General features: G+C 41.6%; 2 protein-coding genes and 1 pseudogene across 13 annotated transcripts; all 3 read left to right on the top strand.

The window, feature by feature from the left end:
- Positions 21,571-33,695, top strand: RBMY2AP (RNA binding motif protein Y-linked family 2 member A, pseudogene; annotated as a pseudogene).
- On the top strand, positions 42,778-58,633 carry RBMY1E (RNA binding motif protein Y-linked family 1 member E). Of its 5 annotated transcripts, none has more exons than XM_011531494.4 (12): positions 42,778-42,890; positions 44,752-44,864; positions 45,341-45,444; positions 48,464-48,641; positions 50,557-50,709; positions 52,720-52,834; positions 53,790-53,900; positions 54,342-54,452; positions 54,887-54,997; positions 55,919-56,029; positions 56,116-56,204; positions 57,452-58,633. In XM_011531494.4, exons 2-12 carry the CDS (start codon positions 44,756-44,758, stop codon positions 57,457-57,459), a joined length of 1,200 nt encoding a protein of 399 aa, XP_011529796.1. In that variant the 5' UTR covers positions 42,778-42,890; positions 44,752-44,755; the 3' UTR covers positions 57,460-58,633. The 5 variants fall into 5 exon arrangements, with proteins under 5 accessions (XP_011529796.1, NP_001006118.2, XP_011529795.1 ...); NM_001006118.3 differs by lacking the exon at positions 57,452-58,633 and adding an exon at positions 56,616-57,188; XM_011531493.2 differs by lacking the exons at positions 55,919-56,029; positions 57,452-58,633 and adding an exon at positions 56,616-57,188.
- Positions 58,634-60,063: 1,430 nt separating this feature from the next.
- Positions 60,064-92,379, top strand: RBMY1D (RNA binding motif protein Y-linked family 1 member D). Of its 8 annotated transcripts, none has more exons than XM_011531486.2 (12): positions 60,064-60,084; positions 68,293-68,405; positions 68,882-68,985; positions 72,005-72,182; positions 74,098-74,250; positions 76,261-76,375; positions 77,331-77,441; positions 77,883-77,993; positions 78,428-78,538; positions 79,460-79,570; positions 79,658-79,746; positions 80,158-80,734. In XM_011531486.2, the coding sequence occupies exons 2-12, from the start codon at positions 68,297-68,299 to the stop codon at positions 80,454-80,456; spliced, it is 1,491 nt and encodes a 496-aa protein (XP_011529788.1). In that variant the 5' UTR covers positions 60,064-60,084; positions 68,293-68,296; the 3' UTR covers positions 80,457-80,734. The 8 variants fall into 8 exon arrangements, with proteins under 8 accessions (XP_011529788.1, XP_011529789.1, XP_011529790.1 ...); XM_011531487.4 differs by lacking the exons at positions 60,064-60,084; positions 80,158-80,734 and adding exons at positions 66,284-66,431; positions 90,996-92,379; XM_011531488.4 differs by lacking the exons at positions 60,064-60,084; positions 80,158-80,734 and adding exons at positions 66,284-66,431; positions 80,994-82,152.
- The last annotated feature ends 15,225 nt before the right edge of the window (positions 92,380-107,604 follow it).

Raw genomic sequence — 107,604 nt, 5'->3', positions numbered from 1 at the left:
ATAGCACCTGCCTTTTCTGCTTTTCAGGTGTAGAGACTTGAAAAGTAAATAATAATACGTGGAAGTTCTCTACCGCCTTCTGTGCCCAGCTTGACCACATATTCAGGTTTTTGATAATTAGCACAATTAAAGTGAACCAAGGGGGAACAAGTTGCTGATTTAATTTGGGGTTACATTGCCTTCACCCTGTGTCATAGGCTTACTTAGTCCAAGCATTCCTTAAGTATGCGTGTCTATTTAAGAGATTAGCTGAGGGTGGCTGATATTCAATCTCAATTTATCTCAGCTTTGGGAAAACCATCCCTGCGTGTACCCTATCTGTGCTTGTGAGTCCACAGTGGGATTTTGTATAAAGAACAGCATGTTTATATTTACAAGATTGAAACTGTAGGTGAAGTTCATAAACATCTGAAATAATTCTTTTTTCCTGAAATATTTCCTGCTCTTCTGGCATTCTTCTTTGTAATATTCAGTTTCACATATACTTTCCTAGTTACATTGCAAACTCCATGGGGTCAAAGTGTGTGCTAGTTTTGCATACTACTGAGTCTGTTGTGTCCATTACAGTGCTTGACACATAGCAGATGCTCAATAATTAAAACAGCAATTATACACACACACATATATAAATATATATATATTTATATAAAATATATAAAAACAATGGACTGACAGACTCATTAAGTCCCACCACCCACCTCCTATTTCCTAGCATAGTGTCAGGTACTTATTAGGTGAACAACAGATAGTGACTGTATCTTATTTATATTATTTAGGATGGGCCTCTAGGAGTTCAGTAACTTATTGTTTTAGAGTAAATCAAAATATTAATCCTTACATGACACTTAAATGCATGAATACAGTATTGTGCTTAAGTAGGATACTGTCCTCAATAATTTAAAAATACATGCACCCATTTTTTTTCCATGCATTGAAAATGACTAGTCCAGAGATGAATATGAAGGCAGTGATAAAAGTCTGGGAGCAATATCGTCTAACTTAGGGCTTGAGGCTCATTTGGATTCCCACTTAGGGCTTGAGGCTCATTTGGATTCCCTAATTATGCTGATCTAGATCTTCAGGCTTGTAGTTCTCCCTGAGGGTCTTGGTTATTTTTCCTAATAGACTCACCAGTCTCGTTAATCAAACAAGTCCTCAACACTAAATATAAATCTCATCATAAAATCAAAGTTGCATTTATCCTAGTAAAAGTCTAAAGCTACTTCTACTAATTAGTAAGTTTGGGGAATAATTTGCCTAGACACCAGCAATGTGCTGGGCCTACATTTGGGCTACAGTGTATTTACTTACCATAATTAGTGATTTTTTAAAAAAGGTAATTTTACCACTTGGAGTAAAAGAACATCAAAAATAAATGCTATAATTCAGTGAAGTTTGTAAAAAAAAAAGGGTCTATGTCTATATATCCATCCATACATATGTATGGTATTCATGACACCTTCTAAATTAGTGCAGCAATACATTATATTTTATCTCTGATTTAACTGTTCTTATAAAACAGCAAGATTATAAAAATTCCCACTTAACCAACATTAAAAGCAGCATTAAAATCTACAGTACTTAAAGAACATATTATCAATAACTTCCATGATATGTGCTTACAAATTTTTTCCAAATATTAGATGATTGATACTTCATTTTCTAATAGCTTTCAGACCTGACAATCTGGATGGTAAACTGTAATTCAATATCTCCAAACTTACATTTGGCCAGATTATCATCTTGTGTATGTGTGTGTATGAAGGGGTGTGTGTATGAAGGGGTGTGTGTGTGTGTGTTTGTAGCAGAGAGAAAGATAGAGAAATAAAAAATAAATAAATAAAACAAACCTGGTAAAAGAAAAATTATGCTTTGGAAGATACGGCTTATTTCCCTCTTGGTATAGTCTCTTCATAATATTATTTTTTTTAATTTTTTTTTGTGGGGACATAGTAAGTGTGTATATTTATGGGGTACATGCGATGTTTTGATGCAGGCATACAATCTGGAATAAGCCAATCATGAAGAATGGGGTATCCATTCCTTCAACACCCATCACTTGAACTACAAACAATACAATTACACTCTGTAATTATTTTAAAATGTATAATTAAGTTATTATTGATTACAGTCATCTTGGTGTGCTATCAAATTGTAGGTCACAATCATTGTTTCTATGTTTTTTTAAAACCATTAACTATCCCCATCTCCCTACCAGGCCCCCATTACCCTTCCCAGCTTCTGGTAACCATCCTTCTACTTTTTATGTCCATGAGTTCAATTATTTTTATTTCTTGTCCCACAAATAAGTGAGAACGTGCAATGTTTGTCTTTCTGTGCCTGGCTTATTTCACTTAACATAATGATCTCCGTTCCACCATGCTGTTGGAAATCACTGGATCTCATTCTTTTTGTACGGCTGAATAATACTCCATTGTGTATGTGTACCACATTTTCTTTTGTTTTTATTTTATTATACTTTAAGTTTTAGGGTACATGTGCACATTGTGCACATTAGTTACATATGTATACATGTGCCATGCTGGTGCGCTGCACCCACTAACTCGTCATCTAGCATTAGGTATATCTCCCAATGCTATCCCTCCCCCATTTTCTTTATCGCTTTATCTGCTGATGGACATTTAGGTTGCTTCCAAATCTTTTATTTTTTCCAAAAATCTGAAATTTGAGCTACCATATGATCCAGCAATCTCACTGCTGGCTATATACCAATATCAGAGTAAGCCACAAAAGTCATGTCCTCTACATCATTAATATAATTTAGAGGTGGACAATAAAAAAGAAAATTAATGGAGAAATAAAAGCAGAAATTTATAAAACATGTATAAACAAATGAGTCCATATTACTCAACTTTATATGGGTAAAAATGGAAGTAAAGTCACAATATCAGGCATTGAAATTATTCTGTATTCTGTTACTTGGTGTAAGGTGATTTGCCACAATCCAAGAGTCTATGAAGTAAGTTTGTATGAGATAGGATGGAAGGAAAGGAGAATTTGAACTATCTCAGGGATATTTTTTAATGATTGAAAGCTATGCTATAAAATCTCTTAGGAAAAACATGCTATCAATTGCCTGATGGAGTAATGCATATCTCATATCCTTCTCATCTCTATTCCTTCAGATCACAGTAGCTTTGGCAGCAATATCGAGATGTTGTCAGTTAAGCTTCTAGATCCCTCCATCTGCCACCATCAACATAGTCACATGACTAGAAATAATAATTTATGTATCTAGAATCAGCCACAAGTAGACTGCTGAGTACTTACTACATAAAGGCAAAGCTAGCATTTTTGGGTTGGGGGGGCAGGTGTAGAAACACGTTAACAGTTCTGTAAATACACATAAAGATATGCATTTTCCTTAATCACAAATAAATAAACCAGAAGAATTTTCAGTGATTTAAAAAAATTAAGAAATAGGGAACTTATTTAAAAAGCCTTTGAAGCCACAGTGGCTCTTGCCTGTTATCTCAGTATTTTGGGAAACTGAGACAGGGCCTCACTTGAGGCCAGGAATTCCAGAGGAGGCTGGCAAATAGAGTGAGATGCTGTCTCTAGAAAAAATAAATAAAATTTAAAAATTAGCTGCTTGTTTTGCAGTGTGCCTACAGCCCTAGCTACTTGGGAGGCTGAGGTGAAAGAATTGTTTGAACCAGGGAGTTTGATGTTGCTGTAACTTATGATCTTGTCACTTCACCCCAGCCTGTCCAGAGGATTATCTAATCATACTGTGGACTATTGCCAAATCTGCAGCAGTGAAACTCTGGACACATTCTGTGTCTGGTAAAGTCACACTTTGGAACCAAGAAGAATTTCCAGCCTTACTTCCCTTGACAGAGCCTATCGCTAAGACAGTCACAACATAGATCCAGGATAGAATTCCAACAATAAATCCCTGAGCAAAAACTATAGCTGAAACTGCCATACCATGGATCCTCGATGAAATGCCACCAACAAATCCCTGGAAAAAATACAGCCTGAATATTTAGCAGTAAATACCTGGCACTATCTGAATTTAACCCAGTCTCATTGTGGATCTTGGCTTATTTGTCAGTAGGAAACTACTCTACACAGTTCCATACTGAAACAATAACACTGTGAACCCACGTTGAGTCTCCAGCAATACTTTCCTGGAAACAGTTGGGAACTGATATAATCACATTAGGGACCCATGCTGAATCACTAGTGATGAATTCATGGATATATTCTTCTATATGTGATACGGTCACAACACCTATCCAGGCTGAATCAGTTATTAAATCACTGGACATACTCTGAAACTGATATACTCACAACATGGATTCTGGCTGAAACTCTAGGATTAAGTCCCTGGGCACGTGATATGTTCCTACCATGGACCCAGGCTGAAAGTCCAGCAGTATCTTGGATTCAACCATGGATTCTGGGTAGAATGCCAGCAATGAATCCCTGGAGAGAGGCTACAGCTGACATTGTCCTACCCTGGAACCAGGCTGAATTTATGTAGAAGGAAATGCCTGGACACCGTCTGAAACTTATACAATCACAAAGAGGATCCTGAGTGATTCTCCAGCACTAAATTCATGGACATGGGCAATAGCTGATGCAGACCAGCTGTGGACCAAACCTGAATTTCCAGCAGTAAATCCCTGGACAAAGTCTGTAGTTGATAGTACTATACCATGGATACAGGATGAGTCTCCAGCAATAAATCCATGGACACAGTACGTATCTTATATGATCAAACCATGAGCCCAAAATGACTCTTCAGCAGTAAATCTCTGTACACTACCTGAATCTGATACCATTATCCTGTGGACACAAGCTGAGTCTCCAACAGTAAATCCGTTCACAGAGGCTGGAACTTCCACAGTCACACCATGGGCCCAGGCTGTATCTCCAGCAGTAATTCCACGGACACAGCCTATACTTTCCACAGTCGTACCTTGGACCCAGGTTGAATGTCCATCAGTAAATACCTGGAGAACGTCCATAGCTGATGCCATCACACTGTGGATAGGGGCTGAATTAACCGCAGGATATCGATGGATACTGCCTTGGGCTGCTACTGTCACACTGTGGTCACAGTCTGAATCTCCAGCAGGAAATCTTTGGACACAGTCTGTGTATGACACAGACACACCATGGCCTCAGGCTGAATCTCCAGCAGTAGTTTGCTGGACAGAACATGTAGCTGATACACACCGTGGACTCAGTTTGAATTTTTAACAGTAAAGCCTTGGATCCAATCTGTATCTGATACGCTCATACCATGGACCCAGGCTGAGTCTTCAGCACTAAAGCATTTGACACAGGCAATAGCTTATACAATCAAGCTGTGGAACCAAGTCAAATCACCTGCCATAAATCTCTGGAAACAATATGAAACGAATATGTTCACATGGTGTACTGAGGTTGAATCTCCAAAAGTAAAGGAGGGGACACATCCTATACCTGCTACAGTTATACCACTGAACCAAGCTGAATCTGTAGGAGTAAATCCCTCCACAAAGCTTGAAACAGAAATACTCATACTGTGGACCCAGGCTCATTCTAAAATCAACAATCTCTGTACATATACTCTACTTGATAGAGTGAAACCATTGGCTAAGGATGTTTGTGTAGCAGTAAACCCATGGAGACAGTCTAAAACTGAAATAGTCACATCATGGGCCCAGGATCTGTTGCCAGCAATAAATCCCTTAACAGTGGCTGTACCTGGTATAGTCACACTGCAGTACATGGCTGTATCTCTAGTAATAATTCCCAGGAGAGAGGCTCTAGCTGATACAGTCATAATATGGACACAGACAAAATCACCAGCAATCAGTTTCTGGTTGTAACCTCTGCCTGGCACAGTCAAACTATGGACCCAAGCAAAATATACACCCGTTATCACTTGGAACCAGGCTGAATTTCCAGCTAGAAATCCCATGATACAATCTTAGCCTCCAATTGTAAAGATCTGAACAGAGTCTGAATCTCTAGCCCCAAGTCCTCTGTTATAGGTGGAGACTGATACAGTCATACCATGGACCCAGACTGAATCTTTGGCAGTAAATCCCTGGACAAAGCCTGTTGCTGATACACTCACACTGTGTACACAGCCTGTAACTCCATCATTAATCGTTTTTTCACAAACTTTTCATGATACACTGAAAGCATGGGCTCAAACTGAATGCTTACCAGTAAATACCTGGACAGAGGCTGTAGCTTCCAAAATTATACCCTGGACCCAGGCTGAATTTCCAGCAGTAAATCCTTAGACAGAGCCTTTTGCTCATACGGTAACAATTTTGGCACAGGCTGTATCTTCAACAGTAAAGATCTGGCCACAGCCTTCATTTAATACAACCAACTTATGTATTTAATACAACCAATCTGAATCTGCAGCATTAATTACATGGATACAGCCTGCATCTGATACATACATAGGATTGATCCAATCTGAATCTTCACCAGTGAATTCCTGGAGACTGCCTATATCTAATATATTATCATTGTGGACCAAGCCTGTATCTCTAGCAGTCAATCTGTGAATAGAGGCAATAGCTTCCATAGTCATACCTTGGACCAAAGCTTTACTTTTAGAAACAAAACCCTGGACACATCCTGTATCTGATATACTTATGCTGTGGACCCAGGTTGAATCTTCTGCAGCGATTACCTCCACACAGGCAGTATCTGACACAATTATACTGTGGCTGCATGCTGCAGGCCTCCAGTAGGAATTACCTGGATACAGACTGATCTGATCTTCTTATATCTTCTTATATCATGAAACAATGATGAATCTCAACAGAAAATTCAGGGGCATGGGCTGTAGTTTCCACCGTGTTACCATGCAACCAGTTATCCCTTCAGCAGGAAAAACCTGGACATCTACCTGTGTCAGAATCAATCACCCCGCAGACCCAGTCTGAGTCTCCAGTAATGAACACATGGACAGAGGCTGCAGCTTCCACACTCTCAAAGTGGACTCATGATGATTTTCCAGATGCAAATGCTTATACACAGAGCGAAATGGGCACATACTGGACAATGGGTAAAACTGAAGCTAAGAGGCTGGGCGCAGTGGCTCACACCTGTAATCCCAGCACTTTGGGAGGCAGAGGCGGGCGGATCACGAGGTCAGGAGATCGAGACCATCCTGGCTAACCCAGTGAAACCCCATCTCTACTAAAAATACAAAAAATTAGCTGGGCGTGGTGGCAGGCACCTGTAGTCCCAGCTACTCGGGAGGCTGAGGCAGGAGTATGGCCTGAACCCAGAAGGCGGAGCTTGCAGTGAACCGAGATTGTGCCACTGCACTCCAGCCTGGGTGACAGAGCGAGACTCAATCTCAAAAAAAAAAAAAAAAAAAAAACAATGAAGCTAAGAAACTCTGAACAATGCCTGAAGCTAAAATATTTAGAGTTTCATTACCACCTCAACCTGATACTCATGACCTGTGATTCATGAAGAAAATCAAGCATCTATTTTATGGACACATCATGAAATTGAAAATATCAATGAATGGACGTTGTCTGAATTTGGAACACTTATATCTTGGACAGTGCTTGTACCACAAGCAGCAGAACCATGGCCCCAGCCTGAAGCTCTGCTTAGCACACCTTTGTTTAAAACTGGATCAGAAGAAAATGAAACCTTGGGCTCAACCAGAATTTCAAACACTGAGCACATTTACTCCATTTGGACCTGGTAAACTAGAATCCTGGGCCAAACATAATACTACTACATTGAAAACAAGGATCTAATCCGAAACTGATGTCTTCTACCCGTGCACCCAATCTGAAGTAGGTACAATGAGATCCCAGACCATTTCTGAAGAAGATACAGTAAAACTATGGAACTGGACTGAAGCAGGCACAATCCACCCCTGGACTCAACCTAAAACTAATACAATCAGACTTTTGACTCATGTGAATTTCAAGCAGTCAGACCCTGGACCCTGTCCTTGTCTGATACACTGTTGTATCAGGCTGAAATGCAAGCTGCAAAATGCTTGACCATGCCTGACATTAATACTGTGAGTTCTTGGTTTCAGACTCAAAACAATGTAAGAATAAATGTTACTCAACCTCATTCTCGAGCAGGTACTACCTGGATGCAGCCAGAATGGCAAATAATCCACCCATGGAACCAATCTGAAAAGAATGCAGTCAGACCCTGGACCCAGTCTGAAGGTGATGTTCTGCAACCTTGGATCTATGCTGAAAGCAATACAGTCAGACTCTGGGCCCATTCTGAAACTGATAAAATAAAACAATATACTGAGCCTGAATCTCAAGCAATTAGGATGTGGCCTGAAGAGGATATGTTCGCACTTTGGTCCCCAACACAAAACGATGCAGTTTGGCCATGGACCCAAGTGGAATCACAAATGACCCACTCCTGGACCCAGAATCAACTTAGTATAAATTACCCTTGGACTCAGCATGTACCTGCTGCAATCAGACCATGGACTTACTCTGAAATTCAACCCTGCACCCACCCTGAAGCCAATACAGTGATAAGATACTGGTTCCAGACTCAAATGAGTTCATTAAATCCTGGGACCAACCTGAAACTGAAGTATTCCAAATTTGGACTGTAAGCCAAGTAATAAAACCCCAAAACTTCATTGAAATTGATACAGTCACATCTTGCTTACAGACTCAGTGTGATACAATTAGACCCTAGGTTCATCCTGAAAGTCAGCCACTCTCTCCTTGGCCCCACACTGAAGCTGGTGTCAGGCCTCTGAGCCCAAGCTAAGCCATCATATCCCTTGTGACCTGCACGTGTACATCCAGATGGCCTGTAGCAACTGAAGATCTACAAAAGAAGTGAAAATAGCCTTAACTGATGACATTCCACCATTGTGAGTTGTTTCTGCCCTACTCTAACTGATCAATGTAATTTGTAATCTCCCCCACCCTTAAGAAGGTTCTTTATAATCTCCCTCACCCTTAAGAAGGTTCTTTGTTATTCTCCCCACCCTTGAGAATGTACTTTGTGAGATCCACCCCCTGTCCCCAAAACATTGCTCTTAATTCCACTGCCTATCCCAAAACATATAAGAACCAATGATAATCCCACCACCCTTTGCTGACTCTCTTTTTGGACTCAGCCTGCCTGCCACCAGCTGAAATAAACAGCCATGTTGCTCACACAAAGCCTGTTTGGGGGTCTCTTCACACGGACACGTGAGACAGTTTGTATATTTCAGCCCTGGACTCAGCAAAGAGTTACTACAAATCGTTCGTGGACCCACCCTGAAACCCAAGCAGAGAGACTCTGGATCAAGCAGGAAACTGAAGATAGAGACAGATCTTCGTTTTACATTCAAATGAATAAAGGCAGACCATGGGTTTATTTGAAATATCAAATAGTCGGCGCCTGGATCCAGCCTGAACTTGATGTAATTCACTCTTTTATCCAGTCTGAAACCTTCCTATTAAGATTCTGGCCCAAGGTTCTATCTCCAGTAGTCAAACCATGGATCTTGCTTAAAGGAAGAACACTCATATCTTGGATACTGCCTGTAACCCGAGCAGACACTGGATCCAGTCTGAAGTTCATCTTATTGAATCCTTCGGTGTTTTTAAAGCCGGCAAAGTGAGAACCTGGATCCAGCCTGAAACAGAAATACTAAGACCCAGAACCCTATAAAGCTGTTATAATTGATCATTTTCTCCTCCTGAAATTGAGCCGAACAGAGAAACACTATTAACGAGTCATTTTGGCTGCTTGTCCAAACGTGTACCCTTTTTGCCAGTAAAAACTGTTTATTCCCCAGATCGGTATTTTATAGCTTTGTCAACTGAGATAACTGCCACACAAAGCCAATATAAAATCAATTCTATCCAACCAAGCCAGTTTACAAGCATTTGGCTTCCTGGAAGAGTTGTTTACCAGCTCTATGGCAGGAAATTAAAAATTATCAAGACAAAAGAAAGCCCTCATGTCCCAAGTACCTCTCTTATCTCTCTTTATGCTTTTTCTTTATTCATTCTTGTTCTCTTCCATCTGTATGTACACTGACCCCTTCTTGTTCAGTCTTTTCTTCTTGTACTTTCCTTTCATTCTGTATTTTCCCATCTTGCTCAGGTATTTCTCCTCTGGTCTCCTCTCCTATTCTGCTATCCATAGGCTCTTTTGCTAATCCTCCTCAGAATATATTTCCCTCAGCATTTACTAAAGAGTCAATTCTTTCTCATTCTTTTTCATCCTTGCATACTGCTCCAGCCGCATTTTTAACAAAACAACCTCTCCTGATGCCTGGATCTCAGTCTGGACCCAAGCCTGAACAACAACCTCTTAGGTATTCAGAACTCAGTGTTTCCCTGGGTGAGTGTCAACTAGCTGTGATTTGGAAAGAAAGTTTCCAGGCTTTCTGGCTCTTCAGGACAGCTTTTATTTCCCATGAAACCACAGGCAGCTTTAGTCGAGTCAGATATTTGAGTTAATGTACTTGGTATGAAGACTCCTGTTGAACCCTAAAACCAGAGTTTGTAGCAACAGAGGTTATGTTCTCAGACCGTTGCAAAACCAAAATTTAGGTTATTGTGTGAATCAGCAGAGATGTGTAAATATTGAGAGAATATTTTTTTTTTTTTTTTGCCAAACAGGATGTTTGAGCTATGTGTTATGAACACAATTCTATTCAGACAGCAGTATTTTAAAGATAGCCTTACTCCTTAGAAAGGTTTTATTATTTTCACTTGAGGTATATACATATATACACACACTATTGGATAATAGTATAACATCTTGGATACTAGTATCAGATATAAATAATAATATACTACATATATAAACTATATATACATATATTTATATATAGCATCTATATAGTATATATGTGTATATATATAGTATATATGTAATAGTGTGTGTGTATATATATATACGCTTTATTGTTAGAAGGGGAAGTATGAAGATAACCTCTGTACTATATCTAAAATTGTATATTTTAGATATATGTATATTTCTATGTATTTTCTCAGAATTGAAGATAATGAATTTCCAAGCATTTTTCTAAAAGTCTAAATTTAGATTTTAGAAAAGGAAGGGTAGTAACACTAATCACTCTATACCATGTGTGGGTTCCTCTGCAGAGTGTGGATTATGCCCTGGCATTATCCCTGTCTGTCCCAACTGCTGGGAGGCAGAAATTGGTGAATTCTGTTGGGTGATTTCTGCACAAATGTTTTTCTCCCATTTTTGTGCTGGCTCCATACTACATGAACAGTGGATCATTAGCACAGCTAGATGTGTCAATTTTATGTAAGTCTGAGCAATTCATTTCAAGATTATGATATCATTATAAAGCAAGTAAAACATTGAGACTGTTACTGAATATGTTTCTTTTCTATTTATTTATTTATTTTTGTTTGTGTGTGTGAGACAGAGATAGGGAAAGAGAGAGAGATAGAGACAGAGACAGAGAGAGAGAGAGAGAGAGAGAGAGTGAGAGAGAGAGAGACTCTCCCTCTATTGTCCAGGCTAAAATGCAGTGGTGTGACTCACATTAGCCTCAAACTCCCAATATTAAGGGATGCTCCCACCTCAGCCATCTGAGTACCTGGGACCGCAGGCACACGCTACTGCATCTGGATAATTTTGTTGTTGTTGTTCTTGCTGTTGGTAAGGAAAAATTCTCATCATGTTGACCAATTGGTCTCAAATGATCCTTGAAAATAGTTTCTAAAGTACTATTTGCAACTGAGTGCTTACCTGGACTTCATGTGATTCACGTGAACTCCAGGGTTTTTTCACACTGAAATGTGGAAATAATAAGATTTTTTCCTTGATTTTTTTTTCCCCCAAAAAAATGCAGAAGCCCTGGCTGTGGTCCGAGTGGGGCTTATTGACCTCCAGGATCCTGCCCAAGCTGAGATTGTAACCTTTGAGCATGCCATGCCCTATTTAGGTCCCAAGGGACCTCTAGGACCTGGGTTGATCTTCCTGAAGCAACCACTACATTTTCAACCCAGGTTCCTTCCTATACGCCTGGAGCAATGTCTGGAACAAGAGAAAATATACAACTATATGACTGTTGGCTACGTAGTTGGTCCCTTATGAGGGGGTGACTAAAGAAGAAGACACTGGAATGAAAGAGAAGCATGTTTAGGAAGAGAATAGTATCCTCTCATGAATAATAAAAGATTTGTCTTTCCCTTCACCATACTTCTCCCTCTAATGTGGGCTAAAATTTGAAGACAAACACAAACACCTCTTCTCTGTTTTCTATCAGAAAGTCCTGGAATTGTGCAAAAACGGCACCTGAGCATCCTACAAGTCAGCACTTGTGCCCAATTTTGGCTCAAGCTGAATGAACTCACTTTCTGGGTGGAGGCCAAGAAAGCCATGTGGATGGCTGACTATCAGGTGACAAATTCATGGGGTATAAATATCAGGGAGAAAGAGGAATATCTTGAAAACCAAAAGTTACTTCTGGCCCTCCTTTAAAATATTGTTTGATATCTTGCCTCTTGTTTCTTGCAAGGTGACTTGGGAGCACCTTTCGTATGCCATCTACAGCAAGAGGACACTTGGGTGCAAGTGGGAATCTTGAGTCACTTTGAGGACCATTGCACAAAGCCCTAGGTCTTCAGCCAAGTGCACCCTTTCCTTTTCTGACTCCAGGGAGTGACACAGTCTAGCTATGCTCCCTGGTACAAGCAAGGGCCCATGACTACCTCTGCTTCTATGTCCCATTCAGTCTCTACCTCTACAAATGCTTCAGCTTTTACCTCCACCCCTGCTTCTCTTTGGCCACACTTCTCTCTGCCACAGCCTCAGAGTAAGGCTCAAAAACTTGGTAGAGGTAATAAAGGAAGAAGAGAATGGAATTAGAAAAGAAGAGAGGGAAGCAGAGAGGAAAGAAAGCTCTTCCTGTAAAATATATGAGTTTTTTATCTACCAAATCACAGAAATTATTTTTATTGTGGTTTACAAAGGTATTTCACACTTGATCTATGATTCAATTTCCATTGTATCCCTGTATGATATAGATTACTGTATAATATAGGTCATGAAACATGATTACTATAGTTATGTTAATTGCTTACTCTTATACTAGATAAGTAGAATGGATTGTTCAAGTTCTTATGGCAAAAGATGAATAGGACTAACATTAAGACACACTCTCCTAACACAAAGTCATTTCTACCACACAGTATCTTACATGTGTAATAGAATTATTTTGAATTGAATATATTTTAAGTTAAAGACATTATGATGTTTGGAAACAGCATAGCAGTTGGTAAGTAATGTGTTTTAGGTGCTGGTGTACTAGACTGTATTACATTGTGATTATCAGTTTCCTCCTTCCCTTGGCTATCAGAAAACCTATCACAATATTAGCAATGGCTATTTCACATTACTGTACTTCCACTTATTTCCTTAGAAACTGAGGGATCTCTTTTGGTGTCATGTACTAAATGTGCACTTAACCACAGCTATATTATAGCTAACACCTATTGTCATAGCTACAGTGAATAACACATTAAAACACAAAGGAGGCCACAATTATTTGCTCACATTCTGCAAAGTCTGATTCAAAGACAACTACACTTAAGATCATAGTTATGCTTCTAATTTCATCTATATTTCCTCACCTCTTCTAGAGAGAGCCTATCTTCATCGTTTTTATATCTGTAATATGTGCATTAACTGGCATTGCTTCAACTCAGTTTTCTGAGAAACTCTCAAATGTTTTTTAAAATATGAGCTATTTCCTTAACCCCAAACTTGAATGTTCTATTTAAACTGTCATTCTGATATCACACTAAGATTGTAAGTTCAGGAAGATAAGCTCCCTCCAATTTAGAGACAGGAGCCTTATCTCCAAATTTTTCCTTGTTTATCTAATATCTCCAAATCAAATAATTTTTTGTTGCCCATCTACTTTGATAACTTTTAAGTAGCTAAAATCATAGCTATGTAAAGGTTGCAATGGGGAGAAAGCTGGAATGACTCCCAGTACTTTGACTGAAGAAATTTAAGTTAGGACATAAAGAAACTGTGAACTTAGAAAAATAGTAAAAGGAAAACTTTTTTTTTTTTTTCAGAAAAATGTAAAAACAAAAACAAAGGAAAAACAGAAAAGAGGTAGAAGTTTGTGTTTGCTAGTCATATTTAACAATGCTGACCTGGTTAGCAGAAATAGGAGGGATCTAAATTTTTTTTTAAATGGTCTACATGTGGCAATTCTATTCAAATTAATTGTGTGAATTTTCCCCTTGGCTTTGGCAGATCAGATTTATCTGCGATATGCCATGCCTTGGAAGGCTGTCATCATCATCTGTGGGAGTCAGATCTGCAGTGGTTCCATAGTTGGCAGCTCTTGGATTCTCACAGCTGCCCACTGTGTCAGGAACATGTAAGTTTGTGCCTGCCTCTTCCCATGTCCTATAATTCATTATCCCATAATTACATTGCTGGAAGTTTATCTGTCCAAATTCACTTCTATAATGCATGACCATCTCACTTATACAATAACTTTTTTGTTTTAGGCTAAAAAGAAATTGCCTCACTGTGTTTGGCTTATTAGTACCTCTGTTAGTTATCTCCTCTGCAACCCCATTGTCTGTGGACTCTTTATTCATAGATTTCTGATTTCAATGAAGATGAGCTAGGAACCTTGTGTATCATGACAAAAGCGATATTCCGGAAAGCCTGATGTAGGTTTAAGGTTCAGGTTTTCTAATGATTGTACTGTAATAAATCTTTGCCTATGCACTCAGGGATCCTGAAGACACTGCTGTGATACTGGGCCTGAGGCACCCTGAGGCACCACTGAGAGTTGTGAAGGTGTCTACCATTCTACTGCATGACAGATTCTGGTTGGTGACTGAGGCAGCAAGAAATATTCTGGAATTGCTACTCCTCCACGATGTCCAGACTCCCATTTGGCTCTTATCACTCTTGGGCTATCTGAGGAACCTGAATAGTTCAGAATGCTGGCTCTCTAGGCCACATATTGTTACACCAGGTCAGTGGTTATTTTTCTTATTAGCGTAGTTGTTCTAAAAAAATGAGGTTCATATTTTTAATATTATGATTCAAGGCATAAGTGTAATCACATTTGTATACATTATTAATTATAAGATATTTAATCCACATCAGAGACCCACTAGGAGATTTGTTTTTGTTTTATAAGATGATGGTTCTGATGATGACTTCACAGGATTTTAGATCTAACAAAAATTATATGAGGAACTTTCTCTGTACAGTCCAGATTTGTAAAGCAAGGTAGAGATGACTTCCTTCCCAACTCTTTTCTCACTTCGGTACAAAGGAAAAAGAAGGGTTTTGTATTGTTTTGTTCATTTTTACTTCTTTATGAAAATGTAGCTTAACTTGACTTGGAATTTTGAATTTCAAAGGTAAAAATTGACTTGTTAATTTTGCAGAGTAGAATTTAAAATGTTATTAAAAAGTGACAAGTCTGTCTTCATTGACTCACCCCGGTAATTCCAGCAATGTGGGAGCTTAAACTAAGAGGACACTTTGAGTCCAGGAATTTGATACCAGCTTCAGCAATATAGCAGGACTTCATCACTAAACACGTAAACAAAAACAAAGCCTGGTTGATGTTGCACACAGGTAGTCCCAGCTATGTGGGAGGCTGAGGCAGGACGATGGCTTGAGCCCGGAGGTCGAGGCTGCAGTAAGTGAAGATTGTGCCAATGCACTCCAGCCTGGGTGACCAAAGAAGAACTTGTCTCAAACAAACAAACAAACAAAAAAAGGCCAGACATGGTGGCTCACGCATGTAATCCCAGCACTTTGAGAGGCTGAGGTGGTGGATCACCTGAGGTCAGGTGTTCAAGACCAATCTGACCATCATGGGGAAACACCATCTCTATTAAAAATACAAAATTAGCCAGGAGTTGTGGTGTGTGCCTGTAATCCCAGCTACTCAAGAGACTGATGCAGGAGAACTGCTTGAATCCTGGAGGCAGAGGTTGCAGTGAGCTGAGATCAGGCCGCTGTACTCCAGCCTGGGTGACAGAGTGAAACTCTACCTTAAAAAAGAAAAGAAAAGTGACCAAAAAGATAATGAAATAGAAAAATTGTGTGATGTAAAATGTTAATGGTGATGAAATGAACTGAATTTCTGTGTAAAAGTTATAGATACAAGTTTAAAGTAATGACGAGACAGAAGTGATGAGACAAATCGTAGTCTTATCTTAATACTTAGGGTTTAAATTTAACATATATTCTTAAGGATATAGTCCATTTGTCTTTCTAGGAGGGACCAATGACAATCCAGAAATGTTAGGCACAAGTGATGAAAGCTTCCAGCTGTGCCCACCTGTACCCTGACATAGGCAGTTCCATTGTTTGCTTCATTACTCAGGACAAAAACTCTGATGAAATTGTGGTACATCATCAATTTTTTTCTTACTACATGATAGAAACTATAACTTTGTTCCTATACAAAGGGGTGTATACTGCATATGCCTAAATGATAAATATAAGTGAATTATTGATCAGTAGGAAACCATTTTAAAATTCTTTAATTACAGAACAAAGTCTCTAAAAAAAATCTGTTTTTAATCTCTGAGTTTTCTTACATACGATTTCAATCTCTAGCCATACTGTATAGCTATTATGCTGCTGTACACACAAATCAGACATTCTATATTATTCTCTTATTCTAATAATAGTATCTTTACACCTCAGAGTTTAAAACGAGTCTCACCTTTTTCTATTTCCCCAATTAAAATAACTTTTTAACATTTAATCTTCAGTGATTTTTTGTAGTAATATTTTTGAAGGTATTTCATCAGGATGATTTATTATGCACTTATCTGATGTCTCCTTTTCTTCTGAATACATGTTTTAATATCTACTTATTAAATCTATGATTAATAATTTGGAATAGGGATTTAAATCCAAATTCTATGTTGGAATTTACAGGAGTCAGTGAGCCTACGAAAAGCATTTATGTGCAGACCAGTATCTGACAATGGCAGTTGGAGACAAATAGGCTTCACCAGTCTCAAAGCCCTAGCTACTACAGTGAGTCCACATTTTTCCTGGATATTATCTACTTCAGCAAAAGAAGGTCACTCAATAAACCAGGCCCTTGTGCCTTGGGTAGAAACTCCGAACTCCTCTAGTCTCCTTAAACAACCAACCACACTGCCACTTTCCTCAATAATAATTACGGCAGCCCAGGGACTTTGGTAGCCTAGTGACTATAACTACTGATGCCACAGTCTGGTCACAGTATGATAAAACGCCAGAGCATCAACAAGGAAAATTTTGACTTAGCCTTCCAAAATCTATCTAAATATACCTTCAATAAATATGGCTTTTCTTCGTAATAACTGCTTTCTACTACTTCCTGAACTAATGCATGGCCTTGGATTGTTTTCATTCTTGAAAATGATTCAAAAGTTCATATTTAACATGAACGTGAATGCAGGATTTTATTTATCAGCAAAAAAAATTTTCAAAATGATGCGAAATACAAATGTGGAATTGTATTTGTGAATATTAGTCTTTCAAATTATATTTTTATCCCAACTAACTCACACAATGTTTTGTAACTATCTGCATATTCTCCTCAGGTGGGGGAAAAACAGTATCAGAGTTCTTGAAGAATTTATGAAAAAGAAAATGACAATACTATACAAGGTTTAACCTATTCACAATACTGTATTTAGTGAATGAAAACATTACTTTTAAAATCCTACTTAAGTATTGAGTAAATAAATAAAGCATATTATTTCAATAACTCTAAAATACGTGTTCACGAAGACAATACAACAAGGGTTAAAATACATAAACAAACAAATGAGGCCGGGCATCATGGCTTGCACCTGTAAGCCCAGCATTTTAAGAGGCCAAGGCGGGCAGATCGCTTGAGGTCAGGAGTTTGAGACCAGCATGGCAAATATGGTGAAACCTCATGTCAACTAAAAATACAAAAATCAGCTGGACATGGTGGCATGCGCCTGTAATCACACCTCCTTGGGAAGGCTGAGGCAGCGGAATCGCTTGAAGCTGGGAGGCTAAAGTTGAGGTGAGCTGAGATCATGACACTTCCCTCCTGCCTGGGTTACAGAGCCAGACTCTGTCTCAACACACACACACACACATACACACACACACAAATCTAAAAAAATGGAAAAAAAAATCTGTACTAGAAAAAGAGCTCACAGGCAAACTCACATATCTAACAGGAAAAAAATGTCCTTTAAACAAAGGTGGCACAAGAGGCAAATTTAAAAAAAACAAATGTATCAGCTTGCATATAAAGTACAAATAATATACTGAAGAGAACCACAAGGGGAAAAAAATCAAAATTTATAAGTATGTACTCTAAAAGAAGCTGAAAGTCACTTAAAAATTTTCTGGATTCTATGTCTCTATATTGCAAAAATGATCATAAAATTTGCAGGAGCAGAACAATCAAAATCTATCTTAAAACTCAGTAAGCACTTCAAGTCTCACATAAGAATTGTAACAGAAAATGGATGTGTCTGCAGTATTTCCACACAAATCTGAACAAACACTATTTCTTCATACTCTTTGTTTCACTATTCTAAGAAAATAACCTCCATATTAATATTAGGTGATGCGACAAAGCAGGTCTTCATCATGATAAGCAACACTGGGTGTCCACACCAGTACCCAAGTGGGTCTTAATTCCCGGCCAGTTTCCCTCCCTGGGCACATACCAGAGGAGTCAGCCATTTTGCAGTCTCTTCACATTTCCTCCTCTGAGCCCAATGTGGTCCTCCAGATTCTCTGTGTAGTGGCCTCTTTTGTCTGGGTAGCAGGGAAGTGTGAGTGAAGACGGCAGAAAGGAGAAATCACGTCAGGGGAGCCTGGGTTCATCGTAACCGAAAATGATGGGCCTGGGAGAGCCATTCTGGGAGGACGCAGACCTAGACAGGCCTTGGGGGGACATCTGCATGGAGGGTGAGAGGGCCCTGGTTGAGCCCAAACTGAGCCCCAAGTGTTAGTCAGCCTCAGGGTGGGGAAGGGAGCCAACTAGAGATGTTGAGCAAGTTATCCCTTAAGACTTGCTTCTCACCCACTGACCTTAGACACTTATGCCTCTCAGGTGACTTAAGGTGCCCTAATCCTGAAATGTGAGTGTTACAGTTCCCTGAAGTCCGTTTCTCCTTCAGCCCATGGATGGCCTGGGATTGCTCACTGCAGTCTCTTCCCTGAAGCTTGGGTTCTCCTAACCTGACCTCCTCTCTGTTCCCTCTCTAATGGCCTCCCTCCCTCGGGAAGTACTGAAGGGGATTGAGCCACAGGCCCTGGCTGATGATCTGGGGGACTGAAGAAGGGGGTACAGGACAGGTCAGGTCATGGCTCAAAGCCAGTTCCCCAGAGGCCAAGGAATGACCAGCAAGGTTTTTCCCATGATGCCCCACCGTGGCACCCATCTCAGCAATCCTGCCGGGACCTGGGTAGCCAGGGGCAACCAACCAGCTGAAGAAGGTCAGATGTAGGTGTACTGCCTGCAGCTGGAGGCTTGACCTTCATGATCCCACAACCACTGGACTGCAGTGGAATGAGACACCCTGTTTCTTGGAGGGATAGGAATCAGGAAGGTTCATGCCAGACATACCCTCCCACACACAACCTCCCCTACCTTGCTGGGAGGCACTCCTTACCAAGGATGCCAACGCAGTACTCCTGAATGATCACTTCATTGTGGAAGTAAAGGCTGTTACAAAAGGAAACCTTCATCCTGATGCCAGTACCTGGGGTGGCTGAGTTCCTCCATCTACCTGGTCAAGAAGGAGAAACAGGATGGACTCAAAGGACCATTTCATGTAGCTGGACTGAAGTGGCCTGCTAGCTGGAGTGAAGCATGTGTTTCCCCTTCTCAGCTGTCCTGCTTAGACACCCCTGGGCCCCAGGGGGACCGCAACCTCACCCAGGCACTGGACCACTCCCACAGATTCAGGCTCAGCAGCCTAACCTGCAAATCCATCATGTAGCTCAGCAGGACTTCATCATTTGTGACCCTGGTCCATATCTGGGCCCAAGTCTTGAGCACCATGTGTTTCTGGGGTAAGCCTGCTGGTCACAGGCACAGGGAATAGGGGTAGTTCCATGGCTGGCATGGGCATAGAGACTCCCCTTCCTCCAGGGACTTTCCCAGGGAAATGTGCCCTTCGACTTTCTGCAGTGCATAAAGGGTCCTTTGCGCTCCTATTCTCTCTTGTGAGTGCTGTGCTTTGCTTCCTGTCCCTACTCTACGTGCTCTCAGGGCAACTGCAAGCAAGCTGCCCTCCTATCTGCAGAAGTCTGGCCTCTGCTCCCTTCATTGTTCCTCATCCCCTGACTCCTGGATGACCTCCAGTGCCTACCAGCTGGCTCCCCGCAACCCTGCTCCTGGGACCTAGGCGCCCACCCCCTGCTGCCAGCCATCCCGAATTAGCAGCTGCGAAGACATGGCTCTGGCCCGGAAACCGGGGATGCCCTGTGGCTTGAGGCATTTACAAAGCCCAGCTGCAAATGATGGACCTCCAGCGAGTCCGTTGCGGGCCGGGGCATACTGGGGCCAGGGCCCGGCTCTGCCCAGTGGTCCTCCTGCTGCTGCTCCACGTCGGCCTCTTCCTTGGCCACCACTTCCACTTCTGTCGTGATGTCATTTACCAGGAGCACGCCTCTTCCCCCCAGGCCGCCCTCTCCCGCAGAGCCTCCAGACTTAACACGGTGCCCTCCTAGGGCTCCCACAGACCAAGGTCTGAGCCGCCCACCCCACGCCCCTGGCACCCCTAGACTCTGGGGGCCGCTCCTCGAGAGGCCCGGGGGCCTCGCCTAGCTGAGAATCACGGTCTCACACCTACGTGGACCCAGGATTCCTGGGGAGTCCCGCAGGGCCCACAGTCCGCCGCAGTCACCATGAGGTCCAGATTCCCTGCATGGTTAGCTGCATACAGGAGCCATAGGCAGAGGCCCTGGACTTCCAGAGCCCCGCTAGCAGGCACCGCGGCCGGTGGGTGCTGCACTCACAGCAGCCTCTGCGCCACCAAGGCAGTGAACACAGGTCATTGGATGGGCGACCACGGCAGCTTGTCTCTGGTGTGCCCAGGGCATAGGACAAGAGATCCTTTGGAATACCCCTGGGAGTGCAACATCCTAGGGAGGATGCATGGAACTTGGAGTCTGTATTTCCCTAGATCTGAAAGAGTCCTTGCGGGGTTTTGAATTCCGGTGCTGACGAATTCCACCCCAGGAAGGTGCCAGATGACTTTCCTCCCAGATGCCCCCTCGGCCCCACTCCCCGAAAACCACCGCCGCTGCCCTTGCCCCAGCAGGCAGGACTAGACCCTCTCTCTTGCCTCTGGATCTCCAATATTCAGTACCATCAGCCTAGCCTGCCTAATGAAGTGAGATGTTTCATGTGTTCCCTGTGAGTCAATGGCTTGCGGCACTCAGGATGCCAGTTAGGGTATAGGTCTTCCATGTCACAATTCCAAAGGGCTCACAGTCTGCGTGTGCCTGAACCCACCACCACCTTGCACAAGCATCTTCTCAGAGGAGGACTACCGCGGGAGGATGGAGCTGCAGGCCACCCAGGGGAGGGGCTCCTCAGGAGACGCCTACCGCTCTTGCAATAATTGGCAGATGCCCACTGCCTTCCCAATGATTGGCTGGAGGTAGGCGTGATTTCCGGGCATGGCTTCCCACTCAGGCCAGCTGCAGCGGTCTTTCCTGCAGTTGGCCCTGTGGTGTCCCGAAGCCGGATGCATACGACCTGAGTGACGGGAGACCCTGAGGCTGTTTGTCCTCCTGAAAAGCACCTGTATTTTCTGTTTCTCTGGACAGGTTGGTCTCTCGGCAAGACTAGAAAGCAAAGGTTTGGGATTTTGTCTATAAAAGCGAATGGGCTTTCTATATGTGGGCTTGAATTAAGGGAGGAGACAGTGGGGAGAGAACTCCTTAGTGCTCTAAAGAAACTCATTTTTGTTAAACTCTTTGATTTTTCTTGAAGATTCTACCTTTAACTGTCGGACATATCTGACATGTGGGCAAGTTCTGGGAGATGGTGCTAAGGCGCCATTGTTTTCATGGGCACTTTTTATTAAAGCAGTTTTTCTCTGTGAATGTCGTCATAATTCAAAATACAGGCAACATACTTAACCACTGCGATTAAAAACCCGTACTTTAGTCAGCACATGTCACATATGTGATTTGCTTGGCGGGAATTATCAAATTTTGACGTATTTTAGTGTATGTAGAAGTCTGGGGCCATAAATAACCTCGGTTTAAATTTGCCTCTGTAAAGCCTGTAATTGTCTCCTTCCTTGTATGACAGTATTTGAAACATGTTTCATGTATCTGTGGCACCTAAGTAATTTAAACCGAATAAGTGGGTGTAATGGAGTTAAATGGAGTTGGATAGACTTAAACGAAAACAAAATAAATCTGCTTGTTATTCTACTATCTTCACACACTGACTTACTTTTGTAATCCTAGCATTTTGGGAAGTGCAGGTAGGAGGATGGCTTGAGGTCAGGAGTTGGAGACCAGCCTGAATAACATAATGGGCTCCTTTACTCTATTGCCATTTTCGCACCAGGGACCGGTTGGTGGAAGACAATGTTTCCTCAGACAAGTGTTGCCCAGCGGAAGAAGGCAGTGAGATGGACACGTTTAGGGGTACGGGCTGGCGGCAGGGCCCCGAGGGGCACGTGGTGGGGCGGGGCTTCTGGTGGAAGAGGTGTGAGAGGGGGCAGGTGGGGCAGTGGGGCTGTCACCGGGACAGGGTGGGGCAGGAGGGGTGGGAGGCGGCTAGGGAGGTTTCCGGATGAAACTGTGCCACCTCAGGTCATCCTCAGGCGTTACATTCTCCACAGACAGGTATTACAGGTTATCCTCAGGCATTACATTCAGGCCACAGACAGGTATGGCGTGAAGGCCAGTGTTTGGGGATCCTTGATCTATTATATATTTCAAATCACTAAAAGATGCTAAAATACTTAAAATGATCTCCCCCTAGAACATTTTAATTAGCTTGATTTAATCTTTCATACAAATATCACGCTGGGTGTGGCGGTTCACACTTGAAATCCCATCACTTTGGTAGTCCCAGGCCAGTGGACTGCTTGAGCCCAGGAGTTGGAGACCAGTTTGGGCAATATAAGGAAAACCATGTCTATTTAAAAACAAACAAACAAACAAAAAAAACACACACACACAAAAATTGCCCAGCCAGCTACTTGGGAAGCTGAAGCGTGGGAGGATCAGTTGAGTCTGGGTGGAGGAGGCTGTAGTGAGCAGTGCACTTTAGCAACAGGAGATATACATCTCAAGAAAAAAAAATACACAAAACATCACACCATACCTCATAAATATATAGTTTTCAAATAAAATTATTTAACTGGGAGCATCCTTCATATTGCAACTTAGGAAAATTACAGTAGCTTTTCTTATCTAATTTTTATAAATTAGATTTTGTCACCTACATAATAAAATGCAGCATTTGTCCATGAAGTCAGTGCCCCTTTTGCTCTGTATGTTATGAATTTTACATATTTAAACTAAGAAATACTAAAAAGATGTTAGCCTCTGGAAGGGACTTTTACTTGAATTTCCAACACAGTATGTAATAAAATTTTATCTTTTTAGTTTGTCTATTTTTATCTAATATAGATTTTTTTTAACCATTTACAGCACAATGGTAGAAGCAGATTGTCATGGCAAGCTTTTCATTGGTGGCCTCAATAGAGAAGCCAATGAAAAGGTGCTTAAAGAAGTATTTGCAAAACATGGTCCCCTTTTGGAAGGTAACTCTTAAAGCCATGTGTTTTGTGTGTGTGCGTGTCTCTGTTTGTGTGTATTTTCGTATGTATATTTCAATATGTTATTTAAAATATGTAGGTTATGTATGTATTTTAAAGTATGTATTTTTCAAAGTTCATTGTATACATACATTAAAACGCCTTGTGATTTGTAAACTCTTATTTTGAAGTATCTATCTGATATTTGGAAAATTCTCATAGCAGCAGGTGAAGGGTAAGAATCACTTACTGCTTAGAAAGGAAAATGAGGAAAAGTAAATGTGTTATGGAGTTAGGGAACAAACTGGAATAAAATAGGCTGACTATAGGGGTGACTTAGTATTAAGAATCATAGTAGTGATGTGAAATGCAGTTATTTTTTGGTTTGATGTAACTTTCAGATGGTTAGTACCTTGGTGAGTCCATTCTATAAATATAAAATGTTTTTATGTATCTTAGTTCTTTTGATAAAAGGTCGAACCAGTAAGTCCAGAGATTTTGTGGTCATTATTTTTGAGAATGCTGCAGATGCTAAGAATGCTGCCAGAGATATGAATGGAAAGGTAAGAGTCCCTTATTAATAATACACTAATTCTGGTTTTCAGTTAACAGTATTTCTAGGTCTTTTTAGTATAACTAAAGTGTTGAAGATAGTAGAATGCCATATGGACTGAAATGCTTTAGCCATCGTCTTCTTTGTGCCATACACATGCAAGTGTATTTGGAAGGGTACTGCAATTAACATTACATAAATTAATATATGGTAACTTTTTTTCTATTTTTGTATTTCAATATGGGTGTAAATAGATTTTCAAAGGTTTCCAAGAGCATTAAAACCTAGAAGGAACCCTCCTCTAAATGAAAGGACTAAGTTAACATTTTTTAAATGCTATCAGTGGAATTACTTCCAATTCATGGAAATACTTCTATAGCATATACAAACTGTGGATAGACATCTAGACAGACTCACAGGAAGGAAAGATTCTCTCCCATTTTCTGCAAATATATTCTTGAGAAAGTACATTTAAATAAGACCTTCACATTTAAGGATGTGTTAAGTACTTGAAAATAGAAAACAATATCAGAACATTGAAGTTGGACAACAGAAGAAGTAACTGGCATTTTTTGCCCCATCCTTGCTCTTTTCTCCTAAGGATGTTTTTTTTCCTGTCACCAGAGTGATTTATGTAACATGAATACCTAATTGCTCATTTTCCCAATGTGTTTGAGAACGTGTTTTGATCAAACCAATGGTCTCTTGTCCAATTGAGTCTTAAATCTAGGGATTGTGTGTTTACTAAAGCTTTAAAATTTTATGTAATTCTATTAACTATTGAATTCCTTTACATTCTAGTCAAGATCATTCCATTCTGGGCCCTTTAGAGCTTTTCTGCTTTCTAACATTATCCAAATCTGTTTTTCTGCTTTATAACATTATCCAAATCTGTTTTTAGCTCCTGTCACTCTTTATGGTACCCCTAAAATGATTTTTTGGACTTTTTGACAATTATTCTTTCCTATGTATGTCTCAGAAATAACAATTCATCCTTCAAAAACAACTTCAATTTTCTATTTTCTTCCTCGTTGCAAATCGTAGATATTTTATACTCACTGTACCATGTATTAATCTATTGATGGTTAAATTGTCTACAGTGCATATTTAAGGCTTCCTAGTTGCTTTTATTTTTGTTGCATCTAGTAGAGTTGCTGACACATAGCAGAAAGTACATTTTTATTCACTCTTATAAATTAGTATTTTAAGCTGTGGTAGAAACCCAGAGTAAATTTGTGGTAGTTGTGGAGATAATTTTTACTTACGTATAGTAATCTATGATAATTTCCTTTTCCCCCCTAGTTTTCAAGCACAAGAGCAGGTAATTTGCATAGATTTTTTGCTTGTTTGGTTTTTTTGTTTTTTAAGACGGAGTCTCACAGTGTTGCCAGGCTGGATTGCAGTGGGACGATCTCGGCTCACTGCTACCTCCCCCTCCCGGGTTCAAGCAATTCTCTGCCTCAGCCTCCCAAGTAGCAGGGACTACAGGCACATGCCACCACGCCCAGCTAATTTTTGCAGTTTTAGTAGAGACTGGGTTTCACCCAGTTGGCCAGGATGATCCCTATCTCTTCACCTCATGATCCACCCGCCTTGGCCTCCCAAAGTGTTAGGATTACAGGCATGAGCCTCTGCGCCCAGCCAATGTTATTTCTGAATTACTTCATCTCACATATTTTATTGTGTAAACATAAATATGAAGTTATATGCACATAAATGTTAAGACGGCCAACAAAGGAGGTTCTTAGAGTTATCAGGGGCAATTAACAGTTTAAGGAATTTTGACTGACTTTGAAACACTGGGAAGGAAGCAGCCATGCGCAAATCTGGGGAAAATATTTTGGGCCCAGAAATAACAGCAGAAGTTTCAAGGTAGGAACAACTGGCAATTTGGCTGCAAGAGGTCTTGTAAGGGATTTAAGATCTTCCCCCAAATAACAAAAAACATGTAATTTTAAAATAGAGTTATTTATTATCTGAACTGTTTTCAAAAATTACTTTGGCCTATAGAAAAGATCATACTGAAAAATGTTACTGTGAAATTAATTAGCACATTTAAGCATTTCTGAGAAACAACATGAAGTACTATATTAAGAGTCATTTTTTAGGGGCACGTCTAAGGCAAAATAAGAAATGAATAAGGCAAGAAACCTTAATGAGATCAAACAAGGATCACATTTACAGAAACGTTTCTAGAGTAAATATAAAATTATAAATCATATGGGGATATTTTACGTAAGTGTTAGCAGATCAAACAAGAAACAACTCATATGACTAATGTGACTAATCATTTTGAATAAGTAACCTCATTTTTTTAAATGACACAAGTTTCCTTGGGACACTGAAACTTTTAAATCAGTGATGCGAATACAAAGATGAAGTGGATGATATATTGTAAAAAAAATACATGCCACATTCTTCCATAGAATGTGTGATGGGTTAATCTTTTTTGTTTGAGGTGTTTTTTTTTTTAATAATTGAGGAGTTTTCAAGGAATTTGAATAATAGAATTTGTGTTTGATCCCTTAATGGAAGGCGTGTGTTCAGTTAATGTCTCAAATTTGGTATTGTGAAAGACGTGTTCATTTTAGGAGGAAAAAAATTTGCTTTGGGAGAAAATATCTAGAATTGAACTATAGTTGATGTAGAAATGTTTGTAAAATGTGCTTAGGTTTAATCTTGCCAACGTTATTGATAGTACTCTTAATACTTTTAGTCTTTGGATGGAAAAGAAATAAAAGTAGAACAAGCAAAGAAACCATCTTTTCCAAGTGGTGGTAGGCGGAGACCACCACCTTCTTCAAGAAACAGAAGCCCTTCAGGAAGTCTGAGATCTGCAAGAGGAAGTAGTGGAGGAACAAGACCGTGGCTGCCCTCACATGAAGGACACTTGGGTAATGTTCTAAAATATAAAGATGGAACCATAGGACTGAAAGAAAATAAGTTTGAAGATATCAAAATTTCCCAATTTTATTTATTTTGGGAAATTTACTCATTGGTAAGAAGTAATTTTCTTATTGATAAGAAAATTAACTTATTGATAAGAAGCAAAATTATTTCTAAGTACTAAAGGTGTATTATAAGAATGATTGCACTAATATCTAAAATTTGTTTTAAAATTGTAATAAGTTTGCATTGAAATAACACAAATTTCAAACTGAATTGAGTTTATGAATGCTGATTGCCTGTACTCAACAGGTTTTCTGAAGAACTCATTTATATTAACTATACTTCATAGAGTTTTCTACTTTGGGGCCCAGAACTTCATATCAGTTGTATTATCAAAATACAATGGAATATTTAAAACTTTCCAACAGGAAAAAAAGTAATTCAGTACTTAGGATTGATTTTCCAATATTTGTTTTTTTTTGTGTATACATGTGCAAACATGTATGCAAATCTATTGCTTTGTAATTTTCATATGGAGAGTTTGTACATTGGCCTGCCATAAAGCATTTTCAATTTAAGAAACGTAGAACTTTAATTTCTAAAAAAAGTCTATGACTCTGGAAAGGACAAAACACCACTGCTTCACAGATATGTATGTATCTTTCTTGCTGGAAGGTGAGTCACTGAAAATGGTATTTATGAGTGATTTACACAGTAGAAATGAGGGGTCAATTTCTACATAAAAAAGAAAAACAAACTATGTATTTAAAAATATATATATATATTGGATGGGGGTGGGCGAGGTGGGTCACGCCTGTCATCTCAGCACTTGGGGAGTATGGGGTGGGTGGACCAGGAGGTCAGGAGTTCCAGACCAGCCTGGCAACCATGGTGCAAACTGTCTGTCCTAAAAATACAAAAAATTAGCTTGGCATGGTGGCACATACTTCTAATCTTAGCTACTCGGGAGGCTGAGGCAGGAGAATCACTGGAACCTGGGAGGGAGAAGCTGCAGTGAGCTGACATAATGCCATTGTACTCCCACCTGGGCAATAGGGCAAGAGTCCATCTCAATCAATCAATCAATCAATCAACCTATTGGTTAACATATTATCTATTAACCAACCTTCAAAAATCGATCTTTAATTTTGTGTTTTAATGACCAGATGTGTAATTAATTGGAGATGTGTTTTTAAAGTTGAAATTGCAGTGTTTGCTGCATTTTACGATGCATAGCTTCATGGTAATTTTGTCTCCACTGATCTTGAGGGTGAGATTCAATAATACTCTGCCATGTATGAGAATGTGCGTATTCTAACCTGTAACACCACCTAGTAATTGGCATATATCTACAGATTTGTAGATATATAAATATTTTTATATTATTTAATAAGCAATTCTTAAAGATTATTAAAATTTAGCATAGTCTAATCTGAAAATTAGTGTTTCACAAGGAAATTGTAAGAATTCTATACTATGTTAACAAATTTTAGAGATAATATATTTTCCTGATGTGTCACCTTTTGATATTGCAAATATTTGAGTTTCTTTGAATGGAATTTAGTTTATCTTTTTGATATGCTTTGAAAATTTTTCCTCATAATAGAATGATATAAACAGTCATTTATCATTTTTTAATATTTTTTCTTTATGTATATTATACTTAGATATTTTACTGATAGATTTCTGCTCCCTGTTCACTCCCCATTTTTCCCACATCTCTCTCTCACACCAATATATTATAATTCTTGAGTTTCCTTCTAGATTTTCTAAACAGACTTTTATTGCTTGAATTGTACTAATTTCATATAGAAATGTTAATTTTATTAGTTTAGACAAATGTGAATTTGTAACATTATAATATGTAGAAAAACAACAAAACTTAGCCATTCAAGAAACAGTGATGCTAGTTAACTAAAATGATTTTGTTTGAAATACAGATGATGGTGGATACGCTCTTGATCTCAACACGAGTTCTTCTAGGGGAGCCATTCCAATTAAAAGAGGTCCATCTTCACGAAGTGGAGGTCCTCCTCCTAAAACATCTGCTCCTTCTGCTATGGCAAGAAGCAATAGTTGGATGGGAGGCCAAGGTAAATGCTACCTGATAAAAGACCATATTTTTTGTATGACTAAAAATGAGCTATTTTAACTGGATTCTTAAATTTAAGTTCATTGAACAAAACAGAAGTGACACATCATTGGGCATAATTACTGATCAATAGCTTTTATTATACTTTCTATCTCACTAGGTACACTCAGATTTATGTTGAAGAAATACTCGAGCTTCTCACTGCAGTTGAAAGAAGTGATTAGAGTGAGGCCAACATTCCTCTTAATCCTGTGTTTGCTAGATAATTCCCCTTAATTTTTCTAAAAGTCCCTAGCAGTATTCTTTGATGATAGGCTTCTTCTTCTAATGAATTCTTCCATTTCCTAGGTCCCCTGGTAGTGGTCCCCTGGCAAGCCAATTGAAAAATTGCTTGTTCAGTTTCTTTATTGGGTTGGAGTCTTGCTCTTACCAGGTCAGAGTGCATTGGTGAAATGATGGCTTACTACAGCCTCAAAATCCTGGGCTCAAACAATTATCCTGTTTCAGCCTCCTGAGTTGCTGCAACTACAGGCATGCACCACCACACCTAGCTAATTTTTTTTTCCTGTATTTTTGTAGACAGAGGATGTCACTACATTGTCAAAACTGACATAAAAGCCAGCGGCTCAAGCAGTCCAGCTGTCTCTGCCTTCCACACTGACTCGCACTGTGAGCTGCTGAGCCTGACCATCCAGCTTCTGAGACCTCAATAATGTTTATGTGCAAGGCATTCTTACTGCTTCTATGAAGATTCAAAAGAACTACAAGAGCATTTAGCAGAAAAGGAGTCACTGGGCTTACCTATTATTTAAAAATAAAATCAAGTCTTGAAAGGTAGACATGAAGGAGTCCAATATTCTTAAATTAAGTGGATATCATAGAAGTGCAGAGATGTGAAATATAAGGTCATGTAAATCAATAATTAAGATTTTACCGGGATGTTTAAACATTAACACAAGATCCTTAGCGTAAGACTGGAAATTATTTGAGGAGAGAATTTAGAACTAAGCAACCTGAGGTGAGCGGTAGGATTGAATAGAAGTAATATTTTTGAGAAGGAGAATTGTTAAGATTGCAGACAGAACAGAAGAAAGCAAGACAGTAAATAAAAGTTCTTAGCAAAGAAGTTTAGGCAGAACAAATTAAAATTCTTACTTAGTCCTCCACCCCAATATGGAGGAAATTGAAAACTGCTGTTTTCAATTTTACATTTCATATGTAGAGTATCGGTGAAATTAGATATTTATTGACTTCAGCATACATAAGCCAACACATTTCCATTGGAAAATTAGCCAGTGAACATATCATAGGTGAAAGACTGACCTCTAAGGAACAGCACATAAAGAGTATATTAAAGGAGAACATTTTCTATTTTGAAATAGCAACAATGTCGTAATGACCCCTTTAACAGGATTGCTTATTGCAGTAAAAGTAAATCTTGGCCATCATTAGAAAGTTTTCACTAGTATATTTCAATTTGTCAACATTTAAGGTAGAGCCAACCACTTAGAGATAAAGAAGACCTTTTATGTAAAAATTTAGCATCCAATCATTCAAAGGTAGCATCATTTGTGCGTGTGAGGTGGATTGAACAACATAGGAAAATTTACCTTCTTCAGCTGAGAAGGGACAATGGATGTAAACTTAAAAATCTGTGAAGAGTTTGGTGCTTTTACATGTCTTCCCTGTATCATTGGTAGTCATCAGTAATTCATATGAAAGGAAAAACAATAACTAACTAGTTATTTACCATTACAGATGAACTTTTACCTAAGAATTAATGTCTGTCTTCAGCTCTGTTAGAAGAACTGGCCTTGCAGTAGCCATGGGATTATCCAAAGCCATAAGAAATATTCACAGTGTCATGACTTTCTAGTAATTTAGGGAATGAAAAATGGAGTCATAGTGGAGTCATAGAAGAAATAATTTTAAAAAGTTGTTTGAGAGAAGAGAAAATAGTATTTCGGATTTGCTGTTCTTTCCCTGTTTCATCATTTTAATATTAAAGGTCCCATATCACGTGGAAGAGAGAATTATGGAGGTCCTCCATGCAGAGAGCCAATCTCTTCCTGGAGAAATGACCGTATGTCACCAAGAGATGATGGTTATGCAATTAAGGAAAGGTAAAGAAAATATTTTTTAGAAGTTGATTTTTTTTGTTATGGTGATGAAATTCACATAATAAAATTAAATATTATAAGGTAAACAGGTGGCATTAAATACATCCTGTGTTGTGCAGCAGCTAACTCCATCAAGTTCCAAAACATTTTCATGACTACAAACTAAAACTCCAGCTACCAGTTAAGCAGTCCCTTTCATTTTCTTCCTTCCCTCAGCTACTGGCAAACATCAGTCTTTGCTCTGCCTCTGAACTTACATGTTGTGGGCATTTAATGTTAATGGGCTTATACACTACATGACTTTTTGTATCTGTCTCCTTTCCTTTTGTATCATGTCCCGAAGTTTCATTTACATCATAGCACTTAAATCCTTCCACAAGCGGTTAACCCATTATTTTATTTGGGTTGTTTCTACCACAGTATTTCTATGCTCCAGTATTTGTTTGAGTACACTTATTCAATTCTGGGTGTATATATAAATGGAATTGCTTGGTTCTGTAATAATTATGTTTGTTTTCTTGAGGAAACACCACATGTCTCCATAGCAGCTGCATCATTTTCCCTTCCAACTAGCATTGTATCAAGGTTCCAATTTATCTTCACCCTCTCAAACACTTGCTATTTCCTGCTTTTTATTGCCATTCTAGTGTGTGTGGGAAGTATGGTATCTCACTTTGGATTTGAAATGCTTTTTCTGAATCACCGATTATGAGTATCTGTTCCATGTGCTTTTTGGGCATTTGCCTATTTTATTTGGAGAAATATCTGTTTAGATGTTTGGCCTTTTAATTTTGTTTAAGTTGTAAGTTAGTTATGTTTTGGATACTAGAAGTTGAAAATTTAATATTTGTTGTTTAAACTTATGCCCACAGAAATCATCCACTTTCCCGAGAATCTAGGGATTATGCTCCACTGTCTAGAGACTATGCATACCATGATTATGGTCATTCTAGTTGGGATGAACATTTCTCTAGAGGATATAGGTATTACAACATTTCCTGGATTTGTCAAATAGAATTCTTAAATGGTTCATTCTGACATTAAGAATTTTTTTTTTCAATTTAGTGATTGTGATGGCTGTGGTGAGGTGATGTTAGAGATCATTCTGAACGTCCAAGTGGAAGTTCTTATAGAGATGCATTTCAGAGATAGGGTAAGGGTCCGGGATGGATTTGTAAATTATAGAATTGTGTTTAATAGACCAGATCGTTATTTTAATGAAATTCTAAGGAAAATTACGAGGGACAAATATAACATGTCTAAATATTGAGTATTCTTAACAGAAGAAAGCATAGGGAATGATATGAAGGTGAGAACTTCAGTTCACGTTCAGAAAATGTGACTCAACTTTTACTTTAGAATTAAATTTGTTAAGCTTCAAAATAACTTCTCTTACACTTCTTATTGATAAAACCTTCTGATTATTGCAGGCATAATTAATATCCTGACAAAGACAGAGGAAAGTAGATATTTCCAAATAGTACTTTAACTTAATCATGCTTTAGTGATAGCAGTAATAATGTTTAAATATAGTCCAACATATTATTTTATCAACCCTGCAGGGTCCCCTGCAGGGACCTCTCATGGTGCACCATCTGCAGGAGTGCCTCTGTTGTCTTATGGTGGAAGCAGCCACCATGATTATAGCAATAAATGAGATAGATATGGCATAAGTCGGGAGAGTTACTCAAGGAGCTGTGGTGATTTTTATTCCCGTGATTGTGGGCACGTTGACAGAAAAGACCAAAGCAATCTACCTTCTCTGGATAGGGTACACCCTGCTCCTTGTGAAACATGTGGTAGCTCAAGATATTTGTCATCTACAGGAGATGGTGGGGAAGGTGGATCTGACAAAAGAGGCTGAAGCAGATATGAAAGCAAGTATTCAAATAATAGTTATTGCATACTAAACCTTGTTTGCAAATCGAAAATTGACCTGTTATTTCTGCATTGTTACCTGCGTCTTACTAAAAGAAACATGTATGTTTTGTGGAGAGAGGTAGATACTAACTTCCTCCATGAATTTTTTGAGGTATTCAAAGGAATTTTATTTCCAATAAATAAAGGGAATTTTATTTCCAAGTAATTTCATACTAGCTAATGCTATTTGAAAACTATCTGTTTAGATGTAATATCTACATTAAAATTTTCAGAATAAAATTTTACATGTAATGCAAAATGCCTAATGTTTTTGCTCAGCTGCACATGCTTAAAAGCAAATTCAATAAGAGAGTAAATTGCATTGTTTGTTGAACATTTTCCTTTATTTCTTTGAACATAAATAGATACAAAATTAGGCATATGTTATGTCTCCCTTGCAAGCTGCACAAGTTTTCTAAATAGGCTGTTTCTCTTTAAAAACTTACAAGCTTACAATGTTTGAGTAGTCTTCAGAAAGACTACAAGACTCTCTGCCTCACCATATGTTTATCCTTTAGAGGAATAGTACAGGTCAAAGGAAATAATTAGATGTGGTTGATATTAAAATTTAAGACATCCAGAACATTCTACTTGAAGCATTCTGTGACTGAAGAGGGATAATGCTAATGAAAACTTTTTTTTACCTAAATGAAAAGTGAACCAGCTAAGTTTCTCAAGTGCATAGCATAATGAAATTAAATTTTCCTAGTTTAAATGGTGGAAAGTAAGTGTTTGGTCTTGGGAGGTAGTCATGTTATTTTTTTCTTAAAAGTTTTGACAATGGTTGTTGTAAGTCATGGTGTAGTAATAAGTTGTTACAAATAGGAATAATCTAGAGTGGTTGGAATTTTATCAGTTTTTTGTTTGTTTGTTTGTTTGTTTTGAGATGGGATGTAGCTTTGTCACCCAAGCAGGGGTGCAGTGGCTCCATCTTGGCTTACTACAACCTCCACCTTCTGGGTCCAATCTATTGTCCTGCCTCAGCATCTTGAGTAACTGGTATTAGATAAGTGTGCACTACAGCTGGCTAATTTTTTGTATTTTTAGTATAGACAGCGTTCCACCACACTTGCCAGCCTGTTCTTAAAATCCTGATCCACCCTCCTCAGACTGCCAAAGTTCTAGGATTACAGGCATGAGCCACCACTCTCAGCCTATCAGACTTAATTGGTTATATGAATGGAAGCACTTTCAACCTCATACTTTTGGGAAGTGAAGTGTATAAAACAAAACAGCAGCATAACATTTCAGACAGGGGATTGCTTAAAGGTTTAATAAATCATCAAATGGTAAAAATAAAAAGATTTGGACTTAAATAACTAAACCAATTAATTTTTCTGATTATACATTGTACAACCTAAAGAAATGAAATACATGAAGTTCCAGAAGTTTTACAATCCATAATTCTTACAATTAACAGACTAATCTGCAATGAGGAAATATTTTCTTGATAAAATTTTGACAACATCTTCAATTTCTATAGGTAAGGGTGCAAATAATTTTAAAGGGAGAAGTTACCAACTTGGATTTTCAAGTGAGTTATTTGTGTTATGAAGTTGTGTTTTCATTCACCTACAATGTAGGATTGTGAGGATGAAGTGAAAAAATAAAATTCCCTAGTCTTATGTATCTTACTGCCCAGGTGTGACGGCTCAGGTTTTTAATTCCAGCACTTTGAGGCCAAGGCTTGCTGATCACTTTAGGTCGGGAGTTCCAGACCAGCCTGACCAATACCATGAAACCCCATCTCTAGCAAAAATATGAAAATTTGCTGGGCATGGTGGTGCACACCTGTAGTATGTTACAGTTAATTGGGGGGCTCAGGCAGGAGAATTGTTTGAACCTGGGAGCCTGAGGCTGCAGTGAGCCAATATTGCACTATGTACTCTAGCCTGGGTGACAGAGCGAGACTCCAAATCAAAAATAATTATATAAATCTACAAATATGTAAATAATAAATAAGGTATCCTTCATTTCAAGCATTTATTCTTTCTTTTTGCTTTTTTAGACACAGGGTCTCCCTCTGTTGTCCAGCCTGGACTGCAGTGGCACCGTCAAGGCTCACTGCAGCCTCGAACTCCTGGGTTCAAATGCACAAGCCTTCCATTTCAGCCTCCCAAGTAGTTGGGATTACAGACACACATCACTGTGCCCAACTTTTGTGTTTGTGTGTGTGTGGTAGGGACAATGCTTTGGATATATTGTTCAGGCTGGTCTCAATCTCCCAGACCGAAATAATCCTCCTTCCCTGGCTTCCCAAAGTGTTGTGATTATAGCCGTGAGCCACTGAGTCTGGCATATCTTTTCTCATTATGAGCGACATTCCACCTCACTGAGTCTGGCGTATCTTTTCTTGGTATCAGCGACATTCCACCTTCGCTCTATTAATTATTTTGAGATGTACAATAAATCATTATTAAGTGTAGTCATCCTGTGCCACTGAACACTAGATATTATTCCTTCTAAGCAAGTATAATTTAACCCACCCCCATCCCCTCTTTGATCCCTCGCTTACCAGTTCACATTACTTGTATCAAAATATCACATGTATGCCAAAAGTATCTACAACTGTTAGGTACAAATTTTCATTCCCTTCCTCCTTCCCTCCCTTCCTTTCTTCCTTCCTGTCTTTCTTTCTTTTTGTCTCTGTATCTTTTTCTCTCACTGATTTTTTTTTTTTTAAGAAAGAATCCTGCCCTGTCACCTAGGCTGGAGTGCAGTGGCGTGATCTCAGCTCACTGCTCCCTCCTTATCACGGGTTCAAGCAATTGTCCAGTCACACCCTCCTAAGCAACTGCAACTGCAGTCATATGACACCAATCCTGTGTGTGTGTGTGTGTGTATGTGTGTGTGTGTGTGTATTTCTATTTTCAGTAGAGACCAGGTTTCACAATATTTGCTCGGGCTGGTCTTGAACTCTTGTCCTCTAGTGATCCACCCACCTCATCCTCTGAGAATGCTGGGATCCAGGCGTGAGCCACAATGCCCACCCAGTTTTATGCATTTGTCTCTTCAGTAATCTCTCCTATTTTATTATTTTATTCTCTTTTTATTTCTGAGACAGAGTCTCGCTGTGCTGCCCAGGCTGGAGCACAGTGGTGTGATCTCACTTTACTGCAAACTCCATCACCAGGATTCAATGGATTCTCCTGCATCAGCCTTCCAAGTAGCTGGGATAATATCCATGGGCCACCAAGCTTGGCTAGCTTTGGTATGATAGTAGACATGGCATCTTGCCATGTCTAATTTCATATCTATTTTAAAGCTCAGTTTATAAGCAATACTGACTTCCTGGAATGTTTTCTGTTTACAAAACTATAGTACTATTATTTAGCCTCCTCAGATAAAATATGATAACACACAAAACATACACACACAGACAAAGACACAGTCAGTGATCAAAAAATCAGTGTAGGCCACGACCTAAAATGGAAGGTGAACTGCTGCAGTTGCCTAGAATTAAAGCAGACCAGAGTTGACCCATACCAGGCTGAGAGATGTGAACAGAGGCTTTCCAACAACTCTATCAGATACATGTTAGATTATTCTCCAGCCATAGCGAAGGGACATTAAAGATCTGTTGTGCTTAGAAGAGTCTCGATGATTTGACTTTTCCAGGGTATTAGCATTCATGATGTTGGCCTTTACAGCTCTCTGCAATGAAGTCAGTAGACGACACAGTTTTTCTAGGAGTCTAAAGTGCTTTTCAGAATTATCTAAAACTTAGTGGCTTAAAACCATAATTATAATTTACTAACTGTCAGTCTCTGCAATCGCCCTCAGTCTCTCAGCCAAATGAATGTGGTTCAGGGGCACTCAGGAGGATGCAATCTAGTGATGGCCAAAGATGGGGACATTGGCGGGTGTCTTCTCATCTCCCTGGTGCCATGGCTAGCGTGACTCAAATAGCAGGGGCTGGACTGCTGAGATGCTCAGACATCTTGTTCTGTTTCTTTGAGTCTCTCCATTGGATGTCCCTTCTGCATAGTGTTATCAGGGTGTTAGACTGCGTGATGTACTGGTCGGGGGCTCCTAAGGGGTTTGTCCCCATGAGAGCAGGAGACCTAGGCAGAGCCGTGTCACCGTCTCTAAACTAGGCCAGAGGTGGTCCAGTATCCAGAAACTGCTTGCAGTGTTTTCTATACATTAGAAGCAAGTACTGTGTTCAGTTCCATCAGGAATATTTTCAAATGGGTTTGAGAAGAATTTCAAAGTGTGTTTCAGACCACTACAGTGGCCATGCCTAATAATTCCTTATTTTTACAAGTGCTGGATGGGTTTTTCCCAAAATAATGCTTTCTTGGGGGGTGTGGGGTGGTGGAGACAAAGCTTTGGTCTTGTGACCCAGGCTGTAGTGCAGTGGCGTGATCTTGGCTCACTGCAACCACCGCCTCTTGGGTTCAACCGATTCTCCTGCCTCAGCCTCCCAAATAGCTAGGATTACAGGAACCTGCCACCATGCCCAGCTAATTTTCGAATATTTAGTAGAGGTGGGGTTTCACCATGTTGACCCCGCTGGTCTTGAACTTCTGACGTCTGGTAATCCACCAGCCTTGGCCTCCGAAAGTGTGGGGATTGCAGGCGTGAAACACCCCGTCCGGCCTTCAAATTATATTTTCATACCCACTCACTTCCACAATTTTTTGGACCTATCTGCGTGTTCTCCTCGGAGGCGGGGGGACGGAAACAGTATCAGCGTTCTTGAAAAATTTATGAAAGAGAGAATGACAATACTATACTAGGTTTAACCTATTCACAATACTGTATTTACTGAATAAAAACATTGCGTTTAAAATTCTACTATTGACTAAATAAATAAAATACACTCTTCCATTCACTCTAAAATGTGTGTACATGAAGAGTATACAAGAAGGGTTCTAATACAGAAACAAATAAATGAGGCTGGGCATGGTGGCTCACGCTGTAAGCCTGGCAGTTTGGCAGGCAAAAGTGGGTGGATCAGTTGAGGTGAGGAGTCGGAGACCAGCCTGGCAAATATGGTGAAACCCAGTCTTGACTAAAAATACAAAAATTAGCTGCACATGGTGGCATGCACCAGTAATCCCAACTCCTCAGAAGGCCGAGGCAGGGGAATTGCTTGAAGCTGGGAGGCGGAGGTTGAGGTTGAGCCGAGATCCTGCCACTTCACTCCAGCCTGGGTGACAGAGCAGTACTCCTCAAAACACACACAGACACCCCAAAACAACTAAAAAATGAAAATAAAAATTTTGTACTCACAGTTCAACTCGCATATCTAACGGAAAACAGAAAGTACATTAAAACAAAGTTTCCACAAAAGGCAAATAAAACAAATGAATCACCTTGCACATAAAATTAAAATAATAAACTGAAGAGAACTATACGGAAAAAAATTCAAAATTTACAAGTAAGTACTCTACAAGAAGCTGAAAGTCACTCAAAACTTTTCTGGATTCCATGTCTCTACAGTGCAAACATGATCGTAAAATTTGCTGGGGGCAGAACCATCAAAATGTATCTTACAACTCAATAAACACTTCAAGTCTCACATAAGAATTGTAATGGAAAAGGGACGCGTCTGCAGTATTTCTACACAAATCTGAACAAACACTATTTCTTTGTACACATTGTTTCACTGTTCCAAGAAAATAACTTCCATATTAATATTAGGGGATGTGACAAAGCAGGTCTTCATCATGATAAGTAACACTGGGTGTCCACACCACTACTCAGGTGGGCCTTAATTCCCAGCCAGGTTCCCTCCCTGGACACACAATGAAGGGCTCATCCATTTTGCAATCTCTTCACATTTCCTCCCCTGTGAGCCCAGTGTGGTTCTCCAGATTCCCTGTGTAGCGGCCTCTCTTGTCTGGTGGGGCAGGGTGGGGCAGGGAAGTGTGGGTGATGATGGCAGAGGGCAGAAAGCATCTCAGGGAAGCCTGGGATCATTGTAACAAAAAATGATGGGCGTGGGACAGCCCATCAGGGAAGACATAGAGAGGGGCCTTGGGAGGATATCTGCGTGGAGGGTGAGAGGGCCCTGGTTGAGCCCAAACTGAGCCCCAAGTGGTAGCCGGCCTCAGGCCTCAGCCGGTGAGGGATGATGAGACAGCTACCACTTGAGCCTTGCTTCTCACCCACTGACCTTAGACACTTATTCCTCTTAGGCGGCTGAAGGTGCCCCAATCCTAAAATGTGGGTGTTACAGTTCTTTGATGGCCATTTCTCCGCCAGCCCATGGATGGCGTGGGATTGCTCACTGCAGTCACCTCCCTGAGGCTTGGTTTCTCCATGTGGGGCACAACTCCAGGAATCAACCGCCTCTCAGTCCCCAGCCCCAGACTGCTCACCTGGCCTCCTCTCTGTTCACTCTCTAATGGCCTCCCTCCCTGGAGAAGTACTGCAGGGGATTGAGCTACAGGCTCTGGCTGATGATCTAGGGGACTGCAGAAGTGGGTACAGGTTAGTTCAGGTCATGGCTCAAAGCCAGTTCCCCAGAGGCCAAGGAATGACCAGCAAGATCCTTTCCCATGATGCCCTACCTGGCGCTCACCTCAGCAATCCTGCCAGAACCTGGGCAGTCATGGTCAGCCAACCAGCTGAAGAAGGTCAGGTAGGAGCTGTACGGCCTGCAGCTGGAGGCTTGACCTTCATGATCCCACAACCACTAGACTGCAGTGGAATGAGACATCCCGTATCCTGCAGAGAGAGGAGTCAGGAAGGTTCATGCCAGACCTACCCTCCCACACACCAGCTCCCCTACCATGCTGGGAGGCGCTCCTTACCGAGGATGCCAAGGCAGTACTCCTGAATGATCACTTCATTGTGGAAGTAGAGACTGTGATAAAAGGAAAACTTCATCCTGCTGCCGGTACCCGGAAGAGTTGCTTTCCTCCCCTTACCTGGCCAAGAAGGAGAAAGAGGACGTACTCAAAGGAGCATTTCATGTAGCTGGGGTGAGGTGACCTGTTAGCTGGGGTGAAGCATGTGTTTCTCCTTCCCAACTCTCTCATTGAGACACCCCCGGGTCCCAGGGGTACCTCAACCTGACCCAGACACCAGACCCCTCCCGAAGACTCAGGCTCCTTAGCCCGACCTGCAAATCCATCACGTACGTAGCTTAGCAGGACTTCATCATCATTTGTGATCCCGGCCAACATCTCGGTGTGCCGCACAATCTGCCTCTGGTCAAGGAGCCGCCGGATGATTGGGTGGGCGTGCAAGGAAACACCCTGCAACTTTGCAAGAGCACGGAGAGTGTGGGGCAGGGCACCTTCCCTTCCAGGTCCTCTGTCTCTGTCTGGCGTGGAGGGCACCATCAGAGCTGTGGTGGTCTTGGTGGTGGGTGGAGGCAGGCCCAGACAACCTGCTCTGACCAGGGGCTGGCACTGAAGAAGTGGGCAGGGGGTTGGGGGCGGGGTGTTGTTGTGTGAGGCGACTACTTGCTCGGCGTTTCTGAGCTGCAGGAGGCCCTCCTGTGCTGGGTGCTGGACAGGCTCTGCTGCTGTCTGGGTGTGCCGTCTCTCCTTCTCCTGGTCTCCCTGAGGGGTGCACGTGTCCACCCCAGGCAACCGCTGTGGGTAGAAGTAGCTACGGGGCTGTGCCTGGCTCTCCCCGTGGAGCTCGAGTGGTTTCAAGGGAGCTTATATATACTCAGGGCCTAAACATCTTTGGGTGCAGCGCTGGCAGAGGGAAGAAATTGTGTCTGGGGAGATAGTGCCTGCCTTGCATAGGACAGCAGCCCCGTGCACAGTGACACCGAGTCTTGAGCACCTTGTGTTTCTGGGGTAAGCTTGCTGGACACAGGCAAGGGGAGCAGGGAAGTTCCGTGGCTGGCATGGGCATGCAGACTCCCCTTCCTCCAGGGACTTTCCCGGTGAATCGTATCCTTCAACTTTCTGCTGTTATGATGGGTCCTTGGCGCTGCTATTCTCCCTGGTGAGTGCTGTGCTTGGCTTCCTGTCCCTACCACATGCCCTCAGGGCACATGCAATTAAGCTGCCCTCCTATCCGCATGAGCCTGTTCTCAGTTCCCCTTGTTGTCCCCCATGCCCTGAATCCTGGCTGACCGCCAGTGCCTACCACCTTGTTTCCCCCCACCTCCGCTCCCGGGAGCTCCGCGCCCATCCCCTGCTGCCAACCATCCCGAATTGGCAGCTGCAAGGATATGGCTCTGGCCCAGAAGCCGGGGATGCCCTGTGGCCTGGGACATTCACGTAGCCGAGCTCCAAGTGAAGGACGTCCAGCGAGTCTGTTGCTGGCCGGGGCGTACTGGGGCCAGGGCCAGGCTGTGCCTGCAGGTCCTCCTGCTGTGGCTCCACATTGGCCTTCCTCCTTGGCCACCACCTCCATCTCTGCAATGATGTCATCCCCCACTAGCATGCCTCTCCCCGCAGGGTTGTCTTCCTGCTCTGTGCACAGACCATCCTCTCCTGCACAGCCTCCAGCCTTAACATGGTGCCCTCCTTGAGGCTCCAACAGAGCAAAGCCTGTGCCTCCCACCCCACCCCCCCGGCACCCGTCAACTCTGGGGGCAACTCCAGGAGAGGCCTGCGGGCCTTGCCCTGCTGAGAACCACATCCTACACCTATGTGGAACAGGGTTCCTGGGGGGCCCCACAGGGCCCTTAGCCTGTCACACTCACACTGGGGCTCAGCTACCCAGCAGGGTTAGCTGCGCACGGCAGCCCTGGAGTCGGATGCCAAGGCCCTGGCTTCCAGAGCCCCGCTAGCAGGCACACGGCCACCACTGCACTTGTGAGAGCCTCTGCACCAGCAAAGCAGTGCACACGGATCACTGCATTGGCGACCATGGCGGTAGGCCTCCCGTGTGCCCAGGGCACAGGATGAGAAGTCCTTTGGAATGCCCCTGTGAGTACAGCATCCTCAGGGAGGAACCATGGAACTCGGAGTATGTATTTGCCTAGACCTGACAGAATCCTTGCAGGGTTTCAGCTTCTGGTGCAGATGAATTCCACCTCAGCAACGTACCAGTCGACTTTAGTCCCACGCACCCGCCCTGCCCCAATCCCCCCAAGCCACCGCTGCTGCCCTCGCCCCAGCAGCAGCGCTGGTCCCTCTCTCTCCCCTCTGGATCCGCAATATTCAGTACCATCAGCCTAGCCTGCCTAATGAAGTGAGATGTTTCATGTGTTCCCTGTGGGTTAGTTAATGTCTTGCCACACTCAGGATGCCAGTTAGGGTGTAGGTCTTCCATGCCCACAATTGCAAAGGGCTCACAGTTCGCGTGTGCCTTAATCCACCGCGGCCCGCCACGTGGCACAAGCGTGGTCTCGGAAGAGTTACCGCGAGATGATGGAGCCGCAGGCCTGCTGGGGCGGAGCGGCCTCAGGACACGCCCACAGCCTTTGCAGTAACTGGCTGACGCCCACCGCCTTCGCAATGATTGGCCGCTGGAGGTAGGCGGGATTTCCGGGCACGGCTTCCGGCGTCCTTCCCTCTCAGGGAAGCTCCAGCTGTCCCTCCCGCAGTTGGCCCTGTGGTGTTCCGAAGCCGGTTACGTACGGCCTGAGGGCCAGGCGAACCTCAGGCTCTTTGTCCTACTAAAAAGCGCAGGTATTTTCTGTTTCTCTGGACAGCTGGGTCTCTCGGCAAGAATAGAAAGCGAAGGTTTGGGATTTTGTCTATAAAAGGGGATGGGTTTTCTATGTGTGGGTGTTGAATTACGGGAGGAGTCAGTGGGGAAAGAACTCCTCAGTGCTATTAAGAGACTCACTTTCGTTAAACTCATTGATTTTTCCTGAGGATTCTACCTTTAACTGCCTAATGTGTCCGACTAGTTGTGGGAGATGGTGCTAAGCCGCCATTGGTTTTCATGTGCACTTTTTATTAAAGCGGGTTTTCTCTGTGAATGTGGTGATAATTCAGAATACAGGCAATACACTTAACCACTGCGATTAAAAAGTCACACTTTTGGTTAGCACATGTCGCGTGTCTGATTTGCTTGGAAGAATTATCAAATTTTGACATAAATTGTGTTACTTTAGTGTATGTAGAAATATGGGGCCACAAATAATCTGAGTTTCAGTTTGCCTCTGTAAAGCCTGTGATTGTCTCCTTCGTTGTATGGCAGTATTTGAAACGTTTCATGTGTCTTTGGCACCGTAAATAATTTAAACCGAATAAGTGGGTGTAATCGAGACAAATGGAGTTAGATAGCCGAAAACTGGAACAAAATAGATGCGCTTAAGTTATTCTGTTAACCTGGCACACTGCCTTACTCCTGTAGTCCTAGCATTTTGGGAAGTGGAGGTCGGAGGATGGCTTGAAGTCAGGAGTTTGAGACCAGCCTGGGTAACGTACTGGACTCTTTCATTGCTATTTTCGCATCAGGGACTGGTTTAGTGGAAGTCAGTTTTTCCTCAGAGAAAGGTTGCGCAGGGGAAGAAGGCGGCGAGGTGGACAGGTTTGGGAGTGGGGGCTGGCGGCAGGTCTCCGAGGGGCACGTGGTGGGGCGGGTCTTCCGGTAGGAGCAATGTGACAGAGGCCAGGTGGGGCAGTGAGGCTGTCACGGGGACAGGGAGGGCCAGCGAGGGAGTAGGGAGGATGGTTTCCGGATAAAACTGTACCACCTCAGGTCATCCTCAGGCGTTACATTCTCCACAGACAGGTATTGCAGGTCATCCTCCGGCATCACATTCAGGCCACAGATAGGTACGGGTTGAAGGCTAGGGTTTGGGGATCTTTGACCTATTGTATATTTCAAATCACTAAAAGATGGTAAAATATTTAAAATATTCTCCTCCTAGAACATTTTAAGTAGCTTGATTTAATCTCTTATCCAAATATCATGCTGAGTGTGGTGAGTCACCCTTGAAATCCCATCACTTTGGTAGTCCCAAGCCGGCAGAACACTTGAGCCGAAGATTTGGAGACTAGCTTGGGCACTATGGGGAAACCCTTGTCTATTTTTAAAAATACAAAAAATTGCCCAGCTGTGGTAGAAAGCGCCTGTAGTACTAGCTACTTGGGAAGCTGAGATGTAGGAAGATCAGTTGAGGCTGGGTGGAAGAGCCTGCAGTGAGCAGTTCACTTTGGCGACAGGAGACAGACATCTCAAGAAAGAAAATATGCAAAACATCACACTGTACCTCATAAATAGATTCTTTTCAAATAAAATTATTTAAATGGGGACATTCTTCATATTGCAACTGAGGAAAATTACAATAGCTTTTCTTATCTAATTTTTAGAAATGAGATTTTTGTCAGGTACATACTAAAATGCAGCATTTGTCCATGAAGTTAGTGCCCCTTTGCTCTGAGTGTTACAAATTTTACATATATAAAGTAAGAAATACTAAAAAGATGTCAGCCTCAGGAAGGGAATTTTACTTGGGTTTTCAGCACAGTATGTAATAAAATTTTATCTTTTTAGCTTATTTATATCTAAATATAGATAATTTTTTACCATTTACAGCACAATGGTAGAAGCAGATCATCCTGGCAAGCTTTTCATTGGTGGCCTCAATAGAGAAACCAATGAGAAGATGCTTAAAGCAGTATTTGGGAAACATGGTCCCATATCAGAAGGTAACTCTTAAAACCGTGTGTGTGTGTGTGTGTGTGTGTGTGTGTGTGTGTGTGTGTGTGTGTATTTTCACATGTATATTTCAATAGGTATGTTTAAAATATGTATGTTATATATATATGTTTTGAAAAAATATATTTTTTCAAAGTTCATTGTATACCTACATTAAAATGCCTTATGCATTTTAAACTCTTATTTTGTAGTATCTGTTTGATATTTGGAAAATTCTCATAGTAGTAGGTTAAGGTTCTATGGAAAGGATAACCTACTACTTAGAAAGGAAAATGAGGGAAAGTAAATGTGCTGTGGAGTTCCGAAACAAACTGGAATAAACTAGACTGACTGTAGGGGTGACTGAGTATCGAGAACCATAATAGTGATGTGAAATGCAATTATTTTTTAGTTTGATGTAACCTTTAGATGGTGAGTACCTTGATGAGTCCATTATATGAATGTAAAATGTTTTCATATATTTTAGTTCTTTTGATAAAGGATCGAACCAGCAAATCCAGAGGCTTTGCATTTATTACTTTTGAGAACCCTGCAGATGCTAAGAATGCTGCCAAAGATATGAATGGAAAGGTAAGAGTCCCTTATTACTAATATTCTAACTCTGTTCTTCAATTAACAATATTTCTAGGTCTTTTTAATATTGCTAAACTTTTGAGGATAGTAGAATGACACATGAAGCCATCCTCTTTTTTGTGCCATATACGTGCAAGTGTAGTTGGAAGGGTATTGGAATTAACATTACATAAATTAATATTTGGTAACCTTTTTCTATGTTTGTATTTCGATATGAGTGCAAATAGATTTTAAAAGGTTTTGAAGAGCTTTAAAACTTATAAGGAACCCTCATGTAAATGAAAGTAATAAGTCAATATTTATTAAATGCTATTAATTGAAGTACATCCAATTCATGGAAATACTTTTAGAGCGTAGACAAACTGGATAGACATCTAGACAGACGCACAAGAAGGAAAGACTCTTTCCTTCTTGAAGAATATATTTTATGAAAATATATTCTTGCGAAAGTGTATTTAAATAAGACCTTTACATTTACGGAAAGGTTAAGTAGTTGAAAATAGAAAATAATATGAGAACATTGAAGTCAGATAACAGAAGAAGTAACTGGCATTCTTGGCTCCATGCTTGCTTTTTCTCCTAAGGACATTTCTTTCCTGTCACCAGAGTGATTTATGTAACATGAATAGCTAATTACTCATTTCCCCAGTGTGTTTGAGGACTTGTTTTGATTGAACCAATGGTCTCTTGTCCTGTTGAGTCTTAAATCTAGAGATTGTGTGTTTACTTAAGCTTTAAACTTCTATGTAATGATATTAATTATTGAATTCCTTTACATTGTAGTCAAGAGCATTCCATTCTGTGCTCTTTAGTGTTTTTTGCTTTATAACATTATCCCAATCATGCCGGGCATGGTGGCTCATGCGTGTAATCCCAGCGCTTTGGGTGGCCAAGGCGGGCAGATCACAAGGTCAGGAGAAAGAAACCATAATGGCCAACATGGTGAAACCCTGTCGCTACTAAAATACAAAAAAAAAAATTAGCTGCATCTGGTTGTGTGTGCCTGTAGTTCCAGCTAGTCAGTAGGCTGAGGCAGGGGAATCGGTTAAACCCAAGGAGGCAGAGGTTGCAGTGAGCCGAGATCACGCCGATGCACTCCAGCCTGGCAACAGAGCAAGAATCCGTCTCAAAAAAACAAAAAATAAATAAAATAAATAAATAACGTTATCCCAATCTGTTTTTAGGTCCTGTTAGTCTTCACGCTATTCCCAAAGTGCTTTTTTAGACTTCTTGAGAATTATCCTTCCCTGTGTATGGCTCATAAATAAAATTTATGCTTCAAAAACCACTTAGATTTCATAATTTTCTTCCTCATTGCGTATTGTAGGTATTTTCTACTCGCTGTACTATGTATTAATCTATTGATCGTGAAATTGTATATAGTGCATATTTAAGTCTTGCTAGTTGCTTTTCTTTCTGTTACATCTAGCACACTTCCTGTCACATAGCAGAAAGTACATTTTTATTCACCCTTATAAATTAGTATTTCAAGCTGTGGTAGAAACCGAGAGTTGCTTTTGGTTCATGGCTTTGTGGTAGGTATGGAGATAATTTTGACTTCTGTATAGGAAGCTATGATAATTTCTTTTTTCCCTCTAGTTTTCAAGCAAAAGGGCAGGTAATTTGTGTAAAGTTTTTGTTCGTTTGTTTGTTTTTTAAGATGGAGACTCGCTGTGTGCCCTAGGCTGGATTGCAGTGGGGCCATCTTGGCTCACTGCAACCTCCGCCTCCCGGGTTCAAGCGATTCTCCTGCCTCAGCCTCCCAGTACCAGGGGCTACAGAGGCGCGCCACCACGCCCAGCTAATTTTGTACTTTGAGTAGGGATGGGGTTTCACCCTGTTAGCCAGGGTGAGCTCTATCTCTTCACCTCATGATCCACCCGCCTTGGCCTCCCAAAGTATTGGGATTACCGGTGTGAGCCACCGCGCCCAGCCAACGTTATTTCTAAATTACTTCATCTCACGTATTTTATTGTGTTAAAATAACTATGAATGTTGTATGCACATTAATGTTAAGATGGCCAATAAAGGAGGTTCTTTGAGTTTTCAGGGGGAATTAACAGTTAAGGAATTTTGGCTGACTTCAGAACACTGGGAAGGAAGCAGCCGTGGGCAAATCTGGGGAAAATATTTTGAGCCCAGAAATAACAAAAGAAGTTTCAAGGTAGGAACAACGGGCGATGTGGCTGCAAGCGGTCTTGTTCAGGGATTTAAGTCCTTCCTCCAAATAACAAAAGCCATGTAATTTTTAAATCGCATTATTAGCTGAACTGTTTTCAAAAATTGCTGTGGCCTGTAGAAAAGATTACAGTGAAAAATGTTATTATGAAATTAATTAGGATAGTTAAGCATTTCTGAGAAATTACCTGAAGTACTATATTAAGATTCGTTTTTTAGGGGCACGTCTAAGGCAATGTAAGAAATGAGTAAGGCAAGAAAACTTAATGAGATCAAACAAGGATCACATTTACAGAAACATTTTTAGAGTCAATATAGAATTGTAAATCATATGGGGACATTTTATGGAAGTGTTAGCAAATCCAACAAGAAACAACTCATAATGAGTAATGTGCCTAATCACTCTGAAAAAGTAAGCTCATTTTTTTTTTAAATGACACGAGTTTCATTGGGACACTGCAACTTTCAAATCAGTGATGTGACTACAAAGATGAAGTGGATTATATATTGTAAAAAACAGATGTGCCACATTCTTCCACAGAATGTGTGATGGGTCAAACTTTTTTTTTATGTTTGAGTTTTTTTTTTTTTTAATGATGGAAAAGTTTTCAAGGAATTTGAATAATAGAATTTGTGTTTGATCCCTTAATGGAAGGCATGTGCTCAGTAACTATCTCAAATTTGGCATTGCGAAAGATGTGTTCATTTTAGAAGAAAAAAAAGTTTCCTTTTGGGAGAAAAATACCTCAAATTGAACTACAGTTGATGTAAAAATGTTTGTAAAATGTGCTTACGTTAAATGTGCCGGTGTTATTGATAGTACCCTTAATACTTCTAGTCTTTGCATGGAAAAGCAATAAAAGTAGAACAAGCCAAGAAACCATCTTTTCAAAGTGGTGGTAGGCGGAGACCACCAGCTTCTTCGAGAAACAGAAGCCCTTCAGGAAGTCTGAGATCTGCAAGAGGAAGCCGTGGAGGAACAAGAGGGTGGCTTCCCTCACAAGAAGGGCACCTGGGTAATGTTTTAAAATATAAAGATGGAACCATAGGACTGAAAGAAAATAAGTTTGACGATATTGAAATTTCTTAATTTTTTTCTTTCCTGTATGAAGAGAAAATTAGCTTATTGATAATAAGCAAACTTATTTCTAAGTACTATAAAGGTGTATTATAAGAATGATTGAACTAATATCTAAAATTTGTTTAACAATTATAATAAGTTTGCACTGAAGTAACACACATTTGAAACTGAGTTGTGTTTGTGAATGCTGATTGCCTGTACTCAACCGGTTTTCTGCAGAACTCATTTATATTCATTATACTTTAGAGTTTTCTACTTTAGGGCCCAGAACTTCGTGTCAGTTGTATTATCAAAGTACGATGTAATATTTAAAATTTTCCAACAGGAAGAAGTAACTGAATACTGAAGATTGATTTTGCAGTATTTGTTTTCTTGTGTCTACATGTGGAAACATCTATGCAAATGTATTGCTTTGTAATTTTGATACAGAGAGTTTGTACATTGGCCTGCCGTAAAGCATTTTCAATTTAAGAAATGTAGAACTTTAATTTCTGAAAAGAGTCTGTGACTCTGGAAAGATCTAAAAACCACTGCTTCACAGATATGTATGAATCTTTCTTTGCTGGAGGCTGAGTCACTGAAAATGATATTTATGAGTGATTTACTTAATAGAAATGAGGGGTCCATCTTTACATATAAAAGAAAAACAAACCATATATTTAAAAAAAAGGAAAAAGAAAAAACTATTGGATGGGCTGTGCGAGGTGGCTCACGCCTGTCACCTCAGCACCTGGGGAGTACAGGGGAGGTGGACCACGAGGTCAGGAGTTCCAGACCAGCCTGGCCAACATGGTGAAACCCTGTCTCTCCTAAAGATACAAAAAAATTTGCCTGGGCCTGGTGGCGTGCACCTGTAATCCCAGCTACTCAGGAGGCTGAGGCAGGAGAATCACAGGAACCTGGGAGGCAAAAGCTGCAGTGAGCCAAGGTTATGCCATGGCACTCCAGCCTGCGTGATAGGGCAAGAGTGCATCTGAATAAATAAATAAATAAACCTGTTGGTTAACTTGTATTATCTATTAACCAACCTTCAGAACTCTAACAAATAGCTTGGAGTTTTAATAACCAGACATGTAATTAATTGGAGATTGTTTTCAAGTTGAAATTGCAGTGTTTGCTCCATTTTAAGATGCGTAGCTTCACGGCTGTTTTGCCTCCACTGATCTTGAGGGTGAGCTTCAATTATACTCTGCCACGGACGAGAATGTGTACATAAATTCTAACCTGTAACACCACCTGGCAATTGGCATATATCTACGTTTTTGTAGATGTATAAAAATATGTTTATATTACCGAATATGCAATTCTTAAAGACTGTTAAAATTCAGCATAGTCTCATCTGAAAATTAGTGTCTCATAAGGGAATTTTAAGAATTCTATATTGTGTTAACAAATTTTAGAGACAATGTATTTTCCTGATATGTGATTTCTTGGTATTGGAAATATTTGAGTTTCTTTGAATGGAAATTAGTTTATCTTTATGATGTGCTTTGAAAATTTTTCCTCATTACAGAATGATATAAACAGTCATTTATCATTTTTCTTTTAATATTTTTATGTATATTATATTTGGATATTTTAGTGATAGATTTCTGCCCCCGTTCACTCCCCATTTTCCCACATCTCTCCTTCATACCGATATATTATGATACTTGAGTTTCTTTCTAGATTTTCTAAATGAACTTTTAATGCTTGAAGTGTACTAATACCTTGTAGGAATGCTAATTTTATTAGTTTAGACAAAATGTGAATTTGTTATAAAATGTAGAAAATATTTGTAAACAACTAAAACTTAGCCATTTAAGAAACAGTGACGTCAGTTAACTAAAAAGATTTTGTTTGAAATACAGATGATGGTGGATACACTCCTGATCTCAAGATGAGTTATTCTAGGGGACTCATTCCAGTTAAAAGAGGTCCATCTTCAAGAAGTGGAGGTCCTCCTCCGAAAAAATCTGCTCCTTCTGCTGTGGCAAGAAGCAATAGTTGGATGGGAAGCCAAGGTAAATGCTGCCTGACAGAAAGACCGTAGTTTTTGTATGACTAAAAATGAGCCGTTTTAGCTGAATGCTTAGCTTTAAGTTCATTGAACAAAAGAGAAGTGACACATACGTGAGCATAATTACTGATTGATAGCTTTTATTATAGTTTCTATCTCACTAGGTACATTTCAGATTTATGTTGAAGAAATACTTGAGCTTCTCATTGCAGATCAAAGAAGTGATTAGAGTGAGGCCAACATTCCTTTTAATCCTGTGTTGGCTAGAAAATTCCCCTTAATTTTTCTAAAAGTTCCTAGCAGTATTCTTTGATGGTAGGCTTCTTGATCTAATTAACTCTTCCATTTCCTAAGTCCCCTGGTGTCCCATTCTAAAAATTGCTTGTTCGGTGACTTTGCTGGGTTGGAGTCTTGCTCTTACTAGGTGAGAGTGCACTATGTGAGACGACGGCTTACTGTAGCCTCAAATTTGTGAGATGACGGCTTACTATAGCCTCAAATTCCTGGGCTCAAGCAATTCTGCTGTTTCAGCCTCCCGAGTTTGTGCAACTACAGGCATGCAGCAGCACACCTAGCTACATTTTTTTCCCTATGTTTTTGTAGAGAGAGGATCTGACTACATTGTCAAAACTGATGTTAAAGCCTGGGGCTCAAGCGGTCCAGCTGCCTCAGCCTTCCACACTCACTCACAGTGTGAGCCGCTAAGCCTGGCCATCCAGCTTCTGAGACCTCAGTAATGCGTATGTGCAAGGCATACTCACTGCTTGCATGAAGATTCAAAAGAACTACAAGAGCATTTAGCAGACAAGGAGTCATTGGGCTTAAATATGATTTAAAAATAAATTTAAGGCTCGAGAGGTAGACACGTAGGAGTCCAAAATTCTTAAATTAAGTGGATATCACAGAAATGCAGAGTTGTGAAATATAGGTGTATGTAAATCAGTAATTGAGATTGTACCGGGATGTTTAAACATTAACACAAGATCCTTAGTGTAAGATTTGAAATTATTTGAGGAGAGAATTTAGAACTCAGCAACATGAGGTGAGCGGTAGGGTTGAATGCAAGTAATACTTTTGAGAAGAATTGTAAGACTGCAGACTGAACAGAAGAAAATAAGACAATAAATAAAAGTTCTTAGCAAGGAAGTTTAAGCAGAGCAAATTAAAATTCTTTCTTAGTCCTCCATCCGCATACGGAGGAAGTTAAAAACTGCCATTTTCAATTTTACATTTCATACGTAGAGTATCGGTGAAGGGAGGTATTTATTGGCTTCAGGATACCCAAGCCAACACATTTCCATTGGAAAATTAGCCAGTGAAGGTATCATATGTGAAACACTGACCGCTAAGGAATAGCAAGTGAAGAATATATTAGAGGAGAAACTTTCTATTTTGAAACAGCAACAGTGTTGTAATGACCCCTTGCATAGCATTGCTTTCTTTGCAGTAAAAGCAAATCTTGACCATCATTAGAAAATCTTCACTAATACATTTTAATTTGTCAACATTTAAGATAGAGCCAACCAGTTAAAGAACTTTTATGTAAACATTTAGCATATAGTCATTTAAAGGTAGCTGTATTTATGTGTCTGTGAGATGGACTGAATGATATTGGAAAATCTACCTTCTTTGGCTGAGAAAGAACAATGTATGTAAACTTTAAAATCAGTGAAGAGTTTGATGGTTTTACGTGTTTTCCCTGTGTCACTCACAGTCATCAGTAATTTATATGGAAAGGAAAATAATAACTAAGTAGTTATTAACCATTACAAATGAACTTTTACCTAAGCATTAATGTTTGCCTTCAGCTTCATTAGAAGAACTGGCCTTGTGGGAGCCATGGGATTATCCAAAGCCATGAGAAATATTCACAGTGTCATGTCTGTCTAGTAATTTAGGAAACAAAGAATGGAGTCATAGAAGAAATAATTTTAAAAAGTTGTTTGAGAGAAGAGAAAATAGCGTTTCAGATTTGGTGTTCTTTACGTAATGTTCCATCATTTGAATGTTAAAGGTCCCATGTCACAAAGAAGAGAGAATTATGGAGTTCCTCCACGCAGAGCGACAATATCTTCCTGGAGAAATGATCGCATGTCAACAAGACATGATGGTTATGCAACTAACGATGGGTAAAGGAAAAATTAAAAAGCACAGTTGATTTTTTTTTCCTGTGGTGATGAAATTCACATAACAAAATTAAATATTATAAGGTGAACAGTTAGGTGGTGTTTGATACATTCTGTGCCATGCAACAACTACCTCCATCGAGTTCCAGAACATTTTCATCACTCCAAATTGAAACTCCTACTACCAGTTAAGCAGTCCCTCCCATTTTCTCCTTTTCCTCAGCTGCTAGATAACACCAGTCAGTGTTCTGCCTCTGAACTTACCTGTTGTGGGTATTTAATGTTAATGTGCTCAAACACTACATGACTTTTTGTATTTGTCTCCTCTCCTTTTGCATGATGTCCTGAAGGTTCATTTACATCATAGCACTTCACTCCTTCCACAAGCTATTAACCCATTATTTTATCTGCGTTGTTTCCACTCGAGTATTTCTACGCACCAATATTTGTTTGAGTGTGCTTACTCGGTTCTGGGTGTATATGAGTGGAATTGCATGGTCCTATGATAATGATGTTTGTTTTCTTGAGGAACCACCACATTTCTCCATAGTAGCTGCATCATTTTCCGTTCCAACCTAGCATTGTATCAGCAATCCAATTTATCTACATCCTCTCAAACACTTGTTATTTCCTGCTGTTTGAAATTTATTGCCATTCAAATGTGTGTTTGAAATATGATATCCCATTTTCGATTTGAAATGCATTTTCTGCACCCATTAACTCATCATGCACATGTATCCTAGAACTTAAAGTATAATGAAACAAAAAGAAATGCATTTTCTGAATCGCTGAATATGAGTATCAGTCCCGTGTGCTTTTTGGGCATTTGCCGATTTTATTTGGAGAAATATCTGTTTAGATGTTTGGCCTTTTAATTTTGTTTAAGTTGTAAGTTAGTCATGTATTGGATACTAGAAGTTGAAAATTTAAAATTTGTTGCTTAAACTTATGCACACAGAAATCATCCAAGTTGCCAAGAAACGAGGGATTATGCTCCACCATCTAGAGGCTATGCATACCGTGATAATGGTCATTCTAATCGGGATGAACATTCCTCTAGAGGATATAGGTACTGTAACTTTTTCTGAATTTGTCAAATAGATTTCTTAAATTGCTCATTCCAACTAACGTTCTATCAGGGCTCCAATTTATCTACATCCTCTCAAACACTTGTTATTTCCTGCTTTTGAAAATTTATTGCCCTTCCAGTGTGTGCGTATGAAATATGATATCTCATTTTGGATTTGAAATGCATTTTCTGCACCCATTAACTCATCATGCACATGGACCCTAGAACTTAAAGTATAATTAAAAAAAAAAGAAATGCGTCTTCTGAATCACTGAATATGAGTATGTGTCCCATGTGCATCTTGGGCATTTGCCCATTTTATTTGGAGAAATATCCATTGAGATGTTTGGCCTTTTAATTTTGTTTAAGTTGTAAGTTAGTCATGTATCGGATACTAGAAGTTGAAAATTTAAAATTTGTTGCTTAAACTTATGCATACAGAAATCATCGAAGTTCCCGAGAAACTAGGGATTATGCTCCACCATCTAGAGGCCATGCATACCGTGATTATGGTCATTCTCGTCGGGATGAAAGTTATTCTAGAGGATACAGGTACTGTAACTTTTTCTGGATTTGTCAAATAGATTTCTTAAATTGTTCATTCCAACTAACATTGTATCAGGGCTCCAATTTATCTGCATCCTCTCCAACACTTGTTATTTCCTGCTTTTGAAAATTTATTGCCATTCATCTGTGTGTGAAATATGATATCTCATTTTGGATTTGAAATGCATTTTCTGCACCCATTAACTCGTCATGCACATGGACCCTAGAACTTAAAGTATAATAAAAAAAAGAAATGCATTTTCTGAATCACTGAATATGAGTATCTGTCCCATGTGCTTTTTGGGCGTTTGCCCATTTTATTTGGAGAAATATCTATTTAGATGTTTGGCCTTTTAATTTTGTTTAAGTTGTAAGTTAGTCATATATCGGATACTACAAGTTGAAAATTTAAAATTTGTTGCTTAAACTTATGCATACAGAAATCGTCGAAGTTCCCGAGAAACTAGGGAGTATGCTCCACCATCTAGAGGCCATGGATACCGTGATTATGGTCATTCTCGTCGACATGAAAGTTATTCTAGAGGATATAGGTACTGTAATTTTTCTGGATTTGTCAAATAGATTTCTTAAATTGTTCATTCCAACTAACATTGTATCAGGGCTCCAATTTATCTACATCCTCTCAAACACTTGTTATTTCCTGCTTTTGAAAATCTATTGCCATTCATCTGTGTGTGTGAAATATGATATCTCATTTTGGATTTGAAATGCATTTTCTGCACCCATTAACTCATCATGCACATGTATGCTAGAACTTAAAGTATAATAAAACAAAAAGAAATGCATTTTCTGAATCACTGAATATGAGTATCTGTCACTTGTCCTTTTTGGGCATTTGCCTATTTTATTTGGAGAAATACCTATTTAGATGTTTGGCCTTTTAATTTAAAGTTGTAAGTTAGTCATGTATTCGATACTAGAAGATGAAAATTTAAAACTTGTTGCTTAAACTTATGCACACACAAATCATCCAAGTTCCCGAGAAACTAGGGATTATGCTCCACCATCTAGAGGCTAGGCATACTGAGACTATGGTCATTCTAGGCAGGATGAACATTCCTCTAGAGGATATAGATACTGTAACTTTTTCTGGATTTATCAAATAGATTTCTTAAATTGTTCATTCCAACTAACATTGTATCAGGGCTCCAATTTATCTACATCCTCTCAAACACTTGTTATTTCCTGCTTTTGAAAATTTTTTGCCCTTCCAGTGTGTGTGTGTGAAGTGTGGAAGCTCCTTTTTTATTTGAAATGCATTTCCTGAATCACTGATTATGAGTATCTGTTTCATGTGCTTTTTGGGCATTTGGGCATTTTGGGCATTTGGGCTCTGTGGGCATTTTATTTAGATGTTTGGCAATTTAATTGTGTTTAAGTTGTAATGTAGTTATGTTTTGGATACTAGAAGGTGACAATTTAAAATTCCTTGCTTCAACTCGTGCACGCAGAAATCATCCAAGTTCCCGAGAAACCAGGGATTATGCTCCACCACATAGAGACTATGCATACCGTGATTATGGTCATTCTAGTTGGGATGAACATTCCTCTAGAGGATATAGGTACTAACATGTTATCTGGATTTATCAAATGGATTTCTTAAATTGTTCATTCTGAAATTGAAAAGACTTTTTTTTTTTCAATTTAGTTATCATGATGGCTACGGTGAGGCCCTTGGTAGAGATCATTCTGAACATCTAAGTGGAAGTTCTTATAGAGATGCACTTCAGAGATACGGTAAGGGTCCAGGATGGATTTGTAAATTACAGAATTTTATTTAATAGACCAGATTGTTATTTTAATGAAATTCTAAGGAAAATTGTAAAGGCCATATGCAACATGTTTAAATATTGAGTATTCTTAACAGTATAAAGCCTAGGGAATGATATGAAGGTGAGAACTTCAGTTAACGTTAAGAAAATGTGACTGAGCATTTACTTTAGAATTAAGTTTGTTAAGCTGCAAAATACTACTCTTACACTTCTCTTAAATAAAACCTTCTGACTATTAAAGCCTTGATTAATATCCTGTCAACAAAGGCGGAGGAAAGCAGATATTTCCAAATAGTACTTTAACTAATTCATGCTTTAATGATAGCAGTAAAAATGTTTAAATGTAGTCCCACATATTATTTTACCAACCCTGCAGGGACCGCTCATGGTGCACCACCTGCAAGAGGGCCTCGGATGTCCTATGGTGGAAGCACCTGCCACGCATATAGTAATACACGAGATAGATATGGCAGAAGTTGGGAGAGTTACTCGAGCTGTGGTGATTTTCATTATTGTGATCGTGAGCATGTTTGCAGAAAAGACCAAAGGAATCCGCCTTCTCTGGGTAGGGTGCTCCCTGATCCTCGTGAAGCATGTGGTAGCTCAAGTTATGTGGCATCTATAGTAGATGGTGGGGAGAGTCGATCTGAAAAAGGAGACTCGAGCAGATATTAAAGCAAGCATTGAAAGTAATAGTTATTGCATACCAATCCTTGTTTGCAAATCAAAAATTGAAATGTTATTTCTGCATTGTTACCTGCATATTACTGAAAGAAACATGTTGGTTTTGTGGAGAGAGGTAGATACTAACTTCCTCCATGAATTTTTTGAGGTATTCAAAGGAAAAGGAATTGTTTTCAAAGTAATTTCATACTTGTTGATGCTATTTGAAAAGTGTTTAGATGTAATATCTACCTTAAAATTTTCACAATAAAATTTGACATGTACTGCAAGATGCCTGGTGTTATTGGTTAGCCGCGCATGCTTAAAGCAAATTCAATAGGAGAGTAAATTGTGTAGTCTGTTGTACATTTTCCTTTGTTTCTTTGAACATAGGTACAAAATTAGGGATGTGTTATGTCGCCCTTGCAAGCTGCTCAAGTTTTGTAATTAGGCTGTTTCTCTTTAAAAACTAACAAGGTTAAAATGTTGGAGAAGTCTTCAGAAAGACTACAAAACTGTCTGCCTCACCATAAAACGTTTATTTTTTAGAGGAATAGTACAGGTCAAAGGAAATCATTAGATGTATTGATACTAAAGTTTAAGACATCCGGAACATTCTATGTGAAGCATTCTGTGACTGAAGAGGATAACGGTAATGAAAACTTTTTTTTTCACCTAAATCAGAAGTGAACCAGCTAAGTTTCTCAGGTGCGTAGCATAATGAATTTAAATGTTCGTAGTTTAAATAGTGGAAAGTAAGTGTTTTGTCTTGTGAGGTTCCCACGTTAATTTTTTCTTGAATATTTTGACAGTGGATGTTGTAAGTAATGGTTTAGTAATATGTTCTTACAGATAGGAATAATCTAGAGTGGTTGGGATAGTATCAGTTTTTTTTTGAGGTGAAGTGTATAGCTTTGTCGCCGAAGCTGGGGTGCAGTGGCTCTGTCTTGGCTTATGGCAACCGCTGCCTTCTGGATCCAAGCTATTCTCCTGCCTCAGCATCCTGAGTAACTGGTATTAGATATGTGTGCCGCACAGCGGGGCCAATTTTTGTATTTTTAGTGCAGACAGCGTTTCACCTTGTTTGCCAGGCTGTTCTTAAAATCCTGATCCACCCTCCTCAGACTCCCGAAGTGCTAAGATTATAGGCGTGTGCCACCACTGTCAGCCTATCGTATTTAATTGATAATATGAATGGAAACGCTTTAAACCTCATACTTAGGGGAAAGTGAAGTGTATAAAACATAAACAACAGCATAAAGTTTCCGACGGGATTGCTTAAAGTTTTAAGACATCACTGAATGATACAAATATTTAGACCGAAATAACTAAATGAATTAATTTTCCTGATTATACAAACTAAAGAAATGAAATACATCAAGTTCCAGAAGTTTTGCAGTCCATAATTCTTACAATTGACAGACTAATCTGCAAGGAGGAAGTATTTTCTTGAAAAATTTTGACAGAATCATCAATTTTTACAGGGTAAGGGTACAAATAATTTTAAAGGGAGAAGTTACCAACTTTGATTTTCAAGTGAGTTATTCATGTTATGGAGTGTTTTCATTCACCTGTAGCATTGTGAGGATGAAGTGAAAAGATAAATCTCCCGAGTCTTGTGTATCTTACTGTCCATGTGTGATGGCTCAGGTCTCTAATTCTAACACTTGGGGAGGCCGAGGCTTGCAGAGCACTTTAGGACAGGAGTTGAAGACCAGGCTGGCCAACACCATGAAACCCCATCTCTACCAAAAATACAAAAATTAGCCGGGCATGGTGGTGCCTGCCTGTAGTACGTTGCAGTTAATTGGGAGGCTCAGGCAGGACAGTGGTTTGAACCTGGGAGCCTGATGCTGCGGTGAGCCGATATTGCACCATGCACTCTAGCCTGGGTGACAGAGTGCGACTCCAACACAAAAATAATTATATCAATCAACAAATATATACATAATAAATAGGGTATCCTTCAGTTCAAGCACTTACCGATTCTTTTTTCTTTTTTAGAGACAAGGTCTCACACTGTTGTCCAGCCTAGACTGCAGTGGCACCATCATAGCTCACTGCAGCCTTGAACACGGGCTTGAAATGTGCAAGCCTTCCATTTCAGCCTCCCAAGTAGCTGGAATTACAGACACACACCAACCACCGTGCCCAGCTTTTGTGTTTGTGTGTGTGTGGTAGGGACAATGCTTTGGATATATTGTTCAGGCTGGTCTCAAACTCCCAGACCGAAATAATCCTCCTTCCCTGGCTTCCCAAAGTGTTGTGATTATAGCCGTGAGCCACTGAGTCTGGCATATCTTTTCTCATTATGAGCGACATTCCACCTCACTGAGTCTGGCGTATCTTTTCTTGGTATCAGCGACATTCCACCTTCGCTCTATTAATTATTTTGAGATGTACAATAAATCATTATTAAGTGTAGTCATCCTGTGCCACTGAACACTAGATATTATTCCTTCTAAGCAAGTATAATTTAACCCACCCCCATCCCCTCTTTGATCCCTCGCTTACCAGTTCACATTACTTGTATCAAAATATCACATGTATGCCAAAAGTATTTACAACTGTTAGGTACAAATTTTCATTCCCTTCCTCCTTCCCTCCCTTCCTTTCTTCCTTCCTGTCTTTCTTTCTTTTTGTCTCTGTATCTTTTTCTCTCACTGATTTTTTTTTTTTTAAGAAAGAATCCTGCCCTGTCACCTAGGCTGGAGTGCAGTGGCGTGATCTCAGCTCACTGCTCCCTCCTTATCACGGGTTCAAGCAATTGTCCAGTCACACCCTCCTAAGCAGCTGCGACTGCAATCATATGACACCAATCCTGGCAAATATTTTGTATTTTCAGTAGAGACCAGGTTTCACAATATTTGCTCAGGCTGGTCTTGAGTTCCTTTCCTTTAGTGATCCACCCACATCAGCCTCTCAAAATGCTGGGATCCAGGCATGAGCCACACTGCCCACCCAGTTGTATGCATTTCTCTCTCCCGTGATCTCTCCTATTTTATTATTTTATTCTCTTTTTATTTCTGAGACAGCGTCTCGCTCTGGTGCCCAGGCTGGAGCACAGTGGTGTGATCTCACTTTACTGCAAACTCCATCACCAGGGTTCAACGGATTCTCCTGCATCAGCCTTCCAAGTAGCTGGGATAACATCCACGGGCCACCAAGCTTGGCTAGCTTTGGTATGATACTAGACGTGGCATCTTGTCATGTCTAATTTCGTATCTGTTTTAAAGCTCGATTGATAAGCAATATTGACTTCCTGGAATGTTTTATGTTTACAAAACAATTATAGTACTACTATTTAGCCTCCTCAGATAAAATATGGTAACACACAAAACATACACACACAGACAAAGACACAGTCAGTGATCAAAAAAAATCAGTGTAGGCCACGACCTAAATGAAAGGTGAGCTGCTGCAGTTGCCTAGAATTAAAGCAGACCAGAGTTGACCCATACCAGGCTGAGAGATGTGAACAGAGGCTTTCCAACAACTCTATCAGATACATGTTAGATTATTCTCCAGCCATAGCGAAGGGACATTAAAGATCTGTTGTGCTTAGAAGAGTCTCGATGATTTGACTTTTCCAGGGTATTAGCATTCATGATGTTGGCCTTTACAGCTCTCTGCAATGAAGTCAGTAGACGACACAGTTTTTCTAGGAGTCTAAAGTGCTTTTCAGAATTATCTAAAACTTAGTGGCTTAAAACCATAATTATAATTTACTAACTGTCAGTCTCTGCAATCGCCCTCAGTCTCTCAGCCAAATGAATGTGGTTCAGGGGCGCTCAGGAGGATGCAATCTAGTGATGGCCAAAGATGGGGACATTGGCGGGTGTCTTCTCATCTCCCTGGTGCCATGGCTAGCGTGACTCAAATAGCAGGGGCTGGACTGCTGAGATGCTCAGACATCTTGTTCTGTTTCTTTGAGTCTCTCCATTGGATGTCCCTTCTGCATAGTGTTATCAGGGTGTTAGACTGCGTGATGTACTGGTCGGGGGCTCCTAAGGGGTTTGTCGCCATGAGAGCAGGAGACCTAGGCAGAGCCGTGTCACCGTCTCTAAACTAGGCCAGAGGTGGTCCAGTATCCAGAAACTGCTTGCAGTGTTTTCTATACATTAGAAGCAAGTACTGTGTTCAGTTCCATCAGGAATATTTTCAAATGGGTTTGAGAAGAATTTCAAAGTGTGTTTCAGACCACTACAGTGGCCATGCCTAATAATTCCTTATTTTTACAAGTGCTGGATGGGTTTTTCCCAAAATAATGCTTTCTTGGGGGGTGTGGGGTGGTGGAGACAAAGCTTTGGTCTTGTGACCCAGGCTGTAGTGCAGTGGCGTGATCTTGGCTCACTGCAACCACCGCCTCTTGGGTTCAACCGATTCTCCTGCCTCAGCCTCCCAAATAGCTAGGATTACAGGAACCTGCCACCATGCCCAGCTAATTTTCGAATATTTAGTAGAGGTGGGGTTTCACCATGTTGACCCCGCTGGTCTTGAACTTCTGACGTCTGGTAATCCACCAGCCTTGGCCTCCGAAAGTGTGGGGATTGCAGGCGTGAAACACCCCGTCCGGCCTTCAAATTATATTTTCATACCCACTCACTTCCACAATTTTTTGGACCTATCTGCGTGTTCTCCTCGGAGGCGGGGGGACGGAAACAGTATCAGCGTTCTTGAAAAATTTATGAAAGAGAGAATGACAATACTATACTAGGTTTAACCTATTCACAATACTGTATTTACTGAATAAAAACATTGCGTTTAAAATTCTACTATTGACTAAATAAATAAAATACACTCTTCCATTCACTCTAAAATGTGTGTACATGAAGAGTATACAAGAAGGGTTCTAATACAGAAACAAATAAATGAGGCTGGGCATGGTGGCTCACGCTGTAAGCCTGGCAGTTTGGCAGGCAAAAGTGGGTGGATCAGTTGAGGTGAGGAGTCGGAGACCAGCCTGGCAAATATGGTGAAACCCAGTCTTGACTAAAAATACAAAAATTAGCTGCACATGGTGGCATGCACCAGTAATCCCAACTCCTCAGAAGGCCGAGGCAGGGGAATTGCTTGAAGCTGGGAGGCGGAGGTTGAGGTTGAGCCGAGATCCTGCCACTTCACTCCAGCCTGGGTGACAGAGCAGTACTCCTCAAAACACACACAGACACCCCAAAACAACTAAAAAATGAAAATAAAAATTTTGTACTCACAGTTCAACTCGCATATCTAACGGAAAACAGAAAGTACATTAAAACAAAGTTTCCACAAAAGGCAAATAAAACAAATGAATCACCTTGCACATAAAATTAAAATAATAAACTGAAGAGAACTATACGGAAAAAAATTCAAAATTTACAAGTAAGTACTCTACAAGAAGCTGAAAGTCACTCAAAACTTTTCTGGATTCCATGTCTCTACAGTGCAAACATGATCATAAAATTTGCTGGGGGCAGAACCATCAAAATGTATCTTACAACTCAATAAACACTTCAAGTCTCACATAAGAATTGTAATGGAAAAGGGACGCGTCTGCAGTATTTCTACACAAATCTGAACAAACACTATTTCTTTGTACACATTGTTTCACTGTTCCAAGAAAATAACTTCCATATTAATATTAGGGGATGTGACAAAGCAGGTCTTCATCATGATAAGTAACACTGGGTGTCCACACCACTACTCAGGTGGGCCTTAATTCCCAGCCAGGTTCCCTCCCTGGACACACAATGAAGGGCTCATCCATTTTGCAATCTCTTCACATTTCCTCCCCTGTGAGCCCAGTGTGGTTCTCCAGATTCCCTGTGTAGCGGCCTCTCTTGTCTGGTGGGGCAGGGTGGGGCAGGGAAGTGTGGGTGATGATGGCAGAGGGCAGAAAGCATCTCAGGGAAGCCTGGGATCATTGTAACAAAAAATGATGGGCGTGGGACAGCCCATCAGGGAAGACATAGAGAGGGGCCTTGGGAGGATATCTGCGTGGAAGGTGAGAGGGCCCTGGTTGAGCCCAAACTGAGCCCCAAGTGGTAGCCGGCCTCAGGCCTCAGCCGGTGAGGGATGATGAGACAGCTACCACTTGAGCCTTGCTTCTCACCCACTGACCTTAGACACTTATTCCTCTTAGGCGGCTGAAGGTGCCCCAATCCTAAAATGTGGGTGTTACAGTTCTTTGATGGCCATTTCTCCGCCAGCCCATGGATGGCGTGGGATTGCTCACTGCAGTCACCTCCCTGAGGCTTGGTTTCTCCATGTGGGGCACAACTCCAGGAATCAACCGCCTCTCAGTCCCCAGCCCCAGACTGCTCACCTGGCCTCCTCTCTGTTCACTCTCTAATGGCCTCCCTCCCTGGAGAAGTACTGCAGGGGATTGAGCTACAGGCTCTGGCTGATGATCTAGGGGACTGCAGAAGTGGGTACAGGTTAGTTCAGGTCATGGCTCAAAGCCAGTTCCCCAGAGGCCAAGGAATGACCAGCAAGATCCTTTCCCATGATGCCCTACCTGGCGCTCACCTCAGCAATCCTGCCAGAACCTGGGCAGTCATGGTCAGCCAACCAGCTGAAGAAGGTCAGGTAGGAGCTGTACGGCCTGCAGCTGGAGGCTTGACCTTCATGATCCCACAACCACTAGACTGCAGTGGAATGAGACATCCCGTATCCTGCAGAGAGAGGAGTCAGGAAGGTTCATGCCAGACCTACCCTCCCACACACCAGCTCCCCTACCATGCTGGGAGGCGCTCCTTACCGAGGATGCCAAGGCAGTACTCCTGAATGATCACTTCATTGTGGAAGTAGAGACTGTGATAAAAGGAAAACTTCATCCTGCTGCCGGTACCCGGAAGAGTTGCTTTCCTCCCCTTACCTGGCCAAGAAGGAGAAAGAGGACGTACTCAAAGGAGCATTTCATGTAGCTGGGGTGAGGTGACCTGTTAGCTGGGGTGAAGCATGTGTTTCTCCTTCCCAACTCTCTCATTGAGACACCCCCGGGTCCCAGGGGTACCTCAACCTGACCCAGACACCAGACCCCTCCCGAAGACTCAGGCTCCTTAGCCCGACCTGCAAATCCATCACGTACGTAGCTTAGCAGGACTTCATCATCATTTGTGATCCCGGCCAACATCTCGGTGTGCCGCACAATCTGCCTCTGGTCAAGGAGCCGCCGGATGATTGGGTGGGCGTGCAAGGAAACACCCTGCAACTTTGCAAGAGCACGGAGAGTGTGGGGCAGGGCACCTTCCCTTCCAGGTCCTCTGTCTCTGTCTGGCGTGGAGGGCACCATCAGAGCTGTGGTGGTCTTGGTGGTGGGTGGAGGCAGGCCCAGACAACCTGCTCTGACCAGGGGCTGGCACTGAAGAAGTGGGCAGGGGGTTGGGGGCGGGGTGTTGTTGTGTGAGGCGACTACTTGCTCGGCGTTTCTGAGCTGCAGGAGGCCCTCCTGTGCTGGGTGCTGGACAGGCTCTGCTGCTGTCTGGGTGTGCCGTCTCTCCTTCTCCTGGTCTCCCTGAGGGGTGCACGTGTCCACCCCAGGCAACCGCTGTGGGTAGAAGTAGCTACGGGGCTGTGCCTGGCTCTCCCCGTGGAGCTCGAGTGGTTTCAAGGGAGCTTATATATACTCAGGGCCTAAACATCTTTGGGTGCAGCGCTGGCAGAGGGAAGAAATTGTGTCTGGGGAGATAGTGCCTGCCTTGCATAGGACAGCAGCCCCGTGCACAGTGACACCGAGTCTTGAGCACCTTGTGTTTCTGGGGTAAGCTTGCTGGACACAGGCAAGGGGAGCAGGGAAGTTCCGTGGCTGGCATGGGCATGCAGACTCCCCTTCCTCCAGGGACTTTCCCGGTGAATCGTATCCTTCAACTTTCTGCTGTTATGATGGGTCCTTGGCGCTGCTATTCTCCCTGGTGAGTGCTGTGCTTGGCTTCCTGTCCCTACCACATGCCCTCAGGGCACATGCAATTAAGCTGCCCTCCTATCCGCATGAGCCTGTTCTCAGTTCCCCTTGTTGTCCCCCATGCCCTGAATCCTGGCTGACCGCCAGTGCCTACCACCTTGTTTCCCCCCACCTCCGCTCCCGGGAGCTCCGCGCCCATCCCCTGCTGCCAACCATCCCGAATTGGCAGCTGCAAGGATATGGCTCTGGCCCAGAAGCCGGGGATGCCCTGTGGCCTGGGACATTCACGTAGCCGAGCTCCAAGTGAAGGACGTCCAGCGAGTCTGTTGCTGGCCGGGGCGTACTGGGGCCAGGGCCAGGCTGTGCCTGCAGGTCCTCCTGCTGTGGCTCCACATTGGCCTTCCTCCTTGGCCACCACCTCCATCTCTGCAATGATGTCATCCCCCACTAGCATGCCTCTCCCCCCAGGGTTGTCTTCCTGCTCTGTGCACAGACCATCCTCTCCTGCACAGCCTCCAGCCTTAACATGGTGCCCTCCTTGAGGCTCCAACAGAGCAAAGCCTGTGCCTCCCACCCCACCCCCCCGGCACCCGTCAACTCTGGGGGCAACTCCAGGAGAGGCCTGCGGGCCTTGCCCTGCTGAGAACCACATCCTACACCTATGTGGAACAGGGTTCCTGGGGGGCCCCACAGGGCCCTTAGCCTGTCACACTCACACTGGGGCTCAGCTACCCAGCAGGGTTAGCTGCGCACGGCAGCCCTGGAGTCGGATGCCAAGGCCCTGGCTTCCAGAGCCCCGCTAGCAGGCACACGGCCACCACTGCACTTGTGAGAGCCTCTGCACCAGCAAAGCAGTGCACACGGATCACTGCATTGGCGACCATGGCGGTAGGCCTCCCGTGTGCCCAGGGCACAGGATGAGAAGTCCTTTGGAATGCCCCTGTGAGTACAGCATCCTCAGGGAGGAACCATGGAACTCGGAGTATGTATTTGCCTAGACCTGACAGAATCCTTGCAGGGTTTCAGCTTCTGGTGCAGATGAATTCCACCTCAGCAACGTACCAGTCGACTTTAGTCCCACGCACCCGCCCTGCCCCAATCCCCCCAAGCCACCGCTGCTGCCCTCGCCCCAGCAGCAGCGCTGGTCCCTCTCTCTCCCCTCTGGATCCGCAATATTCAGTACCATCAGCCTAGCCTGCCTAATGAAGTGAGATGTTTCATGTGTTCCCTGTGGGTTAGTTAATGTCTTGCCACACTCAGGATGCCAGTTAGGGTGTAGGTCTTCCATGCCCACAATTGCAAAGGGCTCACAGTTCGCGTGTGCCTTAATCCACCGCGGCCCGCCACGTGGCACAAGCGTGGTCTCGGAAGAGTTACCGCGAGATGATGGAGCCGCAGGCCTGCTGGGGCGGAGCGGCCTCAGGACACGCCCACAGCCTTTGCAGTAACTGGCTGACGCCCACCGCCTTCGCAATGATTGGCCGCTGGAGGTAGGCGGGATTTCCGGGCACGGCTTCCGGCGTCCTTCCCTCTCAGGGAAGCTCCAGCTGTCCCTCCCGCAGTTGGCCCTGTGGTGTTCCGAAGCCGGTTACGTACGGCCTGAGGGCCAGGCGAACCTCAGGCTCTTTGTCCTACTAAAAAGCGCAGGTATTTTCTGTTTCTCTGGACAGCTGGGTCTCTCGGCAAGAATAGAAAGCGAAGGTTTGGGATTTTGTCTATAAAAGGGGATGGGTTTTCTATGTGTGGGTGTTGAATTACGGGAGGAGTCAGTGGGGAAAGAACTCCTCAGTGCTATTAAGAGACTCACTTTCGTTAAACTCATTGATTTTTCCTGAGGATTCTACCTTTAACTGCCTAATGTGTCCGACTAGTTGTGGGAGATGGTGCTAAGCCGCCATTGGTTTTCATGTGCACTTTTTATTAAAGCGGGTTTTCTCTGTGAATGTGGTGATAATTCAGAATACAGGCAATACACTTAACCACTGCGATTAAAAAGTCACACTTTTGGTTAGCACATGTCGCGTGTCTGATTTGCTTGGAAGAATTATCAAATTTTGACATAAATTGTGTTACTTTAGTGTATGTAGAAATATGGGGCCACAAATAATCTGAGTTTCAGTTTGCCTCTGTAAAGCCTGTGATTGTCTCCTTCGTTGTATGGCAGTATTTGAAACGTTTCATGTGTCTTTGGCACCGTAAATAATTTAAACCGAATAAGTGGGTGTAATCGAGACAAATGGAGTTAGATAGCCGAAAACTGGAACAAAATAGATGCGCTTAAGTTATTCTGTTAACCTGGCACACTGCCTTACTCCTGTAGTCCTAGCATTTTGGGAAGTGGAGGTCGGAGGATGGCTTGAAGTCAGGAGTTTGAGACCAGCCTGGGTAACGTACTGGACTCTTTCATTGCTATTTTCGCATCAGGGACTGGTTTAGTGGAAGTCAGTTTTTCCTCAGAGAAAGGTTGCGCAGGGGAAGAAGGCGGCGAGGTGGACAGGTTTGGGAGTGGGGGCTGGCGGCAGGTCTCCGAGGGGCACGTGGTGGGGCGGGTCTTCCGGTAGGAGCAATGTGACAGAGGCCAGGTGGGGCAGTGAGGCTGTCACGGGGACAGGGAGGGCCAGCGAGGGAGTAGGGAGGATGGTTTCCGGATAAAACTGTACCACCTCAGGTCATCCTCAGGCGTTACATTCTCCACAGACAGGTATTGCAGGTCATCCTCCGGCATCACATTCAGGCCACAGATAGGTACGGGTTGAAGGCTAGGGTTTGGGGATCTTTGACCTATTGTATATTTCAAATCACTAAAAGATGGTAAAATATTTAAAATATTCTCCTCCTAGAACATTTTAAGTAGCTTGATTTAATCTCTTATCCAAATATCATGCTGAGTGTGGTGAGTCACCCTTGAAATCCCATCACTTTGGTAGTCCCAAGCCGGCAGAACACTTGAGCCGAAGATTTGGAGACTAGCTTGGGCACTATGGGGAAACCCTTGTCTATTTTTAAAAATACAAAAAATTGCCCAGCTGTGGTAGAAAGCGCCTGTAGTACTAGCTACTTGGGAAGCTGAGATGTAGGAAGATCAGTTGAGGCTGGGTGGAAGAGCCTGCAGTGAGCAGTTCACTTTGGCGACAGGAGACAGACATCTCAAGAAAGAAAATATGCAAAACATCACACTGTACCTCATAAATAGATTCTTTTCAAATAAAATTATTTAAATGGGGACATTCTTCATATTGCAACTGAGGAAAATTACAATAGCTTTTCTTATCTAATTTTTAGAAATGAGATTTTTGTCAGGTACATACTAAAATGCAGCATTTGTCCATGAAGTTAGTGCCCCTTTGCTCTGAGTGTTACAAATTTTACATATATAAAGTAAGAAATACTAAAAAGATGTCAGCCTCAGGAAGGGAATTTTACTTGGGTTTTCAGCACAGTATGTAATAAAATTTTATCTTTTTAGCTTATTTATATCTAAATATAGATAATTTTTTACCATTTACAGCACAATGGTAGAAGCAGATCATCCTGGCAAGCTTTTCATTGGTGGCCTCAATAGAGAAACCAATGAGAAGATGCTTAAAGCAGTATTTGGGAAACATGGTCCCATATCAGAAGGTAACTCTTAAAACCGTGTGTGTGTGTGTGTGTGTGTGTGTGTGTGTGTGTGTGTGTGTGTGTATTTTCACATGTATATTTCAATAGGTATGTTTAAAATATGTATGTTATATATATATGTTTTGAAAAAATATATTTTTTCAAAGTTCATTGTATACCTACATTAAAATGCCTTATGCATTTTAAACTCTTATTTTGTAGTATCTGTTTGATATTTGGAAAATTCTCATAGTAGTAGGTTAAGGTTCTATGGAAAGGATAACCTACTACTTAGAAAGGAAAATGAGGGAAAGTAAATGTGCTGTGGAGTTCCGAAACAAACTGGAATAAACTAGACTGACTGTAGGGGTGACTGAGTATCGAGAACCATAATAGTGATGTGAAATGCAATTATTTTTTAGTTTGATGTAACCTTTAGATGGTGAGTACCTTGATGAGTCCATTATATGAATGTAAAATGTTTTCATATATTTTAGTTCTTTTGATAAAGGATCGAACCAGCAAATCCAGAGGCTTTGCATTTATTACTTTTGAGAACCCTGCAGATGCTAAGAATGCTGCCAAAGATATGAATGGAAAGGTAAGAGTCCCTTATTACTAATATTCTAACTCTGTTCTTCAATTAACAATATTTCTAGGTCTTTTTAATATTGCTAAACTTTTGAGGATAGTAGAATGACACATGAAGCCATCCTCTTTTTTGTGCCATATACGTGCAAGTGTAGTTGGAAGGGTATTGGAATTAACATTACATAAATTAATATTTGGTAACCTTTTTCTATGTTTGTATTTCGATATGAGTGCAAATAGATTTTAAAAGGTTTTGAAGAGCTTTAAAACTTATAAGGAACCCTCATGTAAATGAAAGTAATAAGTCAATATTTATTAAATGCTATTAATTGAAGTACATCCAATTCATGGAAATACTTTTAGAGCGTAGACAAACTGGATAGACATCTAGACAGACGCACAAGAAGGAAAGACTCTTTCCTTCTTGAAGAATATATTTTATGAAAATATATTCTTGCGAAAGTGTATTTAAATAAGACCTTTACATTTACGGAAAGGTTAAGTAGTTGAAAATAGAAAATAATATGAGAACATTGAAGTCAGATAACAGAAGAAGTAACTGGCATTCTTGGCTCCATGCTTGCTTTTTCTCCTAAGGACATTTCTTTCCTGTCACCAGAGTGATTTATGTAACATGAATAGCTAATTACTCATTTCCCCAGTGTGTTTGAGGACTTGTTTTGATTGAACCAATGGTCTCTTGTCCTGTTGAGTCTTAAATCTAGAGATTGTGTGTTTACTTAAGCTTTAAACTTCTATGTAATGATATTAATTATTGAATTCCTTTACATTGTAGTCAAGAGCATTCCATTCTGTGCTCTTTAGTGTTTTTTGCTTTATAACATTATCCCAATCATGCCGGGCATGGTGGCTCATGCGTGTAATCCCAGCGCTTTGGGTGGCCAAGGCGGGCAGATCACAAGGTCAGGAGAAAGAAACCATAATGGCCAACATGGTGAAACCCTGTCGCTACTAAAATACAAAAAAAAAAATTAGCTGCATCTGGTTGTGTGTGCCTGTAGTTCCAGCTAGTCAGTAGGCTGAGGCAGGGGAATCGGTTAAACCCAAGGAGGCAGAGGTTGCAGTGAGCCGAGATCACGCCGATGCACTCCAGCCTGGCAACAGAGCAAGAATCCGTCTGAAAAAAACAAAAAATAAATAAAATAAATAAATAACGTTATCCCAATCTGTTTTTAGGTCCTGTTAGTCTTCACGCTATTCCCAAAGTGCTTTTTTAGACTTCTTGAGAATTATCCTTCCCTGTGTATGGCTCATAAATAAAATTTATGCTTCAAAAACCACTTAGATTTCATAATTTTCTTCCTCATTGCGTATTGTAGGTATTTTCTACTCGCTGTACTATGTATTAATCTATTGATCGTGAAATTGTATATAGTGCATATTTAAGTCTTGCTAGTTGCTTTTCTTTCTGTTACATCTAGCACACTTCCTGTCACATAGCAGAAAGTACATTTTTATTCACCCTTATAAATTAGTATTTCAAGCTGTGGTAGAAACCGAGAGTTGCTTTTGGTTCATGGCTTTGTGGTAGGTATGGAGATAATTTTGACTTCTGTATAGGAAGCTATGATAATTTCTTTTTTCCCTCTAGTTTTCAAGCAAAAGGGCAGGTAATTTGTGTAAAGTTTTTGTTCGTTTGTTTGTTTTTTAAGATGGAGACTCGCTGTGTGCCCTAGGCTGGATTGCAGTGGGGCCATCTTGGCTCACTGCAACCTCCGCCTCCCGGGTTCAAGCGATTCTCCTGCCTCAGCCTCCCAGTACCAGGGGCTACAGAGGCGCGCCACCACGCCCAGCTAATTTTGTACTTTGAGTAGGGATGGGGTTTCACCCTGTTAGCCAGGGTGAGCTCTATCTCTTCACCTCATGATCCACCCGCCTTGGCCTCCCAAAGTATTGGGATTACCGGTGTGAGCCACCGCGCCCAGCCAACGTTATTTCTAAATTACTTCATCTCACGTATTTTATTGTGTTAAAATAACTATGAATGTTGTATGCACATTAATGTTAAGATGGCCAATAAAGGAGGTTCTTTGAGTTTTCAGGGGGAATTAACAGTTAAGGAATTTTGGCTGACTTCAGAACACTGGGAAGGAAGCAGCCGTGGGCAAATCTGGGGAAAATATTTTGAGCCCAGAAATAACAAAAGAAGTTTCAAGGTAGGAACAACGGGCGATGTGGCTGCAAGCGGTCTTGTTCAGGGATTTAAGTCCTTCCTCCAAATAACAAAAGCCATGTAATTTTTAAATCGCATTATTAGCTGAACTGTTTTCAAAAATTGCTGTGGCCTGTAGAAAAGATTACAGTGAAAAATGTTATTATGAAATTAATTAGGATAGTTAAGCATTTCTGAGAAATTACCTGAAGTACTATATTAAGATTCGTTTTTTAGGGGCACGTCTAAGGCAATGTAAGAAATGAGTAAGGCAAGAAAACTTAATGAGATCAAACAAGGATCACATTTACAGAAACATTTTTAGAGTCAATATAGAATTGTAAATCATATGGGGACATTTTATGGAAGTGTTAGCAAATCCAACAAGAAACAACTCATAATGAGTAATGTGCCTAATCACTCTGAAAAAGTAAGCTCATTTTTTTTTTAAATGACACGAGTTTCATTGGGACACTGCAACTTTCAAATCAGTGATGTGACTACAAAGATGAAGTGGATTATATATTGTAAAAAACAGATGTGCCACATTCTTCCACAGAATGTGTGATGGGTCAAACTTTTTTTTTATGTTTGAGTTTTTTTTTTTTTTAATGATGGAAAAGTTTTCAAGGAATTTGAATAATAGAATTTGTGTTTGATCCCTTAATGGAAGGCATGTGCTCAGTAACTATCTCAAATTTGGCATTGCGAAAGATGTGTTCATTTTAGAAGAAAAAAAAGTTTCCTTTTGGGAGAAAAATACCTCAAATTGAACTACAGTTGATGTAAAAATGTTTGTAAAATGTGCTTACGTTAAATGTGCCGGTGTTATTGATAGTACCCTTAATACTTCTAGTCTTTGCATGGAAAAGCAATAAAAGTAGAACAAGCCAAGAAACCATCTTTTCAAAGTGGTGGTAGGCGGAGACCACCAGCTTCTTCGAGAAACAGAAGCCCTTCAGGAAGTCTGAGATCTGCAAGAGGAAGCCGTGGAGGAACAAGAGGGTGGCTTCCCTCACAAGAAGGGCACCTGGGTAATGTTTTAAAATATAAAGATGGAACCATAGGACTGAAAGAAAATAAGTTTGACGATATTGAAATTTCTTAATTTTTTTCTTTCCTGTATGAAGAGAAAATTAGCTTATTGATAATAAGCAAACTTATTTCTAAGTACTATAAAGGTGTATTATAAGAATGATTGAACTAATATCTAAAATTTGTTTAACAATTATAATAAGTTTGCACTGAAGTAACACACATTTGAAACTGAGTTGTGTTTGTGAATGCTGATTGCCTGTACTCAACCGGTTTTCTGCAGAACTCATTTATATTCATTATACTTTAGAGTTTTCTACTTTAGGGCCCAGAACTTCGTGTCAGTTGTATTATCAAAGTACGATGTAATATTTAAAATTTTCCAACAGGAAGAAGTAACTGAATACTGAAGATTGATTTTGCAGTATTTGTTTTCTTGTGTCTACATGTGGAAACATCTATGCAAATGTATTGCTTTGTAATTTTGATACAGAGAGTTTGTACATTGGCCTGCCGTAAAGCATTTTCAATTTAAGAAATGTAGAACTTTAATTTCTGAAAAGAGTCTGTGACTCTGGAAAGATCTAAAAACCACTGCTTCACAGATATGTATGAATCTTTCTTTGCTGGAGGCTGAGTCACTGAAAATGATATTTATGAGTGATTTACTTAATAGAAATGAGGGGTCCATCTTTACATATAAAAGAAAAACAAACCATATATTTAAAAAAAAGGAAAAAGAAAAAACTATTGGATGGGCTGTGCGAGGTGGCTCACGCCTGTCACCTCAGCACCTGGGGAGTACAGGGGAGGTGGACCACGAGGTCAGGAGTTCCAGACCAGCCTGGCCAACATGGTGAAACCCTGTCTCTCCTAAAGATACAAAAAAATTTGCCTGGGCCTGGTGGCGTGCACCTGTAATCCCAGCTACTCAGGAGGCTGAGGCAGGAGAATCACAGGAACCTGGGAGGCAAAAGCTGCAGTGAGCCAAGGTTATGCCATGGCACTCCAGCCTGCGTGATAGGGCAAGAGTGCATCTGAATAAATAAATAAATAAACCTGTTGGTTAACTTGTATTATCTATTAACCAACCTTCAGAACTCTAACAAATAGCTTGGAGTTTTAATAACCAGACATGTAATTAATTGGAGATTGTTTTCAAGTTGAAATTGCAGTGTTTGCTCCATTTTAAGATGCGTAGCTTCACGGCTGTTTTGCCTCCACTGATCTTGAGGGTGAGCTTCAATTATACTCTGCCACGGACGAGAATGTGTACATAAATTCTAACCTGTAACACCACCTGGCAATTGGCATATATCTACGTTTTTGTAGATGTATAAAAATATGTTTATATTACCGAATATGCAATTCTTAAAGACTGTTAAAATTCAGCATAGTCTCATCTGAAAATTAGTGTCTCATAAGGGAATTTTAAGAATTCTATATTGTGTTAACAAATTTTAGAGACAATGTATTTTCCTGATATGTGATTTCTTGGTATTGGAAATATTTGAGTTTCTTTGAATGGAAATTAGTTTATCTTTATGATGTGCTTTGAAAATTTTTCCTCATTACAGAATGATATAAACAGTCATTTATCATTTTTCTTTTAATATTTTTATGTATATTATATTTGGATATTTTAGTGATAGATTTCTGCCCCCGTTCACTCCCCATTTTCCCACATCTCTCCTTCATACCGATATATTATGATACTTGAGTTTCTTTCTAGATTTTCTAAATGAACTTTTAATGCTTGAAGTGTACTAATACCTTGTAGGAATGCTAATTTTATTAGTTTAGACAAAATGTGAATTTGTTATAAAATGTAGAAAATATTTGTAAACAACTAAAACTTAGCCATTTAAGAAACAGTGACGTCAGTTAACTAAAAAGATTTTGTTTGAAATACAGATGATGGTGGATACACTCCTGATCTCAAGATGAGTTATTCTAGGGGACTCATTCCAGTTAAAAGAGGTCCATCTTCAAGAAGTGGAGGTCCTCCTCCGAAAAAATCTGCTCCTTCTGCTGTGGCAAGAAGCAATAGTTGGATGGGAAGCCAAGGTAAATGCTGCCTGACAGAAAGACCGTAGTTTTTGTATGACTAAAAATGAGCCGTTTTAGCTGAATGCTTAGCTTTAAGTTCATTGAACAAAAGAGAAGTGACACATACGTGAGCATAATTACTGATTGATAGCTTTTATTATAGTTTCTATCTCACTAGGTACATTTCAGATTTATGTTGAAGAAATACTTGAGCTTCTCATTGCAGATCAAAGAAGTGATTAGAGTGAGGCCAACATTCCTTTTAATCCTGTGTTGGCTAGAAAATTCCCCTTAATTTTTCTAAAAGTTCCTAGCAGTATTCTTTGATGGTAGGCTTCTTGATCTAATTAACTCTTCCATTTCCTAAGTCCCCTGGTGTCCCATTCTAAAAATTGCTTGTTCGGTGACTTTGCTGGGTTGGAGTCTTGCTCTTACTAGGTGAGAGTGCACTATGTGAGACGACGGCTTACTGTAGCCTCAAATTTGTGAGATGACGGCTTACTATAGCCTCAAATTCCTGGGCTCAAGCAATTCTGCTGTTTCAGCCTCCCGAGTTTGTGCAACTACAGGCATGCAGCAGCACACCTAGCTACATTTTTTTCCCTATGTTTTTGTAGAGAGAGGATCTGACTACATTGTCAAAACTGATGTTAAAGCCTGGGGCTCAAGCGGTCCAGCTGCCTCAGCCTTCCACACTCACTCACAGTGTGAGCCGCTAAGCCTGGCCGTCCAGCTTCTGAGACCTCAGTAATGCGTATGTGCAAGGCATACTCACTGCTTGCATGAAGATTCAAAAGAACTACAAGAGCATTTAGCAGACAAGGAGTCATTGGGCTTAAATATGATTTAAAAATAAATTTAAGGCTCGAGAGGTAGACACGTAGGAGTCCAAAATTCTTAAATTAAGTGGATATCACAGAAATGCAGAGTTGTGAAATATAGGTGTATGTAAATCAGTAATTGAGATTGTACCGGGATGTTTAAACATTAACACAAGATCCTTAGTGTAAGATTTGAAATTATTTGAGGAGAGAATTTAGAACTCAGCAACATGAGGTGAGCGGTAGGGTTGAATGCAAGTAATACTTTTGAGAAGAATTGTAAGACTGCAGACTGAACAGAAGAAAATAAGACAATAAATAAAAGTTCTTAGCAAGGAAGTTTAAGCAGAGCAAATTAAAATTCTTTCTTAGTCCTCCATCCGCATACGGAGGAAGTTAAAAACTGCCATTTTCAATTTTACATTTCATACGTAGAGTATCGGTGAAGGGAGGTATTTATTGGCTTCAGGATACCCAAGCCAACACATTTCCATTGGAAAATTAGCCAGTGAAGGTATCATATGTGAAACACTGACCGCTAAGGAATAGCAAGTGAAGAATATATTAGAGGAGAAACTTTCTATTTTGAAACAGCAACAGTGTTGTAATGACCCCTTGCATAGCATTGCTTTCTTTGCAGTAAAAGCAAATCTTGACCATCATTAGAAAATCTTCACTAATACATTTTAATTTGTCAACATTTAAGATAGAGCCAACCAGTTAAAGAACTTTTATGTAAACATTTAGCATATAGTCATTTAAAGGTAGCTGTATTTATGTGTCTGTGAGATGGACTGAATGATATTGGAAAATCTACCTTCTTTGGCTGAGAAAGAACAATGTATGTAAACTTTAAAATCAGTGAAGAGTTTGATGGTTTTACGTGTTTTCCCTGTGTCACTCACAGTCATCAGTAATTTATATGGAAAGGAAAATAATAACTAAGTAGTTATTAACCATTACAAATGAACTTTTACCTAAGCATTAATGTTTGCCTTCAGCTTCATTAGAAGAACTGGCCTTGTGGGAGCCATGGGATTATCCAAAGCCATGAGAAATATTCACAGTGTCATGTCTGTCTAGTAATTTAGGAAACAAAGAATGGAGTCATAGAAGAAATAATTTTAAAAAGTTGTTTGAGAGAAGAGAAAATAGCGTTTCAGATTTGGTGTTCTTTACGTAATGTTCCATCATTTGAATGTTAAAGGTCCCATGTCACAAAGAAGAGAGAATTATGGAGTTCCTCCACGCAGAGCGACAATATCTTCCTGGAGAAATGATCGCATGTCAACAAGACATGATGGTTATGCAACTAACGATGGGTAAAGGAAAAATTAAAAAGCACAGTTGATTTTTTTTTCCTGTGGTGATGAAATTCACATAACAAAATTAAATATTATAAGGTGAACAGTTAGGTGGTGTTTGATACATTCTGTGCCATGCAACAACTACCTCCATCGAGTTCCAGAACATTTTCATCACTCCAAATTGAAACTCCTACTACCAGTTAAGCAGTCCCTCCCATTTTCTCCTTTTCCTCAGCTGCTAGATAACACCAGTCAGTGTTCTGCCTCTGAACTTACCTGTTGTGGGTATTTAATGTTAATGTGCTCAAACACTACATGACTTTTTGTATTTGTCTCCTCTCCTTTTGCATGATGTCCTGAAGGTTCATTTACATCATAGCACTTCACTCCTTCCACAAGCTATTAACCCATTATTTTATCTGCGTTGTTTCCACTCGAGTATTTCTACGCACCAATATTTGTTTGAGTGTGCTTACTCGGTTCTGGGTGTATATGAGTGGAATTGCATGGTCCTATGATAATGATGTTTGTTTTCTTGAGGAACCACCACATTTCTCCATAGTAGCTGCATCATTTTCCGTTCCAACCTAGCATTGTATCAGCAATCCAATTTATCTACATCCTCTCAAACACTTGTTATTTCCTGCTGTTTGAAATTTATTGCCATTCAAATGTGTGTTTGAAATATGATATCCCATTTTCGATTTGAAATGCATTTTCTGCACCCATTAACTCATCATGCACATGTATCCTAGAACTTAAAGTATAATGAAACAAAAAGAAATGCATTTTCTGAATCGCTGAATATGAGTATCAGTCCCGTGTGCTTTTTGGGCATTTGCCGATTTTATTTGGAGAAATATCTGTTTAGATGTTTGGCCTTTTAATTTTGTTTAAGTTGTAAGTTAGTCATGTATTGGATACTAGAAGTTGAAAATTTAAAATTTGTTGCTTAAACTTATGCACACAGAAATCATCCAAGTTGCCAAGAAACGAGGGATTATGCTCCACCATCTAGAGGCTATGCATACCGTGATAATGGTCATTCTAATCGGGATGAACATTCCTCTAGAGGATATAGGTACTGTAACTTTTTCTGAATTTGTCAAATAGATTTCTTAAATTGCTCATTCCAACTAACGTTCTATCAGGGCTCCAATTTATCTACATCCTCTCAAACACTTGTTATTTCCTGCTTTTGAAAATTTATTGCCCTTCCAGTGTGTGCGTATGAAATATGATATCTCATTTTGGATTTGAAATGCATTTTCTGCACCCATTAACTCATCATGCACATGGACCCTAGAACTTAAAGTATAATTAAAAAAAAAAGAAATGCGTCTTCTGAATCACTGAATATGAGTATGTGTCCCATGTGCATCTTGGGCATTTGCCCATTTTATTTGGAGAAATATCCATTGAGATGTTTGGCCTTTTAATTTTGTTTAAGTTGTAAGTTAGTCATGTATCGGATACTAGAAGTTGAAAATTTAAAATTTGTTGCTTAAACTTATGCATACAGAAATCATCGAAGTTCCCGAGAAACTAGGGATTATGCTCCACCATCTAGAGGCCATGCATACCGTGATTATGGTCATTCTCGTCGGGATGAAAGTTATTCTAGAGGATACAGGTACTGTAACTTTTTGTGGATTTGTCAAATAGATTTCTTAAATTGTTCATTCCAACTAACATTGTATCAGGGCTCCAATTTATCTGCATCCTCTCCAACACTTGTTATTTCCTGCTTTTGAAAATTTATTGCCATTCATCTGTGTGTGAAATATGATATCTCATTTTGGATTTGAAATGCATTTTCTGCACCCATTAACTCGTCATGCACATGGACCCTAGAACTTAAAGTATAATAAAAAAAAGAAATGCATTTTCTGAATCACTGAATATGAGTATCTGTCCCATGTGCTTTTTGGGCGTTTGCCCATTTTATTTGGAGAAATATCTATTTAGATGTTTGGCCTTTTAATTTTGTTTAAGTTGTAAGTTAGTCATATATCGGATACTACAAGTTGAAAATTTAAAATTTGTTGCTTAAACTTATGCATACAGAAATCGTCGAAGTTCCCGAGAAACTAGGGAGTATGCTCCACCATCTAGAGGCCATGGATACCGTGATTATGGTCATTCTCGTCGACATGAAAGTTATTCTAGAGGATATAGGTACTGTAATTTTTCTGGATTTGTCAAATAGATTTCTTAAATTGTTCATTCCAACTAACATTGTATCAGGGCTCCAATTTATCTACATCCTCTCAAACACTTGTTATTTCCTGCTTTTGAAAATCTATTGCCATTCATCTGTGTGTGTGAAATATGATATCTCATTTTGGATTTGAAATGCATTTTCTGCACCCATTAACTCATCATGCACATGTATGCTAGAACTTAAAGTATAATAAAACAAAAAGAAATGCATTTTCTGAATCACTGAATATGAGTATCTGTCACTTGTCCTTTTTGGGCATTTGCCTATTTTATTTGGAGAAATACCTATTTAGATGTTTGGCCTTTTAATTTAAAGTTGTAAGTTAGTCATGTATTCGATACTAGAAGATGAAAATTTAAAACTTGTTGCTTAAACTTATGCACACACAAATCATCCAAGTTCCCGAGAAACTAGGGATTATGCTCCACCATCTAGAGGCTAGGCATACTGAGACTATGGTCATTCTAGGCAGGATGAACATTCCTCTAGAGGATATAGATACTGTAACTTTTTCTGGATTTATCAAATAGATTTCTTAAATTGTTCATTCCAACTAACATTGTATCAGGGCTCCAATTTATCTACATCCTCTCAAACACTTGTTATTTCCTGCTTTTGAAAATTTTTTGCCCTTCCAGTGTGTGTGTGTGAAGTGTGGAAGCTCCTTTTTTATTTGAAATGCATTTCCTGAATCACTGATTATGAGTATCTGTTTCATGTGCTTTTTGGGCATTTGGGCATTTTGGGCATTTGGGCTCTGTGGGCATTTTATTTAGATGTTTGGCAATTTAATTGTGTTTAAGTTGTAATGTAGTTATGTTTTGGATACTAGAAGGTGACAATTTAAAATTCCTTGCTTCAACTCGTGCACGCAGAAATCATCCAAGTTCCCGAGAAACCAGGGATTATGCTCCACCACATAGAGACTATGCATACCGTGATTATGGTCATTCTAGTTGGGATGAACATTCCTCTAGAGGATATAGGTACTAACATGTTATCTGGATTTATCAAATGGATTTCTTAAATTGTTCATTCTGAAATTGAAAAGACTTTTTTTTTTTTCAATTTAGTTATCATGATGGCTACGGTGAGGCCCTTGGTAGAGATCATTCTGAACATCTAAGTGGAAGTTCTTATAGAGATGCACTTCAGAGATACGGTAAGGGTCCAGGATGGATTTGTAAATTACAGAATTTTATTTAATAGACCAGATTGTTATTTTAATGAAATTCTAAGGAAAATTGTAAAGGCCATATGCAACATGTTTAAATATTGAGTATTCTTAACAGTATAAAGCCTAGGGAATGATATGAAGGTGAGAACTTCAGTTAACGTTAAGAAAATGTGACTGAGCATTTACTTTAGAATTAAGTTTGTTAAGCTGCAAAATACTACTCTTACACTTCTCTTAAATAAAACCTTCTGACTATTAAAGCCTTGATTAATATCCTGTCAACAAAGGCGGAGGAAAGCAGATATTTCCAAATAGTACTTTAACTAATTCATGCTTTAATGATAGCAGTAAAAATGTTTAAATGTAGTCCCACATATTATTTTACCAACCCTGCAGGGACCTCTCATGGTGCACCACCTGCAAGAGGGCCTCGGATGTCCTATGGTGGAAGCACCTGCCACGCATATAGTAATACACGAGATAGATATGGCAGAAGTTGGGAGAGTTACTCGAGCTGTGGTGATTTTCATTATTGTGATCGTGAGCATGTTTGCAGAAAAGACCAAAGGAATCCGCCTTCTCTGGGTAGGGTGCTCCCTGATCCTCGTGAAGCATGTGGTAGCTCAAGTTATGTGGCATCTATAGTAGATGGTGGGGAGAGTCGATCTGAAAAAGGAGACTCGAGCAGATATTAAAGCAAGCATTGAAAATAATAGTTATTGCATACCAATCCTTGTTTGCAAATCAAAAATTGAAATGTTATTTCTGCATTGTTACCTGCATATTACTGAAAGAAACATGTTGGTTTTGTGGAGAGAGGTAGATACTAACTTCCTCCATGAATTTTTTGAGGTATTCAAAGGAAAAGGAATTGTTTTCAAAGTAATTTCATACTTGTTGATGCTATTTGAAAAGTGTTTAGATGTAATATCTACCTTAAAATTTTCACAATAAAATTTGACATGTACTGCAAGATGCCTGGTGTTATTGGTTAGCCGCGCATGCTTAAAGCAAATTCAATAGGAGAGTAAATTGTGTAGTCTGTTGTACATTTTCCTTTGTTTCTTTGAACATAGGTACAAAATTAGGGATGTGTTATGTCGCCCTTGCAAGCTGCTCAAGTTTTGTAATTAGGCTGTTTCTCTTTAAAAACTAACAAGGTTAAAATGTTGGAGAAGTCTTCAGAAAGACTACAAAACTGTCTGCCTCACCATAAAACGTTTATTTTTTAGAGGAATAGTACAGGTCAAAGGAAATCATTAGATGTATTGATACTAAAGTTTAAGACATCCGGAACATTCTATGTGAAGCATTCTGTGACTGAAGAGGATAACGGTAATGAAAACTTTTTTTTTCACCTAAATCAGAAGTGAACCAGCTAAGTTTCTCAGGTGCGTAGCATAATGAATTTAAATGTTCGTAGTTTAAATAGTGGAAAGTAAGTGTTTTGTCTTGTGAGGTTCCCACGTTAATTTTTTCTTGAATATTTTGACAGTGGATGTTGTAAGTAATGGTTTAGTAATATGTTCTTACAGATAGGAATAATCTAGAGTGGTTGGGATAGTATCAGTTTTTTTTTGAGATGAAGTGTATAGCTTTGTCGCCGAAGCTGGGGTGCAGTGGCTCTGTCTTGGCTTATGGCAACCGCTGCCTTCTGGATCCAAGCTATTCTCCTGCCTCAGCATCCTGAGTAACTGGTATTAGATATGTGTGCCGCACAGCGGGGCCAATTTTTGTATTTTTAGTGCAGACAGCGTTTCACCTTGTTTGCCAGGCTGTTCTTAAAATCCTGATCCACCCTCCTCAGACTCCCGAAGTGCTAAGATTATAGGCGTGTGCCACCACTGTCAGCCTATCGTATTTAATTGATAATATGAATGGAAACGCTTTAAACCTCATACTTAGGGGAAAGTGAAGTGTATAAAACATAAACAACAGCATAAAGTTTCCGACGGGATTGCTTAAAGTTTTAAGACATCACTGAATGATACAAATATTTAGACCGAAATAACTAAATGAATTAATTTTCCTGATTATACAAACTAAAGAAATGAAATACATCAAGTTCCAGAAGTTTTGCAGTCCATAATTCTTACAATTGACAGACTAATCTGCAAGGAGGAAGTATTTTCTTGAAAAATTTTGACAGAATCATCAATTTTTACAGGGTAAGGGTACAAATAATTTTAAAGGGAGAAGTTACCAACTTTGATTTTCAAGTGAGTTATTCATGTTATGGAGTGTTTTCATTCACCTGTAGCATTGTGAGGATGAAGTGAAAAGATAAATCTCCCGAGTCTTGTGTATCTTACTGTCCATGTGTGATGGCTCAGGTCTCTAATTCTAACACTTGGGGAGGCCGAGGCTTGCAGAGCACTTTAGGACAGGAGTTGAAGACCAGGCTGGCCAACACCATGAAACCCCATCTCTACCAAAAATACAAAAATTAGCCGGGCATGGTGGTGCCTGCCTGTAGTACGTTGCAGTTAATTGGGAGGCTCAGGCAGGACAGTGGTTTGAACCTGGGAGCCTGATGCTGCGGTGAGCCGATATTGCACCATGCACTCTAGCCTGGGTGACAGAGTGCGACTCCAACACAAAAATAATTATATCAATCAACAAATATATACATAATAAATAGGGTATCCTTCAGTTCAAGCACTTACCGATTCTTTTTTCTTTTTTAGAGACAAGGTCTCACACTGTTGTCCAGCCTAGACTGCAGTGGCACCATCATAGCTCACTGCAGCCTTGAACACGGGCTTGAAATGTGCAAGCCTTCCATTTCAGCCTCCCAAGTAGCTGGAATTACAGACACACACCAACCACCGTGCCCAGCTTTTGTGTTTGTGTGTGTGTGGTAGGGACAATGCTTTGGATATATTGTTCAGGCTGGTCTCAAACTCCCAGACCGAAATAATCCTCCTTCCCTGGCTTCCCAAAGTGTTGTGATTATAGCCGTGAGCCACTGAGTCTGGCATATCTTTTCTCATTATGAGCGACATTCCACCTCACTGAGTCTGGCGTATCTTTTCTTGGTATCAGCGACATTCCACCTTCGCTCTATTAATTATTTTGAGATGTACAATAAATCATTATTAAGTGTAGTCATCCTGTGCCACTGAACACTAGATATTATTCCTTCTAAGCAAGTATAATTTAACCCACCCCCATCCCCTCTTTGATCCCTCGCTTACCAGTTCACATTACTTGTATCAAAATATCACATGTATGCCAAAAGTATCTACAACTGTTAGGTACAAATTTTCATTCCCTTCCTCCTTCCCTCCCTTCCTTTCTTCCTTCCTGTCTTTCTTTCTTTTTGTCTCTGTATCTTTTTCTCTCACTGATTTTTTTTTTTTTAAGAAAGAATCCTGCCCTGTCACCTAGGCTGGAGTGCAGTGGCGTGATCTCAGCTCACTGCTCCCTCCTTATCACGGGTTCAAGCAATTGTCCAGTCACACTCTCCTAAGCAACTGCAACTGCAGTCATATGACACCAATCCTGTATGTGTGTGTGTGTGTGTGTGTGTGTGTGTGTGTGTGTGTATTTCTATTTTCAGTAGAGACCAGGTTTCACAATATTTGCTCGGGCTGGTCTTGAACTCTTGTCCTCTAGTGATCCACTCACCTCATCCTCTGAGAATGCTGGGATCCAGGCGTGAGCCACAATGCCCACCCAGTTTTATGCATTTGTCTCTTCAGTAATCTCTCCTATTTTATTATTTTATTCTCTTTTTATTTCTGAGACAGAGTCTCGCTGTGCTGCCCAGGCTGGAGCACAGTGGTGTGATCTCACTTTACTGCAAACTCCATCACCAGGATTCAATGGATTCTCCTGCATCAGCCTTCCAAGTAGCTGGGATAATATCCATGGGCCACCAAGCTTGGCTAGCTTTGGTATGATAGTAGACATGGCATCTTGCCATGTCTAATTTCATATCTATTTTAAAGCTCAGTTTATAAGCAATACTGACTTCCTGGAATGTTTTCTGTTTACAAAACTATAGTACTATTATTTAGCCTCCTCAGATAAAATATGATAACACACAAAACATACACACACAGACAAAGACACGGTCAGTGATCAAAAAATCAGTGTAGGCCACGACCTAAAATGGAACGTGAACTGCTGCAGTTGCCTAGAATTAAAGCAGACCAGAGTTGACCCATACCAGGCTGAGAGATGTGAACAGAGGCTTTCAAACAACTCTATCAGATACATGTTAGATTATTCTCCAGCCATAGCGAAGGGGCATTAAAGATCTGTTGTGTTTAGAAGAGTCTCGATGATTTGACTTTTCCAGGGTATTAGCATTCATGATGTTGGCCTTTACAGCTCTCTGCAATTAAGTCAGTAGACAACTCAGTTTTTCTAGGAGTCTAAAGTGCTTTTCAGAATTATCTAAAGCTTAGTGGCTTAAACAATAATTATAATTTACTAACTGTCAGTCTCTGCAATCCCCCGCAGTCACTCAGCCAAATGATTGTGGTTCTGGGGCACTCAGGAGGACGCAATCTAGTGATGGCCAAGGTTGGGGACGTTGGCGGGTGTCTTCTCATCTCCCTGGTGCCATGGCTAGCGTGACTCAAATAGCAGGGGCTGGACTGCTGAGATGCTCAGACATCTTGTTCTGTTTCTTTGAGTCTCTCCATTGGATGTCCCTTCTGCATAGTGTCATCAGGGTGTTAGACTTCGTGATGTACTGGTCGGGGGCTCCTAAGGGGGATGAGAGCAGGAGAGTTAGGCAGAGCTGTGTCACCTTTTCTAAACTAGGCCAGAGGTGGTCCAGTATCCAGAAAATGCTTGCACTGTTTTCTATTCATTACAAGCAAGTACTGTGTTCAGTCCCATCAGGAATATTTTCAAATGGGTGTGAGAAGAATTTCAAAGTGTGTTTTAGACCACTACAGTGGTCATGCCTAATAATTCCTTATTTTTACAAGTGCTCGATGGGTTTTTCCCAAAATAATAGCAGATACAGACTTTTAAACTTGAAACCTATGTATCATAGCTCTGAACATTTGGCTATATGTTGAAATAACTTGAGCAAAAATTGATTTTGAAATGAGAGTTATAAATAAAATACATGAGATAAAGTCATAAATATATGGATGAAATGCTTATAAAGAGATCAGCCTTAAAAATGTCAATAGGTCTAATATGCCACTATTTTACTATTTCTATGGATATTACTTGGATAAGAGGACAAGGACTCAGGGGTGTGCTGCTCTATCTCTTCACCTTGAAACTGCAGCTGGGGCACCAGGAGTAGCAGTTCCCGCTAACACCATGTGGTGAGGACAAGGAGTCCATTCAGGTTAAGGAGGGTGTGAGCATATTGTGATCTGGAAGAGAGATACACCTGGTACAGCAACCAGGATCAAGGTCCCTGGCACATGTTGAAATCCCCCATGCCCAGCTGTGGCAGAGTGAATCCCTCAGCTGGTGCTGTGCCTCCAGGTATGTTCTGAAAGCAGCTGCCTGCGCTGAGAAGGATCCCCTCATTCCCTTGTCATGTGGGAGGGTGAGGCTTGTGGCCCCCGCTCTGTCTGTTCCCGCTCTTTGCCTTCCCATTATCCCACTGCTGGGTAAGGTGGCAGGACCCCGGAATGTAGAAGGGCCCTGGGTTGTTGACAGTGCCTGTGGGTGGCCATGTACTAGGAGGAGAGTCCTCACTGAGCCTCCCACGAGCTTGGAGGCGGGGAAGGAACAGTCCTGGGGCACTGGCTGTTCCAGAGTCCAGGGGTCTGTCCCAGAGAAGGCCAGGGGGAGGTTGTAAGCCTGTGGATCTGCAATCTAGGTGGAAGACCTGTATCTGCCATGGCTGACATCATCAGGGCATGACACTCACTGGGTGGAGAGCTGGGCTTATGCATTTTACCCCTGTCCTGAAGAGACCCTGCATGCCTGGTTCTCCTGGGAACAGTGATCCTAGGGACCCCCCAGTCTGGGTCCACTCATGACCATAAGCTTAGGATCTTGTGTGCCTTGCTTCCTGTCTGCCCAGGTGAGGCATCCTGGAGAGGGTGCATGGGGCAAAGCTCGTGTGCGCACACCCAGCACTGGGACGGGGTGTCACCGGCCAGTTAGGCTCTCCTGGCCCTCTCCTGAGCTCCCACCTGGCTAAGTGGCAAGTGTCCCATCTACCTGAACCCACAGCCCAGGTTTCTCTTCCACCTACTGACCCATGCCCTCTTAGGGAGAATGCCACCCTCCCTGGAGACTCAGGCCCTGCCGGACCCACATGCTGTCCTCTCTCATGGGCCGGAGACTCTGGTGCACAGGGATTCCCGAATAGCGAATCCCAAAGCCCTGCAGGTTTCACTGATTCTTACCTGAATGCCCCAGCCGAACACACAGGTAAACACAGGCAGCTACTAGGTTTTATATCCCTCTGGGTGTCATTTCAGGTTTATGACATCTCCTCTAGGTAGCTTGTGCCAGCCACCCTTTTCCTCCTCCCTCTGCCATTTGTGAGAACCATGAGGACTCTTTGCTTCTCCCTAGCATGCAGACTTCACGGGTCCTGAAGTTGGATTGCCAAACCCAGCGGCACCCTGCTTGCCAGCTTAAGAGCTGAGTTTGAGGCACACCTGTGGGCAGGAGTGTCGGCCCTCCCAAAACCAAGGTACACAAAGGTACACAGGCACACGTGTGCACATGCGTGCATCAGCTTAGACACACAGGCTGGACACGCAAACTGGAATGTGCCCATACCCACACTGGTACGAGGGAAACTGGGTGTCTACACCAATACTCAGGTGAGGCTTACTGCTCAGCCACGTACCCTCCCTGGACACACACAGAAGATCCCCTGCCATTTAATTGATCATCTGCAGTAGGATTTATTTTTACTTTTATACTTTTTTAACTTACCAAAGTATGTTGCATTCTTTTCCCCATCATGAAAAAGACTTTGATACAAGTAAAGAGGAAAAGCACTTTTTATAATGAAATCTTTTATCTGCATCTATATTATTAAGGCATTTAAAAAACTTTATGTCTATTTTTTAATGTCATAGGAAATGTCTTGAGAGCCGGGGAAGCATGAATGAGGATGGCAGAGGGGATAAAGCATGTCAGGGGAGCCTGGGGTCATTGAAACAAAACGTGACAGGGCTGGGATAGCCATTCTAGAAGTACGTAGACCTAGGCACGCCCTGCGTGCACTCTAGTTGAGCCCAAACTGAGCCCCAGGTAGTAGCAGGCCTCAAGGCGTAGAAGGGAGCCAGAGAAGGATGATGAGACAGCTATCCCTTGAGCCTTGCTTCTCACCCATTGACCTTTGCCACTTCTGCCTCAGGCACTTCAGGTTCCCCAATTCTGAAATATGAGTGTTACAGTTCCCTGATGGGCCTTTCTGCCCCAGTCCAGGGATGGCCTGGGATTTCTCACTGCAGGCTCCTCCCTGAGCCTTGAGTTCTCCATGTGTGTCACAGCTGCAGGACCCACAGGCCTTTGAGCCCCCAGCTGTGGGCTGCTTACCTGGCCTCCTCTCTGTTCCCTCTCTGAGGACCTAATCCTTAGGTAGTGCTGCAGGGGATTGAGACGGAAGCCCTGACTGATGATCTGGAGGAGTGGGGAAAGTGGTCTGTGAAAGGTCAGGTCATAGTTCAAAGCCAGTTCCCAAGATGCCAAGGAAAGACCAGCAAGGTCCTTTCCCATGACGCCCCACAGCGGCCCCTGCCTCAGCAGTCCTGGCTGACCCTGAGTGGTCACAGTCAGCCAACTAGCTGAGGAAGCTCAGGTAGGCTGTGTCCTTACTGAAGGTGGGGCTTCTTCTGATGACTCTAGAACCACTGGACTACACTAGAGCCAGTGGCCCTGCATCCTGGAACAAGAGTCAAAAAGGCTCATGCCAGGCCTAGCGTCCCACACTCCACCCTCTACCACACCAGGAGGCACTCCTTACCAAGGATGTGAACACGATATTCCTTAATGATCACTTTATTGTGGAAATAAAGGTTGTGACAAAAGGAACACTTCATCCTGCTGCCGGTACCTGGGATGGCTGAGTTCCTCCACCTGCCATGCCAAGAAGAAGAGGACAGACTCAAAGGATCCATTTCATCTATCTGGGCTGAGGGCCTGCTGACTGGGGTGCAGCATGTGTTGCCCCTTCCCAGCTCTACCACTCAGAACCCCTGTGCCCCAGGAGGACCTCAACCTGAGCAAGACCCTGGACCCGTCCCGCAGACCCCGGCTCCTCAGGCTGAGCTTCAAATCCATCCTGTAGCTTACTTAGCAGGACTTCCTCATGGTTTCTGAACTCTGCCGACATGTAGGTGTGCTGCACAATCTGCCTCTGGTCAAGGAACCTCCAGATGATTGGGTGGGCATGCCAGGAAACACCCCACAACTTTGCAAGAGCTGGGAGAGTGTTTGGCAGGGCTATCCCAAAACCTTTGACCTGGTACCCTGCATTGGTGGTCCTGTCTCTGTCCAGTGTTGGGGGCATGGTAGTGGTTGTGGTGGTCTTGTGGGAGGGTGGAGGGAGGCCCGGAAAGCTCCTGCCAACAAGGAGCGGGCGGCACAAGTAGGCAGGGGATTGGGTGTGGGGTGCTGTTGTGTGAGGCGGCTGTATCTTCAGAGTTGCTGAGCTGCACATGGTCATTGTGTGCTGGATGCTGGACTGGCTCTGCTGAGGGTGTCCAGGTGTGCAGTCCCCTCTTCTCCTGGTCTTCCTGAGGGGTGGGCGTGTTCACTTGAGGGAGCTGCTGTGGATAGAGGGGACTGCAGGGCTGTGCCTGTTGCTCCCCATGGGGCTTCCATGTGTGTAATGGAGGTGTTTGTGCAACGGAGGTTGTATATGCTCAGCTCTTTGGGTGCAGTACAGGCAGAAGGAAGAAAGCGTATCTGGGGAGTTTGTGCCTGCCTTGCAGAGGACAGCAGCCCAGTGCACCGTGAACCCAAGTCTTAAGCACCTTGTGTTTCTGGGGTAAGGCTGCTGGCCACAGACATGGGCAGCCAGGGTGGTTTCTATGGCTGGCATGGGCTTGCAGACTCCCCTTCCTCCAAGGACTTTCTCATGGAAACATGCCCTTCAAGTTTCTGCTGTGAGTGAAGGGTCCATGGGGCTCCTATTCTCCCTTGTGAGTGCTGAGCTTGGCTCCCAGTCCCTACCATGTGCTCTCAGGGCACCCCCAAGCAAGCTGCCCTCCTATCTGCAGGACCCTGGCCTCAGCTCCCTTCGCTATCCCCCATCCCCTGCCTCCTGGTTGTCCCCGTGTGCCCCTTGCTTGGCTCCCCTGCTCCCCACCCCAAGAAGCCAGATGCCCACCCCCTGCTGCCAGTCATTCCGAATGGGCAGCTGCAAAGATGTGCCTCTGGCCCAGAAGCTGGAGATGCCCTGGCTGATGGCCCCTGTGCCATCCAGGCTGGGAAGGCACCTCTGCCAAAGCTTACATCTCAGCTGTGGGCAGGCCATGTGGACTGGTTATTCATGGAACTCTGCTTCAAGTGAAGGGCCTCCAGCGAGTCTGTGGCTGGCTGGGGTGTGCTGGATCCAGGGCCAGGCTGTCTGCTGGTCCTCCACCAGGCTCCATGTCAGGCTTCTCCTCAACCACCACCTGGACCATGCCATGATGTTGTCCACCACCAGCACCTTCTCCTCCCCCAAGAGTGCCTTCGAACTCTGCGCCCTGGCTGCCCTCTCCTGCAGAGCCTCCAATTTGAATGGGGTGCCTCCTTTGGAGGTCCCACTGACCATGACCTGCACTGTCCACTCACTGTCCACTCCACGTCCAGATAAGTATATCCTTATAGTATACTTAAAAAAAAAAAACCTTAAAAGCATTCCCATTTCTCCACATCCTCTCCAACATCTGTTGTTTTCTGACTTTTTAATGATTGCCATTCTAACTGACATGAGATGGTATCTCTTTGTGGTTGCAAGGTCATGGATGAAGCTGAAAACCATCATACTAAGCACACTATCACAAGGACAGAAAACCAAGCACCGCATGTTCTCACTCATAAGTAGGAGTTGAACAATAAGAACACAGGGACACAGGGTGGGGAACACCACACATGGGGTGGTTGGTGGGATGCGGGGCTGGGGAGGGATAGCATTAGGAGAAATGCCTAATGTAAATGATAAGTTGATGTGTGCAGCAAACCAACATGGCACATGTATCCCTATGTAACAAACCTGTACGTTGTGAACATGTACCCTAGAACTTAAAGTATAATAAAAAAAAAAAAAAAGAAAAAAAACTGAAAAGGAAAAATAGCTCTACAAACCCAAATACTAAATAGAAAATTAGTATCAGTGGCCTAGAATCTAACTTGCATTAAGATATCACAAACATTCAGCAGATAGTTTCTAAATGCCACAGTAAGCCTGGCAGTCTGCAAGAAGCTCAGAAAAACATGGTCCTTCTGAGAGTGCAGTTGTTACAGGCACAGAGATAAATGAGGAATAATAAGTGTGATAACTGCTGTAATAGGCAAATACAGGAAATAGAAACCACATTTTCCTCATTTATGAAACACAAGTTTAAAAACCCTTTTGAAGTTCAAATGAGAATATTTGCTGTTACTGTATAAACTGTCAAGTAGCTATACAAATTTTTTTTTCTCACAGTGATTTATATCATGTGTGTATTACATGGTTAGTGAAGCATTCTCATAAAGGAAACCTTGAAATGTGTCCGCTGTTCAGTTTTTGTTTTTCAACTGTTTCAGTCATTGTTATTTATCATATTTTCCCTAGGGGATTTTGAATTTTAAAGAGAATATGTAAAAACTGAAAAGAGAAGGACAATGAAATTGCAAGACTACAGTCATAATAATTTCCTTGATTAATTCAATTGTTTATAGAGCAAGATTAGATTATATTTCTCCCAAAAGATTCTTGGAGAAATTCTAAGATGATGCACTCATTGTTAGAAATTGCCAAGTTGTTGCTTAAGTTAGACTTAACACTTTTTAAGCCTAAAGATACAGTAATAGTTATGTATTTAAACAGGGAAAATAGGATTTTTAGTGCTACTTTCTCTCACCTGGAATAATTATAACTTTTAAATTGGTCTTTATGTCAATTTAAATTTTTCATTATTCTACGTCATGTTTTGGATAAGCCATGTATTTTTAAATTTATTTTCATCCTTTTGGTACTTCTGTGAGAAACTGCAGACTTAAATTCATATCACAACTATGTTTCAGTTTTACTTCTCTGTTCCTAAAGGTTCACAAAAATAAAGAACTCCACTTACGCTTGTATCTTTCAGCAACCTTATTTCAGAAAACGGTGCATATTACTGCAGAAATCACATGGACAGGTCCAAAGCGGGGAGGAGGAGGATGAGGAGGAAGAGGAGGAGGAGGAGGTGAAGAAGAAGAAGAAGAGGAAGAAGAAGTAGAAGAAGAAGGAGGAGGAGGAGGAAGCGGCAAGCTTTTAAGTCTATACATTAGTATCACTGTGTCAGAAACTCAGTAGTCATAGTGAAATAAAAACAATGATCACAGTCAGTCAATTCCATCTCATACCTAGACTGAAATATGAAACTTCTAAAGAAAAGAAAGTTAAGAACTTTGGGCATATCAAAATGTTCCTATACAGATAAAATTATTGGTGACTTTTTCTCACTAGAAAACATACAATTCCATGCTTTGTATATGTGTAAATAAAAATATTTTTATTTCCATCAGTTATGATGTGCAAGCAAGTAATAAAGTGAAAGTACACTAATAAAATGATATAAGGAAATTTCTCTGTGTCAAAAAATTCCATTGAGGCCATTAATTTTACAAAAACCACGGAGAATGCATGGTGAAACTACACTATACAGTACTTTTTAGTATTTTACTTGCATTTTAAATAATCAACAAAGGAAAGGAAATTCTTAATCATTATTTATTACCAATAACATTATTCTACTCGAATAATCCTTTTGAGATTAAGTATTTTAAATAAAACTTTAAAAACAAATTGTATTGACTGATACCAGCTTTCAATGAAATAACACTTCTGTATTTGTAGTCATGTGAAGTATAAATTTCTCCTCACAGTGGATCTTTTATAACACCAGTTTTATTGATTTCTCTGATAGAAACCCTGTGATAGCTCATGCATGGCTTTACTGTAACCATACATTACATGACTCCAGAGAGTAGCCTTCAAATAGATGGAAAAATTATATTTGTGACAAAATTCTAAGAAAGGGAATGGTAAAATGGGAGAATAATTTCTAAATTTCTAACTGTTCATCAGTGGATTTGGATATATTTAGATATAGACAAATATTAGCACACTGCAAGTTTGCACATGTGTATATAAATTTATATGAGATACCCATAATGTGTGGGTTGTGTAATATTTTAATCCTCAATTTTACATGTGGGAAATTTGGTAAGAGTTTATCTTTATCAAATAATCAATTTGAAGTACTATACTCAATTTGATGTAAAACCAACAAAATCTCTGTCAACATTCACTTTAATTGATCCAATAATGTTAACTGATGATAACTTCATTCTCTTTGTCCCCTGTTGGCAGCCTGAAAGTTGATTCTCACTCTAATTCATCACTCAAGGTGCCATCCACAAGACACTAACTTTGCTGTGGATTGTGACTTCTCACGCCAACACTTTTTTCCTGTAACAGTCCTACCTTTGTATATTTAAAGAATTTGTACATGGCTAAAAAAAAATAAAAGTGCTGTGAAATGTCAGGCCATGCTGTGAAATTTTCCATTGTTTCTATATCTCTGGTTGAGCTTTCATGTTATAGAGAACAAGAAAAACAATTCAGTATGTTTCTTAGTATCCAGTCCAATGCACCCTTTCTTATTAATAGCAAACCCGTCTATTCAAGGCACTGACATCTAAAGACAGCTAGATATATCAAAATCTCTTCTCATAAAAAACCTTTATATTAATCACTGTTGCCCAGATCTGGACTCTGACTGTGAAATCCTCCGGTGGAAATTGCTGTAATGGCTCACACTATGGGAATGACTATTTTTCTGCATAATTATTGTTGTCAACTTAGTGAAGAATATCACATTAGATGGTAGCTCTTAGATACATAAACCCTAGTGATTAATTTTTAATGTCCAGCATTTATGATATTGCACAAGTAAAAATCTTTGATAAATGATTAGCTGAGCAATGACTTAAATAACAGCAGTTCAAACATTAATTTACTTACTAGAAGTGCCATACATCATTAACTCCTGGTGAAAACAAAGTTGGGAAATTTCAAGTGCTGAATTGGTTACTAAATTATGTATTTCATGGTATTGTATAAAACTATCCTTGCCGTGTATGATGCCTCACCTGCAAGGATGCAACTTTAGCATATATATATATATATATATATATATATATATATATATATATAGTCTTTGGTTCTTAATATCTCTCTACATTTGCCTTCAAAACCTCAACACAAAAACACCCATGTATTTGACATGTACTTGACTTTCAGCTGACTTGACTACCAGTTATTAGGGTTTAAGTAAACAAAGATTTCAAAATTTGTTGACCAAATATGAGAAATCACACTCTCACCATAAGAAATAATTCTTCTTAAGTGCCACTGCAAATGCAAAATTGAAAGAAGAAATGGAGTCTAACATATTGCAATATTCTAAAATTTAAAATTTCCTCTTTGAGATCTGGTGGTTCATGCCTGGAATCACAGCTCTTTGGGAGGCTGAGAAGGGAGAATTGCTTCAAACCCAGAGTTGGAGACTAGCACAGGCAACATAGCAAGACCAATCTCTACAAAGGTAACTAATTAATTAATTAATTAAATTGGGCATAATGGCACACACCTGTTTTTCTATTTACTCAGGAGTTCAAGGTTCCAGTGAGCTGTGATTGCACACTGCATTTCAGCCTGGGCCATGGGGCAAGACTTTGTTTCTACATAATAATTCAATATAACAAAACAAAGTCAAAATAAAAACACTTTCAGGTGTTCTTTGGAAGTTTGTATAATTGCTCCAAAGCATAGACATTGTTTAAAGTTGAGCAGTTCATGGGGAATTGGCAGTGAACATTGTTTGTATTGTTTTCCAAAAATTAGGATAATTATATTAGAATATTATATGTTAATATCTAATAACCTTTCGTACAATAAGTATTGACAAATGACAAGCTATTGTGTTTATAGATATTTCCTTCAAAATAGTCATAGTTTAATTGGAGAATAAAGAGAGCAGCAATAATTGTAATGTACTCTGACAAGTGTTAAAATAGACACAATTTAGTAACTTGGAGAGGAATGAAGTTCTTAACGGGGTTTGCAGCGGTTTGGGGAACATTCTGAGGGCAGGAACAATTGATTGGATCAGTAAGGATTCGAATTTGCATGAAGAATGTTTGGAAGAAAAACATTGTAGAAAAAAAGAAACATTCTTTTTGTCAATGAAAGAAGTACTAACAATGCATATGAGGCCATCTGACCAATTCTTAGACCATACTAGCTCACTAAATATTTCTTGAATGAATCCATGAAAGGAAGCTATTGGGAAAACGATTCTGGAAGGGATTTTCAAAATCCTATAAAGGAAAGTTAAATACCCTGGACTTTACAATTTTGCCTGCTTTTCTTTATGTTCTTATTATGTCTACTACTTCATAAGCTCTGTTTTATTTTTTGGTCTTTTCACAAATATCATGCATGAATTGTTCCTGATACTACTTCACTCTTAATCTCTTCATACTATATTTCTCTCTGATACTCCTTTGTTTGAGGTCCTGGGTTTGTATGCCCACAGATAACATCACTCACCTCTCCCTGGCACTATTCTGTTATAGAGAGGCCTGGCCCCTGAGAGGCACGGTTCCTAGGCTCACATAAAATTGACTTTCTATTTTAGTTCAGTTAATGGGTGACACTGCAGAGATTAGAGAACAAGATGAGAGAAGCCAGTTTGTTTCCCTTTCCTTCTCAGTAAGAGATATGTTTCCACAGTGATTCCACGGCCTTCAGGACATGCTCTCTGTGTTTCCATTTTCTATGTAGTGACCCTAATCCTAGACTGGTTCTTCTAATGCTGTCTTCTCCAATTGTCTTCTCTAAAGGATTTGGGTACTATTTTTGGAGTTTTAAATTTAAAAAATATTGATATGGAAGGGGGGCAGGGACGTGTCTGGTAGAGGAGGGTGTGGTTCTTGGCTAGGGCTCCACCAACAGGACGATGCTCACTGACCTAGGATAAACTAAATTAACACCATGTAACATATGCCCAATGGGGATTCAGGAGCTGTAAAAATTCACCCCTGGATGCTGCCTGGGGTCGGAGCCCCAAAACCTGTTCTCATTTCTTGCCCAGTAATGGGGGATAAGGAACATTTTCCTGTTTCAATATGAATCTGTTTCCAGTGCAGTATGTTTTCTGCAATACTGCAGTGTTACTTCATTGTATATATTTAACTAAATAAGTTACAAACTGTAACTAATATGAGAAGAAAATAAATGGTGGAGAATAAGGAAGAAAAATGAAACATTGTGTTTAACAATGAATGTAAACAATTATAAGTATGATTAATCAATATGTCAGACCAGCCAGGCAGGTGCTTAACGTCATGAGGGGGCACTGCTTCATCATCTTGGGATTTCATTCTGGGACAGAGAGTGTGAGCAGCAATAAGGTCCGATAAGGAAAAGGATACAATCTGGTGAGGTGTGGATTGTGTCCCACACCTGCACCTGAAAAAAAGGTGAAGACAGATGACACAGAAGTTGCATCCACCTGCATCCCCACATTCCGTTGATTGCACAAGCAGCCCACACCATGGCCCTGTGTTCAAGTGGGTATTCTCCAACCTGCCATTAACATATGGAGTGCAAACTGGGGCTTTGCACTTTGAGGGTTTTCATACCCAGGGCCAAATGGGAGTGGGATGGATTGATGTGGGTGGGATGTGGCCTCCACGCTTGCCTCTTCATTTTCTGACTTTGTGTTCCTCATTGAATTAGGTTTTCCTTGGTCTGGTTCACCATCTTCCACACAAAACATTTCCCAGTTCAAGAAGGATGACCCTCGTGGGAATTCATTGCATGAGTGTTTCCTTCTTAACACTCATGTTTTAGATGGCTGGACAGCCTTGATAGTTTTAAAATGTAAATTCCCACACAGCACCAACAGGGAAACTACTGATCTCCCACTTGTATTGTAGGGTGGCATGATTCCTTTAGGATGAGAAGTAGGCAACAGTGTCTAACTGTTGCCTGGTTATCTAGGCTCTGTTTCATTTCATGTGCACATCCTTTCTCATTGTCGCAGGGCTCCTTCGTTGGGCTGTTGCTGGATAGGACTGCCTCTTGCCACAGATCTTTTGGCTTCCAGGGATTTCAGAGAGGAAACGGGACTTCAGATAGACTGGCTGAACTCCAGGTTGTGGGTCCTGGTTGTGTGTTGGGGGCTGAGGATGTTTGCACTTTGCAGAAGGATTTTTGGTGCTCTGACAAGAATCATTGAACATTGCTTGGACTCCAGCACAAAGCAGCCCATTCTCATAGGTGAGCATTGATTTTTCTTTGCTTTCCTGGGGTGTCCACATTGCCCATCAATAGCTTTACTGGACACCTTTTTCAGGCTTGCCATCGCCACAGACGGCCTCTTAGACACTGTCACAAGCTCATCTGCCCACAAGCGAGGCCAGATCAAGGTGAGAGAACACTGCTCAACCTTGCATTTGCCTATGTCGTGGTTCCTGCCTTTCCCAGATAGGCCCTGTGAGGCCAAGGATGAAGGGAGGCAGTGAGGTAAAGTGATGAGCCATTTTTATTCTCTGAGGTCTTAGGTATGATTCCATCACATAAAGAACCCTCAACTACTCACCAGACTCTATTCCAATCCCCGTCGGACCTGATTCTTGCACACAGACTCTTTCAGGAGTGGAGACAGAAGAGCCATCTCCAGCGACCACCTCACAGTCTCGAAATACCTCCTCCTCCACCGGGACCTGACCAGCGAGATGACCCAGAGGGTCAATAAGGTCAAGACTTTTAGGGTCCCACAGTAGGTTATTGCAGACAGCCTTTTTCTCAATACCAGTCTAGCTCTGCCTGTACCACTTTTGTCTGCTTAGGCAGGCTGACAGTTTTGACAGCCAGGCACCCAAGCCTGCCTCATGAATGCGCCTGTGATAGCCTCAAAGCACCAGTCCTGAGCAGGGAGCTATTGCTAGCTTCACAGTGAATGCCACCATTGCCTAGTGACAAGTCCCTGTGGCTTGACAGAGAAGGAGAACTCCCTGGAGGTGTGTTGGCGATGGAATATTGCCTGTCTTGTCTCAGAGATCCACAGGACAGTCCCATGAATCTAGGAGTGGGTAGATGTGAGTCAGCCTGAAGAAACATCAAGCAGAGCCGCAGGAATGAACTTCAAAATCCCTAAGGATCCATAAGGATCTACAGGATGCCTCAGGCCTAATTAGACATTGTAAGGGTGAGTATTTTTGAAACTTATCCCACGGTGATTACTAGATACAGCCCGCCTGTGTTCCCTGGGGTTGCTCTCTCCCATGTGGGGCTTCCTGAAGAGCCATTCAGCCTCAGGAGCTGCTGGGCTGTGTTTCTGTTGGAGTGTTGCAAGTGTTGGATGTCTGCCTGACTGTGTGGCTTTGTGTATTTGCAGGTGTATGTGTGGGTATGCATGTCTGTAAGCGGAGTCTGCTTATAGTAGAGTGGCTAACACATTGCAGCTCTTCTTTTTTTTCGGTAACTCAACATTCTGGTCGCCTGTGTGTCTGTGGCTCTGCTTGGACTGTGGGTCTCTGTGTTCTTTATTCTTCTGTGGATCGTGAATCTGCAGTGAATTGAGAGTCTGGTTGAGACCCGCCGGAGGCCAAACTACCTCCCCTGCCAAAAAAGAAAAAGGTACTCTTCTGGAAAGAAGAGGGGCACGTCATACCCAGGAATTGACGCCTCCCAGTGTTTCATTGTCCTGTGGCCAACCCAGGGAGGGACACCAGCAGTCTTGTCCACAGGACCCCTTGAATTTACCTCCAATTCGGTTCCCAGCCAAGCACGTGCTTAATGTCATTAGGGGACACTCCTCCATTGTCTTGGGATTTCATTCTGAAACAGAGAGTGTGAGCAGCCATAAGTTCACATAGGGGTGAGCATACAATCTGGTGAGGGGTGGACGGGGTCCTGCAACTTCACCTGCAAAAAAGGTGAAGACAGAGGACATGGACAGTGCTTCCAAATGCATCTCTGCATTCCCTTAATTGCACCAGCAGTGTGCACCATGACCCTGTGTTCACCTGGGAGTACTCCAACGTGCAGGGAACATTTGGTGTGCAAACTGGGGCCATCCTGGCAAACTCCTGATTTGAGGGCTTTCATTCCCATAGCCAAATGGGAGTGAGATGCATTGACGCTGGGTGGGATGTAGCCTCCACACTTGCCTCTTCCTTTCCTGTCTTCCATGATCCCTGTTGGCCTAGGGTTTCCTGGGTCTGGCTAAGGTCTTACACACTAAACATTTCCCCATTCATGGAGGATGACCCTCACTGGAATTCATTGCATGTTTCCTTCTAAACACTGTCACATTTTAATGACTGGGCTCCTTTGATACATTTAAAACCATAAATCAGCATTACAGATGCCATAAAGGAAACTCTTTTTCTCCCACTTCTGTTGGAGGGCTGCATGATTCCTGTAGGATGAGAAGCAGGCAGGCATGCCTGGCTTTTGTTTGGTAATCTAAGCTGTGTTTCATTGTGTCTGCATGTCCTTTCTCATTGTGGAGGAAGTATTTCATTGGACTGTGGCTGGATGCAACTGCCTCTCTCCACAGATCTCTTGGCTGCCAGGGATTTCAGGGAGCAAAAGGGAAGTTGGGTAGGCTGGCTGCACTCCAGGGTGTGGGTCCTGGTCTCTTTGTGGGGACTGGATTTGTTTGCACTTTGCAAGAGGATTTGGGTCCTCTGACAGGAATCTTTGATCATTGCTTGGACTCCAGCTTGGACTCCAGCACAAGTCAGCTCATTCTCTCAGGTGAGTTTTGATTTTTCTTTGCTCTGCATGGCAGAGCTGCATGGCACAAGGCAGCTCATTCTCTGCGGGTCCACATTCACTGTGGGTCCACAGTGACTTTCAACAACACTACTGGACACGCTTTTCAGGCTTGCAATGGCAACAAATGGACTCTGAGACACTGTCTCAACCTCATCTGCACCTGTGAGTGCCCACTTAGAGGTGTGAGAACACTGCTCCACCTTGGACTTTCCTTTGCCATGGTCCCTGCCTTTCCCAGAGAGCTCTTGCAAGGTTCAGAGTGAAGGGAGGAAGTGAGGTAAACGGCCCGGCCAACTTTCGCTGACAATACCTCTGTGGTTTCAGGTATGATTCTGTCAACCAAAGACCCCTGAACAACCCACCAGACTATATTCCAAACCCCATAGGAACCAATTCTTGCACACAGCCTCTTTTGGGAATGGAGTCAGAAGAGCAGCATCCAGCAATCATCTCACAGTCTTGAAACTCCTCCAGCTGGACCAGGCCACAAAAATGGCCCGACGGAGCCCTAAGGTTGAGACTTACAGGGTCCCATAGTGCGTTATCACAGAAAGCCTTTCTCCAGATACCAGGTTGGCTCTGCCTGTAGCATTTTCCTCTGCTTAGGAAGGCTCACAGATCTGATATTTGGGCACCTGTGCCTGCCTTCCGAATGCACATGCGCTCTTCTCAGGCTACCAGGCCTAAGCTGTCAGCTCTGTCTGGCATCACAATGAATGCCACCATTGCATAGCAGCAAGTCCCTGTGGCTTGGTGGAGAAGGAGACCTCCGTGGAGGTGCATAGGTGGTGGATTCTGGCTGTTTTCTCTGTGGGATCACGGGAGAGTCCCATGATCCTAGGAGAGGGCAGACGTGAGCCAACCTGAAGAAAAGTCAAGCAAAGCCCCAGGAATAAACAGTGAAATTCCTAAGGATCCAAGTGTATCTGCAGGATGCATCAGGCCTGCCTAGACGTTGTAGGAGTGAGTCCTTTAGAAACTTGCCCCAGTGTGATTTCGAGGAACAGATCACCTGTGTACTCCATGGTTGCTCTCTCCATGGTGGGGCTTTCTGCAGAACCATGCAGCCTCAGAAGCTGTCTGGCTGTGTGATTCTGTGGGATTGTTGTGAGTGTCGGATGTCTGCTTATGTGTGTGGCTTTGCCTTTGTGTGTGAGTGTGTGTGTGTTAGTGGAGTCTGCTTAAATGAATGTGGCTAACACTCTGTAATGCATCTTTTGTTTGAGTCTTCCAATCTTTTAGTGGCCTATCTATGTGGCTCTGCCTGGGCTGTGTGACTCTGTGTTCTTTATTTTTTTGTGGATAAAGAATCCTCAGTGAATTGGGAGGCGGATGTGACCTGACAGGGTCCAAATCACCTACCCCTGCAATAAAAGCCACTCCTCTTCACACAAGAGTAGACCTCTCCCGCCATGTTTCATTTTCCTGTGGCCAAGCCCAAGAGAGACACTATCCAGTCCTGTCTGCAGGGCCCCTTGAATTTATCTAGAATTCTCTTCCCAGCTGAGCAGGTGCTTCAAGTTGTGAGGGGGAACTCCTCCATCATCTTGGGATGTCATCCTGGGACATACAGTGTGAGCAGCAATAAGATCAGACAGGGGTGAGGATAAAATCTGGCTAGGGGTGGATGGGGTCATGGAACTTCACCCACACACACAAAAAATGAATGCAGATGACACAGAAGTTGCTTCCAACTCCATACCCACATTCACTTAATTGCGCAAGCAGACCACACCATGGCTCGGTGTTCAGTGGGAGTACTCCAACGTTCAAGGAACATTTGGAGTGTAGGTTTGGGCTATGCTGGCAAACTCTGGATTTCAGGGATTTCATGTCCAGAGACAAATGGAAATGGTATGGATTGATGCTGGATGGGATGGCGCTTCTGCAAGCCCTTCTCATTGTGGAGGGGCTCTTTCATTGGGCTGTTGATGGATGGGACTGCCTCTTGCCACAGATTATTTTGCTGCCAGGGATTTCAAAGAGCAAAAGGGACTTTGGGTAGGCTGGCTGCACTCCATGTTTCAGGTCCTTGTCTCATTGTGGGGGCTGAGGTTGTCTGCACTTTGCAGGAGGCTGTTGGATCCTCTGACAGGAATCATTGAACACTGCTTCAACTCCAGCACAAGGCAGCTTGTTCTCTCAGCTGAGCCTTGGATTTTTCCGTGCTTTCTTCAGGAATCCACAGTGCCCCTCGATAGAATTACTGGACATAGTTTTCAGGCTTGCCATCACCACAGATGGCCTCTGAGACACTGTCTCAACCTCATCCATACCCATGAGAGGTCAGTGCAAGATGTGAGAACACTGCTCCACTTTGGACTTGCCTTAGTTGTGGTTCCTGCCTTCCCCAGAGAGCTCCTGCAAGGCCAACGATGAAGGGAGGCAGTGAAGTCAAGAGCCTGGCCATCTCTCACAGACAGCCACGTCTGGGGTTTCAGATATGATTCTATCACCCAAAGAACCCTCAAAAATACAGCAGACTATATTCCAATCTTCATGGGACCTGATTCTGGAACACAGCCTCTTTTGGGAAAAGAGTGAGAAATGCAGTTTCCAGGAACCACCTCAGGGTCTCGAAGCACATCCACCTCCAGGGGGACCTGACCACGGAGACAGCCTGAAGGTGCTTTGAGATTGAGACTCTTAGGGTCCTGCAGTGGATTTTTGCAGGCAGCCTTTTTACCGATACCAGACTGTCTCTGCCTCTACCATTTTTCTCTGTATAGGTAGGCTGACAGCTCTGATAGCCAGGCAGTTGAGCCTGCCTCATGAATGGGAATAAGCATGTCTCAGGGCACAATGCCTGATTGTGAGCTCTGGCTGGTGTCACAATGAATGTCACCATTGCTTAGCCAAAAGTCCCTGTGGCTGGGTGGAGAAGGAGAACTCCATGGAGGTTTATCGGTGGTGGACTGCCACCTCTCTTTTCTGTGGGTTCCAGTGGATAGTCTGATGAACTTAGGAGATGGCAGAGTTGAGCCAGCCAAAAAAAAAGTCAAGCAGAGCCCCAAGATAAAACTGCAAAATCCCTAAGGATCCAAAAGTATCTGCAGGATTTGTCAGTCCTGCCTAGACATTGAAGGGGTAAGTCTTTTTGTAACTTGCCCCACTGTTGTTTCTAGGTACAACCCACCTGTGTTCACTGGAGTTGCTCTCTCTCAGGTAGGACTTCCTGCAGAACCACGCAGCTTCAGGATCTGCCGGGTTGCGTGTTTCTGTTACAGTGTTGTGACTCTTGGATGTCTGCATGTGTTTTTGTGGCATTTGTGTGTGTGGGGGTGTGTATGTATGTGTGCACCTGTAAGTAGAGTCTACTTAAAGAAATGTGGCTAACACACTACATGGCTTTATTGTTTTGAGTGTCCTAACATTCTGGTAGCCTATATGTGTGACTCTGCTTGGGCTGCAGTGTTCTATGTTTTTTTCTTTTCTCTTTTTTTTCTGTGGATCATAAATCCTCAGTGAATTGGGAGGGGGTCCAAGAACCTCTGGCATCCTAATCACCTAATACTGCAAAAAAATAAAAAGCCATAACAAAAAACAAACATCTCCCAGTGTTTCATTGTCTTGCAGCCAACCCAAGGACAGACACTAGCAGTACTGTCCACAGGGCCCCTTGAACTTACCTCGAATTCAGTTCCCAGCCAAGCAGGTGCTTCAAGTCATGAGGGGGCACTCCATCATCCTGGTATTTCATCCTGGGACATAGAGTGTGAGCAGCAATAAGGTCAGATAGTGGTGAGGATACAACCTGGTAAGGGGTGGATTGGGTTCCACAACTTTACCTGGAAGAGAAATGAAGACAGGTGACACAGAAGGTGATTCCAACTCCATCCCTGCATTTCCTTAATTGTACAAGTAGTCCACACCATGGCCCAGTGTTCAGGTGGTGAGGAAAGATGCCACCTCTCTTATTGTCTCATAAATCAGAAAAGGAAAGAGGAAGTAAAAACTAAAGAAAGGCAGAAATGAGATCAATAGTCAGAAAGCTGGCACCACACTCCAGGCCTGGTACTTAAAAGTCAACACTGACCTAACAGCTTGTATTATCCATAGATTCCAGACATTGTATGAGGAAGAATTGTCAAAGTTTCTGTTCTGTTCTGTTCTGTCCTGATTACTGATACATGCAGCCCAGCCACATACCAATGCTTGATCAATTGATCACAACCCTTTCACATGGACCCCTTAGATTTGTAAGCTTTAAAAGGAGCAGGAATCTCTCTCTCAGGGAGCCTGGTTTTTGAGACACAAGTCTGCTGACGCTCCTAGCCAAATAAAGCCACTTCCTTCTTTAAGCCGGTGTCTGAAGGGTATTGTCCATGGCTTCTCCTGCTACAATTTTCACTTCCTTGACTGGGAAGCAAGGTGATTAGCAGAAGGTTGACGCAGCCCATTAGGTGGCTTAGGTCTGCCCTGTGGAGCATCCTTGTGGAGGGCTCCATCCAGCTTGAGCGACGTGGATCCTGAGAGCGCTCTTGGGTAGGCAATTGCCCCAGTGGAATGCCTCACCAGAGCAGTGCACAGCAGGCACCCATAAAGGATTGATGCAGTGGCTGTACACCAGGAAGGAACTGGCACTTGGAGTCTGGACATCTGGAACATAGTATGGCTGGTCTTGGGAACTTGCCTACTCCAAGCGGAAGCATGGCCTGATACCCATGGCATGCCTTTATTGGCACTTTGGTTTAGGTTTTGATTTTGACTTGGATTTAATTACTTGATTTAGTGTGAATTAGACGAGTGTGTGACTTTTACCCTTTCCCTCTTGCAGTGTGAGTATTGTCTTTTCTTGGGAGAAAAATGGATCAGACACAAAGTAAGCCCACCCTGCTAGGAACTATGTTGAAAAATTTCAAGAAGAGATTTAAAGGAGACTATGGAGTTACTATGACATCAGGGAAACTTAGAACTTTGTGTGAGATAGACAGGCAAGCATTAGAAGTGGGTTGGCCATCAGAAGGAAGCCTAGATAGGTCCCTTGTTTCAAAGGAATTGTAATCTGTAAACCAGGGCACCCAGATAAGTTCCCATACATAGACACTTGGTTATAGCTGGTTTTAGACCCCCCTGCACAGTGATTAAGAGGATAGGCAGCAGCAGCAGTGCTAGTGGCAATGGGACAGATAGCCAACGAAGGATCCCACTCCACCCGCCAAAGGAAGTCGGCTCCTAAAGTTCTGTCTGACCCAATATCAGAAGACTCATGGCAGGAAATGGCACTGATGATACCCCAACCTTACCGAGAAGAGAGACTCCCTACTCCCGAGCCCACAGCATCTGTGTCTCTGAAGGACACACACCCACCCCTATGCCACCACAGTAGACAAGAGAGGATGTGAAGCCATGGGATAAACCGCACCCTTGGCAGCTCACTTATGACCTAAGGCTGAGATTCAAATGCCCCTGTGGGAGCAGCAGCATAGTGGGGTAGATGAGGATGGGCATATATTAAAAAGGTGTGCCTTTTTGTATCAACCCTTTACCTCTGCTGATCTCCTAAATTGGAAAAATAATACCCCATCTTATACTGAAAAACCTCAAACTTTAATGGGTTTTCTCCAAACTATTATCCAGACCCACAACCCTACTTGGGCTGATTGCCACCAGCTGCTTTTGTACCTCCGTAACACAGATGGAAGGCAAAGGGTGCTCCAGGCAGCAACCAAGTGGCTGGAGGGACATGCTCTGGCCAGTTACCAAATCTGCAGGAGTACATGAGGATCCAATTACCAGAAACAACCCCCCAGTGGGACCCAAATGCAGGGAAAGGTATAGAAAGGTTAAAGCAATATAGGGAAGGCATCCTAGAAGGGTTAAGAAGAGAGCTCAGAAGGCCAGAAATGTTAGCAAAGTGTCTGAGGTCATTCAAGGGAAAGAAGGGAGTCCAGCACAATTTTATGAAAGATGTTGAGGCCTATTGTATGTACACACCCTTTGATCTTGAAAGCCCTGAAAATCAATGCGTGATTAACATGGCTTTAGTTAATCAAAGCACAGGAGACATTATAAGAAAACTTCAGAAACAGGCTAGGTTTGAGGGTATAAACACTTCACTGTTATTGGAAATAGCCAATCAGGTGTTTGTGAATAGAGATGCATCAGGCCATAGAGAAAACTGCAAAGAAAGTGAGCACAAAGCTAGGCAAAAGGCCAACCTCCTAACCGCAGCTATTAGAGGGGTTCACCTGAAGGGCCAACGAAAGGGAGGCCCTGGAAAAAAAACACCCAGTTTGACCAACCACACCTGCAGCATAACCAGTGTGCATACTGTAAAGAAATAGGGCATTGGAAAGACAAGTGCCCCCAGTTAAAAGAGAAACAAAATGGCCTGAGCCAGAGGTCTCAAGCAAGGATGAAGTGTCCTTGTTTAATCTGGCAGAAGATTTACTGGACTGAGGGGAACTGGGCTCAGGTGCTCCCAATGAGCCCATGGTCAGTATGACAGTCAGGGGCAAACACATTGATTTTCTTGTCAATACTGGTGTGGAACATTCAGTAGTAACCACCCCGGTCACCCCTTTATCCAAAAAGACTATTGATATAATCAGAGCCACAGGGGTCTCAGCAAAACAAGTTTTCTGCTTGCCCCAGACTTGTACTGTAGGGGCACCTGAATCACTGTTCATTATGGCGCTTATCTACCCCGGGAGGAGGAATGGAGACTTTTCTTAACTAAGCCAGGCCAAGAGCTAGGACTAGCTCTGGCTAAGTGGTGGCCAAGGGTGTGGGCAAAAGATATGCCTCCAGAGCTCGCAGTCAACCAAGCCCCCATACTCATAGAAGTTAATTTTGGGGCCCAGCTGGTCAGACAAAGACAGTCCCCAGTCCCCAGACAAGCTCTTGACAAGGTATCCAGCCAGGTTCATCTCAAATGCCAGAGAGCCTTTGGAATTATAGTCCCTTGTCAGTCACCATGGAACACTCCCCTCTTGCCTGTTCTCAAGCCAGGGACCAAGGACTACAGGCCAATACAGGACTTGTTCTTAGTCAATCACACTACAGTGACTTTACATCCAACAGTACCTAACCCATACACAGCCTGGATCCATCACCATCGTGAAACACCTTCAGTGCCTGAGACCTGGGAGGTAAGACCAAGACCAGGCAACCACTGCAAAGTGACACTCAGAAAGATGACAAGTCCTGCTCCAGTCACACTTTTAAGCTGACTGGTCTACACATGATTGAAGCATGAGAAAACTCATGGTGGGATTTATTCTCCTTAAAATTTGGACTTGTATAATAAAGACTGATTATACAATGTTTACTGTGGATGTTTTCCACACTAAACGTTTCCCAGTTCATGGGAGAGGATCCTCAAAGAATCCATTGCATGAGTGTTTCCTTCTAAACCCTGTCATGTTCCCAACATGGAGGACTGTTCCCTGTGTATTCATCATGTTACTGAGGTAGGGAAACAAGTTAAAACAATCTTTCTCTTTTATAGATATTCTGAATGCCTGGGAACTTTAAAAGAAAATTGCCTGTGTAACTTCACTCAGATGTGCTATAACGCATCTGAATCTCCTGTGATCACAGTCTTTGAAACAAGATTAAGAACTCTTCCTTTTCTAAGTTATACAAATAAAACAATAGCAAAACAGAAGAAAAATGAATCCCCAAACACAAAATCTTAAATTATGATGGTTGTGCCACCATTAATATTAACCATCAAGGAAGGATAAGGATGTGGCTGTATAGACTGAGAAAAAAGTTATCCAGCAGAGAATAAGTATATTTGCTACGAGTTAGGCTGATGTGACAAAGCATGTAATTACTGGTCTTGTGTCATTTTGGCTACCTGGAAAAACAATGAAAAATATCCAGTATGGCTTCAGAAAGGAAAGAGCGATTCCTCTTGCACAAGCAGCCACTGTAACACCTTAGAACCAATAATCACCAGTCCCCTATACCCCCACTGGAAAAAGGGAAAACATGTAACTCTTGGGATCAATGTAGCTGGACTGGATCCTTGAGTAAATATTTCAGTCAGACAAGAGGTCAAAATGTGTTCTCACAAACCAGTGTTTCAGACCATCTGTGATGAATTAAATCTGCCCGTACCAGAGTTCCCAGGGAAGACAAAGAATTTGTTTCTGCAGTTAGCAGAAAATGTAGTCCATTCCCTCAATGTTTCTTCCTTTTATGTATATGAGGGAACCACTATGGGAGACCAATAGCTTTAAGAAGCCCAAGAATAAGTGCCTACTGATCCAATTCCCAATATGATTACAATCCAGAAGACTCACACTGGCAACTTCTGGGTCCAAAGAACCTCAATTATTGGGCAGTATTGAATAGCTATAGAAGGAAACAACTTCATCCTCCCTGTGGGAAGGTTTACCTGCCTTGGGGAAAAGCTCGGCAAATGCCGTATAACAGCACAGTAAAAACAGCCACATGGTGGGGTGCAAACCACACTGAGAAAAATCTGTTGGTAAATTTCCAAAGTTGCAAACCATGTGGACCCACACAGAGTCTCATCAGGACTGGACAGCCCATGCTGGACTATACTGGATATCTGGGCATAGAGCATACACATTACCTGAACACTGGGCAGGTAGTTGTGTTATCGGCACAATTAAACCATCATTTTTCCTACTGCCCATGAAAACGCATGAACTCATAGGCTTCCCAGTCTATGCTTCCTGAGAAAAGAGGAGCATAGCTATAGGTAAATGGAAATATATCGAGTGTCTCCCTAAAAGAATCATACAATACTATGTGCCTGCCACTTGGACACAAGATGGCTCATGGGGATACTGAACCCCCATTTACATGCTCAACCAAATCATACAGTTACACACTGTCTTAGAAATAATCACTAATAAAACAGGCAGAGCTTTGAG

Source organism: Homo sapiens, chromosome Y (assembly GCF_000001405.40).
Source record: "Homo sapiens chromosome Y, GRCh38.p14 Primary Assembly".
NCBI classification, from domain to species: Eukaryota; Metazoa; Chordata; class Mammalia; order Primates; family Hominidae; genus Homo; species Homo sapiens.
This window is presented reverse-complemented; position numbering and strand designations above follow the sequence as displayed.

Coding starts and splice junctions, on each gene's coding strand:
- RBMY1E (NM_001006118.3), top strand. CDS start 44,756: ATGGTAGAAGCAGATCATCCTGGCAAGCTTTTCATTGGTGGCCTCAAT. Junction 45,445..48,463: donor CCAAAGATATGAATGGAAAG/GTAAGAGTCCCT, acceptor TAATACTTCTAG/TCTTTGCATGGAAAAGCAAT. Junction 50,710..52,719: donor TAGTTGGATGGGAAGCCAAG/GTAAATGCTGCC, acceptor TGAATGTTAAAG/GTCCCATGTCACAAAGAAGA.
- RBMY1D (XM_011531486.2), top strand. CDS start 68,297: ATGGTAGAAGCAGATCATCCTGGCAAGCTTTTCATTGGTGGCCTCAAT. Junction 68,406..68,881: donor ACATGGTCCCATATCAGAAG/GTAACTCTTAAA, acceptor CATATATTTTAG/TTCTTTTGATAAAGGATCGA. Junction 79,747..80,157: donor AGATGCACTTCAGAGATACG/GTAAGGGTCCAG, acceptor CCAACCCTGCAG/GGACCTCTCATGGTGCACCA.